Genomic DNA, 110,739 nt, shown 5'->3' with positions numbered 1-110,739 from the left:
GGATCATTGAAAAAGCAAGAGAGTTCCAGAAAAGCATCTATTTCTGCTTTATTGACTATGCCAAAGCCTTTGACTGTGTGGATCACAATAAACTGTGGGAAATTCTGAAAGAGATGGGAATACCAGATCACCTGACCTGCCTCCTGAGAAATCTGTATGCAAGTCAGGAAGCAACAGTTAGAACTGGACATGGAACAACAGACTGGTTCCAAATAGGAAAAGGAGTGCGTCAAGGCTGTATATTGTCACCCTGCTTATTTAACTTATATGCAGAGTACATCATGAGGAACGCTTGGCTGGAAGAAGCACAAGCTGGAATCAAGATTGCCGGGAGAAATGTCAGTAACCTCAGATATGCAGATGACACCACACTTATGGCAGAAAGCGAAGAAGGAACTAAAGAGCCTCTTGATGAAGGTGAAAGAGGAGAGTGAAAAAGTTGGCTTAAAGCTCAACATTAAGAAAACTAAGATCATGGCATCCAGTCCCATCACTTCATGGGAAATAGATGGGAAAACAGTGGAAACAGTTGGGTTTATTTTGGGGGGCTCCAAAATCACTGCAGATGGTGACTGCAGCCATGAAATTAAGACACTCCTTGGAAGGAAAGTTATGACCAACCTAGACAGCATATTAAAAAGCAGAGACATTACTTTGCCAACAAAGGTCCATCTAGTTAAGGCTCTGTTTTTTCCAGTGGTCACGTATGGATGTGAGAGTTGGACTATAAAGATAGCTGAGCGCCAAAGTATTGATGCTTTTGAACTGTGGTGCTGGAGAAGACTCTTGAGAGTCCCTTGGACTACAGAGATTCAACCAGTCCATCCTAAAGGAGATCAGTCCTGGGTGTTCATTGGAAGGACTGATGTTGAAGCTGAAACTCCAATACTTTGGCCACCATATGCGAAGTGAAGTGCTGACTCATTTGAAAAGACCTTGATGCTGGGAAAGATTGAGGGCAGGAGAAGGGGACAACAGAGGATAAGATGGTTGGATGGCATCACCGACTCAATGGACATGAGTTTGGATAAATTATGGGAGTTGGTGGGAGGCCTGGCGTGCTGCAGTCCATGGGGTCGCAAAGAGTCAGACAGGACTGAGCAACTAAAGTGATTTATGGGAAGACACAGTAGAAACACTGAAGGGTTTTTGTAACACTTGGGGTGAAGGGTCCTTGGGGTCATCGGCATTACTGCCAAAACAGCTTTGGGAAATGAGGTACAACCCACAGCAAGAGTCCAGGTAGTCGGAACAGGACGCTGCTGTTGTCCAACCCACGGTCCGCGCAGTTCGCCGCGGCTCCTGGGAAGAGATATAGTTTGAAAGTAAACAGCCTGATTTCTTTTTTAACATGCTTTGAGCTGCTAGAATGTGAAGCTGCTGTGCAAATAATTGCATCATCACTGTTTTATTCACGGGGTCCCATTCATTTCTTAAAATCACCAGGGAGCCAGGCGGAGCGCATGCGGGGCATCGGCTTCCCTAGCGAGCATCCTGTCGGCAAGCAAAACACCTGCAAACGGTGCCTCGGGACCCGCCGTCGCTCGGCGGACTTGTCACCACGGACCGCGGCCACCTGTGACCCCGCCTGCGGCTTCCCCGCCCCCACGTCCCGACATCCTCGAGCCAGGAAGGGAGCGCCTGGCACAGGGCCCGTCACACAGACTCCCCAGGCTTCGTTTGCGATGTTTCCGGGCCATCCGTGCCTGAATTTAAGGGCGTCACCGAACTCCAGGGCCCAGACCACGCCCTTAACGCCCATCTCTGCACTGGGGGGCTCGAGCCTGGGGCGCAGGCTCCCCCTGGAACCCGTCACTGGAGAGCCCGCGCGCAGACACACTGGCACCTGCCGAGGCTGCCGGCACCCCCACACCCGCCCTGGGTACCAGAGGGGCCGCTCAGACTCGCCCCTGCTGGCGCGGCCGGGGAGGACCCGCAGCCTCGCGGCGGGCTGCGTTCCGCGGGCTGGCGGCGCAGGCAGGGTGGAGCCGGGCGCGCGGCGCCCGCGGGCTTCCGAGACCTTCCAGGTGAGGCCGCGCTCCGCGGCGCCGGGCGCGCGCTCGGCCCCCGGGAGGCTGCGGGCGCCGCACGCCCGCCCCGCGCCGCACCCCCGGGGCTCAGGCCGGGCCGCCAGCGGAGGGCGAAGGTCGCCCGCACGCGCCTCCAGACGAGCGCCAGTGTCCGGCCCCGGGCTTCGCGCTCCTCCGCGGCGGGGGCGGCGCTGGCCCAGCCCCCGGCGGGGACGCCTTCCCGCAGCCCCGCGTCCGCGTCCAGTCGCTCGGCGGGCGGCCCCGTGCCCTCCCGCGGCTCCGCAGCCCCCACGCTGGCCCCGCGGCCGCAGCACGCGCCGCTGCCCCGCGTTCCCCGCCCCGGGCCGCTGAGCCTTCGGTTTCTGCCCTGGCGACGGCCTCGGGGTGAGGGTCCCCTCCGCGGCCGTGGCCTGGGGGCTTCCCTGGGGACGCCCCTTCCCGTGCCGTGGTCACCGCGAGCCCGGGAACCCGCGGCCTGGGGCGGAGCAGGCCCTCGGCTCGGGGGCGGAGGGACGGCGCCCTCCCGGTGGCCGGGAGGACGGTGTGCCGGCCGGGTGCGGGGTCCGCTTCGCGCGCGCAGCCCGCCGCCTTCCCCGCCCGCACCCTCGGCTTCCCAGCTGCTTCGTGTCCGCCTGACCCTCCGCGGCCCGGAACCCCGCTAGAGCAGGGACGTGCGTTCCCCAGATGCACAGTGTTCGGACGCGGAAGACAAGAAAGCTCAGCTCTGTTCGTTCAAACTGGTTTTCCTCTAGATCTTGGTTTCCGTCTCACGTATAGAAAATAATTCCAGATGCTTTACGAATGACCTGATTGTCAGAATATTGATTTCTTTCTGTTTTTAAAGTTCCTCAGAGGAAAAACAATACTTTGTTATAGAGGCCAGTGGGGAAATAGATATCCGCGTGCAGGAACCGCTGCGTCTCAGGCGAGTCACGAGGTGTCCCCTCCGCTTTGGCGGCAGGCGGTGGCGAGTTCGCACGTCTCTGGGCTTGGTCAGCGGCACTCGCATCGTTGGGACTCTTCGGCGCCGCGAGGGGCCACCTCGGGTGGGGATCAGAGTCTGTGCTTAGCAGTGCTGGTCTCCAGACAAAGCTGTGGGCCTCTCGGCTAGATGTTCAACGTTTTTTTGCAGTTAGAGAGAGCAGCTCATGTTCAAAGCCTTTTACACCTGAGGCGAGAAGACGCAACCCTGAGTGGACACTGAGCTCAAACTGAAGACCTCCAGCATCCGAGACCGCTGGTGGGTGCAGGGTCTGCTGGCTGCCCAGTCCACTGGGCCCCTAGGGGCCTGGTGCTCATGCCCGGGACACCCTTGGTGTACATTGCCTGCTCACTTTGCAGACTCTAAGACACACAGCAGCGGCCTTGCCGAGTCCTAGGATTGCCTCTCCACGTGTCTCTGACGCTTTTTGTGAGGTCTTCTGTGACCTGGTGGCAGACAGATGGTCCCTGTGCTGGAGGTGGATCCCGGGCCGGTCACTTACATTGACGAAGTGTGTGTGTGGCAGGTGTGACCGAGGAGCAAATGGATTCGAGTCGGGCCTCTTTGGAGAAACCAGGCATCCCCGCAGAGCACACGTTCATGTTCAGAACTGCAGCAGCATCCCTCTCCTCTGAGTTAATTGGGTCGATGGAGGTATCCTGTCCTACGTAATCCTAGCCAAGTTCCCCAGGCTCCTTGGCGTCCTGTCACTGGGGCAGAAGTGTCTGGAAGGAGCTTTAAATAAAATAGCTCGTGTGTCTGGAAGAATCGCCCTAGGTAGAAGGTGTGAATGAAAACTACGCTGTGCGACCACGGGATCTCTCACCCGCGAGAAACTGTTGAGGTTAGCATCGCGGCGGTGGTGGTGATTTAGTCACTGCCACACCCTACTCTTGGACCCCGTGGACAGCAGCCCGCCAGGCGCCTCTGTCCATGGGGTTTCCCAGGCAAGGATACTGGCTGCCGTCTCCACTCCAGGGGAGCTTCCCGACCCAGGCGTAGAACCATAGAACCTCTTGCATTGCAGGCAGATTCTTTACTGATTGAGCCACTGGAAAAGCCTGAGGTAAGCATTATATTTTTCAAAAACTGATTTAAAGTATCGTAGTAAAAATACTCTCCTGGTCTTTGCTTTTGTAACTTAACACGGTTTGACACTCTTTCTTTTAAAGTGCCACACAGATCCCAGAATGTACTTGACAGAGTCGCTTACTAAGCTCCCCGGGACAGTAGTTGCTGACCCCCGTCACTCCTGCTGGAGGCTCACCGGACCCTCCAGGCCAGGGAGATACCGGCAACCTGGGCTGGCTGAGGAAGGGCGTCCCAGAGCTGGGTGGCGAAGTTCTTGGGCAAAATTAGAATCCAGGCAGATCCCGACAGCCTGGGATCCAAGGAGTTGACATTTAATCCGGATAAATATAGGGCCTTAGGTGTTGGTGTTAATATAGAGATAGCATGCAGAGGTGTCATTTGAGAGGCCTGGGAGGCACTTAGAAATGTAGCTTTGAAACTGTCCTGGACTGAGCTAGTCCTCAAATTCCCGGTGAGTTCCAAGAAAGACCTCAGAATCACCACTCTTCACGGGCCCTTGTTTGCAGCGCTCCCTCTAGCCTAGGAAGAGCCTTGCCCGGGCCGATGAGTGGAACCGTGAGCCGCACGTGGTGTTGCCCGCCGGGAACAAGGGCCTGCTCTGCTGTTGCTTGTTTCACACCTGTGTGCGGGGCCCTGGGTCCTCAGGGGGCGGGCCTGGCAGGGAGACGGACGCGGAGGTGCAGGCCCGACGGCAGCCTGGGCTCGAGCCCTCGGGCGCCTCTCTCTCTGACACCAGCAGTCACCTGCCGGCCCCCACCCGAGGGCGGGGCAGCCTCAGGCCCCTCAGAGGAGTTTCTTTCACGTTTTCCTCAGCATCAGATTTGAATTCGGGCTTGCTTCATCGCAGACCTAGAGAGCCCAGAGGATTGTTAAGACTGTGCTGTCTGCTTCCAGTAACGCTGATAGGGCATTAGGTTCTGAGAATCCGAGTCCGGGGTCATCTTGCCGCCCCCGGGGACTCTTGTTTCGGCTTCTGGGGTGAAGCTCGGGGTATCTGGTGTTGGGGGGAGGGCGCAGTGCTGTGTTTAGGATCCGGGCCGCTGCGTGGAGGGTCTCCGGTCACGCAGTCACGGCCGCCCCTGCCTGTTTGCAGAGGCGGTGGGGTCTGGCCGGCTGGGAAGCAGCGTGTGGCGCTCTGGCCCTCCTGCTCTCCACCCCACTCCTGGGCCCAGGGTTCTCGGGCAATAAAACACTGTCTTGTATCTGTGAGGCCTTTTTCCTGTTCCATGAATGTGTGTGAGCTCCTCCCTGAGGAGCTGGACTGAGCGGCCGCTGGTTTCTGAGCCCCTCCGGACTCCGGAGGTTAAGCAGGCATTCCTGACAGTGTCTGGGGCTGAAATCACAGTACTGTCGTCTTAACCAAACATTGATCCCCAAACTAAGAAAAAGCGATCAATTAGAAAACCCAGGCCCCACGGCGGAGCATACGCCTGTCCTCACAGCCTCGTGCAGAGTCTGTGCTGTGTCACAGCCCAAGTATTCCTGCTTTTTTGAGGGTTCTGCGGGGCCCTTACCTCTCTCTCTCCGCGTTTGCGGGGCGGGCGGGGCGGCGGTGGATGGCGCACCCTGGTGGTCACCTGGAGGACCTCGGTTGCAGCTGAGGTTGATTCCCCAAGAGCTCTGGACCTTGTTTATTTCTTTTTGTGGCTAGGTATTTTGTGCCACAAGTGTAAAGCAGGCTATTTTTAGCCTGTCCTCTGACCGGGATTCCAGCTGGATGACGCTTCCCGCTGGAGAGCATGGGGGGTGGAGGTGCTGGAGCGCTGCCCCGTCCTGGACTTGCACTTGCAGCCCGACCTCTGTTTTCGTCTTTGACCACGTTACTCAGGTAGAACTTGCAGGCCCTCACACTCCCTTATGCTCAGTGGACAGCTGAGCACTTGTCAGCCAGTTTTTCAGCTCGTGGAGCCCAGCTGCGCCCGGGGCCCCTCTGTTCCTGTGTGGGTCACCCCACTCCCCGCCCCGCCAGCCCCAGCAGCGTTCTGCCCCCGCAGAGCGGCCTGTTCTGGGCGTTTCACACGAATACACTCATGTGCATACACCTTTGTGTCTGCCCCTTTGCTGAGCAGGGCGTCTGAGGCCCTTTCCTTCTCGTTGGTGGGTGGCCGTTTACAGCTGCGCACCACATCTCCACTCGCCAGTCTGCGGACATCTGGGCTTGCTCCAGTTTGGGAGTGTTAGGAATATTGCAGCTATGACCACTTGCTTCTTGCAAACCTTATTGCATTTCTCTTGGGTGAATACCTAGGAATGGAATTGCTGGGTCCCATGGTAAAGTTGTTGCACTTTTGAAGACACTGTCAGACTGTTTTCCACAATGGCTGTACCTTTTTATGTTCCCAGCAGTGATGTGTGAGGGTCAGTACTTGATGTTGTCTTTTTTTTATAGCAGCTACAATGATTGTGAACTCGGACCTTATTATGGGTTTCATTTGCAGTTTTCTAACGTCCAGTGATGCTAGCTTTGCCTGGTGGCTCAGCAGTAAAGAATCTCTCTGCCAAGCAGAAGTTATTTCAATCCCTGGTCAGGAAAATCCCCTGAAGAAGGAAATGGCAGCCCACTCCAGTCTTCTTACCTGGAGAATCCCATGGACAGAGGAGCCTGGTGGGCTGCCGTCCACGGGGTCGCAGAGTCGGAAATGACTGAGCGACTGAACAGCAAGTGACGTTAAGGGCCTTTTCACACGGTCATTAGCGCTGCGTTCGTGTATCTTCTTGGAGGAGAGTCTGTTAACCCTTTCCCGCTTCTTGCTTGTCTCACTGAATGCTGACCGTTCTGTATGTTCTCGTTGTGAGCTGTTTCTCAACCATGTGATTTACATATATTTTCTCCCAATCTTTAGCTTCTCTTTCCATTGTCCTAATGGTATCTTTTTAGGGGCTAAGTTTTAATTTTTACAAAATCCATCTTATCAGTTTTTTTCTTTTAATGGATAATGTTTCTGGAGTCCTGTCTAAGACTCAGCCTAACCCCAGGTCGTGGTGATTTTCTGGACTTTTTTTCTCGTGGCTTTGGAGTTTTAACTCTTACATTTAGGCGTGTAGTCATTTCAGTTAACTTTTGTGTACGGTGCAAGGTCAGGGTGTAAGGTTTTTCTTTCTTTCCTTTTCCCCCCAAAGAGGTGCATACAGATACCGAGTTGTCCCAGCACCCTTTGCTGAAACGGCTGTCCTTCCCCACTGAGTTGTCTCGGCACCGGGCAGTGAGTGTGGACACTTCTTTCTGGACTTTTAGTCCTATTCCTCTGATCGGTGTGCTCAGCCTTACGCCGATGACTGACTGACTTTATAGTAAGTTTGAAATCAGATGGTGCTGGCATTCCAACTGCGTTTTTCAAAACAGTCTTTGAAACTAGGTCCTTTGAATTTCCACACACATTTTAGAATCAATCTGTCACCTTTATGAAGAGCCTACTAGGATAGTGACATGGACTGAGCTGAATTCGTCCATCAGGTTCGCAAGCATTGTCGTCTTGGCAACACCAAGCTTCTGGACGCGACATGGAGCATCTTTCTATTCACTTTCTGCGATGTCTTGCCGTTTCAGTGCTCAGACCCCAGAGTTCTTTTGTTAAATTTGCTTTTTATTATCTTCTTACATTATTTTGTCCTGGATTGTTTCATTAATTTCATGTTAGATTGTTTGTTGCTAGTGTGTTGAAATATAATTTGTACATATTGACTTGTATTCTGTGAACTTGCTAAACTCATTTGTTACTTCTCAGAGCATTTAGTGGATTTCTTTCCAGTTTTGATACACGGTCTCCTGGTTAACTGCCTGTAGACAGTTTTATGTGCAGTTTCTAATCTGGATTCGGTGCAGTTTGTATGTTTGTTTGTTTGTTTAAACACTGCGTCGACTGGAAAACCCAGTACGTGGTGAGAACAAGAACACACATCCTTGACTTGTTTCTGACCTTTGGGGAAGGATTTAATCTCCACCATCAAATATGACGTTGGCTATCCATTTGGATAGATGAGCTCTTTATTTGGCCAAGGAAGTTCCCATATGTTTTGTTTCGAGTTTTTATCATGAAAAAGTGTCAGATCTTATCGATTTCTCTTCCAGCATTTGTTGAGATGCTCACATGGTTTTTGTCCTTTATTACTGTAATGTATTCTGTGAATTGATTTTTAAATGATTGGTTCATTATTCCTTTCTGGCTGCCTTGGCTGCAGTTCCGGCTCAGGGGTTGTGGTGGGCCGGGTTAGCTGCGGCACATGGAATCTTGGTTCCCCACCCAGGGGTCAAGCCCAAGTCGCCTGCACTAGAGGGCGGACGCCTGGACTCCCAGGCGAGGCCCAGGAGCTGATGTTGGTGTTAAGCGACCCTGCTTTCCTGTGCTGAATCCCTCTTGGTCCTGACCGTTGTTTTACGTGTTGCTGGACTTGATTCAGTAATAGTTTAGGGATATTGTCAGTCTGCATTTATGGTAGTTGGTTTGTAGTTTCTTTTCTCGTGATGTCTTTGTCTGACTTTATAATTAGATTAGTATTGGCATTACACAATGAGATAGGAAGTGGTTCCTCCTATTCTCTGAAAATGGTTGTGAAAGATTTGTTATTTATAACTGAATACACAACTTCTTGGATTATCCTGTAGAATCCTACAGTGAAAGCCTTCTGGGCTTGGACTTGTGTTTGTGTTGGGTTGGCCAAAAAGTTCCTTCGGTTTTTAAGTAAAAATAAGACACATTTTTCATATTCACCAACAACCTTATTGAACAGTGTATTCAACATTTTGTTCCACTACCTTCTGCCATTTTTCAGGCCACTTCATAATTCCATCTTCCCAAAACTTTTAAATTTTTTGAGGAAAGAACTGTTCCACGTGCCTTTAACAGTCCTTTCACAGGGAATTGAAATTTTTTCCATTAAGAGAATTTTGTAGGGACTTCCCTGGCTGTCTAGTGGCTAATACTCCGCACTCACAATGCAGGGGGCCTGGGTTAGATTCCTCGTCAGGGAACTAGACCACACATGCCCCAACTAAAGATCCCACGTGCTGCACCTAAGACCTGGCACTGTCAAATACAGAAAGAAAGAAAGATGTTTTAAAATTGTTTTAAAGAGAGAGTTTTGTAAAGACCAAAATAAGTGGAATTCCAAAGGTGCTATGCCTGGTAAATATGGAGGATGAATCAGAACTTCCCAGCCAAGCTGTAACAGTTTTTGCTTGGTCATCGGAGAAGCAGGTGGTCCTGGGTTTTCCTGATGGAAAATTATGTGTTTTCTCTTGCCTGATTCTGGACGCCTTTGTTTAGTGTTCAGTGGTCTGACTGGGAGCAGTACTTGTGGGAATTAATCACTTGGTTTTCCAGAAAGAGCTCATAGGAGAGGACTCCCTTCCACTCCCACCACACACACGACATTGCCTTGACCCCTGGTGGCTCAGTGGAGCTCATAGGAGAGGACTCCCTTCCACTCCCACCACACACATGACATCGCCTTCACCCTGGTGGCTCAGTAGAGCTCATAGGAGAGGACTCCCTTCCACTCCCACCACACACACGACATTGCCTTCACCCCTGGTAGCTCAGTGGAGCTCACAGGAGAGGACTCCCTTCCACTCCCACCACACACACGACATCGCCTTCACCCCTGGTGGCTCAGTGGAGCTCATAGGAGAGGACTCCCTTCCACTCCCACCACACACACGACATTGCCTTCACCCCTGGTAGCTCAGTGGAGCTCACAGGAGAGGACTCCCTTCCACTCCCACCACACACACGACATCGCCTTCACCCTGGTGGCTCAGTGGAGCTCATAGGAGAGGACTCCCTTCCACTCCCAACACACACACGACATTGCCTTCACCCCTGGTGGCTCAGTGGAGCTCATAGGAGAGGACTCCCTTCCACTCCCACCACACACACGACATCGCCTTGACCCCTGGTGGCTCAGTGGAGCTCATAGGAGAGGACTCCCTTCCACTCCCACCACACACACATCGCCTTGACCCCTGGTGGCTCAGTGGAGCTCATAGGAGAGGACTCCCTTCCACTCCGACCACACACAAAACATCGCCTTCACCCCTGGTGGCTCAGTGGAGCTCATAGGAGAGGACTCCCTTCCACTCCGACCACACACAAGACATCGCCTTCACCCCTGGTGGTTCACTGGAGCTCATAGGAGAGGACTCCCTTCCACTCCGACCACACACAAGACATCGCCTTCACCCCTGGTGGCTCAGTGGAGCTCATAGGAGAGGACTCCCTTCCATTCCCACCACACACACGACATCGCCTTCACCCCTGGTGGCTCAGTGGAGCTCATAGGAGAGGACTCCCTTCCACTCCCACCACACACACACATCGCCTTCACCCCTGGTGGCTCAGTGGAGCTCATAGGAGAGGACTCCCTTCCACTCCCACCACACACACTCATCACCTTACCCTGGTGGCTCAGTGGAGCTCATAGGAGAGGACTCCCTTCCACTCCCACCACACGCACAATATCACCTTCACCCCTGGTGGCTCAGTGGTGAAGAATCCACCTGCAGGAGACGCAGAGTCAGCCCCTGGACCAGAAAGATGCCCTGGAGTGAGAAGGGCCCCCTGCTCGAGCACCCTTTGCAAACCTCTGTGACACGTTGGCTCAGTCACAGAACCCTACACTGCACAAGTTTTGTGTGTGTTTCAGTTATATTTTTCCTTTCTTGAAATAATAGAGCATAATATGCCAAAAATGTAGTTTTTTCTTCCGTCTTCAATATTAAAATAGCTACACAAAAATTCACCAGTTGCGATGTTTTTTTTTTTAATGCACGCTGCTGTGACAGCTATCATGGTGCAATATAACACAACTGTCTCAAATGAAATTAAAGACAAGCATTACTAGAGCCATCTTACTGGGAAACCAAATGAACTTTTTGGTCAACCCAATAAAAAATTTTTTTAATTAAAAAAATAAAAAGAGAAAAAGGGGAGGCCAGTATATACTTGATTTGCTAAAAGGTATATGCAAGCAAGCCCCCAGCAGGGTAGAAGGTCACTGCTATTCAGGAGAACACGTTATCTTAGTTAATGGTGTTACCGCTTTTCTAATTATAGGGTTATAACTGTTCAGCTGAAACTGAAACTCCAATACTTTGGCCGCCTGATGTGAAGAACTGACTCACTGGAAAAGACCCTGATGCTGGGCAAGGTTGAAGGCAGGAGAAGGGGACGGCAGAGGATGAGATGGTTGGATGGCATCACCGACTCGATGGACATGAGTTTGAGCAAGCTCTGGGAGTTGGTGATGGACAGGGAGGCCTGGCGTGCTGCAGTCCCTGTGGTCGCAAAGAGTCGGACACGCCTGAGCGCCTGAACTGAAGTGAACTGAAGTTAGAGGAAGGGGCTTCCCTGGTGGCTCAGTGGCAAAGAACTGCCTGCTGAACAGGAGAGACAGGTTCAGTCCGTGGGTCAGAAAGATCCTCTGGGGAAGGACGTGGCCGTCCACTCCAGTCTGCTTACCTGAAGAATTCCATGCACAGAGGTGCCTGCAGGCTACAGCCCATGGAATTGCAGAGTCAGACTTGACTAAACAACCGAAACAGCAACAAGTCTGAGACAAGGCGATAAAAGAAATTCATAACATTTTCTCCTGAAAACGTCTGTCTCTTGGGGGCCGGTTCTGCGTTTTCCCAGGGCACAAAGTGCCTCGTCCAGATACTTGCCCTGAATTCCATTCAGGCACGCCAGCTACTTGGGTAGCTGACTTGCATGGCTGATGACGTGATTCTTGTGTAGCGGGACTGGCTGGTGGGCAGCGTTCTCTGCATGACAAGCCCCTCCCTTCAGTCTTCATTTCGACCATGGTTTGGGAGGTGTTTTGTGACCATTTTGTCCCATGGTGCAATGAGTGCTCATTCCCAGGTCGGGGGGCAAGGGTTTCCTTGACAGGCCACGCAAGCTGCTGTCCCTGGACAGGGCCCTGTAACCAGTAGTTGCCCAGGGCAACAAGAGAAGCCACGCAGGAAGAAGCCGTGCCCTGCGACTAGAGCAAACCTCAGCACAGCAGCAGAGACCCAGAGGGCGGGAAAACAGCAAACAGCAGGAGCCTCGTACAGCAGCAGAGCTGCCTGTAAGGACACTGATGAGGTCACGTGGATCTAAGCTGGGAATTCCGTTCGGTATCCCCAGCGTCTCCCCGGGTCACCTGAGCAGCCTTGAAGGGAGACACCCTGTTGACGTGTCCCTGAAGCCCAGCAAAGACGTCTGCACGTACACGGCCCATGGGGCCGTCGCAGGACTGAGAAGGGAGTGTCGTCTCCTGAGCAGTTCCGTTTGGCGTCAGGAGAGGAAAGTGGATCTTTACGGCTGGGCAGGTAACTCTGCTTCAGGGAGTCTGGTTGGTGTATCGGCCAGAAGCACAGGGCACAGCTGGGGGTGGGCACGACCGCTCAGCAGGCGCCTGTGCTGGGGGCCCTGGGACAGGGTGGGGGTGAGGGCGCACATGGCGGGCTCTGGCACAGGCCTCGGCCTGCAGGTGCCAGCCCTGGCCTGAACAGCCTCTTTGCCTGCGTACCTGTCATTGTCCGCAGGGAACAGGCCGGGGCGGGGGCCGTGGTCTGCAAGGGAGGGGCCCGTGTCCCTTCTTCTCACGCTCAGCCCCCGCCCGGCCTGGCGCAGGCCCAGAGGGTGGCAGTCCCTCAAAGTGGGACCCCCTCCTGTCAGTCCAGCCAGACCCACTGTCCCCCAGGCTCACTCCCGTCTCCCCTGTGGCCTCCCTGAGCCCCGCGTCATGGCTCGGATCCTCCGCCTGTGGTTTCTCCCGGGCGTGTCCAGGATGGCACCTGCCCACGCGATGTCCTGACGGGCACGGGCTGGCCACTCGAGCCCCGCCAGCACTTCCTCCAGTCCTCCCAACTGTCTCCCGTCCCCAGCGTGACCTTGAATGACTTGGGCCTTTGCCACTCTTGACTGTCTCGTGGGCACGGGGTCCTGTCTGCTGCCTGCCTTGGCAGCCTGAGTGGGTCCAGGAGCGCAGAGCTTGGGGAGGGGCCTGGGCGGGGTGGAGCGTCCCCCTGGAGCCCAGAGCGGGGCGGGGCCGGCCGTCCCCAGGCCGCGGGCGCAACATCTTGCTGCTCTTGCTGGGCAGTGGGTCAACGAGCGGCTGAGCCTCCAACAGAGACCCCCATGCTGTCAGGCGCAGGGTCATCCGCCTGCCAGCCTGTGGACCTCGGGCTCACTCAGCCGGGTAGTTTGGGGGCTCGCTGCCCTTCCCGCTCTCCTGCAGGCCCCTTCCTCTTCACTCTCGTGGCCTCGCCCCCAGCCTCGCCGCACCATCCCTCCTCACCTTAAAGTCACAGTCAGAGCTGCTGTTCAGCTGCTCAGTCACGTCCAACTCTTCACCACCCCATGGGCTGCAGCACGCCAGGCCTCCCTGTCCTTCACCAACTCCCTCAGTTCACTCAAACTCACGTCCATCGGTGATGCCATCCAACCATCTGTCGTCCCCTTCTCCTCCTGCCTTGAATCTTTCCCAGCATCGGGGTCTTTTCCAATAAGTCAGTTCTTCACATCAGGTGGCCAAAGTATTGGAGTTTCAGCTTCACAATCAGTCCTTCCGATGAACACCCAGGACTGATCTCCTTTAGAATGGACTGGTTGGATCTCCTTACAGTCCAAGGGACTCTCAAGAGTCTTCTCCAGCACCACAGTTCAAAAGCATCAGTTCTTCAGAGGTCAGGTTTTTTTCCAGTCCAACTCTCACATCTGTACATGACCAGTGGAAAAAGCATAACTTTGACTTATATGGACCTTTGTCAGCAACGTGATGTCTCTGGCTTTTAGTATGCCGTCTAGGTTTGTCATAGCTTTCCTTCCAACGAGCAAGTGTCATTTAATTTCATGGCTGTAGTCACCATCCACAGTGAATTTGTCCAAGAAAATAAAATCTGTCACTGCTTCCACTTTTTCCACTTATATTTGCTATGAAATGGTGGGACCAGATACCATGATTTTAGTTTTTTGAATGTTGAGTTTGAAACCAGCTTTTTCACTCTCCTCTTTCATGCTCCTCAAGAGGCTCTTTAGTTCCTCTTCACTTTCTGCCATTAGAGTGATGTCATCTGCGTATCTGAGGTTATTGATATTTCTCCCGGCAATCTTGATTCCAGCCTGTGCTTCTTCCAGCCCGGCGTTTCGCATGATGTGCTCTGCATGTGAGTTAAATAAGCAGGGTGACAGCATCCAGCCTTGTCATACTGTTTTCCCAATTTTGAAACAGTTGTTCCATGCCGGGAGCCAGCGAGGGAAATCCTACCTGTGGCAAAGGTCAACTGGGGAAGAGGCCTGACGGGCAAAGGCTAATCAGGGCTCGAGGAACCCCCTGGACTTACCTGAGCATCTACCCCAAAGAAAACTGGAGTCTGACTGCTTTACTATCTTACGCCTCTTACCAAGTCCTCTAATACTTACAGGGGCTTCCCCCCAACCACCTTTCTCTGAAAACATTAATTCAGAGCTATAGTTTAAAAGTTCTCCTCGGCTTAATAGGAGTGTTCCAATCCAAGCCCCTCTGATAGCTTTCTAACTTGCATGACAAGTTTGTCCGGGCTCCTACAACTATGAGTGTGACTGTTTATAGCCTCCCAGCCATGCAAGGACAGAAAGTCTAATATTCTAAAATACAGGAATCTGTTGAAGAAGTTAAAATCATTAGAATAGTACTAGAAAAGATTTCATTGTTGAATCAATGCTTGCTGCAGTTTCCTCTATTGTATCCTTGGAAATATATTAATCCTTTGATTTAACCACATCAGATCTTAAGTTAATAAATTCCTTTCTTGCAGCTCACTACACCGGTGCCTTATAGGAATGTAACTTTGTTATGTGTCTACCACCTAACTTTAGGAAAGTCACCTTAAAAGAAAAGTCTTTTACTTGCTAACTAACCTATTGTCAGGAGAGAGGGCCATAAAACTGTTAGCAGGCCCCCTGGCCAGAAGATGATGTAAATCACCCAAAACTTTTATCACACAAAAATAAGCCCTGATCCTGATAAGGGTCAAGACTGCTGACCCCACGTGATTTTGGCGTGAATCTATACCTCCCTTTCTGTGTTTCTTATGCGCATAACTTAGGGTATAAAAGCAGCACTGGAAAATAAAGTTTGGGGCCTTGCTCACTGAAGCTTGGTCTCCCCGTGTCGTTCTTTCTCTTTTTCCATTCTTTTCTCTATTCTCCTTTTTCTGGTTGAGATCCTTGGAGCGCTGGGCCCTCTGAGTTTACTTATCTGCCTGGGCTTCTAAGACCCACTTGAGGGGGTCCCCTGGTGGGGTGCCTCCAGTGATTCGAGAGGGCGCCTGCGGCCTACGTAAACAGAGCAAGTCCCGTGCTGGGGTTTTATTGGTTTCCAGCGTAAACCAAGGAATCATCAGCCCCTGTCTCTCTCTCTCTCTAACGCCGACGCCGTTCATCCCGAGGATACCCTGGGTCATATCGGGGCTGGACCCCGATAGTTCCAATGTCCAGTTCTAACTATTGCTTCTTGACCTGCATACAGATTTCTCAGGAGACAAGTAAGGTGGTCTGATATTCTCATCTCTTGAAGAATTTCCCAGTTTGTTGTGATCCATACAGTCAGAGGTTTTAGCGTAGTCGGTGAAGCAGAAGTAGATGTTTTTCTGGAATTCTGTTGCTTTTTCCATGATCCAACAAATGTTGGCAATTTGATCTGCCTTTTCTAAACCCAGCTTGTACATCTGGAAGTTCTTGGTTCGTGTACTATTAAAGCCTGACTTGGAAAATTTTGAGCATTACTTTACTAGCGTGTGAGATGAGTGCAATTGTACAGTAGTTTGAGCATTCTTTGGCATTGCCCTTCTTTGGGATTGCAATGAAAACTGACCCTTTCCAGTTCTGTGGCTACTGCTGAGTTTTCCAAATTTGCTGGCATATTGAGTGCAGCACTTTCACAGCATCATCTTTTAGGATTTGAAATAGCTCAACTGGAATTCCCTCACCTCCACTAGCAATGTTCATAGTGATGCTCTCTAAGGCCCACTTGACTTCATACTCCAGTATGTCTGGCTCTAGGTGAGTGATCACACCATCATGATGATCTGGGTCAAGAATCCGCCTGCAGATGCAGGAGAGGCAGGAGACTCAGGTTTGATCGCTGGATTGGGAAGACCCCCTGGAGGAGGAAATGGCAACTCACTCCAGTATGATTGTGTGAAAAACTCCATGGACAGAGAAGCCTGGTGGACTGCAGTCCATGGGGTCGCAAAGAGTCGGACAGGACTGAGCATGCACACTGAGCGTGTTCAGTACCCAGTAGTTCAGTATCAGAGACTGTCAAGTAGACTCTTGATTCTTTCATGTCCTAAGTCCTGCTGTAAGGGTTTAACTTCTTAGGTGTGGTTCATACGCCAGAAAGGCCACAGAGGCCTGTGCTGCCGTGTTTAGGGCTGTGTGTGTGTTTGAACCCGGAAGTGCTGTACAGTAAATCACGGACTGTGAGCTTATACTTGAGTGGGCTCGTACACCCAGGTTGTATCCTGCCTGCCGGAGCTGAGATACCCAAGGTAGTCTGCCCTGCCTCCAGCCGGCCTCCTTGGGTGGGTGTCTGCCTGTGGACACTTGGCAGGAAGGGCACTGAGAGCTGGTCCTGACTGCATGCCGCCTCCCTGCACATGCTGGCCCTTCCGGGACTCGCAGGGCCCTGCCCTCCTCAGGGCTGTCTCTGTGACCGACAGCCTCACAGGCGTGGTTTTCTGTGCAGGCAGACAGGATGCCTGCAGGCCTGTCACTGGAAAACGTGAAATGAAGACGCAGTGTGCAGAGCGCATCAGTGAGCCCCAAGTGAGCAGACAAGCCTGAGACTAGAAGGAACAAACCCGGGAGGAGGGACAGTCCCTGACGAACCAGGCCTGCAGGACAGAGCAGGACACGGGTGCCCCTGGTCAGCCCGGGGGTGAGCACAGCTGTGGTGGCCCCGGCTGGCCCTGTGCCCGAGACCAGGCGGAACGCACACAGTGCTCTGCAACCTGGTACAGGGTGTGGGGACAGAGGCCCTGGCAAGCCTGCTTTTGCGTAGGTTTTAGCGAAAAGTCCTGTCTAAAAAAAAGCCTTCAGTTAAGGTTTCCGTGTTTTTTTTTTTTAATTAACTTACTTATCTTTGGCCACACTGGGTCTTCACTGCTGGGCGTGGCCTTTCTCTGGCCGTGGCGAGCGGAGACTCCTCTCTGGTCGTGGTGACCGGGGGCTCCTCTCTGGGCGTGGTGACCAGGGGCTCCTCTCCGGCCGTGGCGAGCGGGGGCTCCTCTCTGGGCGTGGTGACCGGGGGCTCCTCTCTGGGCGTGGTGACCGGGGGCTCCTCTCTGGTCGTGGTGACTGGGGCTCCTCTCCGGCCGTGGCGAGCAGAGACTCCTCTCCGGTCGTGGTGACTGGGGCTCCTCTCCGGCCGTGGCGAGCGGGGGCTCCTCTCCGGCCGTGGTGACTGGGGCTCCTCTCTGGCCGTGGCGAGCGGGGGCTCCTCTCCGGCCGTGGTGACTGGGACTTCTCTCCGGCCGTGGTGACTGGGGCTCCTCTCCGGCCATGGCGAGCGGGGGCTCCTCTCTGGGCGTGGTGACCGGGGGCTCCTCTCTGGCCGTGGCGAGCGGGGGCTCCTCTCCGGCTGCGGTCTGTGGCCTTCTCATTGTGATGCTTCTCTTTGCGGCCCCCGGCTCCACACACGGGCTCAGTAGTTGGGGCGTGCAGGCTGAGTTCCCTCGTGGCACCAGGGGTCAGGTTGGTGTCCCCAGCATTGCAAGGTGGATCCGCAACCCCTGGACCCCCAGGGACCTCCGAGGAGTTTCATTTAAAACGGTTGCTGACAGGCAGTGCCCTGTCCCCTCCGGTTTCTGCGAGAGGCAAACACACATCCTCTCTGGGAGAACCTGTGCAGCCAGGCTTTGAGGGAATCTGATGGAAAACGTCACAGCAAGTGATGAGCTCGTCGTGAAGCTGCAGCGGCAGGTGTAAGGAAGCGAGGCCCCGTCCGTAGGGGCCGGGCCTGCCCTGGCCGACCGTGGGACGGGCTGGTGGGCACAGAGCAGCGGGTCACAGAGAGGGGCCGGGCCTGCCCTGGCCGACCGCGGGACGGGCCGGTGGGCAGAGCAGCGGGTCACAGAGAGGGGCCGGACCTGCCCTGGCCGACCGCGGGCCGGGCCGGTGGGCACAGAGCGGTGGGCCACAGAGAGGGCCACCCCGGCTTTTAAAAGCACGGGGTTCTTGATAAAGCACTCAAGATGTGTTTGTATAAAAGCTGTTACCCAAGGAGAGTACCGTGGTTCACAGAGAGCTCAGACTCATTTGACTTGACCTCTGGCCCCGCCATATGTGGCCACCAGGACTGCGACCTGTTCCTTGGGAAGCAGGAGGCCGGGTCCTCAGCCGGGTCCTTGCAGACTGAGTAGATGTGATGAGACCAGATACGGCTGCTGGCCGGGGAACTCCCATGTTGGTTAAGCGGCTGCAGGCATTGTCTTCAGAGCAGGGAACTTATCAGCGGGCAGAGGCTTCCCAGGTGGCTCAGCGGTAAAGAATCTTCCCTCCAATGCCAGAGATGAGGGTTCGATCCCTGGGTCGGGAAGGTCCGCTGGAGAAGGAAATGGCAACCCACTCCAGTACTCTTGCCTGGAGAGTCCCATAGACAGAGGAGCCTGGCGGACTGCAGTCCATGGGGTCACACGGAGTCGGACAGGACAGATCACGCGTGCATCGGTGTACACGTGATGCCCACGCGCGAAGCAGTGCCTGAGGTGGTATCACCTCACTGGCGTCTGTGCTGAGCATGCAGGCGGGTCGTGGAGCCTTCTGCCAGGGATCCTGCATGTGGGAAACGCTTGAGAAGACGTGCAGCAACTTTGCATCAGTGAATGTCTGAAGCCTTGTGTACTAAAATGTGAAAACCAAGCATCCAGTCAATAGCAAGACTTTAGTTAAAACAGTGTAGGTGTCCGGAGTCCACCTTCTCTGCCGTCCAGAATGGACAGAGGAAGGTCAGGCAGCAGCGCGGCCCCATCTGTGTGTGTGAGCGTGTGTGAGTGTGTGCCCCGCATGTGTGTACACATGCAGCGCGGCCCCATCTGTGTGTGTGTATGTGTGTGTGAGTGTGTGCCCCGCGTGTGTGTACACATGCAGCGCGGCCCCATCTGTGTGTGTGTGAGCGTGTGTGAGCATGTGACCCGCGTGTGTGTACACATGCAGCGCGGCCCCATCTGTGTGTGTGTGTGTGAGTGTGTGCCCCGCGTGTGTGTACACATGCAGCGCGGCCCCATCTGTGTGTGTGTGAGCGTGTGTGAGCATGTGACCCGCGTGTGTGTACACATGCAGCGCGGCCCCATCTGTGTGTGTGTGTGTGAGCGTGTGCCTCGCGTGTGTGTACACATGCAGCGCGGCCCCATCTGTGTGTGTGTGTGAGCGTGTGTGAGCGTGTGCCCCACGTGTGTATACACATGCAGCGCGGCCCCATCTGTGTGTGTGAGTGTGTGTGAGCGTGTGCCCCGCGTGTGTGTACACATGCAGCGCGGCCCCATCTGTGTGTGTGTGAGAGCGTGTGCCCCGCGTTTGTGTACACATGCAGCGAGGCCCCATCTGTGTGTGTGAGCGTGTGTGAGCTTGTGCCCCGCGTGTGTGTACACATGCAGCGAGGCCCCATCTGTGTGTGTGTGAGCGTGTGCCCCGCGTGTGTGTACACATGCAGCGCGGCCCCATCTGTGTGTGTGAGCGTGTGCCCCGCGTGTGTGTACACATGTAGCACGGCCCCATCTGTGTGTGTGTGAGTGTGTGCCCCGCGTGTGTGTACATATGCAGCGCGGCCCCATCTGTGTGTGTGAGCGTGTGCCCCGCGTGTGTGTACACATGTAGCACGGCCCCATCTGTGTGTGTGTGAGTGTGTGCCCCGCGTGTGTGTACACATGCAGCGCGGCCCTATCTGTGTGTGTGTGAGCGTGTGTGTACACATGCAGCGCGGCCCCATCTGTGTGTGTGTGAGCGTGTGCCCCCCGTGTGTGTACACATGCAGCGCGGCCCCATCTGTGTGTGTGTGTGTGTGTGTGAGCGTGTGTCCTACGTGTGTGTACACATGCAGCGCGGCCCCATCTGTGTGTGTGTGAGCGTGTGCCCCGCGTGTGTGTACACATGCAGCGAGGCCCCATCTGTGTGTGTGAGCGTGTGTGAGCACGTGCCCCGCGTGTGTGTACACATGCAGCGCGGCCCCATCTGTGTGTGTGAGCGTGTGCCCCGCGTGTGTGTACACATGTAGCACGGCCCCATCTGTGTGTGTGTGAGTGTGTGCCCCGCGTGTGTGTACACATGCAGCGCGGCCCCATCTGTGTGTGTGAGCGTGTGCCCCGCGTGTGTGTACACATGCAGCGCGGCCCCATCTGTGTGTGTGTGAGCGTGTGCCCCGCGTGTGTGTACACATGCAGCGCGGCCCCATCTGTGTGTGTGTGAGCGTGTGCCCCCCGTGTGTGTACACATGCAGCGCGGCCCCATCTGTGTGTGTGTGAGCGTGTGCCCCGCGTGTGTGTACACATGCAGCGCGGCCCCATCTGTGTGTGTGTGAGCGTGTGTGAGCTTGTGCCCCACGTGTGTGTACACATGCAGCGCGGCCCCATCTGTGTGTGTGTGAGCGTGTGTGAGCATGTGTGAGCGTGTGCCCTGTGTGTGTGTATACATGTGTGCCCGCAAGGGTCCCCAGGAAGCTGGTGACACCTCACGCAGGAAACACGAGCAGAGACCATGCCTTTTCCATGTGTTTCCTGCCTCTGGGGCAGGGAGTGGGGAGGCTGAGCTGGTGGGGGGCCCTCCGGGTCACCCCGAGACGGGCATCCCAGTGGCCCCGTGGGGCTCCAGGCTCTTGCATCTTCCCACGTGCAGAAAAGTGCTGGCCAGATCCTCTACCTTGGTTATCTAGTTCCGACTCACAGTGACCTTTCAACGTTCTGCCTCCCTGCCCTTTGTTACAGACCCTAACCTAGCTCCTGCCCTCACCTGCTCGCAGTGGCTCTCTCAGGGTTTCTTGGGACGCCGTCTCTGGACTTGAAGTCCTAAACATTTCCGCAGAATAAAACATAGTTCTAAAAAACATAAGAGAAGGACAAGGGGCTCTTTCTTGGCTTCCTGCTGGTGCATCTGTGGGCAGCCGGGCCGGGGCACAAGCACGTTCAGATCGTCAGCGCAGACCCTGCGCCTGGCCCCACCCGCTGACCCGGTCTGAGGCCCAGGGCGCTCCTTGGCCCTGTCTCCACCACCCACCCGGCCTGCAGGTCAGTGGGGGGCTCCGTCCCCCAGCCTCGTGTGGCCCCGGCATTGGCTTGTCCGGGAGCTGCATGGGACAGCGCCAGAGCTGGTGGTCCCGGTGTGGGGCCTGGCCGGCTGGGATGCTCCGAGGCCCGGCCCTCCGCCTCTGGCAGTGCCCTGGGGACATCTCCACGTAGGCATCCAGGGTCCTCCTCTGGCCAGAGCCCATGTTGCTGGGTGCGGAGCCAGCACCTCAGCACTGAAGGCACAGGGGTCGTGTGGTGCGCGGGTAGCTGAGCCAGCCTGTGCCCTGTCGCTGGCCAGGACTGGGCTTTCAAGGTACCCTCCCTTCTCTCAGCTCCTTGGACCTTCAGGAGCCCGGTCAGTGCCCAGGGGGCCACCCTTGGGACCACCTTCGGGCGATGTGCTGAGACCACTGGGTCAGTGGTGACAGAGCCACAGCCACCCTGGCGGGGCCCTGGGGACGGGGCCACGCCTGAGTCCAGGAGGGGCCCAGGACCTTTAGGAGGGTGAGGCCTTCCCATGGGTGCTAAAGCACTCAGCATTGGACAGCTGGCCGGGAGACGCCAGGGTGTGCATGCCTAGCGTGATGGGGCCTCCATGGGGCTGAGGTCAGGGGGGTGGCCTGGTCCGGGCAGCCTGAGGAGGGGATTGTTGGGCAGTGTTCCCCGTGGACGCCGAGCCCCAGCCTCCCCCCTAACAACGGGGGCACGAGTCTGGAGGGGCCTTAATGAGTCGCAGGGCTCGGGGCCTGTGCAGCTGGATACCACCAAGGTCCGGTGACAGGCGCTTTCCTGCCGTGCAGAAATTCTAGAAACAAATCATAAAGCAAACAGAGAGGGTGTTTAAGCCGCCCCGAGGCTTTTAAGTGAAGCACTGTCCGTTTAGCAAACGTTCCAACCCCTGCTGCGTGGCGAGTTATTCCAGACAGTGGTTATTGGTGGGCAAAACAAAAAATCCTCTTGGGTTGGATCCACATTCGGCGATGTTGGCAGACAGGGGTAAGTGTTTGGAGAGGGGTGATCTGTGCCGGGTGGGGGCCGGAGTGCTTCGCAGGGCGGGACTGTCAAGGCAACGCTGGGAGAAATCCAGGGGCCAGGAACCGGGGGACGTTTGAGGGGTCACTGCAGCGGGACGCTGCTCGTGCGGGGCCAGAGGTCAGGGCCTGGTGCTGGTTGTGGCAGGCGGGGGCGGCCATCCCCGCGTGCGCGTGGACGGGTGGTGGGGTGACCGGAGCCCAGGTGGACTCTTTGCTCTGGGCCTTGAATGTCAGGAACAGGGTTATCACCAGCAATCTCGGAGACTAAAGGGGAAGCGGCTGAAAAGCAGGACAGGAGCTGGTCTGGGACGAGCCAGGCTGACTGGATAGTGCTGAGGGGCCCTGAGAAGAAGGCCAGGCCCCTCCTTTGCCAGTGGCGACCCAGGCCCCGGGCCTCCCGCCTGGCAAGGGTGCACCCCCTGGGAACAACCCCCCTGCGCCAGCTCACCCGGGGGGGCCGCGGGCACAGCTCCTGTGGAGGAAGGGCAGGGCTGGCTCTGCTCTGGCCGGCCGGCTCCCTCCCAGACCTGGGCACACACCGGACGTGAGAGTCTCCTCACCCGGTACGTCTGTGGGGTCCTAGACACACAGTTGCTGTTGTCCCGAGAACACGGTGTGTGTTCACCCCCACCGCAGGTGACTGGTCTCAGGAGGAGTGGGCGGCCTGGGCTGGCTGAAGGCAGGCAGTGCTGCACTCGTGACCCCTGGTCAAAGGCCACTGCTTCAGTGCCCTGGTGGACTAGTGTCCGCTTGAAGGCCCAAGACCGCAGCAGAGGCTGGGGTTCATCAGGCCGCCACCCCATCTCTGCCTGGTTACGGACGTCATGGTGGGTACCCCGGGCGCCTGTACTCTGCTCTCCCTCTCGCGCGGGCTGTGTGCTCCGTGCCCCTGGCATGCATACAGCCTGTCATACGGGCACTCAGCACTCCCCGCTCTTCGCAGATGGACAGATTGGGCGCCCCAGAGAGCCTGAGGCCCCACCCCACTCCTGCGTGGTAGGTGGCAGCTGGTAGCCCCTAGTCCCCTGTCCCCAGGGGGAGGGGAGGGGAGGAGAGTGGGGAAGCCGTTGGCTCTGCCGTCCCCTAGCTGGGCTCCGGGTGGGGCAGGCCTCCTGAAGTGGAAGGGTCAGTGCTCCGGGGTCGCTGACCCTCGTGCCCGGCAGCTGCCCAGCTACAAGTGCTGATGTTCCGGCCCCGGCTGGCCCCCTCGTGCAGTGAGGCTTCGCTGGCCTTGCTGTGGGCAGCCTCCTGAACGGTGTGCCCTCGGGCAGACAGGGTGGCTGTAGGGGGCTGCGACACAGACACTGCAGGAGGGACACCAGCCAGCCGTGTGGGCAGGCAGCCCGCGCGCCTCAGGCCTCCCACCGGGTGTCCTCCCTGCCCGGCACGAAGGTCAGCCTATTTCTTACTATTTTGATGGGCATTCCTGGACCCAGCGGGCTCCGATAAGTATGTGCCTGGGTGGGGCCCCACAAGCCCTTTGTCCGTGCGGCTGGTGTGTGTTCGGGGCTGGCCTGACACCCCGCTCCCTGGGCCCCTGGCCGCTCGGGGGCAGCAGAAGCTCTGCTCACCACCCGGGCCTCTCCCGCGCCGGCCGCCGCTCCGCTGTCCGCAAGCCCGCTGCAGGCCCTGCCTGCCGGCTCCCCTCGCTGGCTCCCGGGCTCAGCTTTGCCCTCTACAGGTCCCTAACCTCCCCAAGGAGCGCGTCACCAGGAAGCACAGAGATCTCGGGGGTGGGGGTGGGGGTGGGGGCGCGGGACGCCCGGGAGTAGTTCAGTTCGCCGGGGTCCAGTGAGCGGTGGCCCCGCCGGAGCCCGGGGCGGCCACGGACTGCTCGAAGCAACCGCGGGAGGTGGACTCCGACCCCCGGGGCCCTGTGACTGGAGTGCGCCCTCCTGGGGAGTGGAGCGCGAGGACTCCTGGGCGCAGGGGCAGGGAGCCCTGCCCACTCCGCGCCGGGGGAGCTGCCCTCCGGGTCACGCCGTGGACCCGCTGGGCACTGCGTGAGGCCCGCACGTTAAATGAAAGTCGGCGTGTCCCCGCTTCCCCGTAGCGGCTGGCGCGAGCGGGCGGCGCCCGAGGCGCTGCAGGGGTCCTCGGGCCCGGGGAGGGGCCGGCCGGCGAGCAGGGCGCGCCGCCCGGAGCCCGCAGGCCCGGGGCGCGGCGACCGCGCGGGGCGAGGGAGGCCCCGCCCTCGGGGCGAGGGGGCGGGCCCTCGGGGCGGGGCCGGGCAGGGCCGCGCGGCCATTGGCTGGGCCGCGGGGCCGCGCGGCCTCACGTTCCCGCGAGCTCGGGGCGGGCCGAGGGGGCGGGGCCGGACTCGGACCACGCGGGGCGGAGCCCTGGGCCGAAGCGGCGGCTCCGCCCCGGCCCATAACCCGGGCCGCCGCCTCCGCGACCGAGCGCGAGAACTCGGACCCGAGGCCGCCGCCGCCGCCGGGCCTCACCCCCGCCCGCCATGGCCGCACCCCGCGCTCTGGCGGCCGCCGCGCCCGCGCCCGGGAAGGCCGCACTCACTCACCCAGGGAAGGCGATCCTGGCAGGTGGGGCGCGCGCACCGCGCACTCGGACCCCGACCCCGCCGCGCTTCCGGGCGGGCCCGGGGTACCGGCTCCGCCGCGCTAACGGGCGGGCGCGGACCCCGCTGTGCGCCCCCCCGGGACCGCGGGGGAGGGGAGGCGCGGGCTCGGTCCCCGGGCGGCCGGCACAGTCCGGGCGGGGCAGGGGTCTCAGCGCCGTCTGGGTCCCGGTCTTTACCCGCAGGCGGCCTGGCGGGCGGCATCGAAATCTGCATCACCTTCCCCACCGAGTACGTGAAGACGCAGCTGCAACTGGACGAGCGGTCGCACCCGCCGCGCTACCGGGGCATCGGTGAGTGGGGGCGGCTGCGGGGGCGGGCGGGCTGGCCGGGGCCGGCGGGGTCGCTGACCGCCCCCTCCCCCAGGGGACTGCGTACGGCAAACAGTCCGCAGCCATGGCGTCCTGGGCCTGTACCGCGGCCTCAGCTCCTTGCTCTACGGCTCCATCCCCAAGGCGGCCGTCAGGTGAGGCGGCTCGGGCCCCGGGGCCCGCGGGAGGGAGGGAACGAGCCCCGGCCCCGCGGCGGCCCGTCTCACGCCTCAGCCTCCCGCCCCAGGTTCGGGACGTTCGAATTTCTCAGCAACCACATGCGGGACGCCCAGGGACGGCTGGACAGCACGCGCGGGCTGCTGTGCGGCCTGGGCGCCGGAGTGGCCGAGGCCGTGGTGGTCGTGTGCCCCATGGAGACCATCAAGGTGGGCAGGTCCCCATAGGAGACAAGGCGCGAGACAGCACTGGGGCGGCGGGATGGTGGCATTGTGCCCCGCGAAGGCTGTCGAGGTGGGGCAGGGGTCTTGCCCCGCGGAGACCGTCGAGGTGGGCAGGGGTCTGCCTGGGGAGCCCGGCGTAGAAAGCCCGCCGGAAGAGCCTCCTGGTTCTGGACTCTGTCCTCGAGGCAGTGGGAAGACAACACTGCCTTAAAAAAAACTTACGAGCATAAAACAAGGTGACACGTGTCTGCTGCCTACGTTGTTTGAAAAACTGGTAAACATAACAGCAGAGGCTCCTCCGGAAGGCCGCCAGGTGCGCCCTTGCCCAGGCCCCTGGGAAACAGCATCTTGCCGCCTCTTCCTCAGGTGAAATTCATCCATGACCAGACCTCTGCCAGCCCCAAATACCGAGGATTCTTCCACGGGGTCAGGGAGATCGTGCGGGAACAAGGTGAGCCGCTCGGCCTTGCCCTCTGGTGGGGTCAGGGACCTGGGCCAGGCTGCCCAGGGCCGCCACCGGCGCTTCCTGCCTTGGCGCGTCGGTGTGACGGCCGTGCCTGCTTGCCCCAGGACTGAAGGGGACGTACCAAGGCCTCACGGCCACCGTGCTGAAGCAGGGATCCAATCAGGCCATCCGCTTCTTCGTCATGACCTCCCTGCGCAACTGGTACCGAGGTGTGTTTGCGCCCCAGACCCCCCCAGGCCTGGAGCCCTGCCCTCGCCCGCTGTTCAGCCCCATCTGACCGCAGCCCTCACCCCCGTCCAGGGGACAACCCCAACAAGCCCATGAACCCGCTGATCACCGGTGTGTTCGGAGCCATCGCGGGCGCAGCGAGTGTCTTCGGGAACACGCCACTGGACGTGATCAAGACCCGGATGCAGGTGGGGGCGGGGCCTTGAAGGGGCGGGGCGGGGCCTGGGGCGGGACCGGTTACGGAGGCTCCCGGCTGTTGGTAACTTGCAGGGACTGGAAGCACACAAGTACAGGAACACGTGGGACTGCGGCCTGCAGATCCTGAGAAACGAGGGACTCAAGGCGTGAGTGGGCGAGGGGCAGCGCTGCCTTCTGCACCCCAGGCCCTCCCCCTTCCGTCTAGGCCACCCGCACCCCGGTGCCCCCAGTCCGGGCATCCCCAAAAGGGTCCGCTCTTCCTTTCTCAATCCCTGACTCCTACCCCCGACATCCCCCACCTCCGTCCTGTCCAGAGCCGTGCCTTCACCTGTCCTTCCACCGCCTCCCTCCCCAGGTTCTACAAGGGCACCGTCCCGCGCCTCGGCCGCGTCTGCCTGGACGTGGCCATCGTGTTCATCATCTACGACGAGGTAGTGAAGCTCCTCAACAAAGTGTGGAAGACGGACTGAGCCCTGGGCCCGCGCGGGCTGCCCCCAGCGCCCCCTTCTTACAATTCCAGTGCAGGCGTGCCAAAAGACCCCTTCCCTGTCCCGCGTCCTCAGTGGCCCAGGCGTCCGCTGGGGCCGTCGGGTCCACGCGCCCTCTGGTCTCTGCACCACCACCACAGTGTCTGTGTGTCCAGCTGAGGCTGGGTGTCCCTCTGGCCTGTGAATCTGTGCCCACTCGTCCACGTGCTTGTGCGCCTGTTTCGTGTCTCGTGTCCTGTGACCCTGTGCCCCACTTCCCGGGGTGCCCGTGTGGCCGGGGTCACGTCCCAGCCCGGTGCCTTCCACCCTGGGCAGCAGGGGCAGTGCCCCGGCCCACCACAGCTGCCTCCGGGCCTCAGCCTGGCCTCACTGCATTCCAGGGGCTGCGTGGCCCCCGCTTTTCCCGCCACTGGCCTTAATGGCCCTCGGGCCCTCCCTCCGCCCGGGACAGGGTGGCACCTGCCACTCTCAGGACCACCCTTCCAAGGCAATAAACCGGATCCTGTTGCAGCCTCCTGTCCCTGTTGTGAGCCCACGGGTGGTGGGCAGTGGTGCCCACACCTCTGCCAAGGGCAGGCCCACTCCTCACCAAGGACACTGCCAGAGGGGCCAGGCAGGCTGGTGGGCAAGCAAGTCGTGGCATGGCGCCAACCCCTGGGATGCCTGGTGCCAGGCCTTGCCTGTGACCAGGAGGCAAGATCCTGCAGGAGAGCCGGAGGATGTGTCCTTGGGGGTCGTCTGGCAGGAAGCAGGTGGTTGGGCCTGAAGAAGGGGCTCTTGTCCACCCTGCAGCCTGAGGCCCGGCCCACCTCACTCCCTCATGGTTTCCCGGTGGTCTGCCTACGGGGAACTGCTTCAGGGTAACCATTTTCTGGTGCCCTGAGACTGAGCAGGAGGCCCTTAATGCTTCACTGAGGCTGGGAGGTAGCGGGCATTTGGACCCCTCACCCCACAGCACTGAACTTCAGAGTAAGGTATCCCCCGTGCTGGAGCCCACCTTCCCCCAGGGCCCAGGCACAGCTAGGAGCCCAGCCCAGGGGCCAGAGAGCCATGAACTGGAGGGTCCCCCGGCCCAGAGCTGGCTGGAAACCACCTGCCAGCCAAGTGGAAGAGGTGCCCCAGGCTGTGTGGGGGCAGAGGGACCTTCTGGTCCAGGTGACTCCACAGCAAAAACCACACAAGGTCTTGGCTCGACTAGCAGCAAGCCCCACTCCTGGAGCTGTTCCCTTCAGGGGAGAGCCCCCACAGCACCTGGATCCCTGGAGTCAGGTAGACCTGGGGGCCAAGGGTGGGTTTGAGGGGTGCAAGGACCAAACTGCCCTCTCCTCACAGGAGAGGGAGGAGAAAGGGCCTGGCAACAAAGCTTGACTGCTCACAGGCTGAGGCAAGCCACCTACACTCCACTTCCGAACTACGAAATGAGAACCCAGCCCTGTGGGCTACAAGGAGGAGTGCCATAGTGTCTGGAGGGCGCTTAGAACACGCTCTGCAGAGGGAGCCCTCGGGGAGACTTCGCAGGGCCCCGGGGTCTCAACTAGTTCCTAGATGTGGCGGAGTCCCAGAGCTGGGCCCTGAGAGGACACTGCCACAAAATACCTCTAGGAGTGGCGTCTATCACTGATTGCCTACCAGCACCCCTAGCCCTGTCCCCACCTTCTTTCATAAGGAGGAAGGGGCCGGTTAGCACTGAGCGGGAAGGAAAATGTTGGGACCTGTACCCAGGAGGGGCAGGGCCCCCTCGCCTGTGCCATCGCACAAGGTGGACGGCAGGGGGCCCAGCCGATAAAGGTGGTGGAGCTGGGCACGCGTCCCCTGGGGCGGTGGGCCTGGAGAAGCTACCTGCCCCCCACCTACTCCATCTGTTGACAGAAGGTGGGATTAGCCTCAGTTCCTGCAGCTGAGACCTGAGGGAAGCGTGGGGGGGGGGCGGGGACTGTCTGAGACAACATCAGCAAAGCCGGAGGGAAGTGAGCCAGTGGAGAGTGACTAGGGGGCAGGCAGGTGTCTGCAGGGAGCCCAGTGCACGTCCTCAAGATCTGGAAAGCCACAGAGAGGAAACTGATGGCAGGGGACATTGCCCTTGCAGCACTGGGCCAAGGGCCAGAATGACGTGGGCAGAACTTTGAGCAGTTGAGAGGCGAAAAACTCCACTTCCAGTGTGGTTCTCCCCGACCCCACCCTGGCCAACCCGGAGGCACAGGCCAGGGCCAGGGAGAACCCCGGGGGCAGCTGTGCCTGCACTGAGAGTTGTGAGCTGAGTGCAGACTCTGGGTCAGGGTATCCGGCCCACAGCCAGAAACGTCTGAGCCCAGCTGGAAGCCACTCGGCATTAAGCAACCTTCACCACCTGGCATCGTCTTGAGCCTGGGGTCATCAGGAAATATGCCCAGGACAGTGGCCTCAGAGACAGGCCAAGGGAGCAAAGGGTGAGATGGTGACCATGCGGGGGGCAGGTCTTGGCCAACCTCCAGCCCCATCTCATCACTGTGTGGCTGAGGAGGGGTGTCCTAACCCCTCCCCCAGGCAGGGCCACTCAGCTGCCCTCCAGGGCGCCCTCCCCTCCCCCACTACGCTACAGGCATCCCCTGGGCTTTTCCACGTCGTTGTGTAGGTGATGCATGGCAATCAGAGCGTAGTGCACACACAGACTCGCTCCTGAGGAGTGGGTCTGTCCGCTCTCAGCCAACAAAGGGAATGCCGTGTTTCCGGTTGTCCGCAGCCTGCACAGCAAACAATCAGAGCTGAGGACGCCAGGCTACTTTCCTCACGGACACTCCACTTCCTACGTGTTCTCAGAGGCCCTGCACAGAATCCGGGGGTCTGAGGACCTGCCTCCTCAAGATCTGGGCCAAAGAGGGCGAGCGAGGCGGCCACAGCACAGAAGTGGCCGGAAAGGGCCGCGGGAGGACCACAGAGCAGCTAGGACAGCGGACAGACGTGGCTTTGGCCGACCAAGCGGGCGACCCAAAGGGAGACACGGCGGCCGCTGGCCGTGGCCTGGCAGCGCGCCGCCTTCCACGCCCACCGGCGGCGACCCGGGAACAGCCTCGTCCGCGCAGACTGGGCCAGGCCCCGCCCCCGCAGCCGTCGCACTGCTGTTCCCTCGGCCGGGCCGGCCGCCCCATTCATTCCGCCCCGGCCGGGCCTGGACCTGAGACCCCACTCGGCCAGAGGAGTGGCCGTCTCCCGAGGTGACCTCCAGGCACGGGCCAGCCCAGTCCCCGCGCTCAGACGCCTGCGGCGGCCCTCCGCCCAGCCCCCGGCTGGAAACCGGCCTCGGGCTCCAGCTCTCGGGCCCGCCGCCGGTCGGCCCGCGGCCACTCTCCCGGAGCCCCGCCTCCGGCCGGCCGACCTGTAGCCGACCGCCCGGGGACCCCCTCACACCTGTGTGGCCCGGGGGGCTGCGCCCGCGGGCCGTCGGCTACACGTCGACCCGGAGGCACCAACAAGGCCCTCCAGGCGCGCTCGGGAGGGAGGAGCCCACCCCCGGGCCCGGTCACTGGACGCGCCGGCCGCCGGCGCCCTCGGGGCGGGGCAGAGCCTGGCGGGGGCGGGGCCGCCGGCGCCCGGAAGTCGGGCGGCGCGCGCTGATGGCGTCACGGCGCGCCGGGGCGGCGCAGACGCGCATGCGCTCGGCCCGCCGCTGGGCGTGCGCTCGCGCGGTCCTTTTCGGGCAGCCCCCAACACTCGGGGCTTGTCCCGCGCCACCACCATCGCCCACCCTCCCCGACGACCCACCGCTCACGCTGGACACCGTCACGGGCGCCCCTGACGCGCTGACCCGGGGCTCGCGCCCGTGTCTCCCTCCAGTGCAACCTTTGGCTCCCGAGTCCCCAGTGCCAACCATGGGACAAGGGACAGGGTCACGGGGTGGGGCCGCGAGGGCCGCCAGCCTCCCCGCTGCTGGCCAGCTCCAGTCCGGGCACCTGCTCCCACCCGCGGGCTCGAGTAGGGCGCGGGGGCCATGCCCCATCCCATCGCCATGGAGGAGGCCGGGACAGCCTCGTGGTGCAGGCGCACCCCGCCAAGTCCCCAGCCCCCGAAGCCCGTCGTTGGTGGGGCCGGGGGCGCGCCCCTCCAGCAAACAGGAGGACACCCGCACCATTCCTCCTTTCGGCCAGCCCCGCTCCTCAGATGGGAAAACCCAGGCAGAAACAGAGAGCCTGCCTGCGACCTATGAGAGCCAAGTGTGCACAGCCCCCACCCCCGACCCCTTCAGGGAGGGAGCTGAAGATTGGGGTTGGGGAGGCAGCCGGTGAGACCACGTCCGTCGGGGCTGGGGTCCGTATCCTGGGGTGGGAACGCGGGAGGGATGGAGGGTCTGCTGACAGGGGCTCCTTGTTGGCCTCGGACAACCTCCCTTTCGTCTGCAAGACCGGCCCCCTGGCCTTGCGGGGTGGGGAGGGTGTGCCTTGCTGTGGAACCACACCTGAGGGCCAGCCGGGAGTGCAGAGGAGGAGCTGGCCGGAAGGGCGGGGGCCTCGCGGATGGGCAGGGGCTAGTGCGCCCTGATCCCCAGCACAGGCTGCAGCCAAGAGCCGGGCCCCACTGCAACCTTCTGGGCCAAGTGCACGCGGAGCCCGTTGGTCTGAGGGACCGAGGGGTTCATCCCGCCCTCTGGGACTCGGGTCCAGGCTTGGCCTGGTGACTGCTGGGGAAATCGAGACCGGTCCCCGTGCCGGACCGCAGAGGAATCGCTGCCGCGCCACCGAGGGGTCCACCACGCGAGCGGCCCGCTGACAATTGAGCGGCCAAAGCAGATTAACCCGGGTGCTAATCCCCGCTAATGGCTTCAGAATCCCCGGCGCCCGGCGGCTAAGCCGGCCTTTCTCCGCGGCGCGGCCGGCCCTCCCCAGCGGCCCCAGCCTGCGGCCACGCGATGCTATCTCGGCCCCGCGGCGCTAATCCCCGCGCTCGCTTTCTTCCCGGGCCCGCTCGAGATCGGCCGATCGGCGCTTGATTATGGCCGCTATCGAGGGCCCCTTTGTGCCGTCGGCCCTAAATCCCCTAATTCCGTGATAAAAGAGGCATTAGCGGGCTTTCTCTGCAGAGAAAGGCACCGGGATGAAAGAAAGCAATCAGGGAGTCCTGATGTCCTGGCCGCCCGGCCGGGAGGGGGCAGGGTGCGCGCTGCGGGGAGACGGGGAGGCGGCGCCCCACCCCCGTCCCGGCCGCCTTCGCCAACCGCGAGCCTTCGCCATCCGCGAGCGGCGCCCGGGATCCTCCCCCGCCTCCACCCTCCCCGGCGGCAGAAGAGCCGTGCTCGCCGTCTCCCCTCTAGCCGCACGTTGGCATGTGCTGGGACCTGACTCCCAAACTCGCCCTGGACCATGCTGGGCCCCCCAGGCGCCCCAGCCTCTGACTGTGCGAAGCCAGTGGTTTCTCGGGACTGAGGTCCCGACCCTTGGCCCCTGGTGCGCCTCACGCCCCCGTCCTGCCTCCCTGGAGGCCCCGCCCCCGCATCCACCCGCTCTTTGGCACTGACCAGTTTTGACCAGTCCTGGAAGCGACCTGGTCTGTTCTTCAGTCCGGGCGACACAAGTGAGGGCGGCCAGGAGCAACTGGGACCGTGGAGGGGGTGGGGCAGGGGCAGGGGCAGGTGGGGTGAGCAGGGAAGGCCGCTCTGCGGAGGCCACACTGAACCCCAGGGCCCGGCCGAGAGCTCTGGGCCGCTGGCGGAGCTGGTCTGCCGCCTGGACAACGGGAGGGAGGGGACAGCCGGACAGAGGTGTCGGAGTCCAGGGGCCGGAGGAGCACCGCGAAGAGACAGCTGATCCTCTTATCCTGAGCAGGGGAGCGCCGTGATTGGATCTGTGTGCAGAGAGAGGGGATCAGGGCAGGAAAGTGGCCGGGAGTGCATTGGAAGGCCGGTGTGCGGCCCAGGTGGCCCGACATCGGCAGCGGCGCTGAGGTCAGTGTTAGGACCGGTGAGATGTGAGGGCGGCCGGGGCGGTATCCCGCATGGAGAATGGTGCTCAGGCAGCTCTGAGGGCAGGGGGTGGATGGTTGGACCACTTACCTGGGTGGGCAGGTGTGCATTTACAAGGTGGACCGCAGTGTAGGTGTGGTTTACCCAGATGGTGAGGTGGAATGGTGGGCCATTTACCAAGGGGGACAGTGGGCGCGTGTGGACCAGCGGGTGATATCCTGGAGGCGGCTGGGTCTCTGTCCCAACCACTTGAGTGCCCAGCTCGCCCACCCATCCTGCGCGTCTGGTTAGTGCCCCGTGGCGGTCCACCTGCGTCCACCTGGGAGCGTTACCCCGGGTGAGGGGGCCATGTGCGTCATGGGGACTCAAAGCTGCAGCCTGCGTCCTTGAGACTTGAAATCTGAAGCCGCCCGTGGCCCTCCCGGTGCCTCCCGGGGGAGCTTCCTGGGACACTGGCCTCTGACCCACGTGCCTTCTTGCTGAGCCTCCCTGCCCCTCCCCTGGCTCTGTCCTGCTGCCAGGTTGACCGCCCACGTCCCCCCTTTTGGTGAGCTTCCCAGCAGGCAGTGCTCTCAGTGTGCCCACCTCGATGGTTAGTCACCCCATGCTTCTGTGTCCCCCACAAAAGAGATGTTGAGGCCGTCAGCCTTCGCATTGACCCCCTTCTGGCTTCTACTGTTCATATCCAGTGTTCCCAGGTTTTCTTTAAAATATATTGTTCAGAGTTTATCATTGCCATCCATGGGAGGATTAGTCCAAAGCAAGTGACTACCATTATGAGAAGTGTAACCCCGCTCACTCATTTTAAATATCTTTTGCTGCTGCTGCTGCTAAGTCGCTTCAGTCGTGTCCAACTCTGTGCGACCCCATAGACTGAAGCCCACCAGGCTCCCCCGTCCCTGGGATTCTCCAGGCAAGAACACTGGAGTGGGTTGCCATTTCCTTCTCCAAAGCATGAAAGTGAAAGTGAAGTCGCTCAGTCGTGTCAGACTTGTTGCGACCCCATGGACTGCAGCCTACCAGGCTCCTCTGTCCATGGGATTTTCCAGGCAAGAGTACTGGAATGGGGTGCCATTGCCTTCTCCAAATATCTTTTGAGGCTTTGCTAAATTGGTAAATTGCTAGATACTTTTTTTTTTTTGGTCAATAATGAAGACCAAATCCTTTCCCTCTAAGATCGGGAACAGCGTGAGAATGCCCCCCTCCCCATTGTTGTCCAGCCATTTACTGGAGATTCTAGCCAGGGACCTGCCGATGCAACAGACACAGGTTCAATCCCTGGATCAGGACAATCCCCTGGAGAAGGAAATGACAACCCACTCCAGTATTCTCGCCTGCAGAATCCCATGGACAGAGGAGCCTGGTGGGCTGCAGTCCATGGGGTCGCAAGAGTTGGACATGACTGAGCATGCACACACTAGCCAGGGAGCCTAGGCAAGAAAATGAAGCAGAAGTCTTCAGTGTTGTAAAGGATGAAGTCAAGTCTCTGTTCACAAGTGCCATTATCTTGTATAAAGAAAACCTTTTAAATCCACAAAAAATTATTAGAATAAACAAATTCTGCAGGTTGCAAGATACAAGATCAATGTACAAAATCACTTGTATTTCTATACACTTGCGTGAGCAGTCCAAAAATGAAATAAAATCATTCCATTTACAATAGTACCCAAAAGAACAAAATTGTGAAGGATAACTTTATTCAAAGAAGTGAAAAAAAAAGTGTACTCTGAAAATTACAAACACTACTGAAAGAAATTCCAGATGATCTAAGTAAGTGGAAGAAGTCCTATGTTCATGGATCGTTAATGTTGTTTAGATGGCAAGCCTCCCCAAATGAATCCTCAGATTCAATGTAATCTCTATGAAAATTCCAGCTGGTCTCTTTGAATAAACTGACGAACTGGTCCTAAAAATTCACATGAAAGTTCACAAGAACCATAACAGTCAAATCAATGTTGAAAAAAAAAAAAAAAGCTGCAGAACTCACACTTCTCAATCTCAAACCTCCAAATCTCAATCTCAACCGCAAAGCTCCAGTAATCAAGACAGTACGGGTAAGGACTTCCCTGGTGGTACAGTGGATAAGGATCCACCTGCGAATGCAGGGGACACGGGTTTGACCTCGGGGTCCAGGAAGACCCCACATGCTGGGAGCAACCAAGCCCCAGCTACTGAAGCCTGCATGCCTACAGCCTTTGCCCCGCAACCAGAGAAGGCACTGCAGGAAGAAGCCCCACTCGACGCAACTAGAGAGAAGCCCGTGCAAAACAGCAAAGACCCAGGGCAGTCAATAACAAATAACTAATGAAACAGTTAAAAGAGACGGTGCGGGTAGACATGTAGTCAGTGGAACAGGACTCAGAGTCCAGAAACAAGTCCTTATGTTTATGGTCAATTGATTTGCAACCGGGTTGCTGCTGCTGCTAAGTTGCTTCAGTTGTGTCCGACTCTGTGCGACCCCATAGACGGCAGCCTACCAGGCTCCCCCATCCCTGGGATTCTCCAGGCAAGGACACTGGAGTGGGTTGCCATTGCCTTCTCCAATGCATGAAAGTGAAAAGTGAAAGTGAAGTCGCTAGTTGTGTCTGACTCTTTGCGACCGGGTTGGGGGAGGGGGTACAATTCAACAGCGAAAAGAATAATCTTTTCAGCAAATGGGACTGGGACAACTGGATATCCAGATGCAAAGAATGAAAGTTGGGTCTTTACCTACATCATAGACAAAATTTGAAAGGGGTCAACATCAGAGCTGCACCGCGCAGGTCTGGGGCTGGTCCTGCAGCTGGAGCTGCTCTGCGTGTCCCCTTCCTGTGGCTGCTGCAGCGAGCATCCCCAGATGGTGAGGAGCTGTCACCCAGCTGTAGGACCCGGCCTCAGAAACCACAGGGTCACTCCTGCCTCCTAGCGGTTAGAAGAATCACTAAGCCGGCGCGTGTACACAAAAAGGGGGATTAGATTTCACCTCTTGAAGGGAGGCATGCAAGGATTTGCTGACAGGTTTAAAAGCATCACACTGGGCCGGGTGGACTGGTGGAGAGATGGCATGTCCATCTAGGTGGGTAGGTGCCTAGGTAACCCATTTATCAAGGTGGGGAGTACCAGACAGGGGGTGGAGGTTTCCAGGAGATCTTGAGTCTATCCCAAGCATAGTGACTGAATGTTCCTTGGTGCTGAAATGGGACATGGAGCAGGTGCTTAGGGAGATGCCAGGCTGGAGCAGAGAGAGCAGTCAGGCTGGAGGTATCACCTGGGGAGACCTTGCTGCAGAGGTGGCATCTGAAGCTTTAAGGTTATAGGAGGTCACCAAGGGTGAAGATGGAGAGGGATGAAGGAACCCCAGGACCCAGCCTTCCTGGCCACTGGTCCCAGAGCCCCCATCCTTGGGGAAGTGACTTTGATGGGTTGTTGACTCCCAGGCGCCTCTCTGATCTATTGGTTCAGGGAAGTTGGCTGGGAGACGTTTCTAGGTGATCCAAAGGGATACATGGGAAGAGATGGGAGGTCTGGGGGCGGTGGCAGCCATCTTGCAATCATGAGGTGGGCCACTCACAGAGGTGGTGGCTCCTTCCTGGAGCTTCCGGATTAATGGGTCCTGGGCAGTCTGTGTCAGGACTCTTTGTGACAGCGAGTCAACGGGTTCTGTGGCTGGAAGTCCAGAGTCCTCACTGACACCAGAGTGGGGTCAACAAGGGAGTTTGAGGAGAGGCGTGTGAGGCGGGAGAAGAGGCACGAGACTGCATGTTGCCCCGCTCATGGTACCTTACATTCACGGAGGCCCCTGCCCAGCGGGGATCTAACCTCACACACAGGTAACTGGCTGAGCCCACAGAGCATCTGAGAGTTAGGTCACAATGATGTCAGTTTAGAGATCAGAGATCAGGAAACTGAGGTACAGGATGGGTTGATCTGAAGGAACCTCTCATGGAGCCAGGAAGGGACAGCTGGGGCAGAAGCCAGGCTGTCTGCAGCCCTGTCCTGAGAGCCACACACTAACTTTTCAGCGGTCTGGAGACAGCCTGAAGCAGAAGTCCCTGCCGGCTGGCCAAGGCTGCATAGAGGAAGGTGCGACAGGCTTCCTAGAATCTAGCAAAGTGCAGGGCGGTCCCCAGCAATGGTGGACAGAATGACCCTGAGCGGAGCTGAAGAGTGGGGGTGTGGGCACCAGTCAGCTCCCAGGAAGCCTGGCTCTGCAGAGGGTGGGGGGTGGTAATGGTTTGGGGGTGGATTCTGGGGCACAGAGGAAAGCAGACAGCCGGTTTCTGCAGAGACCCCCCCCCCATAGCGCCCAGTGGGCTCCGCCACCCAGGAGAGAAGGCAGAGAATTGAAGGCACGGGCTGCCGGTTTGGGGATGGGCAGAGACAGCTTTCCGCCTGTGCCCTGTCTCCTCCCCGAGGTTAAGATCCAGATCCTGAGTATGGGAGCAGACAGTGGGGCTGAGTGCGGCGGGACGCGGGGCTGCCCAGGGTGCTGGGCCCCGTTTGAGGTCAGACCTCAGGACACTGTGCCCTTTGGGGAGTTTCTCCAGTCTCGCTCCTCCGCCCCTGTAGGGCGCAGAAGGGGAAGAAGAAACAGCCCTGGGCGCGGTGGCTACGGGACCGGGCGCCCAGGGCCTGCCGGGTCGGGGTGTCCTCCGGCAGCTGGGCCGGGGCCGGCGGGCCGTGGGGACGGCCCTGCGCGCGCCTGCCAGCCATGCGGGTTGGGGGCACGGGCTCGGGGCAGGAGGCTCCCCGCCGCCCCTCCCGCTGCCGCCGCCAGGGATTAGCCCGCTCTTGGCCGCGCGGTGGGATTAGCCCGAGTGGACGCGGCGCCCGGCCCGGGGATTACGGCGCGGACACCGCCCCCCGCCCCCCGACGGATATATTCCCGCGGCGGCGGCGGCGGCGGGCGGGCGGCATGGCGGCGGCGGGCCGCGGGGCACCCGGGCGGCCCTGCCCCTTCTCCATCGAGCACATCCTCTCCGGCCTGCCCGAGCGCAGACCCCCAGCCCGGGCCGCCCGCCCGCCGCCGGCCCCTGACCGTCAGAGCCCCTTGGAGCCTGGGAAGCCCGGGGCGCCGGAGGCCGCGCGCTGCGCCTGCTGCTGTTGTTGCGGCCCCCGCGGGCCCCCGGAGACGGACGCGCGGCAGGGTGAGTGCACGCGGGGCGCGCGGGCTGGGTGGGTGGGCGCGAGGCCCCCGGGGCAAGGGGAGCCCAGCCTCCCGGCCCGCGCCTCACGGTGCCCTCGTCCCGCAGGCGCGCGGCTGGCGTGGCCGCTGAGGCTGGCACCCGCGGCGCCCTTGCCCTGGGCCGCGCCCCCCGCGGGCCCCGGGGCGCAGCCAGGCGCGGGTGTCCCAGGCCCGCCGCGGCGCACGCGGCGTCACCGCACCATCTTTAGCGAGGAGCAGCTGCGGGCGCTGGAGGCCCTCTTCGTGCAGAACCAGTACCCCGACGTGGGCACGCGCGAGCGCCTAGCCGGCCGCATCCGCCTGCGCGAGGAGCGCGTGGAGGTGGGTGCCCGCCGCCTCGGGAGAGCCGGCTCCGCGCGGCGGGCGGAGGCGCCGAGGCCCAGGGGCCTCCGGGCGGCCGGCGGGGTGGGGCTGCGGCGGAGGCCGGGGTCTCTTAAACACCCCACCCGCCCCTGACGAATCCAGCCCGCGTCCGCGCCCCGGAATTCCGGGGGCTCGGAAGAGCGCGGGGCTGCGGGAGGAGCGCCGGCCGGCGGAGGCGGGGGGAAGGGATTCCCGCCCCGCGCCCTCGGCAGCGGATTACAGACGGTGGAGCAGCCGCCCGGAGGCCCCCGTCCGCCCGCACTCGTGTCCGGAAGACGCGGCCGGTGCACGTGGGGCCCGCGCGGGACCTGGGCCTGCGCTGGGCCCGCCTGAGCGCCCCTCGCCCCCAGGTCTGGTTCAAGAACCGCCGGGCCAAGTGGCGACACCAGAAGCGCGCGGCGGCGTCCGCGCGGCTCCTATCCGGACCCAAGAAGCCCCCGAGGGAGAGCTGCTGACGGCTCCGGAGTTACCCCCGTGTAGGCGTCCTCTGGGGCCGGGCGGGGGAGCGCACAGCCCGACCCTCATAGGAGGTGGGAGAGGACGCCAGCCTCCAACCCAGGGCCCCAGAGCTGACCGCGGGAGCCGCTCCGGGAGCGACTGGTGCCACCCACCCTGCGGTGGGTCCCAGAGCTCCGGGGTGCTCCATGCGCTGTGCACCCTCCCTCCCCAGGGCGACTGGGCAGGAGGGCTGGGGAGATCAGGGTGGGGTGGGGAGCAGGGTACAGAGTAGGCCAACCTCCTCACCCCCATCACACTCCGCGGGGCACAAAGCTGCCCGGCAACACAAGCTGCCACTTGTCAACAGGGGCACCCAGCACCTGCGGGGGAGGGGGCCTCTGCTCAGCAGGGACTTGACCCCCAGGACCCAGCCACGGCAGGGCAGGTGGTGTCTGCATCCGGGGCCTGGGCGCCCCAACCCCTAGAATGAGAAGGCCCTCTCCCACCCCTCAATCCTGTGAGTCCTGTGTGGACCCCGAGAAACCAACGAGCTACTGAACCATGGGGAAAGCAGGCCAGGCCGAACCCCACCACGGCCACGCGCCACACCAGCGGGGGCCTGGCCCTCCTCTCCTTCCCAGGGGGCAGGGACTGCTGCACCCTCAGTCCCTGCGCCAGGGTGCCCCCAGCGGAGTGGGCGGCCCCACGGGTCGCAGCCCATCCCCTTGTCCCCGCACGGGCCTCCGGGGACCGCTTCTCGGGGACGGGTGTCCTTGATTTCTCACTCTGGAGGTTTCCATGCAGATGTGTTGGCCTCTGTCACCCTGTGGGGCCCGGCCAGTTCGACTGGGGAGGGTCCCCAAGCCCTCTTGGAGAGTGTCCGCTGTGCCGTCTGCCATCCTGCCCCCAGGGCGAAGGACAGCGTGAAGACAAGGGTTCAGTCCCCAAGTTGGCACCTGACACCCACGCCGCCTGGCATGGAGACTTCGTTCTGCCCCCTCACAGGTCCTGCAGGGAGTGGGGGTGGGTGGCACCTGGCGGGAAACACAGTCCCTCCATGGAAGGTCTAGAAACCAGGGCTGCAGCTCCCAGGACCCTCCAAGGCAGGTGAGCCTGGAGAACGCCGGACGCGTGGGGTCCCGACCAGGACAGCAGCCCTCACACACACCCCCACCCCCGCAACACACACACAGGATGCACACTTCCAGCTGTCATGGAGCTCGTCTCCATGACTCCTGGCCTTATCCCTGGAGATTGCACAGCCTGCCTGAGGGGCTTCCCCCCAAGCTGGGACACCCCACCCCCCTGGTCCCAGACCTTGCCGGCTGACTGGCTTTTTGTCAAGGTGTGGGGCACCCGTGATCAGAGCTCTGCGCTCCAGGAACCAGCCGCTATGCTGCCCTCCTGGTTTTTCCTTTCTCTCCGGCTGTTGGGCAGGCCACCCGCAGCTGCCGGGAAGACAGGTGTCCTTGAGGTCGAGCCCACGCTCTCCCGCTCATGTCCATCTGCGCCCTGGCCTGTCTCTTCCACCCTCAGCCTCCAGTCCCAGCTCTCCCACGGTTACACCCGCCCCCAGGCCTCTCCCCTATGCTAGGTAGTTATGTCCAGCTGACCCTTTGACAGCTCCATTTGGAAGCCCAGGGTTTCTCCAGTCACTCTGTCCCTGGCAGCTCTTGCCAGGCATCCAAGGCACGTGCGCCAGAGAGCTAGTGGCACACACCCTGCGTCCTCCCCTCCCTCACCCATGAAGCCCAGGCCAAGGCGACGACCTCCCCAAACAACCCCAGCGTCTGCCTTCTGCCTAGCCCCGACTGCACCAGCCTGCGGAGAGCTGCCATCCCCTCTCACCGCGGCTGTCGCACTTGCCTCGGGTTGGTCCACCTGCACCCACCCCGATTCCTCTGTGACTGACTCTCATAAAACCAGGGCTGCAAGTCCGACCCTGCCTCTCCCCTGCCTGCAGCACTCCCAGGGCGCCCAGGGCTCACACAACAAACACAAAACTCCTCGCTGTGACCCACGACCCATAAACCCCAAGGTCCGTGCAGCCTGGGCCTCAGGTGTGGGCTCCCACCCCGCTGTTCTTGCACCCTGTGTCTCCCCGCACTGGTTCTTTGCACACAGTCTCCCTTTCCACATGGTCATCAATGCCTGTTCATCCTTTGGGTCTGCAACCACTCCCTTCCAGGGGAACGTCTCCCAAGTGTCCCCTAGGTAGATGTCCCTTAGGTAGATGCCCCGAGGGTAAGATGCCCCCTGGGTGGGATTCGTTTTCCTCGTGCCTGCCCGTTGTTTGTCTGTGGGGTGGTCTTCTGCATCTCACACTCAGCTCTACGAGGGCAGGAACCATACTGTGGAGTCCGCACTGAACTGTACTGAATCCTTCTGGGGCAGAACTTGTTTGATGTAATTTACAGCCTCCTTTTGGAAAGAAATGATTGTTCCTGGAAAATGCTCAGACATTGTCAATTTCAATAAGGATCAGCTTTGTGGGAAGCCAACTCCGGCATTTAGGGACCAGACATTTCTTTTCTTGCATGAACTTTGAATAAAAACTGAACCGCAAATATACCCAACGTTTCTGAAGCGTGTGTCTTTGTTAATAGCATAGAAGTGTATATAGTGATTAGGGTAGGGTGAAGTCGCGCAGTCGTGTGACCCCGTGGACTGTAGCCCACTAGGCTCCTCTGTCCATGGAGATTTCCAGGCAAGAATACTGGAGTGGGTTGCCATTCCCTTCTCCAGGGGATCTTCCCGATCCATGGATCGAACCCGGGTCTCCCGCATTGCAGGCAGACGCTTTACCACCTGAGCCACCAGGGAAACCCATATAGTGATTTCTTGCGAGAAACTGGAATTTCAAGGCCTTCGGATTCCGCAGAACTGGAGTTTCTCAGGGTTAGCGGGAGCCACAAGCTCCTAGCCCCTACCACAGCGCCCTCTGGCGTCCACAGCCCAGAGAGTTGTGACCGGAGCGGGGCGAGACGAAGACCACAGCCCCCAGGAGGCGCAGGGCTCTCGGTGACGTCACTACGTTGGCGAGCGCGGCCCTCCCATTGGGCTGCTGTTTCAGGCGCCTGCGCACCTGGCGCGCCCCGCCCCGCCCCGCCGCGCCGCGCCTGCGCCGCCCGGGCGCTGCTGGGATAGCGATGGCGTCGCCGGGCGCGACGGCCCGCGCCCAGCTGGTTCCCGCGGCGTCCGGGCCCCGGAGGAAGCGCGCAGCCGGCGAGGCTGGGGCTGCGACGGGCCGGCAGCGGGTCCTGGACGAAGAGGAATACATTGAGGTAGCGTTCGGCGCGGACGCCCGCGACTTCCGGGCCCCACGGTCCCCGCCGGGTCCCGGCGCTCCGCGCTCCCCCGCGAGGCGGCGGGGCGGCCTGAGTCTTCGCCCCCGGCGTGTGGACAGGCGGGGGCCGAGCCGGCGGAGTGCGGGGCGAGCTGTCCGCGCTGTCGGGGACCGCAGGGGTGCGTGTGTGCACGCGGTGAGGAGCCGGACAGACAGGCCTCTGTCCGGAGGTCAGCAGGGGTCTGGACAGCGGCGGAGAGGCCTTCTTGGGCAGCATTGGTGGTGGGAGCTAGGGCCGGGGGCCCCGCAAGCCGGCTGCCACGGTGGCAGCATCGATGAGCGGGTGCGCCTCCAGCCACCGCCTCGCCGCAGCCACGCAGGAGGTGCGAGGAGGTCACTCAGGTTTGGGAGGCCAGCGGGGTGGTCAGGCAGGTGGTTTTAGCGGACAGCTGGGCGCGCAGCCGCGCAGCTCAGGGTCGAGTCCGGCTGGAGGTCTGAAGCTGGGAATCTCCAGCCTCGCTGGTGGTGGGGTGAAAGGCTCAGATTGGAAATAGGAGGCCGTGGGCAGGGTGAAGGTGGCAACAGCCAGGTTGGTTCAGCTGATGTGGAGGTGAAGGCAACGAAGGAGGATGAAACTGAGAGAAAAAGAAGGCTTAGAAAGTGCGCGTGGTCAGGCCTCCATGGTCGCACTGCCGCAGATCCGGGTTCAATCCCTGATCGGGAATTAAGATCCCATATCGCACAAGCGCTCAGTGTGGCCAAGAGGAAAAAAAAAGGAAGTGTTCCCAAGCTCTGGGGATCTTTGGGCTGGATGGAGGTTGGGGTCTCCGCACGCACTCCGTGGGGTAAGCGGCCGGGGGAGGCAGACGGAGGCTCTGACTTGTGTTCTGATGTGTCTTTCAGGGCCTCCAGACGGTCATCCAGAGGGACTTCTTTCCCGACGTGGAGAAGCTGCAGGCACAGAAGGAGTACCTGGAGGCCGAGGAGAATGGAGATCTGGAGCGCATGCGCCAGATCGCCATCAAGTTCGGCTCCGCCCTGGGCAAGCTGCCCCGAGAGCCCCCGCCACCCTGTGAGAGGAGCCCCGCGGGGCCGGGTGCGGCTGCCCGCCCAACCCATGCTTCGGGCCCCTGACCCCACCCCCTCTGTCCCCCAGATGTCACGCCGGCCACGTTTGAAACCCCTGAGCTGCACACGGGCCCCAGTGTGGTGGGCGGCAAGGCCAGGGCCCGGGGCCGAGGCCTGGAGGACGGCGACGGTGAGTGAGCGGCAGTCGGGCTTGCCTGGAGTGTTCCGGTCGCCTGTGCCCTGGGAATCTTGCGCCCTGTCTCCCGGCCACTCACTGTGCCGCAGGGGACCCACTGTCATCTTGTGACTCTTAAACGCCCAACACCTCATCCTGGCCCGAATCAGAGCAAACACTTCACCGGAGTCCAGTGGATGGGGAGGTGGGCGGTTTGGGGGTGTTGATTTCACCCCAGGGGGCGTTGTCTGGCGGTGTGGGGTCTCACGGACAGACCCACGGCCAGGCAGAGGGTGCCCCAAACTGAGCGGACACACAGTGACGTTCACGCCGTGGCACCCTGGACAGGAGAAGCTGCGGAGGAGGAGGAGGCGGAGCCCCTGCCCAGCCTGGATGTCTTCCTGAGCCGGTACACCAGCGAGGACAACGCCTCCTTCCGGGAGATCATGGAGGTGGCCAAGGAGAGGGGCCGGGCGCGCCATGCGTGGCTCTACCAGGCCGAGGAGGAGTTTGAGAAGGTTCCTGGGGTGGGGCGGCAGTGCCCTCTCAGAACGGACTTCCTCGGCCGGGGCTCAGGGCCTCCCTGACTCTCGCTCACCTGTGACGCAGAGGCAGAAGGACAGTCTCGCGCTCCCGTCGGCCGAGCACCAGGCGGTCGAGAGCGGCCAGGCCGGAGTGGAGACTTGGAAGTATAAGGCCAAGAACTCCCTCATGTACTACCCAGAGGGTGAGCGTGGGACAGGGCGTCCGGGGTGGACCGGCCTCCAGGGTGTGTGTCTCTGCTCCCTACTCTCTGGGCCTTCAAGGGTCCCGATTCTCAGGGCGGGGGTTTTGGGGGAGTGTCCATGGGCGGAGTCAGCACGGGTGTGCACCCCACCCCGGCCGTGCCCAGGCTGTGGTCCGTGGGGACCAGTTCGTTTCCCCTGGGTCTGCCCTCCTGACGCCAAAGGCTCTGCTCTCTCTGCCAGGCGTCCCTGATGAAGAGCAGCTGTTCAAGAAGCCGCGGCAGGTGGTGCATAAGAACACCCGCTTCCTCAGGGACCCTTTCAGCCAGGCCCTCAGCAGGTCACAGCTGCAGCAGGCGGCCGCCCTCAATGCGCAGGTGAGGGCCGGGCCAGCACCTTTCTGCTCAGGTGTCCTTGGGCTCGGCAGGGCTCGGCAGCGTGGGCGAGGCTGGGTCTGTTCTCCGTCGGGGGGTTTGAAGTCAGGTCCTGTATTGGTCAGACAGGTGGGTCAGGTGTGTGCCAGCCTGTGGGGCAGGGGTATGAGAAAAGGGAGGCAGCGTGGAGCCAGACTCACGGGCTGGGCCGGGCTTGGGGTGGCAGACCGCAGAGCTTCTGACCCTGAGAGTCGTGCAAGGCAGTGACTCCAGTGATCGGGGGGTTGAAGGGGAGACCGGAGCAGGAGGCACTGTTTGGGAGGTCTTCACAGGTGCCTTACCCCACCCCTCACCCCGGGCCTGAAGTCGCGGGCCCCGAAGGTGGCACGCGTCGGGGTGGCCCTCATGCAGGGCTGGGGCACGTCCCTTGGCCGCTGCTCCGACAGCTCCTCAGGCCTTGGCAGCTCTGGGGCCCTCCTCACTTGCCCTGGGCTTGAGCAGTGTCAGCACCTCAGTCCACAGTGCGGCCTGGCCCTGACCCTGCCTGTCCTGTGGCTCCAGCACAAACAGGGCAAGGTGGGCCCGGACGGCAAAGAGCTCATCCCCCACGAGTCCCCCCGAGTGGGCGGCTTTGGATTCGTCGCCACGCCTTCTCCTGCCCCTGGTGAGAGACACGCCCTCTGTGGGACTGCAGGGGTGGGGGCTGCCTGGCTGGCCGCGACCTCTCCTGGGCCTGCCCACACCCCGTGGCCCAGGGTCCCATCCGTGCAGCGCTGGGACTGAGCAGGACTGTGGGCCCTGGGCTCTCCGACGCCTGGGCCGGCTGATTTGCGGGGCATCCCTGTGCCTCGTCTGAGCTCAAAGGACAGCCCGGCTTGGTGAGGGAAGGCCCGGCCAGGCCCAGTGAGCAGTGATGCTGGGGGCGTTGGGCGGGCACTGTCCTGTGTGGAAGTATGTGCGGAAGCTAGGCTCAGTCTGCAGGAAGCTGTGTAAGGCCCCTGCAGGTGGGCAGGACGGGCCTGATGGATCCTGGGGCGTGTACGCCTCTTAGGCTGCCCACTTGTGCTCCTGCTTGGTGTCGGCTGGGGGGGTCCCTTGTCAATCCTGGGGTGACGTTCCCCAGTCGTGGGTCTCATGCCACCGGGTGTGCGGTGCTGACGTACCCAAGTGAGGTCATGAGGTTCGGGGCTGTCTCCTAGGCATGTGCTGGCTTCCGGGCCTGGAAAGGCACCACGGTTTGGCCAGTCTCAGGGTGGGGGGCTTCACCTATAAGACTCCGGATCTCCTCCCTAGGGGCAGGGTCCCGTGGGTGTCCCCCGGGGCTCCCCGGCCCTGTGCTAGCCTGAGGGTCCAGCCGCCTAGCCCGGCTTCTCTGGAGGCCCCTTCCCTCAGGCTCAGCCCAGCGGAGCAGGCCCCGGGCCGGCCACAGGGACCCTCTCACAGGCAGACGCATCTGGGGCACCGCCCCGGGAAGGAGAGGGGCCAGCGGCTTGCCTTGGTGGCCCCTGGCCTGAGGCGGCTGTGGGCGCTCCACGTGCAGGTGTGAACGAGTCTCCGCTGATGACCTGGGGGGAAGTCGAGAACACGCCCTTGAGAGTGGAAGGGTCAGACACGCCCTATGTGGACAGGACGCCGGGGCCAGCCTTCAAGGTGGGTCGGCAAGTGGGGGCCGCACGGGTGGATGCGGGGTCTGCTGCGCTCCTGTGGCTGTGCATGGCAAACGTGGCTTACACCGGGGCAGGCGCCGTGGTTCCTTGTGGGATCTGGGCCTCCACTGAGGACCACCGTGGGTGGGGCTTGGGTCGGGTGGGGAGACGGGGGTGGGGAGCCGCTGTGGCCCCTGTGAGCCTGCATGCCCAGAGGACGGGGCTGTTCAGAGACGGGCGTCTTGGGCCAGGAGCTTCCCTGTGTGCTGCAGCCTGCGGCTGGGGAGGAGCCCCGAAACCCCAGCGTCCACGGGAGGGGACCCAGCTGAGTACTTTGAGAGGGAGGCCTCTGGTCACGGGGGGTCCAGACCAGGCTCCCGCCAGGGTCCCAGGGGCAGTCAGAGTGGGGGTTCCCGAGGCTGGGCACTTACAAGGGAGGCCCTTTGTGGGCCAGGTGGGCAGGGGAGCAGGGTGGCGGGTGGTTTGTGGGGACGGGGAGGCCCAAGAAGTTGCCAGCAAGTGGCTGGTAGGGCCCGAGTGGCTATGGGAAGGCAGGTCCCTGATCTTGCACGGTTTGTGGGGAAACCCAGCACTGGGCATGGCTTGTGGGGGAGGCTGCCAGAGTCTTGGGGGCACTGTCGGGTGTGGGTGGGGGGGTGTCCCAAGACCGAAGGGTGCAGGGTCACTTCACCTGCTTTGAGATCCTAAAGAATCGGCACAAGGTCTGGAGTTCACGTTTGTCTGTGGAGCAGGGCATGGTCCCCGCAGGGGCCAGCAGCGCCCAGTGAGGTGCGGAGACACAGCCTCAGTCATCCTGGCGACCGCCATCACAGCAGCAGCTCTGGGAGCAGGGAGCTGTGGGCCAGGGGCCAGGGGGGCGGGCGCTCCCCCTACAGTGGTGATCCGTGCGGATCCCGGATCGCCCACGGGGTCCTCAGCCTGGGACGCAGCAACAGCTGAGCAAAGCCTGTGGCACTGCTGTATGCCCCAAGACGTTAAGCTTGCCCCTGCGGCCGGCGGGTCAGGACCAAGCCCAACGCCAGATCCCAGGCAGGTTTGGGGCCGGGGGGCGACGGAGCCCTCTCCTCGCAGGCATGTGGAGACAGGAACAGCTGGGTCCTCGGTGCACGGCAGAACGGGTTCAAGGGAGACGGGAATGCCCAGCGTTAAGACAGTGAGTGTCAGCCTCGGGCCCACACGCCAGGGAGGCAGGAAAGGGGTGTCCACATGTCAGCAGAGGGGGTGGGTGCTGGGCCCTTGGCGCCTCTCAGCACAGCGGGAGCCCTCCAGGTCCGGGGGGGTGTGCAATGCGCTCTAACACAGCCGGCACGCTGCGCCAGCGAGAGAGGAGCACGAGGCCGGTGGGGAGACGGGCCAGGACGTGCACCTTGAAGTTCTTTAAGGAAACGCAGACGCCATTGCACCTCGTGGCCAGCGGGAAGCAGGCTGAACAGGCCCTCTCCCGAATGGTGGTCCCAATGCCTGGCCGGGTAGTGCCGGCTTCACGAGAACCTGGCCGGGGGAGGGGGGGCCTCTCAGGGGGGGCTGCCGCCCCATGACGAGTCCCGCCTGCTGTTCTCCAGATCCTGGAGCCGGGCCGCAGGGAGCGGCTGGGCCTGAAGATGGCCAATGAGGCTGCCGCCAGGAACCGGGCGCAGAAGCAGGAGGCCCTGCGGCGGGTGGCGGAGAACCTGGCCAGGTGACCCCTTCTCGCGCGTTTCTCGGGGGCGCCTTAAGGACTTGTCTCCCATAAGCTCCCATCCGCCCGTGGAGTCAGGGTCATCGCTCCCCTTGGAGAAGGTCAGGGTCCCCTGCAGCCCCACGGCCCAGGTCGCGGCCATTCAGGATCCCAGCCCAGAACTAGCATGTGTCCCCCAGGCATCTTCCCAGGGACTGAGGGACCTGCTGCCAAGCAGGCCTGACCCTGCCTCTCGCCACGCCTTCCCTCTGCAGCCTCACCCCGAAGGGCCTGAGCCCCGCCATGTCCCCGGCCCTGCAGCGGCTGGTGAGCAGGACGGCCAGCAAGTACACGGATCGGGCACTGCGGGCCAGCTACACCCCGTCACCTGCCCGTGCCAGCCACCTCAAGACCCCAGCCAGCGGGTCCCAGACCCCAACAAGCACACCGGCCCCCGGCTCGGCGACACGCACTCCGCTCAGCCAGGACCCAGCCTGCATCACGGACAACTTGCTGCAGCTCCCCGGCCGGCGCAAGGCCTCAGACTTCTTCTAGGGTCGGGCCTGGAGCTCCACGGAGCCTGCAGGGCAGCTCTCTGCCCAGCATGGGACTCCGGCTTTCTGGGGCTCGCCCAGCCGATATCCTGTTCTGTAGAACCCAGCCTGTTTTATTTACCTCTGACTAAAAAGAGCCTCTGCCCTGACGGGGCTGTCTCTCCACCCCAAGGCCATCCTTGTGCCTGCACTGCCTGCTCAGGGCCGCTGGGCAGTGACCTCGGGGGCCGGGGTGTCCAGGCTTCCTGCGTGGCATCCAGTGGCACCGGAGACGGGGGGCCTGCCTTCTGCGCTGAGTCAGCCCCTCGTTCCCCCGTGCCCCCAACTTCCATTCCTCTCGGGGGCCAGAGCCCTCAGCCATCATACCCGCAGGTCCACAGGCTCCCTGGCCAGGCCAGACCTGCTGAGGGTGCAGCTGCTCCCTGCAGGAGGCCCTTCCCAGTGGCCTCAGCTGTCACCTCCTGAGCGCCTGACTTCCAGCCGGGGCAGGTTTGACCCTTCCCCCTCGCTCCTCTGCTTGGGGCCAGCTCCCCAGGGAGGTGGGCTGGGTCCCGGTGGGCTCTTTAAGCCTCAGGTGGGGTCAGGTCGTGCTCAGAGAGGCAGCATGGAGGCCACTTAGATTGGAGTCCCTCGTGCTCGGAGCAGGCATGCCCCAGCAGGCTGCCCTCCGGCTCCGTGGAGGCTGCCTGGGGTCCGGCTGGTCTGAGCTCCTCCACATGGAGCTCCTGCAAGTTCCTAGGCGGAGCCCTAGCTGGGCACCAAGGGGGCGGGGCTGGGGCCATAGGGTCAGGAAAGGGCCGCTTTTGATGCTTCGTCCCGGTAGGGAAGCGTGGGTGTGGGCCTGAGGGAGTCCCAGGAAGTGGGGTTGGAGGTCTGGGGGCCCCGAGTGAGGTGCAGAGGGTGCCCTCCAGGCAGGGCCGTGCCTGTGGGGGTGGGGCCGCCAGAGGCTCTCAAGGGCCAAAGGGCGGGCGGGTGTTGAGGACTGGCTGCCGGAGGGGCGCAGGCGGGGGCCTGGTGGGAGGCCGTGGACTCTGCCCACAAGGCCGGCTCCCCAGAGCCCCCGGGCCGCAGGGAGTGGGTGCTGAGTCCCAGAGAAAAAGACTCTGCGTACCTCTCTGGTGTACACTGTGGTTTATTTGGTGGTCAGGGTTTAAGGTCTCTGCTACTAAGTGGAAAAAAGCTAATAGAACGTAATCAAAATAGCGGTTTAATTGACGGACTTTACTTGTTCTTGCACCTGTGGCTTCTTCGGCTCCTACCACCTACTTAGCCCCCGGGCCCTCCACACCGCTAGGTGCTTGCCTTCCCCACCTCAGCTCCGGAGACGTGTGGGTCCTTGGCCCTGGAGGCTTCGGCCAGCCGCTCCTCCGCCTGGTCCTCGGTCTCGGGTGCCATGAGCAGCCGGTGCTGGGTCTTGGCCCCCAGCTTGTGGTCGGGCCGTGAGCCGGGCCGCGGGTCCAACTTGCATTCAGCCCGGTACTTGCCCTCGCCCTCCCGCTTGAAGGAGGCGGAGGGCATGGCCTTGGGCTTGGGGGGCTGCAGCCACGCGTGGCTGAGGATCTCGTCGATGTGCAGGCGCCGGGTGACGTCCGGCTGCAGCATCCGGTAGATGAGGTCCTTGCACTCGCCCGTCAGGTGCTTGGAGCGCGGGAAGTCCACGCGGTGCTCCTTCTGGATGCGCAGCATCTTCTTGATGTCGGAGTCATCATACGGCATGGAGCCGCAGACCATGATGTAGAGGATGACGCCCAGGCTCCAGATGTCGTACACCTTGGGCTGGTAGGGGATGCCCTGCAGCACCTCGGGGGCCGCGTATGCCGCCGACCCGCAGAAGGTCTTGCTCAGCGCCAGCCGGCCGCTGCCGTCCCGCAGGCAGCGCTTGGAGAAGCCAAAGTCGGACAGCTTGATGTTGAAGTCCTTGTCGAGGAGAAGGTTCTCGCACTTGAGGTCTCGGTGGACGACGTCCAGGTCGTGGCAGTACTTGACGGCCGAGGACAGCTGCCGGAACATCTTTCGCGCCACGTCCTCGTGCAGGGCCCCCCGGCACTTGATGAACTCGAGGAGGTCGCCCTGGACCCCGAGCTCCATGACGATGTAGATCCGGCCATCGGACGTCTCGAAGATCTCGTAGGTCTTGATGATGGAGCGGTGGTTGACGGTCGCCAGGATGTCCATCTCCCGGGGCAGGAATCTCTCCACGAAGTCGGTGGGCGTCTTCTTGCGGTCAATGATCTTGACCGCTACGTTGAACTTGAGGCGCTCAGAGTAGGCGGACTTGACTTTGGCGTAGGAGCCCTTGCCCAGGTTGATGCCCACGATGTAACCCTTCTTCCTTAGGACCGCGGCATCATCCATGGTGCCCGGAGCGGCCTGCGCCGCTGCCCTCTACATCCCCTCCCCACGCAGACCAGTGGGCATTGTCCTCGTTTGCACTGCAGGGAGCCGTCTGGCCAGGCTGGGCCTGCACTTGGAGGTGTGGAACGCCCAGCATTGTCCCCGCGTGACTTCAGCCTGTGAAGTCATAAAGCCAGGCTGCCCGGAGTGGGAACTGGGAGGGGGGACGGGCCCTGGAGCCCTGGAAGGCTGACTGGGCTGGCAGAGCCCCACGGCCCGCTGGAAGGGAGGAAGCCGGTGCCCAGGACCGCGGCGAGCTCACCGTGCTGCCCTGTGCCAAGTCAGGCCAGGGCCGCCCAGGTCCAGCCAGCACGCCGGGCCCCCGCCGCTTCCCTCTCCTAGGCGTGGGGCTGACCCCGCAGCAGTTCCTATCCCTGGAGGGAGGACTGCCTTCCTGCCACTGCCTTGAGGTGGGACAAGCCCGCCATCTGGGGCTGGGCCTGGGAGGGGCCTCCCCGATCCTGGGGAGGCGGGGTTGAGGGTGGCTGTCCAGGGTGGAGGGCAGCTTGGACTCTGAGTGCCCAGCCCAGTGGCCTGGAGCCCTGGTGGGCTGGTGTTCCGAGGGCAGGAGGAGGTGAGGTCCAGGCAGGGAAGGACCTGGGGGAGGTGGACGTTGTGAGAACGGGTGGGTCCTGGCGTCAGGCAGGGCGGACGTGGAGGTGAGGGTCAAGGGGTGGGGTCTGCAGGAGCCGCCGGGATCCAAGCCCCACTTTAAGACAGGTTCTGCGAGAGCACGTAGTGAAGGGCGGCCCGAGTCTAACCAGGCAAGGGGCCGGCCGGTGGGGAGGGCACACAGCCAGTGGGGCCCGGGGCGGGAGCTGGGGGCTGGGGAGAACATCCTGAACTACGTCACTTGGGCCTTGTGAGCGCTGGGAGCTGGGCAGGCAACAGTCTCTGCATCTGGAATCAGCGTCGGCCTGCTTTGTTCTTGCCCTGGGAACCACAGCCCCCGTAGACTCAGGTCCTTTGCCAGCCCGGCGTCCACTTTCCTCGCGGCCCATTGCCAGGACAGGTGCCGGGGGAGGGGGTGTCCTGTGTCTGGATGGGTGGGAGTGACCCAGAAGCCCCGTGCTGGGGTTCAGCGGGGCTCGCCAGCTGCTGGGAGAGGAGCATGCGCACACCTGGGCCGCACAGATCCCCCGGCAGGAGGTCCACGTAGAAGGCCCCCAGACAGGGCAGTCAGGCCCAGAAGCCAGCAGCAGGGACCTCCCCAACGCCTGCAGTCTCCTGGGGGCTTCGGTAGGAACCAGTGGAACTTCAGAGGGGCCGGCCATGAGGCCCCCAGGCCAGGCGCCCTCCCCAGGACTGTCGGGGTTGCCTTTTGCTGTGGTCGCTGCTCCCCATGCCCGCCCTCGCCCAGGACACCGTGGCCTCTGGTTCTCCGGGGACGTCAGGCCTGCAGACTCGGGCAAGCCGCAGGGGCCCTGCCCAGAACGTGCGTGCCGGACTGCCGGGGCCCCTCGGGGCGGGGTCAGACTGGATGGGTTTCAGGGTGCTCCTGGCTGCAGGCCTGTGAGTGCCAGGCTGCAGGTCCTGGGACGCTGCTCTCGGAGCTTTGAGGGTGGGCCTCAGGCCCCAGGTGACGGGAGCAGGTCCTGCCTTCCCGGGGCCCAAGGTGGCTCAGTGTCACCCAGGGTGTGAGTGTCCTGCGGCTGGGCCGTGACGGGCACGCGCAGCTGTGGACTCGGAGAGGCTGAGGTCAGGCCCCGTGGAGGACGGGCACAGAGGCGCTGCTGAGGGTCTGAACGGCCCGGTGCTGAGAGAAAGCCGGGCGGGAGCTGCACGGCTGGCCCAGAGGCTCCACTGAGGGTCCCGGGGGTCACTGGGGGTACTGAGCCCGGCTGGGGCAGTGGGGCGGCTAGAGGGAGCGGCTGGCACCTCAGGCCACCTCAGGAGGGCCTCACAGCGGGGCCTTCTCTGCGCTGGGTGGGTTCAGGCGGCCGCCCGCCCTCTCTGAGCGGTGCCCCCGCCTGGGAAGCGCACAGCTGGTGCTCCTTCCCAAGGCCCCTCCCCGCAGCCTCGCCCCCAGGCCCCAATCATCACTGCTGACCCGGGGAAGTGTTCACAAGCCTCCAAGGGGCGTCCACACCCCTGCTGACCCCACGCACCCTGGAATCCCACTCCACCACTGGGCAGGCGTGTGACTCCACCACCAGGACTTCTCCGCCTGGGGCCCTCACCTGCCTGCCCAGGCAGTGGCCCCCAGAGGCTTCGTGTGTGGAGGCTGCGGCCCCTCGGCGGAGCCTGGAGAGGTGGGCAGGGGCTCAGGGACTGGTCCGCCATGGTGAGTGGCCGAGCGGCCAGGAGGAGGCCAGACCTGGGAGGACCTCAGGGGCCAGGCATGGAGATCCTTCCTGCAGGCAGGGGAGCTGGACTGGGTGCAGGAGGGGGGCCTCGGCTACCGCGGGAGGTGACAGGGAGATGGGGATGGGGCCCGGGCAGCGGCCATGCTGTGATGCCCAGGGGTGCGTGGCTGTGCCGTGAAGGGGCTGGGTGTGGGCGGGGCCCTTGCTGGACGCTGGCAGGGGCGGGAGGAGGGGCCGTCTGAAGGCCCGTACCCTTGGTGTGTCAGACCCGCAGGCGCACTCGTGGCCAGAGCACAGGCAGATCGGAAGCGGAAGTGGCAGCCACGCGCAGCCAGGTGAGGGCTGCACGGTGAGTGGGCCCCCCATGGCCGGCAGTGCCCCCGCAGGTCTGTTCCCCCGTGGACACTGCGGCCATGCGTGAGAGGAGACCTGTTCCCCCTGCTCACCAGTGTCCGCTTACCCGCGCTGGTGGGAGTGTCACCCCTGGGACACCTAGCTGGGACCATAGAGGAGCAAGAGGGTCAGAGCACAGTGATCCAGGGACACGCAGGCCCGGGGGTGGGCCAGGCAGGAATACTCCAGGCATTGCGGAGCACGGGGTGCTGTGCTGGCTGGGTGTGGGGCAGACCCTGGAGCCAGAGCAGGAGAAGGAGAGGGCCCCCGAGGGAGGTTGGCAGGCCTCTGCAGGCCCCCACAGGCAGGCAGCCTCGGGGGCGGTTGAGGGCCCAGAACGCCCGCCCCGGCCTCCTGGCCTGCAGCCCCCACGCCGCCTCCCCACCCAGCTCGGCGCCTGTGGGCCTCGAACTTGAAGCAGCGTCTTCTTGCTCGGCTCCCCCTGGTCCAGGGCCCGAGGCCGTCGTCAGCGCTGGACATGCGGGGCTCTTTCCCCAGTGGGAGGTGAAGCACGGCGTGGCCCGCAGAGGGGGCCGGGGGATGCAGGGTCCTCTCCCTCACTGACCGAAGCCGGCAGGGCGCACACAGTGACCTCGGGGCTGCAGTAATATAGTGATTTATTGCTTCTTGACCACGTGTTACCAAGTTCAAAGGAAGGGGAGAAACTGACGAAAATATGGCGCATCTGGGACTGTCTTCCTCCTCGGCTGGTCCCGCGGCCTCTCTGGAGCTTGGGCTCAGGGCGCCAAGCTCGGCCTCATTCCCTGCCGGCCGCCTGGGCCGCGCGAGGCAGGCTAGGTGTGCGTCTCTGAAGGCTGCGGGGGCGCCCCCTCCTCGGTCTTGCTGGTCTGCTCGCTGGGCAGACCCACAGCCTCCGCCTGCCGGGACACCTGCACCGTTGCCGCCTCCTCCTCGGGGCTCGGCTCGGCCCGTGGCTCGGGCCGTGCCTCTTCCCGGGGCTCCAGTTTGGTGGCGGACTTCTTGTCGGAGCTGGGCTCAGGGATCCATGGGGGCTCAGCGGCCCGGGAACTCTCGCCCTCCTTGTTGATGGCTGCGGAGGACAGACCCCGGGCCTTGGGCTGCACCCAGCAGTGGCTGAGGATCTCGTCGATGTGCAGGCGCCGGGTGACGTCCGGCTGCAGCATCCGGTAGATGAGGTCCTTGCACTCGCCCGTCAGGTGCTTGGAGCGCGGGAAGTTGACGCGGTGCTCCTTCTGGATGCGCAGCATCTTCTTGATGTTGGAGTCATCATACGGCATGGAGCCGCAGACCATGATGTAGAGGATGACGCCCAGGCTCCAGATGTCGTACACCTTGGGCTGGTAGGGGATGCCCTGCAGCACCTCGGGGGCCGCGTATGCCGCCGACCCGCAGAAGGTCTTGCTCAGCGTCAGCCGGCCGCTGTCGTCCCGCAGGCAGCGCTTGGAGAAGCCAAAGTCGGACAGCTTGATGTTGAAGTCCTTGTCGAGGAGAAGGTTCTCGCACTTGAGGTCTCGGTGGACGACGTCCAGGTCGTGGCAGTACTTGATGGCCGAGGACAGCTGGTGGAACTTCTTGCGAGCGTCATCTTCCTGCAGGGCCCCCCGGGTCTTGATGAACTCGAGGAGGTCGCCCTGGACCCCGAGCTCCATGACGATGTAGACCTTGCCATCGGACGTCTCGAAGATCTCGTACGTCTTGATGATGGAGTGGTGGTTTAGCATGGCCAGAATTTCAATTTCCCGGGGAAGGAATTTCTCCAGGAAGTCCGTGGGGGCTTTCTTGCGGTCGATGATCTTGACCGCCACATTGAACTTGAGGCGCTCAGAGTAAGCGGATTTGACTTTGGCGTAGGAGCCCTCTCCCAAATTGATCCCCATGATGTAGCCTCGTCGCTTGAGGACGGCAGCGTCATCCATGGTGCCGGGAGCGCCCAGTGCCCCTGAGGCTGCCCTCTACATCCCTGCGGGACATGAGCCAGCACGTCCTCATCTACACTGTGGACAGAGTCCTCTGGGCTGCCCGGGCCTCCCGTTCCTGCCTCCTAGAGGCCAAGACTCTGAGGTGGAACGTTCGGCACTGTCTCCCGGGTGACTTCAGTGGGTGAAGTCATAAAAGAGGAGTGCCCTGCGGAATGGGTCTCTGGCCTGAGCCACTCGAACTCGGAACCCTGCAGCAGACGGAGGGCCAGTGGAGCATGGGGGTCGAGGTAGGAGAGGGCCACGGGGACTGCATCAGCTCGCCTAAGCCTCCACACCAGAGCCAGGACTGCTGGGGGCGGGGGGAGATGGGCTGATTTCCTGCACCCCAGGGCATCCCAGAAACCCAGGGCAACCATCCCAACCATCTAGGTCTCAGCCGCAAACAGGAGACGCTAAAGTGAGGGCTGCCTGCGAGAGTTTAGCCAGAGGATGATCTCCCCACATGGAGCCGTGTCGAGAACCCCGAGTGGGTGATGGGCCCTCAGAGGAAGGGACGGTCGTTTCTGGAACCTGGGGACAGTGGTGCCGGGAGGGCCGCCTTGACCAAGGCAGTGACCTAGGTGATCTCCCCCAAGGAAGGGGCTGGGGAAAACCTCCCTGACCTCTTCTTGCTCCCTGCACTCCTGGAAGTCCTCCACAATGTCCACACAGGCAGGTGGGCTGAGCAGAGTGGTGGGGTGGAAGGGTCCCCTCGGCCCTCTTGCTGGACTCTTCCCTGCCTTCTTGCTGGACTTTTCACTGGCTGGACTTTGCACTCCCCCGTGCTGCTCTCCTCATCTGAACCTTCTCTGGCCGGCTCTGCTGGGGACAACTGACCAGATCTCTGCCCTTGACTGTGAGCCCCCTCCCCGGGGCCTGCCCTGCCATAGCCCTGGCTGGGCTCCCAGGGCAGGTCTGGGGGTGGGGGAGAAGGTGGGCCTGGACTCCTCTGAGCGCAGCAGCTGCTCCCAGAAATGCCCCCTGAGGACAGGCAAACAGGGCGGTTTTGAATGGGAACCACCCTTCCTGCCAGCAGTGGGTCCTCTCTGCTCTGGGCCTTGCTGTAGGGAAGGGCGGGGTGGCCCGGCAGAGTCTTGGGGTCGGTTTTGGCTACATCCGTGCATCTGGAGCGAGTTCCTCTCTCAGAACCCTGAATGTCCCAGGCTGGGATCCTGGGGTGCTCAGGAGGATCGTTTCCGGAGGGGCTCGGGGTAACTACCCCTGAGGAGCGAGCTGCTGGTGGTGTGGATGCACCGCCCACCGACGCCTCTGCCTCTGCCCTCCCTATTTTCTCCGCTCCCATTTTCACCCGGTCCCCACCCTGACGCCCCAGGCCGGGCCTCCTGTGCGTGGCCGGTGGTCCGTCCTTCGGAGGGCTTGCTCCTCCCTCGCTGGTAGTCCCCGTCTTCTGGGCCCCCTCCCGCGGTGACAGGTGCGCGGCCACTGCTTTCCTCCGAGCGGAAGAGCGTCTCCCCCGGCCCCGCCGCGCCCCCACTGTGCAGGGGGCGCCCCTCTCCAGGGGATCGGGCGGCCCAACCGGCTGTCCGCGCGGGATCTTCCTTGAGCCGGCTTGCTCTTCCGTCTGCAGCACTCCGGTTGCTCGTGCCGGTACAGCCGCACCTGCGGAAGCGCCTCCCGGGACCTCCTCGAGGTTCTCCAGGCCTCCTCTCCCCGCTGCGCAGCGGTCCGGCCTTCAAAGCGCCACTCTGGGACGCAGTCTTCCAAGGGCCCTACTCAGGGATTCCCAACGCCGCCCGCGCCCCCGCGCCGCTGCGGCCTCTCAGCGCCCGAGCCCCGCCGCTCGGGCCCCGCCCGGCCCTCCGGAGGCCCCGCCACTCAGGCCCCGCCCCAGCCCCGCCCTGGTCTGATCAGCCAATGGAGCCCTCGGCTGCCCGTAGTCCCGCCCCGCAGCCCCGCCCCCGCCCCGCCCCCGGGCCGCGGCCCTCCCGGTCACTGCGCAGGCGGCTGCGCAGGCCCCGCCCCGCCCGGCGCTGATTGGCTGGCGGCGGCGCGGGCGGGGGCGGGGCGGCGCGGGCCGAGCAGGACGGCCGCCATCTTGCGCGGAGCCGGAGCCGGAGCCGGAGCCCGAGGCGGCGGCCGAGCGCGTCCCGCCCGCGTCCCGCCCGGAGCCCCCTCCCGCGGCGCCCTCGCCCGGCCCGGGCCCGGCCCGCGCGGCCGCCCCGGGGACGATGAGCGGAGGATAGATGGTGCCCACGGCGGACAGCGGCGCGTTCCTGCTGCTCTTTCTGCTCGTGCTCGCGGTCACCGAGCCGCTGCGGCCAGGTGCGCGCCGGGCGGGGCGGCGGGGCGGCGGGCGGAGCCCCGGCCGCCGGCGCGGACCCCCGACGCGCGAGGGCAGCCTCGGGGGCGGCCCGGCCCCGCAGGTCCCGCCCGAGCCCGACCTGCTGCTTCCGACGCGCCCCCCAGCTCCGCCCGCGAGGAGTCGGCCCGGGCGCAGGAGGCCGCGCCCGCGGTGCGCTGCTGGCGTGCGGAGGTGCTCTAAAATCAGCGGGAGGGAGACGCCGAAACGTGCACGTATAAACGTGTTCGTTCTTCTATCGATGCGGTTGCAGAGGGAGCTTCTTGACCCTGTTTAGTGGACGAAGGGGTCCCTTTGTGGCTGTTGTCAGGCCTGCGTGTCTCCAGCAGATCGGGGAGAGCAGCGGTGTGCGGGCGCCAGGCGGGCTCCTGGCCCGGGCACGCTGCACCTCGCTGCCCTTCGCCATCTGCCGCCGAGCGCCCCACCTCCTCCCCGGGGTCCCCTTGTCAGCCAGGGCCCTGGCCCACACTCAGCTGGAGGGGCCAGTGATGCTTCTGGGGTGGCGGGGTGACTGGCTGCGGGGTGGTCTTGGTGGAAACTGAAGCCAGCATCTGTGCAGGAGAGTGCTGTATGGGTTGTGAGGGACCAGAGCCAACGAGTTTGTGCCGCTTCTTATTACGTTCTTCAGAAAACATGTCTGCACCTGTGGGGAGGTGCGAGTCATCCCGTCCGGGTCCTGGGTCCTCTGTTATGTCGCTGGACTCGGAGGGGCGGAGCCAGACCGCGCTTGTGTCCTCTGGATCCACCGAGGGATGTGACCGAGGTCCCCAACTCCCTTTCCTTTGCCGTCTGTCCACACATCCTGCCAGCCGGCCGGCAGCAGTTCAGGAAGCATCTTGGCCTGCCTGCCCGTCGTTAGGGATGCTCATGTGAAGAGAAGGTGCCCTCCTCGTGGGCATGCTTTTCAGCTGGAAGCAGTGGTGGGGAAATCGGTCCCCCAGCCGCCCACAGCAGAGGTGGGAAGCGGTGGCCCGCAGCGAAGCGACTGGGTGGGGAGCAGAGCTGTTGTTTGCGCCTGTGGGTGTCTGGAATTGCCCTGAGAAACCTGGGGCTCCAGCTGGCTCCCTGATTCTGGGTCAGCAGCGAGTCGAGTCCCCCCCCGCCCCGGGGCCTGTGTGTGCTCTGTTCTGCCAGGCCGGGGTCTGCGGGCTGGCACCTGGGAGGGGCTTTGCCAATCTTAGCCTGCACACTTTTTCTTGGAGTCCTGGCTCAGACCCCCCATTGGGGAGTGAGGAGGGAAAAAACGGTCACCCCTGCTTCCCTGGAGGGCCCCTGCCAGGTGGAGTGCCCGTGGCCCCTCGGGGCGCAGGCTGGGCTTTCACAGAGCGGGCTCCAGCAGAGTGCCAGCCAGGCCTTTGGGCAGCGTGTGTGATCTTGGTTGAGGACGCACCATGTGCTGGGGCTCTCGGGGGTCCCTGTGGGGGAGGTCCTGCTGCTAGCCCCGCAGAATAGAGTTAGATTAGAGACCCTGGCAGCTCCAGGGAGGATGTGGTCCCAAGGTCTGGCCTCTCCCCGGCAGCCCCGCTGCCCTCCCCTCGGGCACCTTGCTCCCAGAGCCAGCCGAGGCTCTCCTGGTGGGTGTGTGGCCCGGCTCCCACCCGAGCGCCCTGATTCGAGCGCCAGAACTGCCCTCCCCGTCCTGTGGTCCCCGCTGTGACGGGGCATCACGACTGACTAGTGAGGCCGGAAGGCCGGGACCTCTGCCCGGGGGCGATGGAGCTGGAGGGACCTTTAGGGGCCTCCGACTTGGACAGCCCAGTGACTCGGCTCCGTCTGCAGCTGGTTCCCCGGGAGTGCGGCTTCAGGTACGCTGGGAAAACTGTTTCTTGCCTCAGCTGTAGGAGATCCTGCATGGCTTTAGCCCCAGCTGTGTCCAGGTGACCCTTCCGCCACCCCCACTCGCCCTACTGGGTGAGCTGAGGTGCGCGGGTGCTGTCCTGCTGGGAGAGGCCAGCAGTGGGCCTGAGGCTGCCGTGGGGCCGGGTTTGGGCCTGCAGAGGGGCTGCCTGCTGGTTCAGGTCCTTTCCCACGTGCTGCTAGGGACCCGACACGTCCTCAGCAAGCCGCAGACCTGCGCTGGGGACCAGGGAGCAGGCGGGTGCGTCCTGAGCCCGTGCCTGTGGCTCATAGACGGGCTGGACGCTGTGGGGTCTGCCCTGGGGCTGGCCAGGCGCCCCTGCCCCAGCTTGGAGCCCACGCTCAGCCCTGGCCCGCACCACGTGCAGTGGGTCCTATGGGCCTCCAGGGCGCTGGGCTGGCCACTCGGCTTCTCTCTAACTCGGACGGCAGCGTGGTGCTCTTTCTTATCTCACTAGGTTTTTTTTTTTTTTTAGTGAAGAAACTTTTGTTTGGGAATAACTTCAAACTTACAGAAGAGTTGCAGGGAGAAAGTGAGCTCAAAGAGCCTGGTGTGCCGTCTACCCAGACCTCCCTGCTGTCGTTTGCTCCCGTCTGCCTTATGCTCCCAGCCCCCCGTGCGCTTGTGTGTGTGCACGCGTGAGCATTGACGCAGGCCCGCGCGATTGTTGGGGAGCGAGGGGCGGGCATCATGGCCTGCTCCCCGAGGGGGCAGCCTGTGAGGGCACGGCCGGCCGTGGGCTGGGGTCAGGGCAGGGTCCCGCTGGTGACTGGGCTCGGGGGTGGAGCCCACGCGGCTCCTCGCCTGGGTGCTGTCGGCACAGTCCTCTCACCCCCGGCCCCGGGAGCAGCCTTGCTGATGGGGTGCCCTGCCCTGGTACCCAGCATCTCCCCCTCTGGCTGCCACGGGGCTATCGCCGTGCTGGCCATGCAGTTGGTGCAGAGGCGCCCCCCGCCAGGCTGCTGAGCCACCTTCGAACCAGTTGGGTGTTTGCAGGGTGACGGGCAGCCTTGCAGGCGGTTGTCACCCAAGACTGCGTCTTGGTTTCCTGCGTGGCTCGCGGCCAGCTCGGGCTGTCCTGTGGAAGCGGGGCCTCAGCGGGAGAGGGGTGCTGAGGTCAGGGCCTGCTCTGGGTCTAGGCACATGCGGCTGGTGGTTCAAGAGCGTGGAGCTGCCCACTTGCTGTCCTCGGCTCTCTTCTGTGACCTGGACGTGGTTCACAGGGACACAGGCTCAGCGAGACTTGGCTTCTGGTTCTGAGAACTGTCTGATGAAGGACAGGTGCTCCCTAAGGGCTGTGAGCATTGAGAGGTGGGCGCACGAGGGCGCATTTCTTGGGAGACCCCCCCACTCCCAGGTGGCAAGTTCAGTGGCTTGGGCTGTGCAGATGCCTGGTGTGCGCCCGGTGAGTCCAGCTGCGGCCAGAGGCGGGGGCCAAGCCGGGCGCCCCGGACACCCCACACCATGGACAGGGCTGGGATTGTTCCTGCGGGCACGCTTTGCGCTCAGGCACGTTTGAGCTGGGGCTCTGGCCTGGTCTGGCACGGAGTGGGCGCTGGGAAATTGGTGACGGAGCCGACGCACAAACGGCTCCTTATGTTTGACATAAAGAGTGGCAACTCCCCGCACCCGCGGGCCTTGCAGCTGCCCGGTGGGGGCGGCGGGGACCCAGCCAGCTGGCCCGGGGCTCAGGCCAGGGGGTTGCTCCCGGTGGCGAGAGCTGCCCTGAGAGGCGAGGGCGGGCGAGGCTGCTCACCGCAGAGGGCTCCTCAGGTCCCCGGCCGCGCGGGGGGACAGGCTGCCTCTCCGATGGCCGCGCCTGCTGGCCCCATCTCCTGCGCTTCGCTTCTCTGCCTGGCGCGGCCGTCCCCCAGCCCCCAGGCTGGCCCTTGTGCCCTGTGCACCAGCCCCTTTCCCGTCCTCTTCTGTCAGCTGTCTGCTGGGTGCCTGGCAGCTGGCTGGCTGTTCTCAGCTGTGGACAGCTCCATGCTGGGAGAGAGTGGGTCTGAGAGCAGAGCCTGCGTGGACGCTGGACGATGAGGGTCTCCGCGTCCACCCTGAGCCCTACCCTGCTGCAGGCCGCCGTCCTCCGTGGGCACCCTGCTCAGGAGCTGGGCACTGTGGGGACTGCCCGGGACTCCCAGGGCACTGGACAGGGGCCCGCTGGCGGGTTAGCAGGAGCCGCAGGTGCCAGGCCCCCGGTGCACCCAGCACCCACGCGCCGCTGGCTCCCCCGTGGGCCCCTGGGCTGGGGGGGTGCCCGCTGCGCCCTGCACAGGAAGGGACCCAGGCTGGGGTGAGCCGTGGGAAAGCCCAGCACAGTCTCCCACGCTGAGAGAAGCTCACGCAGATCCAATTCCAGTGTTACACAAATGGAATTAGGCGTTGTGCACGCTGGTTTTGCCTTTTCACTTGGTGATTGGTCGTCTGTGGGTCAGTCAGCGCAGCCTTGCTTCATTCTTCTTGTCTTTATGAGAACTTTGCTGGGTCTTCTTTTGCCCGCAGGGCACTTTCCAGGAGACCTCTTATGGAAACTTTCCCTCCAGAAGCTGCTTTTAGAGGGCGGCCCTGTGGGGGAGGCGTGGCAGGTGCTGGGGACCCAAAGCCACCTGCTGCCACCGCGGGTCTGCTCTCGGCGCTGACTGTGTGAGGCGTTACTGGGGTTCGTGTGCCTGCTTCCCTCGGGGGACTGAGACTCAGCGTGGCCCCGCAGAGGAGCTCTGACAGGAGCAGAGCCGCTCAGCTGGGCGGAGCCTGGAGGGCGACTCAGAGCCCGAGGCTCTCGGAGCGCGTTCTGTCTTTGGGTGCTGGTTGTGCAGCTCCATGGTCGGTCGTGTCCACGTCTCTGCAGCCCCAGGGACCGTAGCCCGCCAGGCCCCTCTGTCCACAGGACTCTCCAGGCAAGAACACTGGAGCGGATAGCCATTCCCTCCTCCGGGGGATCTTCCTGACCCAGGGTTGGAACCCACATCTCCCGCATTGCAGGCAGATTGTTTACCCCTGCGCCACCTGGGAAGCCTTTTATTCCAAGAAGAACTAAGATTTCAAAATACCTCCTTCAGAGGGAGGCAGAGGAGTATTGCCTCATTATATTTCCGAAGCTTGTGGCTGTGGGAGCGTTTCCTGCCTCTGGATCGTTGCAGGACTGGCGGTGTGCACGGTTCGGCGAGCCGGCACCTGCCTCGCCCCACGTCTGTGCGCTGTGCGCTGTGCGTGCAGCAGCGATGCGGCGCGCCTGCACCCAGGCCCTGCATCCGCGAGCCCTGCAGTCCTGTTTGCTGAGCGCGCGCCCAGGAGCCCAGCGCCGGAGGCGGGCGCGCGCAGGCAGCCGGGCCGTGTGCTGCGCCGTCTGCCACCCCAGCACTCCAGCCCGCCGCCGTGGGCAGCCCTGAGTCTGCCTTCTCGTCTGTGAGTTGAGCTCCCCCTTTTGATGTGTGGGTTCCCAGTCGTTGCCCCGCCACCTGCTGAGGCGTTCTCTCCACCGAGCTGTCTTCGTTTCTCCGTCAAAAGTCAGTCGGCACTCCCCACAGTGCCCAGCTCCTGTGCTCTGGGCTCTGTCTTCTCTTCCATTGGCCCAGGTGCCTTTCGTGAGCTTTTGATCAAGCAGTTTTACTGACTCTGAAAAAATTCAGTTTATCAGCCATGCTTGTTTGTGCGTCTGATAGTATTTTATCGAACTGTGGACTTTGACTTTGTGAGCTCTGCATGTTTCTCACGATCCTGTAAGTGTGCGCGAGCCTCGCTCTGGGACGTGACTGGGAAACACTGCGGTCTCTCGCCTCTGTCTTGGGCTCGCTTAGAGCTAGGGCAGCCCTTGACCTGGAATCAGGTTTTCCTTCTAGTCAGGAAAGGCTTTTGTGCGTCTTGACCTGTGAGTTGGGCGGCTCTAGTCTGGACAGCTGCGCTTTCACTTTCCTGCCTGTGGAGCTCTGGCTGTCGTCCTCAGGGCGGGCTCTCCTGGCCTGGGCAGTGTCTGACCCTTGCTGCTCCTCTGTGCCTGAGGGCCCTTCTGCAGGGCCTGGTCCCTGCCTTCCTGCAGCTCACCTCTCTGTCCGGTGAGCTCAGTGGGCTGAGGGTCCAGCCCCCCGCTGCCCCCACTCCCTTGGCCCGAGGCGCTCTGCTTCTGCAGGTTGGCAGACGGGATCCACCTTCACTGCCGTCTCCCTGGGCTCCTGGGGTGGCCCTCCACTCAGGAGTCTGCAGGCTGCCTCCCGAGGGCCCAAGAGCTAGGGTCACCAGCTTCGGGTCACTCTGCAGTGGCCACCCCGTTCCTGGGCGGGAGGCAGGCGCCGGCCCAGCCAGGCCCGTCTGTCTTGTCGGGTCCCGTTGCAGGTGCTTCCGGAAGCCCCCACCTCTGTTCCTTCCTTAAGCACAGGTCGTGCCCTGTTGCGCTCCAACCCTTGTGCGTGGAGGTCGGGGCACCTTCCTGCCCGAGCTCCAGTCCCTGGAGGCCCCTCCCACTCCCTACTCCTGCCCCGCATGCCTCCTGAGCCCTGATGCGCCTGGGGCCGTGTGCTCGGCGGGCCGCACGCTCAGGGCCTCCTGCATTTGCCCCCACAGAGCTGCGGTGCAGCCCCGGGCAGTTCGCCTGCCGCGGTGGCGCCATCCAGTGCATCCCGCTGCCCTGGCGGTGCGACGGCCTGGCGGCCTGTGAGGACGGGAGCGACGAGGCCGCCTGTCCAGGTGAGTGTGTGCGTGCGAGTCGGGCGCAGGCAGGGCTGTGCTGGGAGCCGCCCGTGCGGGACTTTCGGCGAATCCGTGCGAAAGCCTAGCCACGTTCGGCCCGGCAGCTTCTGAGCTTGGACTGCAGGCCTCCTGGAGTGACCACAGGCGGTTATTTCATTGTCCTGCTGAAATCCTGCTAGAATTAAAACTCAAGACATAAAGCCACAGGGACCAAGAAAACAGGCAAAGACAACCCAGGGCTCGGTCGTGCCAGCGGTGTCTTCGGAAGATGGAAAGCAGACGGCGTTCCCGACAGACTGCCTGCCAGGGGCCGGGAGGGGGCCGCAGCCGCCATGCCCAGAGCCCCTGCCCGTGGCTGCTGGTGTCGTGGAGCCCGGGGTGCGTTCCCGTGGCGCTGGGAAGGTGTGAGGGGCGTGGCCGAGGGGGCAGTTGCCCTGGCAGCGTTTCTGCGCCTCCCCGCCTGGAGGGCGGCTGTGTTTGTGTGCTTCCTCCAGCCTTGTCCCTTGCTGGAAGCACAGCCTCCCTGTTGTAAACCGCTTTTTGCTGGAAATAGCTGCCTGGTCCCTGTTCTCCTGAGTGAGCAATCTCTCATGCAAATGGGGCTGTAAACAGTGTCAGAGTTTTAATGAAGAAGTTACAGCCTTATTAAGAGGCATTAGAGAAGACTTGAATAAAGAGGGCGTTCTTGGCAAGGAAGGCTCGCCATGGTGAAGCTGCCTGTTGGTCCGTTAGTCTGTGGGTTCAGTGCATCCCTGGAGGGTTTTTGGGGAAATGGGACGAGTCAGTTGAGACGTCTGGAAGGATCAGGTCCCGAGATGGGGACTTGGAGAAGAGTCAGCACGAGGCTTCCTTCACGGCTGGCTCAGGGAAGCCAGGCCGGCTGTGAGATGGAAGAGCTACCTGGAACAGTGGAGAGACTTGATACGTGGCAGGGGGTGCCCTCGACCCCGCTGCGGCCGTGGCGCTGGGGTCCCCGCTGCCCCTGTACAGAGGTCAGCCTCAGGCTGCTTGGAGAGAAGCCCCTGGAAGGTGGGGGAGCGTACCTGTATGACCTCGGTGTAGGGAAGGGTCGTTTTCAGGTCACAGAGAAGGTTAACTTCGAAATGCAAGCAGGGCGTCCCTGGTGGCTCAGGGGTAAAGAATCTGCCTGCGATGCAGGAGACACGGGCTCGATCCCTGGTCTGGGAAGGTCCCACGCGCTTCAGAGCTGCTGAGCCCGCGCGCCACATCTACTGAGCCTGGGCTCCCCTGCGAGCAGGGCCACCCTGGAGACGCGCGCCGCGGCCAGCGGGGGGCCAGGCGGCCACACGGGCCTGGCACAGCCAGAGCACACGCTGTGCAGACGCCTGGCTCTACAAGGTGAAGTTAAGTCTCCCTTTTATCACAGGGTGCTAGTAAAGAGTGTGAACAGGCATGCCTCCGAGGGAGATGGTGTCGCCTAGAAAGGACTGTGGTCTAGCAGACACAGAGGAGGCCTGCGAAGGGACAGGAGCCGGTCAGGCGTGCCGCAGAGCAGTGAGCGCGGGTGGGGCAGAGAGCTCTGCCCGCTACAGTCAGGCGCCCGCAAGCCCCCTTGGCAGCGGCTCAGGCGGGGGGACCTCAGGACGCCGACCGCCCGGAGCCGGAGAGCCTGTGGGTGGCGTGTGAGTCTGGGTGCTGCTGAGGGGAGGCACCAGTGCAGCCGCCACGGCAGAGCTTCCTGAGCTGCCCTGGGGTTTCTCCAGAGGCAGGGAAGGGGTCTGGCGTTCCCGTCTTGTCAGGAGTTTTCCGCAGTTTCTTATGATCCACACAGGCAAAGACTTTAGTGTAGTCAATGAAGCAGAAGTAGATGGTTTTTGGAATTCCTTTGCTTTTTCTATGATCCAGTGGATGTTGGTAATTTGATCTCTGGTTCTTCTGCCTTTTCTGAATCCAGTTTAAACTTCTAGAAGTTCTTGGTTTACGTACTGCTGAAGCCTGGCTTGGAGAATTTTGAGCATAAACTTGCTAGCACGTGAGTGAGTGCAGTTGTGTGCTAGTTTGAGCATTCCTTGGCATTGCCTTTCTTTGGGATTGGAATGAAAAGTGACCTTTTCCAGTCCTGTTACCACTGCTGAGTTTTCCAAATTTGCTGACATATTGAGTGCAGCACTTTCACAGCATCATCTTTTAAAATGTGAAATAGCTCCACTGGAATTCCATCCCCTCCAGTAGCTTTGTTCATAGTGATGCTTCCTAAGGCCCCCCTGACTTCACCCTCCAGGATGTCTGGCTCTGGGTGAGTGATCCCACCGTCGTGGTTGCCCGGGCCGTGAACGTCTTAGAGCGCTTCTGTGTGTCCTTGCCACCTCTTCTTTAGTCAGACCCTTGCTGTTTCTGTCCTTGGTCGTGCCTGTCGTCGCAGAGCGTCCCTTTACAGCTCGTTCTCTTGACGAGATCGCTGGTCTCCCCGCCCCGTTCTGCTCCCGCTTCTTCGCAGGGCTCACTGAAGAAGGCCCCCTCGCCCTCCCAGCTGTTCTCTGACGCTCTGCACTCAGGTGTGTTCTGTCCCTTCTTCACTTTTTGCTTCTCTTCTCAGCTGCTTGTAAAACCTCAGACAGCCACCCTGCCTGCATCCCTTTTCTCGGGGCTGATTTTGGCCATTGTCTCCTGTGCAGTGCACAGACCTTCGTCCGTGGTTCTTCAGGCACCGCCGGCTCTAACCCTGAGGCTCGCTTTGTCCCCTCCAGTGTGTCATCATGAGGGATTTGATTTACGTCATACTCGAATGGCCTAGTGGTTTTCCCTACTTTTCTTCAGTTTAAGACTGAATTTTACAGGAAGGAGCTCATGATCTGAGCCACCGTCAGCTCCCGGTCTTGTTTTTGCTGACTGTAGAACTTCTCCATCTTCGGCTGCAAAGAATAGAAAAGTCTCATTTTGGTATCGATCATCTGGTGATTGGAAGAGGGTGTTTGCTGTGACCAAGGCGTTCTCTTGGCAAAATTCTGTTAGCCCAAACCCTGCTTCATTCTGTGCTCCCAGGCCAAACTTGCCTGTTACTCCAGGTGTCTCTTGACTTCCTGCTTTTGCATTCCAGTCCCCTGTGATGAGGACATCTTGTTTTGGTGTTAGTTCTAGAAGGTCTTGTAGGTCTTCACAGATCCGGCAACTTCAGTGTCTTCAGCAGTAGTGGTTGGAGCGCAGGCTTGGGTCCCCGAGATGCTGAGTGGTCAGGACGTACCGTGTTTTATTCAGCCAGTCGCTTATGTGTGGGCCTTCAGGTTGTTTGTGTTAGTTTCCTGTTATGAATGATGTCACAGTGAGTAACCTTGTGCATATGTGGCGTTGGGGGGAGACTGTTCTATTGGGCGGTTTGGAGAGGTATCATTAATGTGAATTCTTACATGTCAGATTGTTGGGTCGGGTATGTACGCTTACTCTGCCGCTGTGGACCTAGGGTTTAGCTTTCAAGGTTCGATGGTGAGTTGCTGCTGCAATAGGAGAAGCTTGAGTCTGACAGATGCTAGCCGGGACCGGATGCTGGGACAGCAGGGGCAGGCGGGCGCCTTCTCTGGGTCCCTGGACTGCCGTCACCGCTCTGCTGTCATCTTTTCTCTGGGACTCTGCCCCCGTCACGTCTCGCTGCCTCTCAGATGGCCCGCACTCTGTGGAGCGCAGTGTCTGGAAGCCGAGCTTGCCATCCTGCGCACGGGTGGACCTCAGCTGCAGGGCCATGGCTTCACGTCCTGTCTGGGCTATGCGTCTCAGGAGCTGCCTGCTATTAACCGTTGCTGGGTGGGCCACACCCGATCAGGAATCACCGCGTAACGGGAGTCGGGGCCTCACCTTCACTGAGTTGGATTGTTTTTTCCTAGTTTGGTTGGTAAACTGTCTGTGGTTCTGTTAACCTTCACAAGACTCACTGCAGAGGAGACGAGCCCGTGTCGCCTGGGAAGGGGCTGCCGGGCTCCTCACACCCTGAAGCCTGGCAGCAGCCCCGGGACGGGAGGGCAGACGCGCTTTCCAGCTACAGGGTCGCTGGAAACGAAGTGAAGAGGACACTGCGGGGAGGGTGCGTAGCCGGCGGTGGGCGGTGGGCACGGGCGTTGAGTGTGTGAGTGACGGCCGTCCCGCGCTGTGTTGGCTGCAGCCCTAGAGACCGCTCCTCTTTACCAGCTGAAAGGAGTTCTGTCCAGAAAGAGAGCCAGCTCTGGCCAGGTCTAAGCAGAGCAGACATGGATCAGAGGTCCCCAGTGCTCCCGTGTGCTCACGGCTCCGTGCCTCCCCCTACTCCCTCCATGTCCTGCGCCGTCACAGGCAGCAGCGGAAGGTGCAGCCCCTTCTTTTGGACTTGGAACTTGCTGTGTGTTTGTCCGCGTCACGTGGCCGTCCCCGAGGGAGTGACACAGAGGTGGTGGCCCTGGGCTCCCCCGGACCGTGAGGCCCCCGAGTGCAGTGCCGGCCCCGGCTGCGGGCAGACAAGCAGTTGCAGGAACACCGGGCAGCGTAGCAGAAAGCTGTGCACCTGTGGGCGCTCTAGTTTCACAGAGCCGGTGCTGGCTGACGGAGGCGTTGGATTTGGGACCGCGGTTCTCGACTTGTTTGGAATGAGACGCGAAAGCGGCAGGGTGCCCACAGCCTGCACAGGAGCGTCTGGACGCAGAGTGGACTCACATTCTGTCCTTTATCCGCAAGTCCTCTCCACTTCCAACTAGCCGAGTGCCCCACGAGCTCCGCCAGCGCCCCGGGCGGGTTGTCTCCAGAGGAGCACCCCTTCAGAGCTGTCAGGGCTGTGCTCAGGCTGGCTTCCAGGCTCGGAGCAGCCCCGGCCCCACCTCAGGAGCGAGGCTGAGGCCCCCGCTTAGGGCTCAGGGCCCCTGGCTCCCAGGACACTTGACCATGTGTGCTCGGTGGGGGGTGCTGGGCAGGGAGCCAGGAGGGGAGACATGAGCACGTGGATGAGCAGGGGGTCAGTGCAGACGCTCCCCGCGCTGGGCCGGCTGCAGATGGCTTCCCCGCAGGCTGCCTCCCTGCCACCTGGTGCTCAGTGCCCCCGGCAGGGCTGCGCCCCTCGACCCCGTGCCCCAGATTCCTGTCTCTGAGCAGTCTGACCCAGTCCCTGGGTGCCCAGGGCTCTGCGTGGTGGGACCCAGTGGAAGCACAGGTCTTGCTCGTTGGATCGGCCAGCAGGGAGTGTGCAGTGCAGGCGCGTGGGCAAGCCTCCCCACGCCCAAGGCGTGTCCCAGGCGTGCCCACTCTGTGCCCTGTGTACCCCTGAGCCATGCAGGGACCTACCGACCCCTCTGCCAGCCGCCCTGGGCCCCAGCTCTGCAGCCTCGCCCTGCCTCAGAGCCGCTGGTCGCAGCCTCCCCCAGGAAGAGAGCGGTAGCACCCAGGTGTGCGCCTGGGGCCCCCGTCACAGAGAGCTGGGGCCCCTGCCGCCGGGTGGGAGGAGGCTGCAGAAGCCTCTCTCAGGCCTGGAGGCACCGTTGATGGGTGAGGGTGCTTGGCAAGCTGATCCCTCTGTTTCTGACACGGGCTGTGGGAACTCCAAGGAAACACCGCCCAGCCCTTGGTGCGGGCGACACAGAGCTCTGGGGTCTCGGGGTGCAGACAGATCCTCTCCACCAGCTGGGAGCCGAGGGGAGCCCCACAGAGAACCCCTCACAGGGCCTGCACAGCTGGCAGAAGTGACCTTCCCGCGCCTAAAACGATCAAAGCTGTCGTAGTCTTAAGCTCACACCACAAACACGAACTTGTATTTGACACGATCCCAATAGTTTTAAGGATCTGTATAGGGTGGCTCAGAGGTTAAAGCGTCTGCCTTCAATGTGGGAGACCTGGGTTCGATTCCTGGGTCAGGAAAATCCTCTGGAGAAGGAAATGGCAACCCACTCCAGTATTCTTGCCTGGAGAATCCCATGGACGAGGGAGCCTGGTGGGCTACAGTCCATGGTGTCGCAAAGAGTCGGACACGACTGAGTGACTTCACTTCACTTCATAGAAGACAAGGTTTGGAAGGGCAGCCGCCTCTAAGGAATACTGACAGTTGGTCTTTTTTCCTTTTTTCAAACTTTTGTGTTTCTCAAATGTTTTATATTGGATATGTGTTATTCTATAATGAGAAAAAGTAAAGGTGACTAAATAAAAGCAACGTCGGGGAATGGGCTGGCTGTCCAGGGGTCAGAACTGCAGCGCTGTGACTGCACGGCGAACTCTGTTGCAGATTGGAGAATTAGGGTCTTGCTGCCACAATCAGGAAGGTTTATGGCTCCTCCCACCACCCCTTGCCCCATCCACCAGGCTCACCCCACCACAGGCCCGTAGAGTGTGTGTCTCTGTGTGTGTGAATGGGTTGGGGGAGTGTCTCTGCAGACCAAGTTGGGTGGCTGGTGTGTGTCTGTGTGTGCATTGGCTGCTGTGCTGACCTTGCAGCCGTGTCCTCTGCTGGGCCCACGGTTAGGGCATAGCGCCCCGGGGACACGGCCTCCAGCAGTCCTGCTGGTGCCCCGGGTGAGTCTCACTCCCCTGGACCTCCTTGCTCAGGCCTGCAAGTCACCCTTGGACCACACACAGAGCTAGCGGCTGCCTCCCCCTGCCCCATGTTCATGCTTGGGCTGTGCTGCGGGCCTGCTGCGCCCGAGGGCTGTGTGGGTGCCCGGGCCCTGGCCCTGAGGGTGAGGGAGGGGTCCCTGCCTGGGCTCCGCAGGGAGCCCCTGGGCCGGAGCTGCACTGGGCCCACAGGGGCCTGTTGGGAAGCACAGCGGGGAGGCCCCGTTTCGTGAAGAATGAAGATTTCCCAGGAGCACTCAGTGAGACGCACGTGTGACCCGTGAGGCGTGAGCTGCGCGTCTGAAGGGTTCTGAGGAAGCCTGAATAGATGGGGTCTCTGAGCGGCCCCTCTGGCCCGCCCGCGGCCGTCTGCCTGCCAGTGGTTCTGTCTGGCGCCTTGCCCTTCCATGTGTTTGCAGCCACTGCTCTCTGCTTCCAGAAGTGAGCGGGCAGGCGCGCCCCTACCATGGGAAGGAGGCCGTGGACCCGAGGCCAGGCCGGGCGCGTGGCAGCGACCCCTCGCACCTGAACGCCATGAGCGTGGCACAGCCTGTGCGCTTCAGCAGTAAGTTGCAGGCCTTCCCTGGCAATGACCCGGGGCCCACCCCCACAGGGTCGTTTGAAACACCCCTTCAGGCCTCCTCCAGTGGCTGGGGCAGCAGGATGACGTGCCCAGAGCCTCCCGGCCGGGCAGGGAAGCCAACACCAGCACCAGGCTCTGGAGCTTTTCCCGCAAGATGCTCCTCATGGGGCCCAGGTGGACCTCCCTTTGGTCCATGGAGGAGGCTGCCCTGCCTCTGCTTGAAAACATCATTAGTAACTAGTTACTCCGTGAGCTTCCCACAGCATCAGTGTTTCAGAAGAGCGCGGGGAGATCGAGTCCAAGGGCGGTGGCACACTGGCCCCCGAGCAGACGGGCGCGGGCCTGGGTGGGGCGCTCCCGGGCCCCAGCGTCCTGCCCGCGCTTACCCATGGGCGCAGCACCCTATCCTGACCACCCCGGCCCCCCAGCAGCAGCGCCCCCGCCCCAGCTTCAGTTCCCCCCGGCCTCACTGTCCCCCCCCGGCCTCACTGTCCCCCCCGCGGCCTCACTGTCCCCCCCGGCCTCACCGTCCCCCCATCAGCCTCACTGTCCCCCTATCAGCCTCACTGTCCCCCATTAGCCTCACTGTCCCCCCATCAGCCTCACCGTCCCCCCATCAACCTCACTGTCCCCCCCCGGCTTCACTGTCCCCCCCTGGCCTCACTGTCCCCCCATCAACCTCACTGTCCCCCCCCGGCTTCACTGTCCCCCCCTGGCCTCACCGTCCCCCCATCAACCTCACTGTCCCCCCCCGGCTTCACTGTCCCCCCATCAGCCTCACTGTCCCCCCCCCCGGCCTCACTGTCCCCCCCCCCCCCGGCCTCACCGTCCCCCGCCAGCAGCAAGTCCCCCCCTGGGCCTCAGTGTTGCCCCCTCAGTGTCCCCCGCTCCAAGGCTCCCGAGTCACGCGGATGCTGGTGTGTGACGGCCTTGAGGGTCCTGACTGGGGCCGCCCTCCGCCCTGCATGTTTCCTAGGGAAGTGCCCCACAGGGTGGCACCACTACGAGGGCACGGCCAGTTGCTACCGCGTCTACCTGAGCGGGGAGAGCTACTGGGACGCCGCGCAGACCTGCCAGCGCGTGAATGGCTCCCTGGCCACCTTCTCCACTGACCAGGAGCTGCGCTTTGTGCTGGCCCAGGAGTGGGAGCAGCCAGAGCGGAGCTTTGCCTGGCAGGACCAGCACAAGTGAGGCAGGCGGGCCCGCGGTGCCAGGGCGGCAGGGCGCGTGGAGGGGTCGGGGCGGTGCTCCCGAGGGCGGGGTGCGCCCGCTGCGGCGCCTTGGGCCAGCCCTTCCCGCTGGCCCCCTCACTGGTTCTGCTGCAGTTGCAGGGGGTCTGGGCCTGAGTCAGGATGGGCTGCTCCGTGTGGGGCTCTGTGGGCCTGGCTTGCGGGCTGGGCAGATGGATGGGGTCCTTCTGAGAACCTGGGTTGGGCCAGGCCTGTGCCCAGTGCCTGCCATGGGCCTGCTCGTCCCTTCCCGAAACACCGCGGGAACCCAGGGATGACCAGGGTGCGTGCTGGCTCTAGGCCCGCAGGCTTGGCCTTGTCAGAGAGAACGTGTGGACACTGGTCAACAGCCAGCCTCTCCCCAGCCCAGCGCTCGGGGCTTTGTTCTGGGGCCGGTAGGAGCTGGGGACCCATCCATCCTGCCAGGGCGGCCCTGGGGCTCCCTCCCATGGGGCGTGGGCTGCAGGGTAGCCAGAGCCCACGAGGGCAGGGGCTGGCACCATGACTGACGGGGGGATCCAGGGTCTGCCTGGTGACCGTGGAAGCCCCTAGCTGCTGGTGGTGGTGAATGCTTGCAGAAGTGGGAGGGCGGGCCATGCCCTGGGTGGGCGCAGGCACGTGGGGCTCTAGGGGCTGCGGGCATCCCCAGGGCCAGGGCGGGGCCCCCCTGAGTGCCGGCCAGGAGGGCCCAGGGGCACGCTGCCACTGGCTGGGGGTCCACAGGGCCCATACCCGCAGGCCCTAGGGTGGTTTTGCTTAGATGTGGATCTGTCTGATAAGAGCAGTCTTGGCAGGAGTCATCCAAGACAAAAACTTCTTCTGACTGGAGAATTTGTATAGAATTTTAATACATTTTATTAAAATTAGGTATCAAACCTTGAAAAGACCATTCATGCTTTTGAGGCTCACATTGTAAAGGTCAGTGTAAGTATTAAAGGCGCACACTCAGGGTGGGCTCCTCCTGCAATCTCCCTTCTTGCAGGCTGTGGGTTGGCTACCAGTACGTCATCACCGGCCGGAACCGCTCCTTAGAAGGACACTGGGAGGTGGCATCCAAAGGTGAGGCTCCCTGGCCTTTGTGGAGACGCGCTGGGTTTGGCTGCCCAAGCTCTCCTGGCAGGCAGCCCGGGGTGTGGGTGCCGCGGCTGACACAGCAGAGCCCACAGGGCCCTGCCCCTCACCCGCAGAGTGCCGGCCACGTCCCCTGGGGAGGAAGGGGTGTCCTCCCGCGTCCTGTGGGTGCTGCTGACCCCCGAAGCATGTCCCTGCCCCCCCGGGACCCCCAGGCTTGTGCAGAGCTGTGCACAGAGGAACGTAGGCGGGCCGTCCCCGTGACGCTGTCCGTCCACCCCGCAGGCTCCTCGGAGGTGCTGCTGCCCCCGGACCCCGTCTTGGCAGCGGCCGCGGTGGAGGGCGACGGCGTGTTCTGTGCGCAGCTGCACTGCTTCCACTTCCCCACGCTGCGCCACCACGACCTGCACAGCTGGCGCGCCGAGAGCTGCCAGGACAAGTCGTCCTTCCTGTGCAAGCGGAGTGAGCGGGGCCCGACCCCTGGGGCCCGACCCCCGGGGGACCTCAGCACACCCGACCCCCAGGGGGGCTTTCAGCACACCCAACCCCCAGGGGGGCTGCAGGAACCCCTCCGCACTCCTGACTCTGCGGTGGCCTCTGACCTGGAGGTGCCTCGGGCCTGGGCGGTAGTGTCCCCTGTGACCCCTCACTCCTTCCCAGGGCAGACGGAGCCCCTGCTCGCCTGCGTGGTGAGGAGACAGTGGCGTCCAGAGGCCCCGCCATGCCCCGTGTGTCCGGAGCCCCAACTCTGCTCACCCTGCCTGCACTCCGCGGTCCCCGCGCGGCCCCAGCGCCTGGCCTGTGGTGCCAGGGCTCTCCAGGCGGCTGACGCGCAGGTCTGCTGTGCCTGTCGCAGGTCAGACGTGTGTGGACATCAAGGACAACGTGGTGGACGAAGGCTTCTACTTCACCCCCAAAGGGGATGACCCGTGCCTGAGCTGCACCTGCCATGGCGGGGAGCCCGAGATGTGCGTGGCTGCGCTGTGCGAGCGGCCGCAGGGCTGCCAGCAGTACCGCAAGGACCCCAAGGAGTGCTGCAAGTTCATGTGCCTGGACCCAGGTGAGGCCTGCGCCCGGGGCCGGGCCGGGACCAGGCTCCCCTTCCAGAGCCGGTTTCCACCTTGGCCTCCCCTGGAGCGCTTCTGTGTCCGCGTGTGGTGCTGGGGGGAGCTTAAGAAAAAGATGAGGCGTTGTCCACAGTCCTGACGTAGAACTCCCCGCTCAGTGGTGCCCCCTGGGTGGACGCCAGGCAGTGGGTGGTATGCGATGACCTGTCCTTCCACCCCCTTACACTTACACTGAGGTGCAAGTCTCACAGAGTAGGCACACCATCTGCGTGCTACGATCGTGAGATGCTGATGAAAGAAAGGCATGAGTTAACCATGTTCATGGATCAAAAGACCAGCCATCAGTAGGAGGTGAATTCTCCCACAAATTACCCATGGATTCTGCGGTGTCAACCAGAATTCCAGCAGAGTTTTTCATAGATGTTGACAAGCTGATTGTAAAATATATACGGAAAGGCAAAGAAAGTAGAATAGCCAAACCAATTTTAGAAAAGAAAGTTGGAGGATTCACAGTACCTGATTTGAAACTTCTGTGTAGTCACAGTGATCCAAACGGCGAATTCAGCTCCTGAAGTGTAGGTCAGTGGGGCAGACCGTCCACTTGCGTGTGGCCAGCTGACACACAGGAGCAGTTCAGTGAAGAAAGGCTGGACTTGGAACAAACGGTGCTGGAACAATCGGAGATCCCTAAGCCAGAAAAACGTCACCAAGTGAGCCTGATACTACACTCGCTGCTGTGTATAGAATCAGTGCCAAAGTGTTCATACACCCGTCTAAACCTTCATAAAACTTCCAGAAGAAAGCACACATTGTTCTATTTTTAATTTTTAAACTTTTCACCAGGGTTTCATTGATTTACAGTGTTCTGGTTTCAGGTGTACAGCAGAGTGAATCAGCTACACACACGTCTGCTGTTTTTAGGGTTCTTTTCCCCTGTAGGTTAGAGAACTGAATGGAGTTCCCTGTGCTGTCCAGGAGGTTCTTACTCTGTTTTATAATAATACATAGTGATGTCGACACGTCAGTCCCAGCCTCACAGTTGATGCCTCCCCAACATACTTTTAAAATTGTCTTTTAAAAGAAAAAAATAAGAAAACTCTTTGTGACCTTGGGATACACAACATTCTCAGATGAAAAGAAACATTAGTAGATGACTCTTCATCAGAATCAGAGACGTTTGCTCGTGGAAGACCCTTGAGGAAATGAAGAGAGAGCACCAACAGGGACCACGGACGACCCCAAAGCTCCTGTGCGCAGACTCTCGGCTGAGACACGCTAGCGGGCTGCCCTGGGGAAGAGCAGGCTGCCACCCCCTCGGGGGTCTGGCCCGCAGGGCAGGGGTGTGTCCCAGAGCTGCCTCAGAGGCCGGGCCCGATGCCTGCTGCCTGCGCCCGACGACAGCGGCACCCCAGCCAGGCAGGGCCGAGCTTCCACAGGGCCTGGGGGGCCTCTGTCCCCGACGATGCTGTTCTCTGCTTCTGCTTGCTGCTGCTGAGGGCCGGGGACGGCCATTGGGGACCTTGACCGTGTCCTGGGGTCTACCTCGGGCCGAGTAGGAATTCGTTGTTACAGAGGGAGCACCCCGTGCTGGGACCTCTGAGCTGACCCCAGGCCGGCAGACGCCCCAGCCGCCCTCTCCAACAGGTGGGATCTGGAGGGGCTGTGCCCTTTCACACGTTGCTCCCCGGCGTCTCAGCAGGACACACAGCCTGCGGGGGGAGCCCCTGTGAGCCTGGCCGTGAAGCGTCTCCTCAGGCTGCAGTTGGGTGCCTCCCCGTACAGCAGAGACAGGGGGTCAAGAAAGGACCTGGAGGCTCCACACTCAGGCCGCCCCTGCCCTGGAAGGCCCCTGATCTCCACGCTGGGTCTGGGGTCAGGCATTCTGATGCTGTGACATGATTTTTGTGACCGTGCTTGGGTGAGAGCCCAGGGCTGCTGGCCCTGCCCTCTGCCTCTGCCACGCCCTGCAGGCCTGGTGTGCATTGGGCAATGTGGCCGGGCCCTGGGCCAATGCCGCCAGGGTGCTGAGCCACGTCCCCCCCATGCCCACCAGAGGTGTCACGAGACGCTGCCACGGTCTCCTGGGGTGCAGAGGCACCAGCCCGTAGCAGAGCAGCAGCAGCCATCTCCCAGGGTGGAGGACTTCAGGACACTTGGCTGCAGGGTGGGTCAGTGCCCACTGGAGACTCTGCCCTGAGGCCTCCGGTGCAGGTGCAGGGCCAACTCCAGCCCCTGGGAGCTGCTGGGGGCCCTGGGCCTCCGCTGCGGAGCAGGCCCTACCAGACTTGCTGGAGTCAAACCGTGACGCAGGGCAGGACGTCCTTTGTGGCTGGCCACCTCTCCCTCCTGCGGGACCCCTGATGTGCAGTGGAGGCCCCCGCGGAGGCCCTGGCTCCCCACCCCCAGAGAGGATCAGCAGGAATCAGAAGAGCCCCTGGTGGGGGCAGGGGAAGTAAAAGCTGGGAACCGGGACTCTGGGGTCCCGGGGGGCACACCCAGATCCTCTGATCAGCTGCGGGCTCCAGGAGAGCCCGGCCTCTGTGTGACAACTGGTGAGGGGAGGGCAGAGCTCTGTGGCCAGGCCTAAGCTTGGACGCTGCCATGGCCCGGGCCGCTCCTCCTCGCTGGGCTCTGCGGCCAACACGGTGCTGCTCAGCCCGTGACGACGGGCGCGGGGGGCGGCTGGCGGGGGCGGGGGCGCGGGGCCCCTGAGCGCTGCCCTCCCGCCCGCAGACGGCGGCAGCCTGCTGGACTCCATGGCCAGCGGGATGCGCCTGGTCGTCAGCTGCGTGTCGTCCTTCCTCGTGCTCTCGCTGCTGCTCTTCATGGTCCACCGGCTGCGCCAGAGGCGCCGCGAGCGCATCGAGTCCCTGATCGGGGCGAACCGTGAGTGTCGCGCCCGCCGGCCGCGGCCCCCGTCAGAGCAGGGCCCGGGGCTGCCCGCCGCCGCCGCGCTCGGCGTCCGTGTGGTGGGAGGGGCGCCGGCCCCCGGGCCGAGGGGGCAGCTGCCGGGCCGCCTGCCGCGGAGACCGGGGTGCGCGTGGCTGGGGCCGCCTGCGGGCGAGGCCCACCTTCGGCGCACGTGGCTGCGCGTCCGCCCGCGCCGCGTTACTTCCGAGCTCCGGACTCGCGGGACGAGCGAGCGGGCTGGCTGCGGCTCCGGGCCGCGGGGCCGTGGGCGTGAAGGGCCCGCCTCGCGTGGGCAGCGAGGCTCTCCGTGACCCTCGCGGGGGCGGAGCTGCGGGGTGGGCGTCAGGCCGGGCCCATCGGAGGCGGGCTGCGGCGGGGGCCGGGCTCGGGGCGGAGGTGGCCGCCGGCGCGCCCGGCTCCGCCCCCGGGGGGTCCAGCCCGAGCGACGGCCCCGCACCCTTCTCTCCGCCCAGTGCACCACTTCAACCTCGGCCGCAGGATCCCAGGCTTCGAGTACGGCCCCGACGGCTTCGGCACGGGCCTCACGCCCCTGCACCTTTCCGACGACGGGGAAGGTGGGACTTTCCACTTCCACGATCCCCCTCCGCCCTACACCGCGTACAAGTACCCGGACATCGACCAGCCCGATGATCCGCCGCCACCCTACGAGGCCTCCATCAACCCGGACAGCGTGTTCTACGACCCCGCAGGTGATCCTCAGGGCGTGGGAGCCGCAGCGTGGGCTCCATTCTTCCCGTTAAGGTGGCCCCGCTGCAGGGGAGGGCGGGCTCACCCCGCCGCTGCCTCCCTCCCCGACCCCTCAGCTGGGCCCTGTGGGGAGGGGTCCTGGGCAGGGTGCGCGTGTGGCGAGCTGAGGCCACGCCCCTCGGCGGGCCCTCCTGTCCAGCGGGAGGAGAAGGATGAGTCTGGTCCGTGTGACGCTGTGAAAACCAGCCGTCAGGGGTGGAGCGGAGGGACACCCGGTGCCCGGCCGCAGCCTGGCCGGCCCTGTCCCGGGCGCACGCAGGAGTCGCGACTAAGGCCCTGTGTCACACTCACGTGCGTTCGCTCACACACGCACAGACACGACGAAACAGGCGGGCCTTGCAAGGCCGGCGCTGTTGTGCCCTGGTCTGTTAGGTCAGCGCTGCCTCGGGCGTGGCGCCCATGGGCAGCAGACACTTGGACCTGACTTCTGCCCTGGGGAGAGGTTGTCGCCGCCTGCCTGCAGGGATGGGGAAGCGCGAGGGGTGCCCCTGGGGCAGCGGGTCCACGATGCCTCGGTGGGCGAGACAGCAGGAGTGTGCGTGCGCCGGGGCTCAGCCTGGGTCCCGGGCCCCAGCGTCCAACTCGCGTGTGGGGGTCGGGTGTGCCTCACCCTGCTCAGGCAGGCTGTTCTGGGGACCCTTGCCTGGGCCGTTGCCCTCACCTGCTCTGTGGTCCAGCCCATGCCTCGTGCGTGGGTGAGGGCCCCATTTGTTCTGCTGTCAAAGCATGTTCCTTCCCTGGCACACACCCGCCGGGGTTTGCTCACAGCCGGACCCCCGTTTGCCCATGAAGCCCCCGCATGGTGCAGCTGCAGGGAGGAGCCACTGGGAGCTGCCCCACCCCACTGACCCCCGTCTCCTCCCGCAGATGACAACGCCTTTGAGCCAGCGGAAGCTGCCCCTCCTGCCGCTGGAGACGGCAGCGGGGAGGGCACGGTGCCCCGGCGCCCAGAGCGCACCCCCAGGGCCCCTCTGGCAGACCTGGAAGACTCAGCTGACAGCAGCAGCGCCCTCCTGGCGCCGCCAGAGCCTGGCCCTGGTGGGGGTGCCCCCGCCCCAGAGGCGCTGCCAGGGGGCGGCCGGCACAGCCGAGGTTCTCTCAACACCGTTGTGTAGAGGAAGGCCTGCGGCCCCAACGGGCGGGGCACTTCTCTGCCCTGAGAAAGACACTGGTGCCCGTGGGCAGCTTGAGGACCCGAGGCAGCCTGTGCCCGGGCCTGGGCGCACATGCGACCCCCAGGGAACACCCCACCCCACCCCGCCGGGGCTCCGTGAGGGCTCAGACATGTGCAGCTTCCTGTTCCTGTCTCTTTTTCTAACGGCGGATGGCTGGCAGAGATCACAGAGGACGCACTGCGGGCTGCCACAGGGAGGGTCTTCCCGGCTCTGCTGGGCTTGAATGTTGCCCTGGCATGGGCTCGCCTGATCTGAGGACTGCTGACGGCCTGGGCGGGGGCCTCGGAGGCTGCTCTGTAGGTGCCCCCAGCTCCCGTTGTCACATGGTGGGCCTGGCCTGGGCCCTTCTGCTGAGACCCTGAGGTGGGGCTGCTGGCGCCGTGCATGAAGCCCCCGCAGCCCTGAGCCAGGCCGAGGCCTCCAGTCTGCCCGACTGTCCCTTCCTGGGCCTTGCCGCTGCTGGAACCTGGGCGCCCACTCCTGCTGACCCTGCCCCCACCCCACCTTGTTTGTGCCATAAAGGGTCATGTCCCTGGGGGGAAGGGCTGAAACACGTCCTGGGCTGGCCACCTGAAAGCCCAATTCCTGCCCACCACCGCCAGCACTGGAACCTGGTGGCCGCATGCCACCTTCCTGTCCCCAGCAGCAGGGTGCTGGGTACCCTGCCCCAGGGGGCCTCTGACTGAGGGTCCCTGTTGCCTGCTTCTGGGCAGTGGTCTTGTCTCCTGACACGGGGCTTTTAGCATTTCTGAGGTGTGGAGATTAAGCGGGTTTTGTGCGATTTTTAGCACATCATACCTTTTCTACATTGAGTGTCTGGATTTTTCCTTTTCTGTGTGCATGTGTGTCTGTGTCCGTGTGTTCGCAGGCGGTGGCCAGCCGCGGGGACTTGCCTGGGGCCCCTCGCAGCCTCTGGGCCAGCAGCAAGAAGGGGGTGACAGGGTGGTGCCAGGCCGTGCCAGCACGGTCTCCCATGGGGACCGTTTTCTTCTTCTTGGGCGGCATGAGATGCTCATGTTTCCCACAGAGTGGGGCTCAGCCCACAGGAGCCAGTGCTGGAGGCCTCGCCATGCAGGGGGCTGTGTGCTGTGCAGGCCTGCACCCCCCGCGCAGGTTCCGAACTGCTGAAGAGGGAGCAGAAGGTGCGTCCTGCAACTGCTGTGCACTGTGCACAGCGGTCACCACGGGCCTAGCTGGTGCGGGTGAGGGTTGTGCGCACTCTTGCTTTGGGGTGGGCACCCTAAGGGGCCTGGCCCAGGCCTCAGACCTGTGTGCACATGTTGTGTGGGGACCGAAGGGTGCCGGGCCAGTCAGGCGGGTGAGGGTGTCCTGGGGCAGCAGGGGGGCCAAGGTCAGACAAGTCCTGGACAACCCTGCTTGAGAGTCCTGTGCGCCCGGGGGGGCTCCTGGCTGCCTGTTCCGGGTGGGTGTGCACACTCCACTGTCTCAAGGTCTGTCCATGTTTTTCTTTCACTAAGGGTTTCTAGTTTGGGTTTATTTTTGGTTGGGTTGGCACTAATTCTTTTCTTAAGATGCTGTGAGAACCATTTCATCCAAATGCCAAATAAACCTGTGTTCTGGAAGAAGTGTGGGTGGTGGTTGATGCGACCCCAGCTGGGGTGAGAGGCCCCCAGCGCCTCCGGGACAGCCGTGGGGCTCAGAGACCCTGGCCTTTCTGTTTTCTGACCGTGTTCTTTAGTGACTTGCCAGTTGCTGGTGTGGGGACCAGCGGGCGCCCAGCGGCCTCGGCCTCGGTCAGTTCTGCTGCCGTCCTAACCCAGCCTCCCGTAGGCGCGCAGGGTCGGAAGAGGCCTTGGGGGTTGGGGAGGCGGCCCGAACGCCGGCGAGCGGCAGGCGGTCCCGTCAGCACCGCGGACAGCGCCGGAGGTGGAGGGAGCGGGGCGCCGGCCGAGCCTCCGGAGCGACTGAGGCTCGGACCACATGGCCCGGGGTCCGCTGGGCGCCGAGGCCTCCAGAGCTGCCGCAGAAGCCGGGGCTCGAGCGCGGAGAGGTGGGGGGGCAGCGGCCTCCCAGACCCTTTGGTCCGGCGGCCGTGGTCTTGGGACGTCCTTTCCAGCCATCCCCCCGAACGTCCACGGCGCTGGGACCCAAGGTGCCCTCCCCATCGAGCGTCGTCCTTGCTGGTGGCCTTGTGTCACTCCTGGTCCCCAGCCTCCATTTCCTGGTCTGTAAGGGGGCAGGACAATAGCACCCCCCACCCAGGACTAATGGGGGAGGAGGCGTCCATGGAAGCGAGTCGTTCAGATGGAGACCGGCCCCGCCCAGCTGTCTCCCCGGCTGGAGGAGCCGCCCCTGCGCTCTTCTCCCGGCCTGGAGCCCCGAGGCCTCAGCCACGCCCCTGGCCCACCTCCCGATCAGAGCACCGCCCTTGCCCTCCACCGCGTCCTCTGCCGCTCACCGCCGCACCTCGCCGGCCGGCCCTGGCGCTTGCCTTCCTCGCGGTGGGCCTGGGGGTGTGTGTGCGCTCTGACTCTGAACCTGCTCATCTCTGATCCTCACCTCGCGGGATGCTCCCTCTTCACGTGACGCCCTCCCCCTGGCGAGGGGCGTCGTTTGAGAAGGAACGTGGAGTCGGGGAAGAGGAGACCAGGGTCTGCCTGGCATCCGCTGGCCCAAGACATGGCTTCCACCCTTGGACCGTGCTAGGACGGTGCTCAGGCTGGGATGGCCTGCATCAGTCCGCAGGTGCCTGGTGCTTGGACTCCCAGGCCCTATGGTGCGCGCTGGACACCAAGCTGCTTGTAGCGGGTGCACCTGTGAGCCCACGGTGTGGCCAGCCCAAGCGGGAGCAGTGGTGCAGGCCCCTGGGGTGGGAGACCCTCCCTGCCCCCTTCCCGGGGAGCAACTGCCCAAGGGGCCGCCCCTGAGATAGTGCTGTATGCCCTCTGGCCAGGCCAGGTTGGCAGGGAGGGCAGTGGTGACCTGTCCAGTGGGGCCTGGGTGTGGGGGGGGGGCCACCTTCCTCTGTGCCCCCACGTCTCCTGATCTCCCCTAGAGACCTGAACCTGTCCCTCCAGGCCCCACCCGTTGGGAGGAGACAGCCCCAGCCCGTGGGGCCCAGCCCAATCCCCTTCAATATGGACCTCCACCAGGTCCAGCAGGACCCGCTCTTGGGCCCTTCATCTTCCAAGGCACCTCCAGGCCCATGGACCCTGGAAAATGATGGTCATACGGGTCAGCAGCCAGGGTCAGGACCCCCCACTGACAGGAGAACAGTCCCCTGCACAAGGGTCTGGACCCCCACACAGGAGATGAGACGCCATCCAGGGACCAAAGACCCCCCACGAGGATCAGGAAGCCCCACAGATGGATGAAGAGTCTCTACATTCAGGACGGGATGACCCCACAGGAGCCAAAGTCTCCACAAATGGCAGAGAAACCACACAGTGGTCGAGTCCCCAGCAGAGGTCAGGGACCCCACCCCCAGGAGCGGTCAGCCATTGTCCCCCATGGCACAGAAGTGAGGCCGTACCCAGAGCTCAGAGCACCCCGGGCGCCTCGGAGTCACCCCAAGCCGGCAGTCACGGAGCCGAGGTGGGTCAGGACCCAGACTCCTCCCCTCCGTGCAGGGAGGGGGCTTCCCCCCGCCATCCGTGGACGCAGCCGGCCAGCAGGGGGGTCTGGACACCTGTGTGTCGTGGTTCCACAGAGTCCCAGCCAGGGAGCAGGCCAGCCGGGGGCCTTTGCTCTCAGCTTGTGCCCTCTTGGGTGAGGGGAAGGAGCATTCCATGCCCCTCACAGTGGACGCAGACCCGCACAGCCCCCTGGAGATGGGGGGCGCCGGGGCCCCCACCTTCCTACCGCACCCTGCAGCTGCGCTTCCCCAGGGGGGCCCTGCGCTTCCCCAGGGGGGCTCTGAGCACAGCCTGCGCTGGCCACGCTGCCACATGGAGGTGGGTGGGCATGGGGAGAGGGGCTGGAGTGCCCCACAGAGGCTGGGCCAGGGCAGCCGGGCAGTGGTGGCTGGGGGCCTCACAGGGTCTGTCTCCCCAGATGCAGGTGGTCCACATGAACGCCCAGGGACACCCTGAGGGCCTGGGCTGCGGGGAATGGGGCGTGGCCGTGCTATTGGCGGTGAGGCAGGGCCAGTGTGACTCGTGCTGGGCCCGCTGTGTGAGAGCCTGCTTCCAAGCAAGGGGTCTTGGCTGGGCCATCGGCGCCTCGAGGATGAGCAGCGTCTGGGGGCAGGTGGCCTGTGAGAGGCTGTGGACCAGCAGGGGCAGCGGGAGTGGCCCTGCCCCCAGCACAGCCCGGCCCTCCTCTTTTCCCACCTGGTCACCCCTGCACCCCTCTGAGTGCCCCCCCCGTTGAGAGCCCCCCCCCACCGTCTCTCACTTGGAGCTCCCTCCTTCCCAGGAGCAGAATTCTGACAAGGCCAACTTCTGGGAGGTCTGAAGACCGTGTCTGCGAGTGGCAGGGGATGGGGAGGCTGGCGCGGGAAGCCAGTTCCAACTTGCCGCTGCTGCCACCCCCACCCCCCCGGGGGCCTCTGTGAGCCTGGCCTCAGCCTTCCCCCTGGTCTCGCTGCCACCCGGCACCTCTGGCCTCCCGCACGTCTACAGCTACAGCTGGGTCGCTGACCACAGCGGACTGCACACCCACGGTCCCCCTCTCCCAGCCCTCCCCCGGCCACAGCAACCTCTCGGCAGATGCAGGGTCTTTGCTTCCCCCAGCGCCACGATCTGCGGGGCAGCCCCCACCCCAGTCGGCGGGTGCAGGGCTCTCCTGGGCCCCTGGGATGCAGGCAGGAACCCTTTCCACAGTAAAGGAGGCACGCAGTGACTTTGGCCTCCTGTGGCTGGGGGGAGGGACAGCCTGGGTGCACCTCCGATCTCCCCAGCCTCACCCAGAAGCCCAGACTACCCCAGTCCCTCTCAGGGGGAGAATGTGCCCATCCTGCCATCCACACTTTACGTCTGAGTCCCAGGTGAGATGGAAGAAAGGCCGCCTGCCAGTCAGTGCCTGCAAGCACACGATTTATTCTATAAAGGAGCGGGCTGCCCAGCCCAGACGCCGTGTGGTTTGGTGATGCCTGTGGCTGCCACTTCAGTGAGGCCGGGAGATGAGACGGTGCCAGTTCCTGGCTCTGTGCCGGAGGCCTTGCTGGGCATTCGGCCCCTGATGGGCCTTCTGTACCAAGTGAGGCCCGACCCAGGCGGCACCTGGGCAAAGTGTGCACTGGAGTCCGCTGTGGGTGGACACTGGAGAGACTCTGCCGTCAGGTGACGGCCCATGGCGAGGGTCCGTGAGTGGCCTTGTTGTCAAGGCGAAGCTGACAGTCCTGGAGGAGCTGACCAGGTGCGCCGTGTCCAGGAGCAGGTGGGGACAGTCGGAGTGAAGCCGGCTAGGGTCAGGCTGCGGTCCAGTGCCCTCAGTAGAATGCGCTGTGCATCGGAGCGACACTGTCCTGGGTGAGCCAGTGTGCCGGTGACTGTCCCTGCAACCCACGTGTCCCCGGTGCCTGTTGGACTTGGTGTGTGGGTCAGGCTCACCACCGCAGCTCAGGACAGCCGGTCTCCTCCCTGAGACCCTTCAAGGAAACACACGTACAACCCCTCCCCCAAGCGGGGGGATCCTGGGCTCTTGCTCCGCCGTCTCCTGGAGGCTGACAGACCTCCAGCCCGGCCCTTCGCCAGCGCTGCCCGGACCAGCGGCGCTCCCCAGCCCCTTTCGGTGCCAGAGCGCTAGCTAGCGGCATCGGAGGACCCTTCTCGCTCCAAGCCACGCCCCCCGAGACCCGGTCCATTTCGGAGTAGCAAAGCCCGGGGCCCGGCGGCGCCGCCCCAGGCCCTCGCCCCAGGCTTAATCCCCGCCGCCCTGCGGGGCCCCGGGCGGCACCGGGGTCTTCTTGAGGTTCTTCCTGGCCGGGGCCCGGCTCGCGCCGCCGTCGGCCGGACCGTCTGAGGCGTCGTCGGTGGGCCTCGCGCTCGCGGCCAGGGCGTTCACGGTGCCCAGTGCCCGCAGCAGGGCCGGGCCTCGGGGGACGCGGGCTCGCGGCGGGCGGCCGGCGGAGGCGGCAGCAGAGCGCGCAGGGCGTCCAACTCGGCCCGCAGCTCCGCGCGCAGCGCCTCCAGCCCTGCGCCCAGCTCCGCGCGCACGGCGCCAGGCCCTCCTGAAGCCGCCGCTCGCTCACCTCCAGGACCCCCGCCGGGTAGGTGGCCCCGCCGCGCGCTCGCCGCACACGGAGCACACGGAACCGCGGCTGCGCTCCTCCGCCTGCTCCCCTGTCTCCGCCCGCCCCCGCCGCGGCCTCCACGCGCTCCACCAGCCGCAGCAGTCGGGGCGCGTCAGCCCGCGCCGCCGCCTCAGCCCGGAGCTGGCCCCGCAAGCGAGCCAGGCGGCCCGGGCCGCGGGCTTCGTCGGGGCCCGGCCCATTGGGCTGCGGCCCGGGGTACCGCCGGCGGCCCACCGCGCGCCGTAGCGCTTCGCTGGCGCCATAAGCGCTGCGTGCCTGGACCCACGGGCGCCGGGGCTCCGCCGCCATCCGCTTGGCGGCCGCCTCCACTGCCGCTTCCAGAGCCCGGCCGGGCCTGAGCCCCAGCCTGCAGCCTAGCGACCAATGGGGCCCGGGCGACGCTCCGTGGAGAGGGCCCCCGGGGGACGGCTGTGGGAACGACCGTAAGCCTCGGGGGATCCGGCCTGGGGCCCGGGGAACCCCCGCAGGCCTGAGACCCAAGGAGCCAAGGGAACAGCGCCGCGGGTACAAGTGTGCAGGCTTGCCCACGAGACCACGCTGTCAGTGGGTCCCCACAGGGGGCTTGGACAGGCGTCAGACAGAGGCGATGGGGACGTGGAGACACCCAAACGCAAACGGGAACCCGGCTCACATCCTCTGCTCAAAGCCCCGTCCTGGCCCAGCCAGGGCAGGAAAGCAAGTGCTCTGGGCCCCCAGCCCCGCCCACTGGCCGCGGCCTCTCCTCCCATGCCAGGTCCAGGCCCTATCTGGAGTGCCCTCACTCCAGAGCACCGGCGCCCCAGCCTCCGAGCTCCACAGGCTCTGCTGGGCCCCGCCTTCCGGGGCTGCCGGGGGTCCCCCCACCTCTCGCCATCTGCGTGCCGGTCCCATCCTGCTCCTGCCAGCGACCCTCTCCACCCCCTAGGCCTTTGCGTTGCCTTCCTGGGGGAGCCCCCTCTCCTGGCTGCCCCCACGCAACCTGCTGGGGCAGGGCAAGCTTGACCAGCTCCCGCCACTGGATATCCTGGGCCCCTCCCCCACAGCACCCTGGCAGTCACAGTGACGTGGCTCTGTTCTCTGTCCGCCTCCATCCACAGCAGGGTCCCCAGCACAAGCCCCGTGGTGCTGAGCAGGCTGGATGTCATCAGATGGGGTCCTTGGCTGAATGCATCTGGGGCTGAGCATCTGAGGTGGGGCTGCCCCCGGCCAACCGTGGCCCTCCCTGTCGGCCTGGAGTGAGAGGCCCTCACGGATCCCTGCTGGCTCTCCCGCCCCCACCCCTCACCACTGCACCCCCTTCATCTCACCCTGCTGCCATGGCACCTGCACTGTCGCCCCTGCCACCGCTGGGCCACGGACAGTGCGCTGTGGGCCCCTCTGGAGGGCAGGGTCCCCCCTGGGCATGTTGTGCTCACGGCACCAAGGGACTAGTTAGGGCTGTGGGCGCCCTGGGACCGCCCTGACAAACTGTGGGCGGGGAGGGCCCGGCGAGGATCCATGCTGGACTGGGAAGGGAGACGGCAAGACGGCCACTGGAGCCTGTGTCCCCGGGGCCCCCGGGGGACTCTTTGCAGCTCTGTGCTCGTGTGTGTGTGTGATTGGGGGTACAGTCGATCCTGTCCATGGGCAGCCCTGGCCCCAGGTCACCCTCTCATTCACTCATTCGTTGGAGCCTGTCACCCTGGAAGGTGCAGGGGGAGGGGCAGGGGGAGGGGAGAATCCGGCCCTCGGTCAACCCCCCAGCCCCCCCTTCCTGCTGAGTCACCTGGCCCCCCAGGGACCCCCAGCATCTGGCCCAGCTGCTCCCTGGTGCCTTGTTAACCATACCCCCCCACCCTCCCCTCCGTAATTAAAATACGGCTGACACAGGAGCCCTGGATTGCATCCCCAGGCCCGCCGAGCCCAGCTGTGTGACCCAGGCCTCTGCTCTCTCTGAATCTCGCCTGTGGCAACCAGGAGGCCCTCAGATCCCCAGGAGGGGGCCGCAGGGAGGCCCCGAGGGTGGGACCGGGTTGCTGACCGGCAGGTGGGGGTGTGAGAGCCTTGAGGGGCGAGGGTGGACGGCCTGGGTCCCGGGCAGTCAGAGGACAGCGGACTGGCTGTGACAGGGCAAAGACAGATGGGAGGACAGGCCCTGGGGGCCCTGTGGGTCCTTGGGGGGGGTCGCAGAGGTGTCGGCCAGGGTGAACAGGCCGGGCGGTCAGCACAGCTCCGATCCCCAGAGGCCGTGTTCAGAGTCAGGAAGCCGGTTGTGGAGACCCTGGCCTGGGCTTCGTCGGTGCAGGGCCAGGGCGAAGGCGCGGCCTGGGGCGAGGGGTGGGCTGGGGCGCCCAGCCGAGGCTGTGACCCCGGCTGTCATCCCTGCGGGGGGACGGAGCTCTGGGCGGGGTCCACACCCAGGCCTGCTCTCCAGTTCCTCCCTGGAGCTCCTCAGGGCGGGGCCTGCCCCCGGAGCGGGGGGGGCAGGGGCGGTCCCTGCACGGAGGTGATGACAGGCCCAGCTTGTGCCCCACTGTGCCCCCGGCCAAGTGCCAGGGCCAGGCCAGCCATGTCCGTGGGCAGCCACCAGCTCGGGCGTCCCCAGCCCGGCTCTGCGCCCTCACACTGGCCCTCCCACCAGGCCCATTAGCTCGGGGAGGAGAGAGGGCCCTGGGCTTCTCCGTGCACAGAACGGGGGCTGTCACGCCCTGGGATTTTCCTGTGGCCCCCCGCACTGTTTTCAGAGCGGCCACCCAGCCTGGAGGTTTTCTTTCCTGGGGTCCGAGGGCGGTCAGGAGCCAGGAGGGTGTCGTGTGCTGACGGGGTCCTCGTTGCCGAGGGACAGGGGGGAGCCACGGGGCTGTAACCTCAAGGTCCTCAGGGCAGTATGTGAAGTGCAGTGCCCAAGTTCCACCTCTAGGAGGCAGAGAGCAGGGGGCCGAACGCCCGCCAGGCTCGGGCCTCGGCGGCTCAGCAGAGCGGTGTACGCGGTAAGGCAAGCGGTTATGAAGCCAGCAGGAACGCGGCACAGGGGCCCGAGGGGGACAGGACCTCCGAGCAGGGCACTCACCGGGGGGTGTGGGCTGGGCTCTAAGCAGGGGTGGCACTCTCCGTCTGGGAATTCTGGAGGGTGAGCAAGCGAGGCCGGCTGGGCGGGGTGGACCGTGGGCCCTCAGGGAGGGAAGGCAAGGCTGTGGTGCCCCGCAGCACCCAGCGTGTAGGTTGCGTGGTGGGGCCTCGGCAGGCTTAGCTGCAGGCCTGGCTCGACCCACCACGCACACAGTAGGCGGCTTTGTCCTGCCTCACGGGCCATGGGTGGTCCCTGGGGCCTGGCCTGTCTCTCCCTCCCCCCACCCACGTCGGAGCCCAGGATGCCTGAGGCTGGAGGGCCACCCCCTCCAAGACCAGCGCCTGCTTTAAAGACAGGGTCAGGGCGGGGAGTGACTCGCCCAGGGTCCCAGGGCAGGAACGGGGCTTCCTATGGGGGCTGCACCTGGGCGCACCGTGCCTCGGAACGCCTCCTGCCCACCAGGCCCTGGGACTGGGCCCTGGCTCCTGGAGGCCCTGGCCACCCTGGCCTTCCCTGGGAGCCGCCCTGGGTCAGGTGGCTCTGCAGGGAGCAACTCAGCACCCAGCATTGACCTTGGCCGGCCTCAGTATGTGGCGATGGCCTTGTCTGCCTGGCCCTGGCGTCCACAGCCCTCACTGGCCTGGAGTGGCTCTGACCTCGCCCCGTGGCCAGGGGTCACCGTCTGTCCCCATCGGAGCTCTCCACACCGACAGGCTGGCCGTGCCCTTCTGCTCACGCCCTGTGGGCCGCCCCAGAGCCGCCACCGGGCCCACTTCTCCAGGCCTCGGTGTCGGCCCCGATCCCCATGGTGGGTCTGTTCCACTGCCCCTCTGCCCGCACCCTCCAAGCCAAGGGCCCCCGCCCCCTGCGCAAAGCGCAGGCTCGGTCTGACCGCCCCGGGGACTTGCCCGCCTGCCCCCCCACTCCCCGTGCCAGGAGCCGCCTGCCCCCAGGCCGGTGTGTGTGCTGCTCCCTGAGCCTCAGGTCATGGCCGCCCCCAGGAAGGCGTGAAGAGGGGCCTCGGCGCGTTCCCGTCTGAGGAGAGAAGTCGCTGGCGCCGGCGTCTTTGCTCTTGTTTTCCTTTCCCAGCGCAGACAGAGCCTCCCTCCTGCTGCTCTGGTCACCACCTGCGAGGAGCCTCCGCCCGGGGACCGATTCCAGCCCAGGCGGGGCGTCCGAGGGCTGGGCCGCCGCCGGCACTGTGCGCCCCGAGGTGGCGCCACACCCACGGGTGAGGGCTCAGACCCAGGCGACCACCGGCCCTCCTCAGACGCCAGGCGCGCTCCCTGAGCCTCTCCTCAGGGCCCTCCATCCCGCGGTCGAGGGGAGAGGTCCTGGGGGACCCTCCGCCCCGGGCCGGCCCTCCTGGAGGACCGTGCGCCCAGTACCCAGCCCTCACGGCGCGGCGCCCAGCCGGGCCCAGCGGGGTCGGAGCCCCGGAACTCCCGGCCCCTCTGCGCGGCAGGGTCTCTACACAGACGGGGAGGCGGCCGTCTGCAGGCCCCCAACCCCCATCAGAGGCATGGCCGTGCCCCTCCAGTTCCCCGTAGTCCTGGGCGAAGGCGCCCTGGAGTCTCCTCCACCCCACTCAGAGGACGCCCAGCCTGAACTCTCCACACTCCCCCACCAGGTGTGCACACGGACACACACCAGATACACACACCACAGACACACCACACAGACACACACTGTATACCCACACCACACCAGACACACACACACATACCATATATACATACCACACATGCACCACACACACACACACACACCACACAGACACACACCACACACCTACACACCATATACACACACCACACACAGACACACACATACACCATATATACATACCACACATGCACCACACACACACACACACACCACACACAGACACACACACACACCATATACACACACCACACATGCACCACACACGCACACACACCACACACACACACACCACACAGACACACACCACATACCTACACACCATATATACACACCACACACAGACACACACACACACCATATATACATACCACACATGCACCACACATGCACACACACCACACAGACACACACCACACACAGACACACACACACCATATATACATACCACACATGCACCACACATGCACACACACCACACACAGACACACACACACCATATATACATACCACACATGCACCACACATGCACACACACCACACAGACACACACCACACACAGACACACACACACCATATATACATACCACACATGCACTGCACACACACCACACAGACACACACCACACACTTACACACCATATACACACACCACACACAGACACACACACACCATATATACATACCACACATGCACCACACACACACCACACAGACACACACCACACACAGACACACCATATACACACACCACACACAGCATACAGATATACACACACCATATACACACACCACACAGACACACACCACACATGCACCACACACGCACACACACCACACACAGACACACACATACCATATACACACACCACACATGCATCACACACGTACACACACCACACACACACACTACATACACACACATATACACACACCACACACAGCAGATACACATACCATATACACATACCACACACACACTGTATACACACACCACACACAGACACTCACCACTCAGACACACACCATATACACACACTACACACAGACACACACTATACACACACACACCATATATACACACCACAGACACACACCATATACACACACCACACACACCGTACAGATACACACACCACACATTCACCACACACGCACGCACACCACACAGACACACACCAGATACACACCGCACACACAGACACACACTACACACACACACCATATACACACACCACAGACACACACCATATACACACACCACACAGACACACACCATATACACACACCATACAGATACACACACCACACATTCACCACACACGCACGCACACCACACAGACACACACCAGATAAACACCCCATATACACACAGCACACACAGACACACACTACACACACACACCATATACACACACCACAGACACACACCATATACACACACCACACATAGACAACACACACACACAACACATACACACACGACACACATCACACATACACAGACACCACACACACCCAGATGCCAGTGGATTCCTCAGCCTAGGGGGAGAGAGGGGCGGGGCCCGAGCGCGGCGTTCTGGCCCCGGAACCACACCTCCCAGAAGGCTGTGCTACACGCACGTCAGAGGGGCCCGGCCCCACGGCGCCCCCCGGCCCCGACGCCCCTGCGCGGCGCAAAGGCTCCTGGGGGTTGTGCGCGCCCGCCCCGCGCATGCGCCCGGCCCGCGGCGCCCCCCGGGTGTTCCTTTGTGGCCGCCGCGGTCTCCCCGTGGGCGGCGCGGCGGCGCGAGCTCCTGGCCGTTCGTCGGTCCGCCGGCCCGCCCCTGCCCTTCGCGCCGCCGCCGCGACCCTCAGCTCGCGGCGGCCGAGCCCGAGGCCTGGCCGGCCCGCGCGGACCCGGGAGGCGTGCCTGACAGGCTGGCGGGGCGCGCCATGGGGCGGGGGCGCGGCCGGACGCGCGCGGCGCCCGCCTGAGCCCGGCCCGGGGCGCGGCGCCGGCGCGCGGGGCTGCCGAGCGTCCCAGCCCCGGGGGCGCGGCCGGGGGCCGCCGCGGGAGGGCGCCATGCGCGCCGCGGAGGCCCGGCGGGCAGGTGCGGTGGGCTCGTCGGCCGCGGGCCTGGGTCCGCACGGGCAGGGCGGGCGGGGTCCGCGGAGGCGCCCCGGGGCCGGGCCGCCTTGGCCTCCCGGGGCGCGGGGTCGGGGCGGCGGCGCGTTTCCCGGTAAGCGGGCTGTCGGAGACGCCGGACAGCACAGTTGGCCGCAGGCTCTGTCTGGTGTGCCGAAGCCGGGGCTCGCCTCGGACGCCCCTTGAGCCTCCCTGGGCCGGGGCTGCCTGTGGCGGTGGACGGAGCAGCCCCCTTGACTCACTCCTCCCCTCCAGATCCTGCTGGTTCCCTCAGAGAGATTCCGGAAGATGCATTGCCTCAGGGTCTCCTGGAGCCCAGGTCCGAGGTGAGTGGCTGTCTTCTCCTCTTTTTGAACATCTTGTGCTTTATGAGGGGGGTTGGCATCGTCCTTCCGTCGTCCAGGGACCCCCCGGTCTGGGCGCCTGTGCTCGAGTCCTCAGGAAGCTCTGGGTCCGGGCGGTGGGGGGACAGGACCGCCGACGCCCCGCTGCGCCCGCCAGGTGAGTGTCGCTTCCGGCCTGGTACAGCCCAGCCGTGGGCCCGTCGCTCGGGACTGCTGTGTGCCCAGCACTGTGCTGGAGCGGGGTGGCGGTTTTAGTAGGTGACAGCTCCCAGGACATCACTTGGCTCATCTCCACACGCATGCAGGCCCATGGGATGTTTGCTGCGGTTGATCCTCGTTCGGGGGCGTCTTCTGGGAGTAAGTTAGGTAGGAGGACGTGGAACAGCTGATGGGAGGGCTGGGTTGCAGCGCTGGGGGTCAGAGTGACGGTAGACCGTGCGTCCCGATATGCTTTTTCTCTGTACCCAGTTCCTGACACAAGGCCTTCGTAGAAAAACGTGGAATTACGGAGGCTTTGGGGGCTCTGAAGGGAATTGGCCTTGGGGCTGCTTCTGCAGCTGAGTGAAGCACAAATCACTCCTTTTACAGACTTGGGGTTTTTGCTCATCATTTTGTTCCACCACCTACCCCTGTCTATCCTTCCCAGTGTTGAGAAAGGTGCAGTTGATAGAGGCAGAATGGGTGAAAGGCTTGGAGAGTTAAGAGTCCTTTGTCATTTTTAGGATTTGGTAATTCTGTTAACCTGTTACTTGAAAGGTAGGAATGACTGTAAAACGTGTATGGTGAGATGGGCCCAGCTTCTGTGATGTTAGAATGTTCTGTAAAACACTCAGGAGACATGACGAGCGCATGCGATAGCTGCGTGGCCCTTAGTGGGTCATAGATCCAAAGATTCTGTCAGAGGGATTTGGAAACGTATTTCAGATGGCGCTGTGTCAGTATTTAACTTCGTGTGTGTGATGGTGGTGCTGTGATTGTGTAGAGAACATCCATGGTAAGTACACGCTGAAGAATGTTGGCTGAGATATTCTGATGTCTGCAGATATCTGCAGATACTGTAGATGTGTGCAGCTGACCTTGAAATGGAGGAAAAAGCGGGGTGTGTGTTGAGAGCACCACCTTGGAAGCGCTCCCCTTCTTGTGCACAGATGTTAGTACTGAAACACCAGCTTCCCAGGGCTTTGAACAGCTGGTCCTCTCTGAAGTGCTCTCCTCCCCCGGCAGTCTCGTACTGTGGCAAGGGTTCTTCCCGGCTGGGACATCCCCCGTGGTCTGTTTTGACTCCTCTGCGGGTTGCATTACCAAGTCTGGCTTTCCACACCCTTTGCTCCCTGCCATGCAAAATGAAGACACACCGGACGTGGGCTTCTCCAGGTAGGTTGGGAGTGCCCCTAGAAAGGCCTCAGCGTGGCTCAGATCCTGCTCTTGCCTGTGGCACCCCCACACTGAAGCCGCGTGGCCGCTGAGAGCTCTGTTACCAGCACCCCGTACTGGGGTCTTGTTTCTGCCCCTCTCCGCCTCCCCTCTGCTGCCTGCATCTTGCTTCATCCCTGCGCGCCTCAGTTGTGGACGCGGTCTCAGCGTGTGTCCCCACCCCCACCTTCTTATCTCCCTGAAGTCCAGTGGAGTCTTCGTATCAGGCTTGTTGCCGTTCAGTCCCTAAGACGCATCCGACTCTGCAGCCCCATGGACTGCAGCACGCCAACCTCTCCTGTACCTCACTGTCTCCTGGGATTTGCTTAGATTTATGTCCATTCAGTCGGTGATGCCATCCAACCATCTCATCTCCTGTCGTCCCCTTCTCCTGCCGTCAGTCTTTCCCAGCCTCAGGTCTTTTCCAGTGAGTCAGTTCTTCGCATCAGGTGGCCAAAGTAGTGGAGCTTCAGCTTTAGCATCCGTCCTTCCAGCGAATATTCAGGGTTGATATCCTTTAGGAGTGACTGGTTTGATCTCCTTGCAGTCCATGGGACTCTCAAGAGTCTTCTCCAACACCACAGTTCAAAAGCATCAGTTCTTCTGTGCTCAGCCTTGGTAATGTTCAACTCTCACATCCATACGTGACCACTGGAAAAACCGCAACTTTGACTACGCGCACCTTTGTCAGCAAAGTAATGTCTCAGCTTTTTAATACACTGTCTAGGTTGGTCATAACTTTTCTTCCAACTGTCTTTTAATTTCATGGCTTCAGTCACCGTCTGCAGTGATTTTGGAGCCTAGGAAAATAGAGTGTGTCACTGTTTCCATTTTTTTCCCCATCTATTTGGCTTCCCTGGTGGCTCAGAGGTTAAAGCGTTTGCCTCCAATGCGGGAGACCCGGGTTCGATCCCTGGGTCGGGAAGATCCCCTGGAGAAGGAAATGGTAACCCACTCCAGTATTCTTGCCTGGAGAATCCCATGGACGGAGAAGCCTGGTAGGCTACAATCCACGGGGTCGCAAAGAGTCGGACACGACTGAGCGACTGAACGGAACGGAACGGAACGGATTTGCCATGAAGGGATATGCTCTTACTTTTTTGAATCTTGAGTTTTAAACCAGCTTTTTCACTCCTCTTTCAACTTCATCAAGAGGCTGTTTAGTTCTTTGTTTTCTGCCAATAGAGTGTTATCATCTGCATATCTGAGATTGTTGATATTTCTCCCGGCAGTCTGGATACCAGCTTGAGATTCATCTAGCCCAGCATCTTGCACGATGTGCTCTGCATGTAAGTTAAATAAGCAGGGTGAATATATATACCCTTGATGCTCTCCTTTCCCAATTTTGAACCAGTCCCTGTAAGGTTCTAACTGTTGCTTCTTTGACCTGCATACAGGTCTCTCAGGAGACAGGTGAGGTGTTCTGATATTTTCATCTGTTTAAGATTTTTCCATAGTTTGGTGTGATCCATACAGTCAAAGGCATTAGTGTAGTCAGTGAAACAGGAGTAGATGTTTTCTGAAATTCTCTTTCTTTTTCTGTGATCCAGTGAAGTTGGCAATTTGATCTCTGATTCCTCTGTCTTTTCTAAACTCAGCTTGCACATCTGGAGGTTCTCGGTTCACATACTGTTGAAGCCTAGCTTGAAGGATTTTGAACATTACCTTGCTAGCTTGTGAAATGAGTGCAATTGTGCGGTAGTTTGAACATTCTTGGACATTGCCCTTCTTTAGGACTGGAATGAAAACTGACCTTTTCCAGTCCTGTGGCCACTGCTGAGTTCTTCAAATTTGCTGGCATATTGAGTGCAGCACTTCAGCAGCAGCATCTTTTAGGATCTGAAGCAGCTCAGCTGGAACTCTGTCACCTCCTCCAGTTTGTTTGTGGTCATGCTTCCTAAGGCCCACTTGACTTCGCACTCCAGGACATCTGGCTCTAGGTGAGTGACCACACCATCGTGGATAGCTGGGTCATTAAGAGACTTTTTGTACAGTTCTCTGCATTGTTGCCACCTCTTCTTAATCTCTTCTGCTTCTGTTCGGTCCGTACTGTTTCTGTCTTTTGTTGTGCCTGTTTTTGCTTGAAATCAGTTCAGTTCAGTGGCTCAGTCGTATCCGACTCTTTGCGACACCATGGACTGCAGCACGCCCGGCCTCCCTGTCCATCACCAACTCCTGGAGTTTACTCAAACTCCATTGAGTCCGTGATGCCATCCAACCATCTCATCCTCTGTCATCCCCTTCTCCTCCTGCCTTCAATCTTTCCCAGCATCAGGGTGTTTTCCAAGGAGTCAGTTCTTCGCATCAGGTGGCCAAAGTATTGGAGTTTCAGCTTCAGAATCAGTCCTTCCAATGAACATTCAGGACTGATTTCCTTTAGGATGGACTGGTTGGAACGTTGCATGAAATGTCCCCTTGGTATCTCTGATATTCTTGAAGAGATCTTTAGTCTTTCCAAAGTATTGGAGCTTCAGTATCAGTCCTTATAATGAATATTCAGGGTTGATTTCCTTTAGGAGTGACTGGTTGGATCTCCTTGCAGTCCACGGGACTCTCGAGTCTTCTCCAATACCACAGTCAAAAGCTCTGATTCTTTGGCACTCAGCCTTCTTTATGGTCAGACTTACTGAGGTATACCTATACACAGGAAGAGTTCTCCAGTTCTATACATGTAGGATTTGGTGAGTTTTGGCGCATGCATATAGCTGTGTAAGCACCACAGTCAGGACAGAACTTTTCCATCACCCAGAAAGTCCTTTCATGCCCCTTTATAGTCCATCTTCTCCACCTGTCCCCTTGGCACCCAAAATAATTTTGCCTTTTGGAGAATTTCACATGGAATTATATATGTGATTTTTAAAAAATATTTATTTGCACCAGGTCTTTACTTGCGGCATGCAGACTCTTTAGTTGTGGTATGTGGGATTTAGTTCCCTGACCAGGGATCGAACCCGGGTCTCCTGCAGTGGGAGCATGGAGTGTTAGGGCAGTCCCTATATATGACTTATGTATGATTCTGACTTACCTCACTTAGCATGATGCTTTTACATCCATGTCCTGATTTGAGTCAGCAGCTTGTTCCCTTTGATTGCTGAATGAGACCCCACTCCGTTTTAGGCTGCTGGGCTGCCTTAACAAAATGCCACAAATTGGATGGCTCAGGCCACAGACGTGTACTGTCGCCTAGTTCTGGAGGCTGGAAGTCTGAGGTCACGGTGTTGGTAGGGTTCTTCTGAGCTGCCCTCCGTGGTTTGTAGATGGCGCGTCTCTGCGTCCTCACAGGTCCTTCCCTCTGTACGGATCTGTGTGCAAGGTTCATTTCCTTATCAGGACACTAGTCTTATGTCAGGGCCCATTCTAATGACCCCGTTTACCTTAATTACCTCTTTAAAGACCCCATCTTCAAGTCGAGTCACGTTTAACAGTTTGGCGCTTAGGGCTCCAACAGACTAATATGGAGGGGACACAGTTCCACACACATACCTTTTATATGTATGTGCCCACCATGTGTTTGTCTGCTCACCAGCTGATGAGCATTCAGGAGCTGATTCCAGGTTTATGCTGTTAAAAGTGAGCCTACTCTAAATATGGTGTACACGCTACAGCTGTGCTTCTTCTCTTGGATAAATACCCAAGAGTGGGGTGGTTGATTCATACAGTAAATACATGTTTAATTACTGATCTTTGCAGAGAACCCTCTTCTGGTTTCACTGATTTTTCTCTGTTGCTTTTCTTTTCTCTTTTCACTGATTTCTGATTCTTTCTTTCCTTCACTTTGGTTTCTTCAAGTTGAAACTTAAGTATTGTTTTGATACCTGGTCTCACACAGCATTCACTGCGATAAAGTTCATTCCAAGTCCTCTTTAGTATATGCTGAAAATTTTGATGTTTTCTTTCCCTTTTTCAGTTCACACAAGTTTCTCCAGCTTTTTGGCAATCTCCCCTTCAGCTCTGTGGTATTTAGGAGTCTGTTAATTCTAAACGGCAGAGGCTTTTCCAGGTGTCTTGTGTTGTTTCTGATTCTGTAATCAGAGAAGGAGCTGTGTGTGATTTCAAGTCTTTCACATTCACTGAGGCTTCCTTTATTGCCCAGCATGCGGTTTATCTTGGTAACCGTTCTGTGTGCACTTCAAAAGAATGTGTATTCTGCTTTTGTTGGCTGGAGTGTTTTGTAAATGCCAAGTCAAAATTGAATCATGGTGTTACTCGGGTGTTCCATGTTCTGACATTTTCTGCTTATGTATTGTGTCAGTTACTGGGAAAGATTGTCGTTAAGATCATCTAGTATAATTGTGGGTTTGTCTGTTTTCATTTTTTTTTAATGTATTTTGTGTGCTGGGTGCTTATTGCTGCTCGGACTTGTCTCTGGTTGAGGCGGGCGAGGGCCAGTCTCGAGCTGTGCTGCGTGGGCTTTGGTTGTGCAGTGTGGGCCCTGGCGGAGAAGGCCCTGGCACCCTGCTCCAGTGTTCTTGCCTGGAGAATCCCAGGGGCGGGGGAGCCTGGTGGGCTGCCGTCCGTGGGGCCGCCCACAGTCGGACGCAACTGAGCGACGCCGCAGCCGCAGCCGCAGGGCCCTGGGTGCTCAGGCTTCAGTGGTTGTGGCCCACGAGCTCACTGCTCGGCGGCACGTGGGGTCTTCCTAGATCGAGGACCGAACCGGTGTCTCCTGTGTGGGCAGCAGAGTCATTCCCGGGAGCTACCAGGGAAGCCCCTGCTTTCAGTCCTGTCAGGTTTTGTTTTGTGTACTTTGAGGCTCTGTTGATAGGTTCATCTTTGTTTGCAGTTCTTGTGAGCTCTTCATGAATTGATCCTATAGTAATGATCACTACATAATCATGTAAATATGATTTATCTCTGGTATCCCTTGCTCTGAAATCTTTGTCTGATGTTGATAGAGCTACCTCAGTTTTCCTTCATTCACGTTGGTAGAGTGTATCTTTTTCCGTTTTTGTTTTTTTTTTCACTTTTAATCTGTCTTAGTCTTTGTATTTAAATTGGATTTGTAGCTGGCTCGTGGCTGGGTTTTGCTCTTTAACTTCATCTTGAGTCTCCCGTTTCCCTTGGGGTGTTGAGCTTATCCCGTGTCATGTGATTCTTTGGTTGAATTTCTCACTGCCCTTGTGCTGGTTCTTTTCTCCATCTTGTGTCTTTTTTATTCTCTTTCGCCCTTAACACCTTCTTTTGAGGTAAACAAATACTGTTTTATGAAACGCTTAATTCTTCTGATTTTATTAGCTTTTCCTTTTAGTTACTTGGTTGGATTCTGGACAGAGTGAATTTTTTAAAGCTTTTATTGCAGTGTAGTCACTTTACAGTGTTGTTAGTTTCTGCTGTACAGCAGAGTGAATCAGCCATACATATATATGTAGCCTCTCTCTTTCAGATTTCCTTCCCATTTAGGTCGCCTTAGAGCACTGAGTGGAGCTCCTGTGCTGTAGAGCAGGCTCTCCTTGTTTTCTGTGTAGCAGAGTGGCATGGCAGCCCCAGTCTCCCACTTTGCCCACCCTTCTCCCCTTGGTGTCCGTATGAGTGCTGGGTTTCACCCGTGCGCACTCTGGGGTGCGCTGAGATTACTGAGCACACAGTGGGTCTTTCTAAGGCTTTTAGCTTTTGGTGTGAGCACAGAGAAGCCTTTACTCTCTGGCTAATCTTGCCCAGAACACCGGGGTTTCGGAGCAGAGTCACACAGAGAGTCACTGGGCCTTTCAGGACGCTTGGAGCTAGAGTGACCGAAGCGGGCACCACAGACCAGGGCCCAGTGTTGGGGGAGGGTGGGAGCAGGTGAGGGCAGGGACGTGGCCCAGGGAGAGCAGGGGGCCTGGCGGGGAGAAGTGGGGGGCAGGGAGGGGTCCGGTCTGCCCTTAGGGCGCAGTGCGGCGCCTGTCCGGGGCTGGGGCCGTTTCTGTCCACAGCACAGCCTTCCGGCCACACTCAGGACGCCTCCCAAGGTCTCCGATGCTGAGCTCCTCCGTCACCCAGGGACACAGGTGGACTCCGCCGTCCTGGGTGAGAGAGAAAGAACACGTGTGTCCTTCCAGGAGTCTGTGACTTTCAAGGACGTGGCCGTGGACTTTACCCAGGAGGAGTGGGGCCAATTGGACTCCCCCCAGAGGGCCCTGTACCGGGATGTGATGCTGGAAAACTACCAGAACCTTCTCTCCCTGGGTAAGATGGTGCCCAAGGTGAGGAGGCCAGGTCGGGCGTCTCTCCTCGGGGCTGGGCTTGGCAGGATGCGGGCTCCTTTCTCTGCCCTGGGCCCTTGTGGTGCCATCGGCATCTTTGCCTGCAAGTGGGGCCTGGAGGAGAGGGAGGGGGTGGACAGGCCCCGGGAGCCCAGCCTGCCCCGGAGGGGGCGTCAGTCTCTGCCGGGTCCTCAGACCGGCAGGTCAGCGTGGGCTCCTCGTCTGAGTCCCCTTCCTCAAGGCTGGCGCACGGAGCGCCCAGAGCCATGCCGCTTCCTCCCCGCGCAGGGCCTCCGGTCTGCAAGCCAGACGTCATCTCCCACCTGGAGCGAGGCGAGGAGCCATGGCGGGCTCCCAGAGACAGGCGTGCGAGGCCGGGTCCAGGTGAGCCGGCACGGAGGCGGAGCCGCTCCCCGCCGCCCCTGCGGTCCACTGCCGGCTCCCTCTGCGCCTGCTTGGCCCCTCCTGCCTCCCTGCCCCAGCACACGCTCTGTAGCTGCCTGGCCTCTGCAAGCCGCAGCCCCACCCGCTGCCCCGCCCCGCCCCTTCCCTGCCGCCCCGCCCCTTCCCTGCCGCCCTTGCACCCGTGTCCCTCTGCGCGCCCCCGCTCACGAGTGCTCTGGGCTCACCCTGCCCTGAGTCCTGGCACCGCCCCTCCGCCTGCTCTCAGAGGGTGGCCTCTCCCTTCCTTCCAGAACCAGGATGGGAGCCCTGGCCTGAGGTGGAGGAGACTCTTGTTTACAAGGAAGAGCCGCCGTGGGAGCCGATAGCAGACGGGCTGGCAAGGTCCGGTGTGCACAACCCAGGGTTCGGCAACGGGTGTACCTGGGGGGTCCCGGCAACTGCTCTGACCCGAGGCGAAGCCTCCCACGCTAGTGCTGCGTCTGCCGAGGAGCGCCGGCAGGGCAACTATGAGTCCAAGGAGGCACTTGGCCTGCAGAGCGCCCTGCTGGCCCAGCCCCGCCTTCCCGCGGAAGGAGCCTCTCCAGAAGGCCAGCTGGGGAGAGTGCGGTCCACCGGGGCCGGGAGCCGGCGCCGGAGCCAGGGTGCGGGGAGCGGCCCGTTCACGTGCGGCGAGTGTGGCAAGGCCTTCCAGCGGAGCGCGGCGTTGGCGCTGCACCGGCGCTGGCATGCGCGGGAGAAGGCCTACAAGTGCGGCGAGTGCGGCAAGGCCTTCAGCTGGAGCACCAACCTCCTGGAGCACCGGCGCGTGCACACCGGTGAGAAGCCCTTCCTGTGCGGCCAGTGCGGCAAGGCCTTCAGCTGCCACTCCTCCCTCAACGTGCACCGGCGCGTGCACACGGGCGAGCGGCCCTACAAGTGCGGCCAGTGCGCCAAGGCCTTCAGCTGCAGCTCGCTGCTGGGCATGCACCGGCGCGTGCACACGGGCGAGCGGCCCTACCGCTGCGGCGAGTGCGGCAAGGCCTTCAACCAGCGGACGCACCTCACGCGCCACCACCGCGTGCACACGGGGGAGAAGCCCTACCGCTGCGGCGCGTGCGGCCGCGCCTTCGCCTGCCACTCTTCGCTGACGGCGCACGAGAAGCTGCACAGCGGGGACAAGCCCTTCCGCTGCAGCGACTGCCAGAAGGCCTTCAGCAGCCGCTCTCGCCTGACGCTGCACCAGCGCGCGCACACGGGCGAGAAGCCCTTCCAGTGCGGCCAGTGCGCCAAGGCCTTCAGCTGCCACTCGTACCTGGTGGTACACCAGCGCGTGCACAGCGGCGAGAAGCCCTTCCGCTGCGACGAGTGCGGCAAGGCCTTCAGCTCGCACTCCTACCTGATCGTGCACCAGCGCGTGCACACGGGGGAGAAGCCCTTCGACTGCAGCCGCTGCTGGAAGGCCTTCAGCTGCCACTCCTCGCTCATCGTGCACCAGCGCGTGCACACCGGCGAGAAGCCCTACAAGTGCGGCCAGTGCGGCCGGGCCTTCAGCCAGAACCACTGTCTCATTAAACATCAGAAGACCCACTCGGCGGAGAAGGCCTTCAAGTGTCACGAGTGCGGCGAGGTGTTTGGCTGGAGCGGGCCCCTGGCGGAGCACCGCAGGCTCCATGGCGGGGAAAAGCCCTTCTCTGTCCAGTTGGACCCACGCTTGCTGAGCCCCTACTACGTGCCCAGCGGCCTTCTGGGCGCAGGGGCCTCAGACGGGAGCGGTGTGGGCCCAGTCAATGCCCTAGACGTGGCTGAGCTCCTGGGTGTGGCCCCACCCTCGGCCAGCAGGAGTTTCCCCCTGGGGAGCAACCCCGGAAATTAACTTGTGTGTGTATGTGTGTGTGACACACCCACCTGCCACCTGAAACACACCTAGAGGTCGTGGGCTGCTGGAGAGGGAGCCGGTGGGAGAGCGCGGAGGGCATCTGTCCTTCCCCCTGACGTTCAGAAGGCGGGGAGGGAGCGCTCTCCTCAGGTGAAGGGGGGCCCTGTCCTCACGACCTTGGACAACCGCCTCCTTGATTTCCATCCCGAGTTTCTTCTGTAAACTCTTCTGTGTTTAACATGGTAATTAAAGGGGAGAAAATAGGATCACAGACATTATTACTTCTAAGTGAACACTGTGTTCTGGGAGGGGAGAATAGGCTCAGATGGTGGGCCTTGGGGAAGAAGCAAATTCCCCGGAATTGCCACACTCACGAATTAGTGACCGTGCAGCCCACCGTCCCGTCTGGCCACCCCGTCCATGACGGAAGCAGGCTTCGTACCGCGGGCTGGCGAGGCCACCTGCGGGGCTGCCCCGGACACCACGGCGCTCAGCCCCCGAGAGGAGACGCCCCTGGTTGTCCCGGAGAGGGGGGAAGATGGCGTCCCTCTGGGACTGGGTCATGACTCAGGCATCCCGCTCAGTTTAAAGCAGAGACCAGCTGCCTGCTCACATCTGTACAGAGTGCTGGAGTCTACGACAAACACTTTTGTTAAAGTATGTATGGAGGCTGAATAACCACATTTCAGAAAATAGGGAATTAAGGGACGAGACACCCATAATTCTTAATAAAACTGCATTTTGCACTTTGGTGCGTCACCTGCTTTCTGACGTGCGTCTTCACGTCTCTGAAAGACAGTGTGTGCGGTCTGTCATTCTTGTCCCCCAGCATCCTCACCGCATGACCGGCCTTTCTCCAGCCCTGCTGTCTTTGGAGCTGAGGTTCTGGGTAGGGTGGGCTGTTCTGTTAGCTGCTCTTGTGCTGGATGTGAAAGTTACTTCCAAGCTGTCACTATTATAAACGATCCTTCATACACCATCTTTTTGCATTCTTTACCATTGTCCTATGGTAGATTGCCAGAAGTGACAGTTTTGAGATAAAGGAAATGAATTACGTACTGCATCATTCCAGTATGGTTTTGGTTGTGTGAAAACAAAGTGACACCGTCTCAGTGTTAGGAGAGCCGGCAACAGTGGTCGGGCACCACCCGGTCCTGGAGGCTCAGGCTGGTCCCACTGGGCTGGCTTCTGGGCCCTGGGCGCCGACCTACCGCTCCTTCAGCGTCCAGCCGGCTGTAATCCCTTCCCTTCGGCAAACAGGGAAGCTCTAACAACTTCGTTGGCAAAAAACAAGTAGAATCTAGCTTTGATTGCTACCATACTTATTTCTCTTAGTTTAAAAGAAATTCATATACAAATTAGCATAGACACACACTGCTGCTGCATGCCCAGCGGGGCTGCTGGTGCCCTCAGCTGACGGCAGCACCTTACTGCTTTGAGCAACACCTTTTGATAATGTTCAGTTGCTCAGTTGTGTCTGACTCTGCAACCCCATGGACTGCAGCATGCCAGGCTTCCCTGTCCTTCACCAACTCCTGGAGCTTACTCAAACTCAGGTCCATTGAGTCGCTGATGCCATCAAACCATCTCATCCTCTGTCGTCCCCTTCTCCCGCCTTCAGTCTTTGCCAGCATCGAGGTCTTTTCCAGTGAGTCAGCTCTTCGAATCAGGTGGCCAAAGTATTGGAGCTTCAGCTTCAGTCCTTCCAATGAATATTCAGTATTGATTTCTTTTAGGATTGATTGGTGATCTCCTTGCTGTCCAAGGGACTCAAGAGTCTTCTCCAATACCACAGTTTGAAAACATCAATTCTTTGCCATTCAGCCTTCTTTAAGGTCCAACTCTCACATCAACACATGACTACTGGAAAATCTATAACTTCGACTATATGGACCATTGCCGGCAAAGTAACATCTCTGTTTTTTAATATACTGTTGACATTTGTTAGCTTTTCTTCCAAGAAGCAAGTGTACTTAATTTCATGGCTGCAATCACCATCTGCAGTGATTTTGGAGCCCAAGAGAATAGTCTGTCACTGTTTCCATTTTTTCTCCCATCTCTTTGCCTTGAAGTGATGGGACCAGATGCTATGATCTTAGTATTTTTAATGTGGTTTTGAGCCAGCTTTTTCACTCTCCTCTTTCACCTTCAAGAGGCTCTTTAGTTCTTCACTTTCTGCCAAAAGGGTGGTGTCATCTGCATATCTGAGGTTATTGATATTTCTCCTGGCAATCTTGATTCCAGCTTGTGTTCATCGAGTCTGGCCTTTCGCATGATGTACTCTGCCTAGAAGTTAAAGAAGTAAGGTGACTATACAGCCTTGACATACTCCTTTCCCAATTTGGAACCAGTCTGTTGTTTCGTGTCTGGTTCTAACTTGCTTCTTGACCTGCAAACAGGTTTCTCAGGAGGCAGGTAAGATGGTCTGGTATTCCCCTCTCTAAAAATTTTGAAATGGAACATGTTCTTATTATTGTTCTTTCTTCAAGAAAACCATTGGAAATACCCTTTGGCCCCCCCTTCCACTGATGTCTCAATGCTCTTATTTACATACAAACTTTGTGTTCTCATCATACACACAATACGTGTATATTGAAGAAATGGGGGTGGAAGTCAGGTGTACAAGAATTAAAACAATCCTCAGTTGACAGTCATGGCCTGGGGATGCATTTACTTCTGGTTTTTTTTTTATCTGCATGTATACACTTTTTTCTTTAAGTGTAAAGGGCTTTATTATAGGCAAAATTATTTAAGTCAAATTTTTAAGAAATTATACATGGTCTGACTCATTCTACTGCGAATCACCTTAACTTCCCCAGTATTTGAGTCCTAATCTTCAAAATAGCCCTTCCACAAAGAATTCCGGCTCAGTCCACGGTTGTAAGAGTCAGTCCACGATTCTTCCGGTTGGACTTCTTTGATCCCCAATGGAATATGGACACACTTCAAAAATTCCCCACCTGTAATCATTGGGATCCAGTGTCCTCAAGCAGTTTACTGTAGGACCGTACTTAGGGTCAGCGGAGATGGTTCTGCCTGGTTCTGAATTTCAGACATCCTCTAAACATGTTCTAGGGCTTCTCAGGTAGCTCAGTGATAAATAATCTGCCTACCAATGCAGGAGACAAGGGTTTGATCCCTGAGTCAGGAAGAGCCCATGGTGAAGGGAATGGCTATCCACTCCAGTATCCTTGCCTGGGAAATACCACGGACAGAGGAGCCTGGTCGGCTACAGTCCATGGGGTCGCACAGAGTCCGATGTGACTTAACAACTAAGCAACAAACGTACGTTAAGTGCAAACCATGGTCACTCGTCAGCTGTCAGCCAAGAGCCCCTAGTATATAAGCCACTAATACGTGAGATCAAAAGCAGTTTGGGGATGCCCCCAGCGCTCCAGCACTAACACTGCACGCTTCCACTGCCAAGGTCACAGGATCGGCCGCTGGTCGGGGAACTGAGATCCCACAGGTCACAAGTGCAGCCCCAAGAGAAGTTTGTTAGGGTTTCATAGTTTATTAGCAACTCTGTTTGCTATTTCCTCCCCCCAGATCTAACACAGCCTCTGAATAAACGGAACCACGTGGTTACTCTGTGAGGTGACCACAACCATGTCAGTCTACAGGAAAAGCTCCATCAGGATACAGTTCAACTACACACGTTCTCTCTCTTTCTGGGTGTGCCACACAGCACGTGGGGTCTCAGTCCCTCAATCAGGGATTGAGCCCTCGCCCTCTGCATGAAAGCACAGAGTCTTAACCCCTGGCTCACCAGGAGGTTGCATGCTGCAACAAAGACCCAAGGCAGCCAAATAAAGTATTGACATATTTGTTCCTGCATTTTGACAGTTTTCTTTGTCCACTAATTCCATTTTCAGAGGTACACAAATACAGGCAATATATAAACATGTCATACACACATACACACACATATATATGCAGTACAAATATGCACATCAATATGTACGCAGGTATACATGTGTACATACATACAGGGCCTCCCTGTACGTATTCTTAACCACTGGCGGTCCAGTGGTTAAGAGTCACCTTGCAGTGCAGGGGACATTGGTTCAATTCCTGGTCCACGAAGATCCCACATGCCACGGGGAAACAGCCCGTGTGCCACAACTCCTGAAGCCGTGCACCCTGGAGCCCACACTCCACAGCAAGGGAAGCCATCGCAACGAGAAGCCGGGTTCCACACACAACTAGAGAGCAGCCCGCACTCACGGCCACTGGAGACAGACCTCATGGCGATGAAGACGCAGAGCGGTCAAAGACAGAAAAATGACAGAAAAAATGTTCTTATTAAAATCAATATTAAAGCAAGACACCTTTAAATGCACATGTGCCTATATACAGCATACACACGCACATGTCCACACACACACGTATGTATATGCAACACGCACATCGCCCTAGCGTGAACATTTGCTTTGTTACTGCGTTTTCAGTGTACAGAGGTTTTTGAATCCTGTGTAGTCGGGTCTATTCAATTTGTCTTTCCTTTATCATTTTCCTTGGCTCAAAGAGGCATTCGTTATGTCCTTTTTTGGTTGTATTTTATATTTACTCCTAAATCCACCCATCTGGGATGTAAGTGTCCGAGGCTGCACATCTTTCTTGAGCTTCATCGCTCACTGTTCCACAATCCTGCCTGTCTTCTCCATTACCGCTGCTCTGTAATTCATAGACAGTAGGACCGGGGTCACATTTTTAGGAGGCTTAAAAAAATTTTTTTTTAAATTTTTCTAAGTGAGCCAGGCAGTAATCATTTTCTCAGAACTTGGCCTCTTCACGCCCCTGCAGATCTCCTTGGGGTTTTGATTATAACTAGCCAGTTTGGAAAGAATTAACATAGTTCTACACGAGATTAGGTCTTCACATCAAAGAGCATGGTAGATGACTGTTCATTCAAGTCTGCCTCTAACCATCAGAAAAGGCTTATGGGGCTTCCCTGGTGGTCCGGTGAATGCACCTGCCAACGCAGGGGACGCAGGCTCGGTCCCTGGCCCGGGGAGACCCCGCTTCCTGCCGGGCAGCAGAGCCCGTGAGCGGCAGCTCCTAAAGCCCGCACACAGGAACTGCGGTAGCCCCCGTCTGCCGCAACGAGAGGACGCCTGAGCGTAGCAAGCAAGGCCCAGCGCAACCGAGACTGAAATGAAGGTGTGAAAGGAGGGGGCTCAGCACCGCTTCGTACACGCCCACGCAGCAACCGCAGAGCTCAGTCTAATTCTGCGGGCTTTGTGAATCAGCCACAGGAAGCTCCTGTCTGTGGTTACCACTTTGTCTATTTCACACCGAGCGGGTTTGCTGGCTCATTCCAGAAAGTCTCTAACGCTTTATTGGTTTATCCTCCAGTACTCTTGCCTAGAAAACCCCACGGATGGAGGAGCCTGGTGGGCTGCAGTCCCTGGAGTCGCTAAGGGTCGGACACGACTGAGCGACTTCACTTTCGCTTTTCACGTTCACACATTGGAGAAGGAAATGGCAACCCACTCCAGTGTTCTTGCCTGGAGAATCCCAGGGAAGGGGGAGCCTGGTGGGCTTCCGTCTATGGGGTCACACAGAGTCGGACACGACTGAAGTGACTTAGCAGCAGCAGCAGCAGGTTAAGTCATTATGTGGAGATAAAACGCTTGCCTATCCGTTTTTGTATGATAGCCTTTTATTTCATTTCTTCTTAAAACCCACACTGGCCAGCACTTAAGGGCAACGCTGAGCTGGTGGCAGTGGTCGCCTGTGGCAGACTCTGTTTGGGGCAGGGTGACTCAGTATGTGTCCACCTCAGCACTTTGGCCTCTAAAATGGGTGCCACGTGGCCCGGTTCTGACAACCAAGTCTGCTAGAGGTTTGGGGAAAGTGCTGGCTTTTTTGATAGGAGACACTGCTCCTTCCTCTCCCCGGGACTCAGATGCAATGCCTGGAGGTGTAACGCCCATTCTGCAACCGAGAGTCAACTGAGGACAAAAGCCACAGGCAGTGGAATGACAAACGGAAGAGCCCTGGGCCTCGGGTGGCATTTGAGCAGTTCTCTTCACCACCGACATTCAACTTCCTGAGTTCTTAGTACGAGCTTTGAGCTGTTCTCACATCAGCCCTTCCCCACAGCTGTATTCCTCACCAGTACAACATCTGGGTCTGTAACCAAACCAGGTTTGGTCTTGCCCCATGCACAGCAAACCAAAATCCTGAGACGCCTAGCCTTGTAGCCAAGCAAGAAGAACTAATCTCAGACATGCCTTTCCCCCAGCTCAGCTCAGACGAGACAAAGCTGACTCCAAGGTTCTAGCCTAGAAAGCAACGTGGACAAATACCTCAAAGTCTGCCTCCTGGAGGACAAGCACGTTCTGAAAGGCCCTTGAGGGGCTTCCCAGATGGTCCAGTGGTCAGGACTCCATGCTTCCAGCACAGGGGCACGGGGTCAATCTCTGGTCAAGGAACTAAGGCCCCCCATGCTGTGAGGCCTGACTGACCAAAAGGAATTTCTTTCCTCATGGCAAACAGATGGGGGAAAAGTGGGAACAGTGACAGATTTCATTTTCATGGGCTCCAAAATCAATGCAGACGGTGACTGCAGCCATGAAATTAAAAGAAGCTTGCTCCTGGAAGGAAAGATATGAGAAACTTAACAGAACATGAAAAAGCAGAGAAATCAACTTGTCAACAAAGGTCTGTTTAGTCAAACCTGTGGTTTCTCCATTAGTCATGTATGGATGTGAGAGCTAGATCATTAAGAAGGCGCTGTGTCAAAGAACTGATGCTTTTAATTGTGGTATTGGAAAAGATTCTTGAGAGTCCCTTGGACTGCAAGGAGATCAAACCAGTCCATCTTAAAGGAAATCAGCCCTCAATATTCATTGGAAGGACTGATGCTGAAGCTGAAACTCCAGTAGTTTGGCCACCTGATGCGAAGGACTCCTTGGAAAACACCCTGATGCGGGAAAGATTGAAGGCAGGAGGAGAAGGGGGTGACAGAGGATGAGATGGTTGGATGGCATCACTGACTCGATGGACATGAGTTTGAGAAAATTCAGGGAGATGGTGAAGGACAGGGAAGCCCGGCATGCTGCCGTCCATGGGGTCGCAGAGAGTCAGACATCACTTAATGACTGAACAACCCAAAGAAATCTACAGATTTAGTTTGATCCCTATCAAATTTCCCATGAGAATTTCACAGAACAAGAATAACCAAAACTTTATATGAAACCATCGAAGACCAAGGATTGGCTAAGCAAGCCTCGGAGGGGAGAAAAAACAAAGCAGGAGTCATAACCCTCCAAAACCTCAGATAATAGTCCAAAACTAATCAAAATGGTGTGGTACTGGTATAAAAACAGACAGACACATCAACAGAACAGAGTCCAAAAATAAACCCACACATATATGATCAATGAATTTTCTAGAAAGGAGGCCAGAATATAAAATTGGAAAATGACTGTCTGATCAGCAAGTGACGCTGGGAAACTTGGCAGCTGCATGGAAATCAAACACACCCTTGCACCAGGCACAGAAATGAACTCAAATAACTTAAAGAGTTAACCATAAGTTACGACGCTATTAAACTCCTAGAAGAGAGCATGCGCAGAACATTCTCGGACACAAATCACACCAATGTTTTCTTAGGTCGGGGTCTCCCGAGGCAACAGAGTTAGTAACAAATGGAAAAATAAATAAACGGGACCTAATCAAACACTCAAGCTTTTGCAGCAAAGGATCATAAACAAGATGGAAAGACAACATACGGACTGGGAGAGAATATTCGCAAATGATGTGACTGACAAGGGCTTAATCTCCAAAATATATAAACGGCTCATACAACTCAGGAACAACAGAAAA

At 61.1% G+C, this 110,739-nt stretch overlaps 8 protein-coding genes and 1 long non-coding RNA gene across 13 annotated transcripts; 5 read left to right on the top strand and 4 right to left on the bottom strand.

Moving 5' to 3' along the window:
- Window positions 1–17,419: 17,419 nt before the first annotated feature.
- Window positions 17,420–22,162, bottom strand: LOC129542857 (uncharacterized). The gene is made up of 3 exons (XR_016035385.1): window positions 21,339–22,162; window positions 21,075–21,160; window positions 17,420–18,974 (listed from the first exon to the last, which is right to left on the bottom strand). It is a non-coding gene; the product is annotated as an uncharacterized LOC129542857 (long non-coding RNA).
- A 52-nt stretch (window positions 22,163–22,214) lies between these two features.
- Window positions 22,215–27,563, top strand: SLC25A1 (solute carrier family 25 member 1). Of its 2 annotated transcripts, none has more exons than XM_055405675.2 (9): window positions 22,215–22,345; window positions 25,147–25,254; window positions 25,328–25,427; window positions 25,520–25,658; window positions 26,040–26,124; window positions 26,244–26,348; window positions 26,440–26,555; window positions 26,638–26,711; window positions 26,921–27,563. In XM_055405675.2, exons 1-9 carry the CDS (start codon window positions 22,330–22,332, stop codon window positions 27,033–27,035), a joined length of 858 nt encoding a protein of 285 aa, XP_055261650.1. In that variant the 5' UTR covers window positions 22,215–22,329; the 3' UTR covers window positions 27,036–27,563. The 2 variants fall into 2 exon arrangements, with proteins under 2 accessions (XP_055261650.1, XP_055261649.1); XM_055405674.2 differs by lacking the exon at window positions 22,215–22,345 and adding an exon at window positions 24,716–24,926.
- A 10,310-nt stretch (window positions 27,564–37,873) lies between these two features.
- Window positions 37,874–38,964, top strand: GSC2 (goosecoid homeobox 2). The gene is made up of 3 exons (XM_088827880.1): window positions 37,874–38,082; window positions 38,176–38,467; window positions 38,860–38,964. Exons 1-3 carry the CDS (start codon window positions 37,877–37,879, stop codon window positions 38,962–38,964), a joined length of 603 nt encoding a protein of 200 aa, XP_088684006.1. The 5' UTR covers window positions 37,874–37,876.
- Window positions 38,965–42,067: 3,103 nt separating this feature from the next.
- Window positions 42,068–49,664, top strand: ESS2 (ess-2 spliceosome associated protein). The gene is made up of 10 exons (XM_055405353.2): window positions 42,068–42,231; window positions 43,137–43,305; window positions 43,390–43,491; window positions 43,825–43,994; window positions 44,086–44,203; window positions 44,445–44,578; window positions 45,137–45,239; window positions 46,116–46,225; window positions 47,805–47,920; window positions 48,175–49,664. The coding sequence occupies exons 1-10, from the start codon at window positions 42,097–42,099 to the stop codon at window positions 48,452–48,454; spliced, it is 1,437 nt and encodes a 478-aa protein (XP_055261328.1). The 5' UTR covers window positions 42,068–42,096; the 3' UTR covers window positions 48,455–49,664.
- Window positions 49,665–49,743: 79 nt separating this feature from the next.
- TSSK2 (testis specific serine kinase 2) lies at window positions 49,744–50,808 on the bottom strand. Its single transcript, XM_055405354.2, has one exon. It carries the CDS (start codon window positions 50,806–50,808, stop codon window positions 49,744–49,746), a length of 1,065 nt encoding a protein of 354 aa, XP_055261329.2.
- Window positions 50,809–54,123: 3,315 nt separating this feature from the next.
- TSSK1B (testis specific serine kinase 1B) lies at window positions 54,124–57,303 on the bottom strand. Its single transcript, XM_055404692.2, has one exon. The coding sequence runs from the start codon at window positions 55,442–55,444 to the stop codon at window positions 54,341–54,343; it is 1,104 nt and encodes a 367-aa protein (XP_055260667.2). The 5' UTR covers window positions 55,445–57,303; the 3' UTR covers window positions 54,124–54,340.
- Window positions 57,304–57,522: 219 nt separating this feature from the next.
- DGCR2 (DiGeorge syndrome critical region gene 2) lies at window positions 57,523–81,252 on the top strand. 2 transcript variants are annotated; one of them, XM_055404909.2, is made up of 10 exons: window positions 57,523–57,769; window positions 64,225–64,347; window positions 71,303–71,428; window positions 72,423–72,633; window positions 73,658–73,734; window positions 74,032–74,208; window positions 74,603–74,806; window positions 77,547–77,699; window positions 78,197–78,433; window positions 79,359–81,252. In XM_055404909.2, exons 1-10 carry the CDS (start codon window positions 57,691–57,693, stop codon window positions 79,604–79,606), a joined length of 1,635 nt encoding a protein of 544 aa, XP_055260884.1. In that variant the 5' UTR covers window positions 57,523–57,690; the 3' UTR covers window positions 79,607–81,252. The 2 variants fall into 2 exon arrangements, with proteins under 2 accessions (XP_055260884.1, XP_055260883.1); XM_055404908.2 differs by having other exon boundaries at window positions 71,303–71,430; window positions 72,416–72,633.
- Window positions 81,253–85,489: 4,237 nt separating this feature from the next.
- FAM246C (family with sequence similarity 246 member C) lies at window positions 85,490–86,171 on the bottom strand. Its single transcript, XM_088827879.1, is given in 5 exon segments — window positions 85,490–85,677; window positions 85,680–85,790; window positions 85,793–85,858; window positions 85,861–85,909; window positions 85,911–86,171. Coding segments are annotated over 5 exon segments (675 nt in total).
- Window positions 86,172–92,281: 6,110 nt separating this feature from the next.
- ZNF74 (zinc finger protein 74) lies at window positions 92,282–105,487 on the top strand. 3 transcript variants are annotated; one of them, XM_055404875.2, is made up of 5 exons: window positions 92,282–92,669; window positions 92,960–93,030; window positions 100,500–100,626; window positions 100,932–101,027; window positions 101,339–105,487. In XM_055404875.2, exons 1-5 carry the CDS (start codon window positions 92,291–92,293, stop codon window positions 102,898–102,900), a joined length of 2,235 nt encoding a protein of 744 aa, XP_055260850.2. In that variant the 5' UTR covers window positions 92,282–92,290; the 3' UTR covers window positions 102,901–105,487. The 3 variants fall into 3 exon arrangements, with proteins under 3 accessions (XP_055260850.2, XP_088684529.1, XP_088684530.1); XM_088828403.1 differs by lacking the exons at window positions 92,282–92,669; window positions 92,960–93,030 and adding an exon at window positions 94,284–94,422; XM_088828404.1 differs by lacking the exons at window positions 92,282–92,669; window positions 92,960–93,030 and adding an exon at window positions 94,467–96,401.
- Window positions 105,488–110,739: the final 5,252 nt, after the last annotated feature.

This window comes from Moschus berezovskii, chromosome 19 (assembly GCF_049115385.1).
Source record: "Moschus berezovskii isolate FMDL1 chromosome 19, NW_MosBer_1.0, whole genome shotgun sequence".
NCBI lineage: Eukaryota > Metazoa > Chordata > Mammalia > Artiodactyla > Moschidae > Moschus > Moschus berezovskii.
Note: the sequence above shows the minus strand (reverse complement) of the source record. Positions and strands in the feature narration are given on the sequence as shown.

What these genes read in the sequence shown, in the direction of transcription:
- GSC2 (XM_088827880.1), top strand. Translation starts at nt 37,877, where the DNA reads ATGGCGGCGGCGGGCCGCGGGGCACCCGGGCGGCCCTGCCCCTTCTCC. An exon ending in TGTTGTTGCGGCCCCCGCGG is followed by an intron (nt 38,083 to 38,175) that starts GCCCCCGGAGAC and finishes AGGGGAGCCCAG; the next exon opens with CCTCCCGGCCCGCGCCTCAC. An exon ending in TGCGCGAGGAGCGCGTGGAG is followed by an intron (nt 38,468 to 38,859) that starts GTGGGTGCCCGC and finishes CCTCGCCCCCAG; the next exon opens with GTCTGGTTCAAGAACCGCCG.
- ESS2 (XM_055405353.2), top strand. Translation starts at nt 42,097, where the DNA reads ATGGCGTCGCCGGGCGCGACGGCCCGCGCCCAGCTGGTTCCCGCGGCG. An exon ending in CGGCCGCCCTCAATGCGCAG is followed by an intron (nt 44,579 to 45,136) that starts GTGAGGGCCGGG and finishes CTGTGGCTCCAG; the next exon opens with CACAAACAGGGCAAGGTGGG. An exon ending in CACGCCTTCTCCTGCCCCTG is followed by an intron (nt 45,240 to 46,115) that starts GTGAGAGACACG and finishes CTCCACGTGCAG; the next exon opens with GTGTGAACGAGTCTCCGCTG.
- SLC25A1 (XM_055405674.2), top strand. Translation starts at nt 24,842, where the DNA reads ATGGCCGCACCCCGCGCTCTGGCGGCCGCCGCGCCCGCGCCCGGGAAG. An exon ending in GCCGCGCTACCGGGGCATCG is followed by an intron (nt 25,255 to 25,327) that starts GTGAGTGGGGGC and finishes CCCCTCCCCCAG; the next exon opens with GGGACTGCGTACGGCAAACA. An exon ending in TGATCAAGACCCGGATGCAG is followed by an intron (nt 26,556 to 26,637) that starts GTGGGGGCGGGG and finishes GGTAACTTGCAG; the next exon opens with GGACTGGAAGCACACAAGTA.
- TSSK1B (XM_055404692.2), bottom strand. Translation starts at nt 55,444, where the DNA reads ATGGATGACGCTGCCGTCCTCAAGCGACGAGGCTACATCATGGGGATC.
- TSSK2 (XM_055405354.2), bottom strand. Translation starts at nt 50,808, where the DNA reads ATGGATGATGCCGCGGTCCTAAGGAAGAAGGGTTACATCGTGGGCATC.
- DGCR2 (XM_055404908.2), top strand. Translation starts at nt 57,691, where the DNA reads ATGGTGCCCACGGCGGACAGCGGCGCGTTCCTGCTGCTCTTTCTGCTC. An exon ending in GCCTGGCAGGACCAGCACAA is followed by an intron (nt 72,634 to 73,657) that starts GTGAGGCAGGCG and finishes CCCTTCTTGCAG; the next exon opens with GCTGTGGGTTGGCTACCAGT. An exon ending in CGTGTTCTACGACCCCGCAG is followed by an intron (nt 78,434 to 79,358) that starts GTGATCCTCAGG and finishes CTCCTCCCGCAG; the next exon opens with ATGACAACGCCTTTGAGCCA.
- ZNF74 (XM_055404875.2), top strand. Translation starts at nt 92,291, where the DNA reads ATGCGCCCGGCCCGCGGCGCCCCCCGGGTGTTCCTTTGTGGCCGCCGC. An exon ending in TCCTGGAGCCCAGGTCCGAG is followed by an intron (nt 93,031 to 100,499) that starts GTGAGTGGCTGT and finishes GTGTCCTTCCAG; the next exon opens with GAGTCTGTGACTTTCAAGGA. An exon ending in CCAGAACCTTCTCTCCCTGG is followed by an intron (nt 100,627 to 100,931) that starts GTAAGATGGTGC and finishes CTCCCCGCGCAG; the next exon opens with GGCCTCCGGTCTGCAAGCCA.